The sequence below is a fragment of the Tinamus guttatus genome, unplaced genomic scaffold, assembly GCF_059628265.1.
Source record: "Tinamus guttatus ecotype Peru unplaced genomic scaffold, ASM5962826v1 Tinamus_guttatus_pri_ptg000052l, whole genome shotgun sequence".
Taxonomy (NCBI): Eukaryota; Metazoa; Chordata; class Aves; order Tinamiformes; family Tinamidae; genus Tinamus; species Tinamus guttatus.
In genome coordinates, this window is record NW_028288586.1 from 11,349,168 (window position 1) to 11,479,828 (window position 130,661).

The window sequence follows — 130,661 nt, forward strand, 5'->3', positions numbered from 1 at the left end:
ACATCGAAGAATAAATGGAATCTACAATGTGGTTAGTGATTCAAAGATATAAAAACTAAAACTACTTTTTCTTGTGGTATTTTTTCATGAAAAAAAAAACATTTTGAATGCTGTATGGTGGGTTGTATAGTATAAATTCTTTCAGCAGTTGTTTGAGCGAAACAGGCAGATAAATCGTCAAATCTCAGATGATCTTTAGAAAAGATCATATTTACAAGTCACTACTGTACTTCAAAATGGGGGAAAAGCCAGCTCTAATAATGACTTCATGTGGGATGATCTCAACTTTCTTTTGCTTTTTTGTATTCAATATCCAACCAGCAGCAAGTCGTTCTGTCCATGTTAACAGGCTGTGTAGAAAGCGACACTGCAGTTTTATCCTGTTACCGTGGAATGGATGATATTTGAAGCATTTCAGTGTTTTTGTTTGTTTGGGGTTTTTTTTTTTCTTTTCTTTTCTTTTTTTTTTGCGTTGTTTGAAGAATACAGAACTCAAGTGATCCAGATTGTGATAGTTCATCTTTCCTTGCAAGGAAATGAAATTACCATTTGCTTTTTTTTTTTTTTTTTCCTATTTACAGATGTCAATACATTTTTATGGAAGGCATGGCTTAAGATTACAGTATTCAGCTAGGAGATAATTAATCTTTTTTTTTTCTTTTGCACACTATAATTGCATTTTCTATTCTTAAAAAAAAGTGCAAAAAATTAAAATGTATGCTGTAAAACAGCAAAGTTTATTTAGTACTCATCAAGCTGTTCAGAACATATTTACCCAAATTGTAGCAATACTATGAAGATGTATTTTAATACAACTTCTGCTTAGTGAAGTCATTAGAGCTTGGCTTGCCGGGTAAGAAAAATGGACCAGTCTTTGCATTATCTGTTTAAAGAAGGTCTTTTAAAAAAAGAAAAAAAGAAAAAAAGAAAAAAAAAAGCTATAAACACTTTTAGGGAAGTGATTTTAGCAAGTGTAGTCTATATTTCCTGTAAGAGATTTTGTATTATATTTTCCTAAATGTTCTCATTTACTTGTATAGGGAGGGGAATGGTACAGACCCAGACCAGAGTCTCAGGGACTCTTCACCTTTGTCATATTGTGCCTTGGTGACCATTTATGTTTGCCTCTCCTTTCCATTGTCAAAGGACAACTAAGCTTTGTTTCCTTCAAGACTCTCTGTTTGGATGGTCAGTTGTCCCCCTTCTTAGAACTGAAGCAGAGAGGTGTGTTTGTATCTTCGCCCTCTCACAACTGATTCAGTCTGGCTGTAAGTCAAATCATTAAAATCAGGTGTTGGTACGAGGGTGAATTGTCTTTGTATGAGCCCTCCCTTCAATTCTTCAGCACCCAAATCTATATTTTGTTAGCTGATGAAGTCAGGGTCTCTGTGAGACCAGCGTTTGGTAGCCAGGGAAACACAAACGTACTGTGCGAAGCTATGGGATGTCCAAGTGTGGTGCCATTTTTAGCATTCATGTATAAGACCTCATGACACACTGACCATGATCAAAAACAAAGATTCAGTTGTTCTTTCAGCATTTGACATGTGTCCTCCCTTTGGCTCTTACAACACAGAGTAGAAATATGAATACATTTTGTGGCAGCTTACAGATCCTTGTTTGCACTCTCGCTTACTGCTCGGAACTTGCCAACAAGGAAAATGTATACTTTTAAGTTAAATAACCTAATTGAGGGCCACCCCTACTTTGGCTTTGGGGAGGGGCCGAAGGTTATAAACTCTGGCAGCTGAATACGAAAACAATTAACCTTTTCTGTGATGCAGGTTTTGGTATTATGTTATCTACACCTTGCATATTACTAAAATCCTCGTTGTTGGGGAAAGCACACAGCAATATACTCCTTGTGTGTAGCTGACAAGCAGCAGAAATTACTAGCTCCTTTGGTGCATATGTAACTAATTTCCAAATCATGGAAAAAAATCAAGAGTTTACTTTAACACACGACTGTTAACAGGAGAAAAAAAAAGGCTAGTATATTGTTGCTGTTCATTTATTATATAATGAACACATTCGTGAATTGTAAAGTGTTTCCTTTCATGACAAGCAGCTCTTGCACAGAACCTCCTAATGAAAAGAGATTTGAAACTCACAGAAGGAAAGACAAGATTTTAAATTGAACATTATTGTACCTTAGGTCAACCTGAAATTTTCCTTTTAAAGATGAATGTGCTAACTTAATGAGTTCTTCCACGCTGGGTATCCATGGCTTTGTAGATCTTATATTTTCAATAAAAATTACTCGAATAATCTTGAGTGGAAATAAAAAGGGTTTATTTGTTTTTTACGTTTTGCAGTTGCTGCAGCGGCGCTACACGCGTGGTAACGGTGACGGCGCTGCCTGGGTCATTCTCCCTCACGCGGAGCCCAGTTTAAGGTGGCGTTTTCAGACGCAGCCTCACGTCGCAGCAGGCTGGGTGAAGTGGAGGGCGCAGCAGCTCCAAGCGCGAGCTTTGGCCACCGGCACAAGTGGCCCCGTCCTGCCCTGGCCACCTGCAGCGGTGACAGGAGGGTCCTTGCAGGCTGCTGCAAATGGGCTTTTCTCACCATTCTCCATAGCAACCAGTGCAGTGTTCCCTGTGGCCTTAGTGCCCTGGGGTGTGTCACCTAGGGATGGAAATAGCGTTGCGTTTTGTGAGCGCGAAGCTGAGATTTAGTGTGCGTGCTCCACGGGTGTGCGTGCAGCTGTAATTGTAACGCAGCTCCAAAGGGAATGCTGCTGCAAAGGGAATGCTGCTGGCAAACAGAACGCTGCTCCAAAGGGAACAATGCTGAAAAGGGAATGCTGCTTGCTCCGAGATTAAATGCTCCCGCCGCCTGGCAGGTCTCTGTGTCATGACGGTGCTTTCAACAGATACATTGCTTCTGTGCTCACCTTTTGTTTTCCTCTGCAATTACCACCGGCGGAAAGAATGAGCAGAGAAAAGATTACAGGGCGAGATCTTTTCCTCTGTGGAAAAGGCTCTGGAGAGATGAAGTCATCAAGCAGTTCTTTTTATGGAGACACAGGGGTTGGCCTGTTGCCTGTCCGTCTAGAGCAGAAGAGGAAGCTCGTTGCTTTGCACCACGCAGGTGTCAGTGGGATGTCTGGAACCGGCAGAAAGAGTGTGGCCTAAAATGGCTAACAGCTACTCTCTGCAGCTTCTCGGCTGCAACCAGGTCCGTGGATACTGCCTCGCTCCCATCCTGTCCTGGTCCAGCACGTGTCCTCTCGAGCCCGCTGAGCTTGGCTTATCTGTCTTTCCGAAAGAGGAAGGTTTGGCGAGCGGAAATCCTGCAACACAGAGTGAGCCCAAGACTGGGTCCTCTATTTTCTTGTACAAAAGCACAACTGAATCCAACGGGAGTTTTATCAGATTAAAATATGACCTGAAAAGGCAAAAAAAATCCACAAGGACAAAGTTTTTATCTGATATTTTTGGACAAATGTATATTCAAAACATTAATTTCTTAGTGTAAATATGGGATGACAAAAATAATTGTTTGTTTGTTTGGAGGCCAATACATCTTGCATCTAATTTTTCTTGGCCCTAAAGGCTATTTCCCTTCTTGACATTCATGGGTAGAAATTCAGCTATACAAATTCATAATATTAATTCTAAGAGAGTCATTTCTGTTGCTGTAGGTACTGCAAGTAAATTGCGATGAGTGCGAGCACCTGGAGAGTCTGCTGCCCACTGTGCGTCACCGGTGGCTGTGAGAGAACTTCAGTGCCCGCAGAGGACATGTGGGGAAGCGCGAGGTGATGGGCGGCTCTGCCGGCGCCTTCCCGCGCTCGCGGGATGTACGTTGCCTGCGGGGAGCTCCTTCGCCAGGGTGAGAAGTGATCATTTCCCCACTTCACCACGTGAAAACAGACTCCAAACTATCACTGCAATTTTCATCCTCACAGATCATCCCTGTGGAAAAAAAAAAAAAAAAAAAAAAAACACACTTCTATTTAATGCTGGTATCGATAAATGTAATGTCTGCAACGCAGATTCTTCCACAAATGTGTTTGTTTACTACCAGCCGATGGTTTTGTCTGTGTAGGAACCAAGAAGAGTGTTGATACTCAAGGCACTAATGGTGCTTTTGAAATTTGTGGAAGGAGGATGGAATTGGATTTCTTTATTTTAAAGAACAGTTGCAGCTCCAATAAAACTAATGAGGCAAACGTGTGAGAAGTTAATGGAAGTTTTCTCAGCAGTGAAATCAGGCAATTTGCATAAGTAACTAATCGCAATAGTCTTAATTGGGAGCTGCAAAGCAAGTGTGTTATGTAGCTACCTAAAATTAAAATGCAGGGCATATATAAAACAGACCATTAGAAACGAGTTGGTAATGTTGGCTGCTCTTTCTATCTAAAATGTTACAAATTACTCCCAGCAAAAAGTTCCTGGTGCTGCCTGTGCCCCAGGAGCGCTGTTGCTGAGCAAAGCAGAGTGAAGGTGACTCATTTGAGAATTTCCTCCTGCCGCTTTGCACCAAGGGGTGTGCAGGGTGGACACAGATCATTCAGGTCAGCTAAGGGCTCTGTGCAGTCTAGGTGACAGTTTTTCAGAGCGCGTGCCCTGAAAGAGCCTTCTGCTGTACCGACTAATTTACTCCAAACTCAAATTATCTGATGTCGTTACCAGGTGGGTTCTGTGCCAGAGCCGGCGGGACCTGCAGCCAAAAGCGCCGGTCAGCGTCCGTGCGATGCGTTACGTTGGGGAGCTGCATTTGTACACGCGAGCGTGGTGCCTGCCGTGTTCTGCAGCACACGGACTATTGCGTTGGATCAGTATCTCACCACGATATAAATACGAATTTTTACACCTTTTTGTTGTGCCTTTTTTTTCATCATCTGTTTTTGTGTGCAGTGCTTCTCCTCTTGGCAAATCTCTTCATATAGTTTTAATGAACGTTTAATAGGGAGCTCACTGACTTTTTACCCATTCAAATTAATAGTGTGGCATTAAGTTTGGAGTGCTATTTAAATTAAAGTTATTACATCTACTGGCCCAGTGTAACTCCTATAGTCATTATTTGTCTCTAACCATAGGTGCTGTGCAAATTTCCACTACTGCATTTCTGCAGACAAACCAAACTAAAACAAAGTGCAGACTGAAATGCATTAGTTTTTGTTCTAAATAATTACACTTGAAATCACTTCAGCTCTGAACAAGACACCAAAATAGACATATTAAAAGACAGTCTACAAATTCTGTCTACGAATTTGTTAAAATGAATATGAAGTTCACATCACCAGCAACACAGAACCAGATAAAAGATAAAAACTGCAGCTTGTTACAAGAGCGAGGGAAGGGCACGGGGAACAGAACTAAAATACTTTTGCAGTTTGTATCACTTTACTTTCAGCTGTAACGTGACATTTTTTTTTTCAAGTCAAGGATATTGCATTTTAATATAAAGAGTCCTCAAAAATACGTAAGTAATAGTTTTAGCTTGAAATCATGTCATGCAGTTTGTCAATAGATTTATGCCTAATTCAAATCAGCTAAGCAGATGAATGAGTAAAAGTGTTCATGCACAAAACAGTAGAGCCTCGTAACCTATTTTTGTAGCAAAGCTTTTTTCAAAAATACCAGTGTCATAGAATAAGCATAAAATATAATGCAGAAAATCATTAGATTACTACAAACTCATTTCTGACAGGAAAAGAGATAAAATAAGCAGTGGTGTACTTTGGACAGCACGTTATTCTGCACTCTGCCCAAGAATTAATCAAATGGGGTAATAGAATTAAAATAAATGTTATAGCACTATTTTTGTAAATCCTGTACAGTTTATGAACTGTACAGTCTCTTTCAAGACATCTGCAATGTCTTTGTGTATAAGAATAAATTTTGATATCTTGCTAACAGTGGATGTTTCACTTTTTAATATTAAAAGTGTACAAGCTTGTCAGGCTGGAAATGTTCTATCTTCAAAATGGATTTAAATGGAAAAGCACTATAAATTAGAAACAAATTCACGATCATATAACTAATCATCAGCATCTCCTAGAACTGGTAGTTGAAGGTGGTTTCAGTGGCAAAGTTATTACTGTCGTCGTGTGTCCAGAGGTTGTGAGTTACCTGGTGCTTCCAAGGCCGGGGCGTGAGGGTGGGGGGTTCGGAGTGGGGGTCCCGGAGCTGGTGCTGCCTCCGCACCAGGGCTCGGAGCCTCAGAACATCCCCCGCCTGCAGGCAGCTCCGCTCGTCCGGGGGCGATTACACAAACCAGAAAAAAAATAAGTGTGCGCAATGTGTGGCTCAATACGTTAGTAGGGTTAGCCCAAGAGTGTATGGATTTGAAAAAGATAGTATTTAAGGCACTGAATCCAATACAGCTGAAGAGAACAAAACACTCCGCTGCTCAGGCAATGCAAGGTCTCAGAATGAATCTGTGCTTCCTCTGGAGAGAAGAGTGCACTTGCAAGAGAAAGCAAACTTGTGCCAAATGTCTGTATTCTGACTTTATTACTATAAAAATCACACTTCAGAAGCTATGCTTAATCCAGAACATAAATTAGCCTAAAGACTTATTTTTAGTACAGTGCGTTTCCAAAGACTGGTTGGTACTGCAGCAATCTGTATCAGAGGTGCATAAAATCCTGCTGCTACTGGCAGATGTGACTGTGACCATGAACAGTAGGATGCAAAACTAAAAAGCGTTAACACTGTTACAGTTCCTCGGCTAAAACCTATTTCCGAGTCTTTTATTTCAATCCTTTCTTCTCAGAAAACAAAACAGAACAAAAGTAGTGATAAGCAAAACATGGCGAAAACATCTATGAAAATCCCGTGTCTGAGCAGAGAGAGCTACATCACCTGCTGTACTCCGCACGCCGGCGGGCAGGTGGAACTGAGCTCCTCGCTGCTCTGCAAGGAGGCCACTGGCCCACACGGGAGGTGGGACATGATCATACGTGTGCGAGCCCGGGCTGAGGTGGGAAGAGGAACCATCGACACTGGGAAGTGAAGGTGCCACCTACAGCAACCTGCATCGTCAGTCTGCCAAATCCCCCATTATCAAACCTTCTTCCTTTGCGATGCTGATTTCTACTGCAGATTTGAATAGCTCCCAGGAGAGCGGGATTTCTGATTCACTAAAGGACAAGCTGATTTCAGTGACAGTAACTGACTGGAGTGAATGAAGCTGCCCCATCTCGTGAAATGAGCTGGTGAATAATTTTGTTCCTTCCAGGGCAGAAGGATGCTCTGTATCCTGCACTGTATCTGCAAGAACATGTGAGAACTTGAGCTGGTCTAAGTGGCAGCTGCAAATCAGACAGTAATCCTGAGGGGAGGAATTCACCAATACAGCTTGCTTCGCCTGTGAGAACTCACTGCAATATCAGGGTTTAATTTAAAAGTATTGTTAAAAGGTATTTTTAATTTAAAAGTTTATACGAACCAGCAATGAACATTCTTCACTTTGTCTAGGCAATACAGGTGCTGATTTTGGTCTACAAACATTGAGTTATTCTTAGCTGTGCTGAAGAGGTTGCTCATTTCCGTGTGCTGATTCACCTCAACAACTGCATTAGGATTAGAGAAGCTGCACATTAAGGACATATAGTTGGGTTCAGCTCCCTGCACACAGACCGGGTGAATTCCCCATCAGGGTGAGATGTAAAGTTAACATTTCTGGACTCAGTAAATGGCTGCTTTCTCAAGTAAGTGGCCTTAGAACTCACAACAAAACATGTCATTCTGAACTTAGATTTGAGCAGTGCAGATGAGCTGATTCAAGAGTGGGCGAGCTACTTTGTAGTAGCACCCACAGTATCATTAGGCTTCACACTGCAATGGGAGAGTGCAAGCCAAATAAATAGTACATAGATACTCGATTTTAAGAAAAAGAACTACGTAAAAATGGGACAAATTCCTCTCTCCATGAAAACAGCAGTTCAAAAAGCAACAAGCCTACAGACAGCTAGAAAGCTCTTAAAATAATGTACTAAAAGCCAAGGTAAAATAGGAATTACAAGTAGGAAAAAAAAGGTCCAAGAAAAAAAAAATCCTCTCTATGGTTCAATGGGAAGCGAGGCTATCATGAGACAAACAGGAAAGCCCAGAAAAGCATGGCATGTGCAATGTAAACAGGAAAATAAGAGGGCAAAAAAAAGAATTTGGCAAGTATCTTACAAAGGATGCTCAAACTGTTGGTAAAATTTTACTTGATGATCAGCTCTAAACAGGCCTTTAAAATGCAGAAAAGAGGGCCTGGAATCATTGCTGACAGTTTTCTGTTGGCTTAATAGACAGCAACAGCCCCAAAGCCAACCAGATGGTGGGCTTTGTAAGAACAGGTATTGCGAACAAGACACTGATATCACTGTCGTAAAACAGCTCACAGCTGTTTAAAAACCAATAAAAGGAAGAACTTGTCTATGTGGTGCATGGTGAAGTTTAGCAATGTTGCCTCAGGAGGTTGTTAGAGTTACACCGTATCAGCAGGTTCCCAAAGGGATTAGAAAAATTCACAGCCATCAAGTATGTGAATAAACACTAAAATTACTTGGCAGGGACATAGGTTCTAGAATCATTAATAGAGGAATTTTGGAGACAGAAGTAGCAAATATGGCCAGGCCTTTCCTAAACAGTGTTTATGGAATTACTGCTGGTGCCAGCGCTCCTGCACTAGTGCTTTGGACCACTGGCCTAAATGAGTATTTGTGATGTTCTTCAGCTCAGTATTTCTAACATCCCCATAACCGCGGCTCCTTCAGGTGTGGCTTCCACAGGGCAGACCCGCTGTCTCTCCAAGCCCATACAGAAACACAGTCTTGAGGGCATTTTCCCAGGACAGTTCCATTCTGAGGCAGGAAACGCAGTGAGTTGCCAGCGGAAAGGGCCAGGCCACCGGGACGTCTCATCTCAGCCTCAGGGAGCCTGAGCAGCACAACTGACGGGAGCCAAAGCCGGGAGCATGAAGGCCTCCTCCAAGCCCTCCTACACCTTAGGTGGAATGAAGCAAGGGGCCAGAACTCCACAGCCCCTCCTTGGGAATCACTGGCAATCATGGTGGATGTTATGTAAAACAATTTAAAAACAGGAGGGTACTGGAGGGAGAAAGGACTACACCACAACCATCAGCCCCACCGAGACTCCCTCCACAGGAACCCCCACCCCTCCCTGGCCAGCGGTCGCGCATGCGCGCAGGGCATGCCGGGCGCGGCCGTTAGAGCCGTTGGAGCCGTTGAGGGGCGGCCCCGCCCCTTGGCGCGCGTGCGCAACCGCCTCCCTCTGGTGCGCGCATGGGTGCGCGCATGCGTGCGCGGGAGCGGCGCGTGGCGGGCGGTTTGAGCCGCTGGCGCCGGCCGCGCGCCCCGCCCCGCCCCCCGCGGGACGCGCCCGTCCGCCCGCCCGGCCGCTCTTCCCGCCATTTTCTGCGCCGCTGCGCGGCCCCGGGGTGGCCGGTGCTGGGTGAGTACGGGGTTGTGCCGGGGGCGCTGGGCGAGTATGGGGCTTTGCTGGGGGCGCTGGGCACTCCCTCGGGGCGCTGGGCGAGTACGGGGCTGTGCCGGGGGCGCTGGGCGCTCCCTCGGGGCGCTGGGTGAGTACGGGGCTGTGCCGGGGGCGCTGGGCGAGTACGGGGCTTTGCTGGGTGCGCTGGACGCTCCCTCGGGGCGGCCGGGGAGCGCGGATCCCCTGTCCTGCCCGCTATCCCGTTGGGGCTGCGCCGCCGGGCGCTTGAGGGGCGGACGGGTCCTGCAGCGTGACAGGATGCTTGAATCCGAGTGCTATTCTCCTCTATAACTTATAGCGCCAAGTAAAAGCAGGTAAAAATTCAAAAGAATGCATTTGCTTCTTCAGCATTTATGGCTCCCTGTAAGGTTAGCAAAGTGCCCCTGCTTCCCCTTCCCTTCCTCTTCCTTAGAGAAATGTCTGCTTTAGACCTAAGGTGTTAGGACTGAACTCTTAAATAAATAAATCGAATGTTTTATTCTGAAAGTGCAAGCAAAGCCTGCTGAATTTCTTGATAATACGTTCTGTACTTTCACTTTTGTTGCTTATTCCTTAAGATAAGTGGTCAATGTGAAACTAAATTGTGGGATTTAGGACTCTCTCAAGAATATAATAATAATTAAAAAAAAAAAAAAAAAAAGAAAAGAAAAAAACACTCGCCTACCAAACCTCAAAATCGATCTTTTGCATCCTGGGAAAAAATATGTTCCTTTTTCTTGTATCTTTTAAACTGCAATTCCTCTCATAGTATGGGCATTGGTACACAATTGGTATTGTGTGTTAATAAATCACTGCATTATTACATTCTGGCATCATATTAGAGGGCTTCTTGTCCATTGTCAGAGGAAAATTTTAAATGGAAGCTTTGAAAACAAGGTTCTAATAAAGAAAACGCAACAATTCTGTAAGTAAGATCTTTAAGTGCAAGGTAATATCATTTTGACTCGATGTTTAGAGTCATTCCCTCATTTTAGAAGAGCTAAATTGATTTTTAAAAGATTTATAAATCTGTTCGTAAGGATCTGTGATTTAACTGGTGTTAGAAGTATTCCTTCTGATTTGATGACCAAAATATATTAAGGCATATCTGAAATAGAAAATAACTTTCATATTTTGAGTAGCCACAGTAATCCAGGATAGGATTCAATTTTCGATCTGACACTTGCTTTTTCCTGTGCAGACTGTTATTAAAATACTGAACACTCACTAAAAACAACAAAAATATACCATTGGAATAATACCCCAGATTTTTCATATATTGGGATCTTTTCTGCTTACAAAAATATTTTAATCATGAGTTGTGGAAGTCAGTTTGTAAAAACTCTTAAGAAAATTGGATATCCAAAAGCTGACGAGCTTAATGGAGAAGATTTTGACTGGCTGTTTGAGTCCGCGGAAGACAGATCATTTCTGGAGTGGTTTTGTGGAAATGTAAATGAGCAGCATGTGATATCTGAAAAAGAACTGCAGGATTTTAATAATCTTCTTGAATCGGGTAAGCCCATTCTAGAAGGCGATGCACTGGATGAAGTTCTTAAAAACTGTAAATCTGTGTATTCAAAGAGCAGTAGTCAGGGAGAGGAGGAACGTAAGAGATTAGAGGACGAATTGCAAGCTCTTCAGAAGATGAAAAATCTTAGCATTCATCGGTGTGAAAAGCTTCAGATGATGTCTTCCAAAAACAGCCAGCTGTCACAGGCATTAAAAGATGACGAGAAGGAAGCACTTAAAGCTGTGAAAGAAGGCCTGGGAGCGCTTACTGCAGCAAATAAAAAGCTTCACAGTGAACTACTGTCTCTTGTTGATGAAGCTAAGAAACTGGCTTCTTTCTTGACTGCCTCAGAATCAGAACAAGATCCACATCCAGTGTTTTTTTCCCAGCTTTCTTTGGACAAGTATTTGGCTCAGGAGGAACAAAGGACTGTAGCAATTGCCTCATACGCAAAAAAACATTTTTCTCAAGGTATGTCTGAGTTAGCTGAAAGTTCACATGATGAAAACTTTCTGCTTGGGGATAAAAGCAAACAATTGGCTTGTGATGAAGCTAATGAGGTTTGTGAAGAAAGTCGTGAGTTGGTTCGCCTGCAAACAGCATATATTTGTGCCCAACATCAGCTAATTCAAATGAAAGCTGAAGAAGAGAGTTTGAAGTCAGCTATAGAGTGTGCAGAGAAAATGCTTCATTCCTTAAAGACCAAGGTAAGCTGTGAAAGATAATATAAGAAAGTGGAGTTTTAAACAGAGGCAGGCATGTTAAATTGGATCTGCCATGTTAAAAAGAATTGCTGAGGTATTATTTTCACTAATATTCATATAGTGAAGTTGTACTTTTGTGAACGTGACCAAATTTTTCAAAACTTGCCTTGCGAAATACCTCCATGTTCTATGTTTTGAATTAAAGTTGCTCTACCATATTTACTAGTTTCGATCTTGTATAAATATTACTTTAAGCAATAGAACTTAAACTGTAGATGTACTAATAGTTTTGAAATTCCAAATTTCAGATTATAACGGGCTCTTAGTTGTTTGTGCAACAAAATACTTAAAATTTTGGGGGTATTGGAGAGCTAGTATAGTAAAGATATTCTTGTTTATTTTGCATAGCATAAGTTTGAAAAGTTCTACTTCACTGACTCCTTTGAAATTCAAGTATTTGCAATATTTTGGCATTACACTGCTGCATTTTACATATCAGATAGGTAGTGAAAGTGCTAAAGATCTCTCTGAACAAGCGCGTGGCAGGCCAATAACGATTAGTGGAATTTAAGAATGTGAGGAGCCCTAATAAAGGGAGGAAAACTGACTTATGCCTTACAGGTAACTTAGGGTCATTGCCTGTCTCACGGGTGGCATCATGTCAGTTGGTTTGTTTTCAGTTATAGATGACTGGCTTATAGGGCCTGACTGATTAAACTAATTGGAAAAAGATTCGCAAAGCAGAGTTGAGTCCATTCAGCTGAATATAAATAGGTATGTTTATGTTTGAGATTTTAGTGAGATGTATTTGAGACCTGTGCACTAAGCAAAATGTAGGTATTGTTTTTTTCCACAATAAGCTATTTTCCAGCGCTGCAATAGAAGGGAATTCATATTTATTGAAATACTTTTATCTGATACCTGACTTTAAATCACCATCTGCCTTATGATATGTCATACAGGTCTGTAAAACTGCTTGTGGAATTTACATTTAAATCTGTATCTTGTCAGTGACTTTTTACACGACGTAAGTGCATAATGCTTCACTCAACTGAAGAAAGATATGCTAGGGATAGACGAGCAAAAATTTTAGGGAGCCATGAAGAAATTGATATAAATTTTGCTTTATGCAGGGAATTGAAAAAGAAAACCTCAACGTCAAAATATCTAGTTTAAATGATGAAATTTCAACACTTAAAAAGCAAATAGCTAAGATAAACAACGAAGATCTGCCTGCCCTTTTGAAAGAGAATGCTCGACTATGGATTGCACCAGTGGTGAAAGGTGTTTTTGATCGTCGGATTGCTCAGCAGGACTACTATGCTGCAAGACAAGATGAAATATACCACCATGTGATAAATCAGCAAGCATCATTTGAACTTATTGAGCTAGCTTATGAAATTGAACTGAGGAAACATAAAGACCTCCATTGTCAATTTGAAAATTTGATAGAGTATTTGAAGCAGAGCAGTAATGAGTTGGAACAGAGACTGCAAATGATGTCTGAGCTAGATCAACCTGCAAAGCCAAGGATCGCCATTGATCCAAAGGATGATTTCTCTCGTAGGTAAGTGTTATGGTCACTATTGAACTTCAATGTACTTTGAACTAATACTGAGTGATAAAACCTTAGGTAATCTAAGGTTAAGTTGCTAGATTGCTTTGTTCTTAGTTCCTGAGAAGTTCTACCTACAGCAAAAATTTGAAAGTCCCCAGATGTGAAGGATTGGAGACATGAGATTTGCCTCTTGGGTAAACTTCAAAAAGTTCTGTTCAGTTTCAACTGAAGAAAAGCTGTTCAAGTTTTCAACTTGTTGATGTTGCTGAAGCTTTCTTAAGCAATATCCAGAATAAAATGAATGTGCAAAGCCAGTCCTTTTTTATGTGCTGATCTAGGACCTCTTGTGAGTTATTTTATAGGTGTAAATAAATGTAGAAAGCTGCTAATGCAGTGATTTTCCAGATTGCCTATGTGGCTTCATCAGTGTAGCTTGTTAAATCCCTAGTATTGTTGAGGAGAGGATCAAATCCTGAAACACAAGAAATGTGTGTAGCCTGTTGTTACTGCTCCTTGATTTGCTATCTGGCTACTGAGTCCTGTCACCCTTGGTTTTTTGCATGTTTGTTGTTTTATTTTGTGTATTCTCCTTTCTTGTTTTTAGCAACCGATTAAGTCTCCTGGTAGCTCAGGTGAATGTAGGGTAGTAGGAATTGATGGTGTCTTGCTGTTGCTTCAAAACTGAGCCGTGAGGTGTGTTGTATAATCACAGGTGTTCTAATGTCAGACTTTCCACCCTTCTTTAAAAAGGTATTTTAAGTATCTTTACTAACTTACATGAAATGATAGTGGGATATAGTCTTGAGCAGGGACAGCCAGGATTAGGTAGCATAATTTTTGTTACCCTTGTGCCTATGAGGTGTCGACATTATTTTTGTTCAGACTTACCAAATCTCCTAAGTCATCGAATCAGAATGCTATCTGACTGCCTTTTAAAGGCTGGACTTCCTGTTCAGGATTATGAAGAGAAGCTAAAAAAAATTTATAAGCCCTAAAGAGTCTGTGAACAGAAGACACTTGCAAGAAACTCAGTTGCTTTTGAAATCTAACTCCTGCTCTTATTAAAGCCAAACTGATTGTTCACTGGGATCCAATTCATGATGATTTTAATATGCAGATTTGGTAGGAACAACAGAAAAGTTTCAAGTAATCATTTTAGACTCTTCCTCTTGTGGTTAAGAATACAGTTTGGTACAGCAAGTATTGCTGTCTTTTGTGTGACTCATAATTTCTTGGAGAATTTCATAGCAGTCTCTCCAAAGATAGAAAATGGGAATTAGTCCAATAAACTTGAAAATGTCGTAGACATTTCTCTTATTTTTCATTGGCCATTGAAGTCTGTTGCTTTTCAGCACTTAAGAAAATTAAGTCCTGTTTTGCTGCCTTTGAAATATAGAGAAATGGATTGTGAAAGCACACTTTGTCAACCAGCTTTGCCACTCGGTGTGCGTTATGAACTTATTTTTGAAATTCCATTTTTTGTTACCTTAATATTGAAGTACTTTAGGCTCGCAATTCTTTATGCACTAGATAAAGCATTTTAATAATAGTACTTGAGCAATTCTGTCCTTTACTAGTCCTAAGTTTGAAATCCCAGTGAGCGTGAAAAAACTTCTGCCTGACTAATTAAATAACGCCTAGAATACTTAGGAGACATAGTGCTTATGTGTCTAACTTTGTTTGTTGCAGACTATACCAGCTTCTGGAAGGTGAAAATAAGAAAAAAGAATTGTTTAGGACATATGAAGGCCTTCAGCAGATGGCTCAAAAATTAGAGGAGGATTGTGTTACGGTACAAGATCAGCTAGCAGTGTCTTCTCAAGAACAGTCTCTGTTTTTATTCAAGCTAAACAGTGATATAGATGCCCTCTGTGATGCTGTGTATTGTGGAGGAAATAAAGTATTACTTAGTAGCCAGGTAAGTCCTTATGCAGTAGCTTCTAAAATTACTATGTTCATGCATATGCTTTACTAAGATGAATATAGCCTGAAGATTGTCGACACACAAACTGATTACAGCCTTTTTTTACAATAATGAGAGTGATGGGCTTAGTATCACAGAATGGTAGAGGTTGGAAGGGACCTCTAGAGATCATCTAGTCCAACCCCCCTGCTGAAGGATGGACACTGAGAGTTCATGGCTCAGGGTTGCATTCAGGTGGGTTTGGAAGATCTCCACTCTTAGCGCACTGTAAATGTAGTATTTTAATATATATAAAAGCAGGTAACTTTTTGATTCTGAGAAAATAGCTCCATCTATTTTTTTAATCCTTTAAAAGCAAATACAACCATGTATTACCAGCATGTTTATGGAAGTATGCTTTATGACTAATACCATAGAAAATTAATTTCTTTCTATTTCAGAAGGTACTTCCTGCCCCCATTACCTGTAGTAGCTGATATAATTTGGATTTGTGTCTTAAAGTCTGGCCTTGAGTGGCTCCTTGTGGACAAAATAAATGTATCAGAATTTGGAAGTGGAATATCCCACTACAGAACTCCTAGGTGTTCGTTTAGAACATTTTATAGGTTGCCCAGAGAGGTTGTGGAATCTCCTTCTCTGGAGATCTTCAAAACCCGCTTGGATGCCACCCTGTGCCACGTGCTCTAGGTGACCCTGTGTGTGACTCTGCATGTGCAGAGGGGTTGGACTAGATGATCTCTAGAGGTCCCTTCCAACCTTAATGATTCTGTGATTCTATCCTTTAAAAAAGGATAGGGATTTTATAAGCAACTTGTTACGGTTTCCAAATAAATGTTAAATAATTCTAAAGTGGATTGAGAGAAGACTTCTGTTATGCCTTAACGGTTGCTTCCTTAGTTCAATACATAAAAATATATTAAAAAATACCATTTGTAAACCGAATTTGCAATACACTGAACACTTTTTACTGAAAAATGAAATTTTGTGTTTAGGACAATACCTATTTAGGTGTCATAGTTATTAAATCCATCAAATAATACTGCTTTAAAAACAACAACAAAAAAACCTCTTAATGATATCTCTTTCTGTTGAGATATCTGTACCTCTTCTGTTTCTTGGGAAAAGTAGTTTATTTCCTTTAATTGGGAGATGACTAGTCTACCTGCTGTGAATTAATTTAAAAATAATAGGAAAATTCTGCCTGCTTATTAGAGGTTTCATTTTTTTGTTGTTTTTTTTATTCCTTTACGACTTGACTGAAAATATTTGAATAAAAATGTCGTTCAACCATCTCTATTGGGTAGATGGTCAGATTCTCGTGGTCTTAACTCTATGTTACTAGACAAGTAAATGAAACTAAATTCTTAACCTGGTGCAAATATATAGAACTGCACCTCAAAGCTGCACAAAGAGAATGGAATCCTTTATATCTTGTATTTCCGTTGTTTCTGATTATTTTTATTAAAATGATTTATCAGAAGTGGCTCCCAAAAACAAAAAGCTTTTCCATATATAAAGAATGTTAAAGTAATAAACTTTGTATTTTTTTTTTTTTTAGGAACTTACTGATCAGTTTCATGAAATAGAAGTTCATTTAAATGAATTAAATAAGCTCACAATTGATCTTCTTGATGATATAAAGAGAAAGAGAACTGCTCTAGAATCTAATAAGCTGCTTCAGATGGAAAGAAACTTGTATGTGTATTATATCAAAGATGAGGACCGCTTGAAAAAGATGGTTGAGGAGCTTGAGCAACAATCTAAGGCTAAAAGGTTCTAGAAGATCAGAGTTTCACTATGAGTGGAGTGCTTGATACTTAAACTTATATGTACTCTTAAAATATGAAAAATGTTAATTCTGTTTTAAAGTTTATGGAAAAAAATCTTATCAGAGATAGTGTCTGTCTGTTATTTCAACATATAGTTAGCTGCCACAATTAGCAAGTTCGGATTATATAATGTTTTATAAGTTTTGGCATCTGCTTGTTGAGTTTTTATTTCAATTTTATAATTTTTTTAGGTATGAGAATTACCTGGGTTCTTAATGAATTGCATAATGGACTGCTCTTCTGTTAAGCTGTGTGTTGATTTCCATTATGCATAGCATAGTATGAAACAAGGTTGCATGTCCTTGGGATATTTCTTTGTGCATGCTAAGAACCTTTTCTCTTATATTGCCTTATTCAACTTACAGTCTATCTTCTCTTTAGAAACCTGTCCATATTTATACCAGACTCTTCAACGAAAAAGCATTTCAAATTTCTTTTTTGGACTTAGGGCCTGAGCATTTTCGGTTAGAGCAACTTTGGAACTTGCTGCATAATTCATAATAATGTGCTTTTAAGCTTCAAATTGTTAGTACTTTTTGGAGTTCTGCTTTCACTGCTTTGACTGCTTATTAAATTCTTGTATCCTAATATAGTGATGTAATTAAATGTTATGTGTGTAAGTGTGATACTTTCAGTCATTTTTATATTGATGGGTCAGCTTTGTTTTTTTTCTTTCAAATGTCGCACAACAATCATGACAGAACATCAATATTAGCTTTATCTTCAGTAACACTAACTTTCTATTTTGATTGCAGACTTCTACCTGTTACATAGCTTATTTAAAATTACTGCATTTCTCTAACTTACTGGTTGGATTTTGTGCCATTTAATCCTATACATCATGTTTATTATTAAAAGTTAAACACTTCAAGATCGGTGTTTTCACTACTTAGGGCAAATCTGTGTGTTGGTTTGATGTGTATTCTGATGCTTGTTGTCTGTTTTGTTTAGTCTGCTAGTTCTGCTAGTGATTTTTTTTTTGTGTGTGTGTGTGTTCCCTAATTTGATGCTTCCCATCTTGGAATATGCAAGGAGGATTTTTCTTCTGGGCAGGACAGAAATATTGCCGTTCTTTTTTATAAAAGAGTTAGGAGAAGGTGGGCAGGGGAGAGAATTATACTTTTGTAATGTCAAGGAGCAAAAAGCCATTCTCTCCCCTTTTCCCCTCTTCCTTGCATGCTTACTGTCAAACTATCTTGCACCTTAGAGTGCAGTGTTTTGTCCAGCAAAATTATATATTTTCACTATTTCCTTGAATAGTTTCCATGAAAGATCTTGGTTCTTCATGACTGCATGTCATGCATCATCAGAATACTTTCTCCTCAAGGGTTATGGTCACTTGTGTAGTGTGTGTGCATATATAGTACAACTGCTAGGATCCTCCCTCTCTCATTTTGTTTGGAGTTCTTAAAGTGGTATGCTTTTGGTTTGCTAGGCTTTGGAGTTTTCCCCTATCTGGGACTGGTTGCAGCTAGTAACATACTAGGCACTAACAAGAATTTTGAGATTCTTCTCAAGTCTTCAATGCCTAATCAGCTTGTAAATTAGGACTGTTATGAAGCCCCATGAGACAGATATTACATATATAGGTTCAAAGAGAAGTGTTTGAGATGGACATAAGCTAAACGATACGAATGCAGCCATATAGGTAGACCTGTTTGAATTCATATAAAAGTGTCTGTGAATACTCAAACTTTCAATCTGTGGTCCTGACTTAAGAAAAATACTTAAAACAGAAAGAAATACTGTCTGTTTGATGCTTGAACTTGATAGTGTATCTGTGCCCTGGAGTTAGGGAGAGAAACTCAGAGCAGCAAGTGAAGAACTACTGCTCTGTATAGAAGTAGTTTACTGAACTGTTGCTAGACCAATTTCCTTGTTTACAACTTGAACCCTCTAAGAGCTTGTAAAATGTTATGTGCTTATCTTGTGTTCGTGGTAAGTCTTATAGGTTGCTTTGATCTGCCTCTAAGGTCAGTGATCTGTATGGCTATCTTTAATTCTCCTAAATGTCTTGGTGTTCTATGGATGTATTACAGAATATGACTACAGGTCAACTAGAAAAGCATTGAATATTAAAGGATAAAATTCAGGACAGTAATAAGCACAGTGAAAACTTAGAGATTTGAATATTATTCTTTAGCAAATAAGCTTTGGTATAAAATAACATATAGAGATATATTTCTCAATTGACAAATGAACTATAGTGACTCTTAATATTTTGAATGGTGTTTGATTATATCAATGACAAGAATTTAAGGAATAGAGGTCTCTTTGTAATTAGTAAATTGCTTTCTAAAGAAAAAGACTTGGTATGTGATAGTAACCCTTTTTTTGTTTTATCTATTTTTTTGCAGTTATTTCCTTAAGTAGTGTTGTATTGTTTTATATTCTGGCACTGGAGCACAAACCAGTAACATAGTAAATGTATGTGTACACTAGCAATAGACTTGTTTAAAGATACTGTTTTTTTTGGGGGGGGGATTATGTTACAGATATAGTTAGCACTTTTATGTAAGAATTAATAAAACTTGTATTTTGTGGTCATAATATTTTGAATATTCATGTGTGTGTATTCTGTGTTTAGGTTTAATCATAAAAATGGAGCATTACACATCATATTTAGGATGTGAGATTTCTAAAGTGCCTTTGTCTGATATTGCTCAGAGGATTATGTCAGCTTTGCAGTCTATTCCTGTAGAAGAAGCTCAAACCAGCAGAAAAAATGACCGGAGTGAGTAAATCTTGGTCTGTTTAAGTATTTATATTTTCAGTTGGAGAAAACAAAACAATCAAAAAAACCCACCAAAAACACCATTCCAAATGTTTTGAGCTATATTTGCAGCTGAGATGTAGCAAAAGTACAAATAAAAGATTTTATGCAGAGGATAGAGCACAACAGTAAAAATACTTGGTCTCAAAAGCCTGGAAACAATCACTGTGTGTAACTTCTTTTTTTAAAAAAATGTATTATATTATAATTATTATATCCTAACGTAATGAGCCCCTCTTGCCCTCCTCAAGGTGCTCATGGTTTTCCCACCTCACTGCATATCTTGGCCTTTAAACCTCTAGTAATATTACTTCTGTTTGTATACCTTGAATGTGTATATGGTTGTGCATGGTAAATTCAAATATATCTATAACTATATTCAAATATATATAGTTCCAGGGTGCTTTAGTAGATTTTGCTGAATGCTGGTTTTAGTTGTAATGATTTAGAGAAATATTCAGGGACTTTTCTGATTAATAATGCTGTGCCAGTGCAAGGACTTAAGATATGGTAACTATCCTTAATTGCACTTTCTTACTACATAACCTTTTCTTGCTACATACAATAAAACCACGTTCCAACTGTGAATTAACTAATAAATGTGTATGTCAACTATAATCTGGACCAGATATTTGAAAATGATTAGAGAAACTGGAAATTTGCAGGAATGCCTAGAACTCATTAAATTTGTGTCTGTTTTTTAAATGCATATTCATTAGTAAAGCATAACCTAGAACTCCCTGTGAAAATATAAAGGAAGAGCTAGCAGGAGTCCCAGTGGTGGAGCAAGGTAGGGAAGGTTAGGAGGGCCTAAGCAGGTCCTTGAGCAAAGCCCAATACCTTGCTCAGAACAGAGTGGATACTAGGAGGGTCTTGGAAGGTGAAGTTTTAAATCTCGAATATATTCTCTTCTGTCAGTCTGGGCGCTCTAGAAAGAAGCTGGTAATGAAAGCTGATTTTTTTTTTTGCTTAATTTCAATAGTCTGTTTTCAGCTGTATTCTAGAATGTTTTTGGTCAACTAGATTTTTAAGTCTAGCTCCTGCATGTGTCATGTTTGCTGCAGCCTCAGTTTTGCCTAATTAAGTTCAGACTAATCTTTCAATAACAGAATTAGATTAGTGGAACCTAATGGTGTAGCAGTGAAAAAGGAGTAGTAGTTTGCTGTGTGAATCAGTGACACATATTGGACAGTATGTGTTTGTGTAAAGATGATACGTTTAGAATAAAAAAGAGGTTGTTTACAGCAAGTCAAACCTCTGTTCTGTCTTAGCTTAATTGCTTTTTACTTGTTGATTTCTCCTCCATAACTTCCCTGTTCAGTGTTCCCTGTTCTACAGCTATGAACTCCCTGCCCTGTGCTGTATTATCCGCTCTTGATCTATTAACTCTTGTCGAGCTGTAAAATTTTATGGAACATTACATGAAGGAATCCAGTATCTTTAGCCAAATGAGCTTGCTCTCTCCTAAATCCTTACTTACTGAGGAGGGAAAGAACTGTGTAAGCATTTAGTGTTGCACGTCTGGCTTTTTTCTTCTTGTTTTCTATTTACTAATCACTTATGACTGTTTCTGGCATACAGACTTATGAACAAATGTACAGCTTGAATTGCTTTTAGGAATAGCTATAGCTGACTAAAAAGAGAAAAAATGTGGCTATCTTAAAATATAAAAAGCCATCAAGTTGGTCTGTTTCCAGCAGTGTTGAACTGTATTTTATTGATAGACTCTTTAGAGTAAATTCTACTTAAGAAAAACCCACTTGTCTTTAAATGATAAATACTGTGTTCAGATAAGGAAAATGTCTGTGATGATTTAGTAGTGGATGAAATTATGGTTATCGTGGCAGTAGTGCTTGTAATAGGCCAATTCAGCCTTAAAAATGACTTCAAAGGTAAGAATGGGCTTCTACTGCCATCTGGTGATGCTTTTCATAAATTAAAAGTTGGAAGTTGCCTAGATATTTAGATACATGTTGAGTACTGTGTATTCAGAGGATAAATGAAACCCTTATTGTCTCTGTAAGCTGAAGTTGTCAGGAAAAAATACCCAGATGCAATGAAGCAATGAACGTAAACGTAAAGACATGTAAAAGTTGGTGTTGCTAACTGTCCTGTCAAGGAGAAAAACAAATCTAGAATATTTGAAGCTACAGATACAGCTATATTTTATCTCTTCTTAATAAAACATTATAGCATCTGAGATGATTGCTATTATGAATAACTGATTACACACATACACCAACATGTACTTGCCTATAATATTGTGAAGTAATAAACCTAGTGTATTGTGGAAATTAAACTAAATCATTGTGCTCAGTGTTCTTCTGTTTTCCTGCCCTGTTTTTCTACCACTTGAGGTTCTGACTCCTGCCATACCATTATGCTGTGTTCTTTTATTGCAGCCTTTACTTGCTGCTTGGGGGTACAGATAACAGAAAAGGCATCTCCTAGCCATTTCTCTGAGCATGGTGCAGAGTCCTGAGATGCTTTTGCAAAGCCTTCCCTAAACTGCTGCTTGCAGAGCTGCAGGCTGTGAATCTCGGGTAGCTCCGTGCTGTGCCCAGACGAGCAGCTGTGCTGGGCCAGGGCTTTTTCTCAGGTCTTCATTGATAGCCATCCGGTTTCTTGTTTTGTTAGTCATTATATTAGCTTGTGATTATATTAGCTCCCCACAATTTTGATATGTCTGAATTCTCCTTGTTGTTTGCTATTCTGTCCTCATGGTAACGTGTTCTTGCCAGGATAAACGAAGTGAAAAACCTATCCTCACAAGGCGCAACATGCTCAACTCTGCAAAGCATGGTGTGGCAAAGATGTATATGTAAATAAAGCATTATACAGAATGAAGTTTTGGAAAAGAAAATTCTCCTGATTCCTCCAAAACAATTAAACTGTGTGAAGTGTATATTTTTGTTTTTTTTCTCCCCCACAATAATTGTTGTGTTATGGTAATGAGTCCTCAGAACATGGTGAAAATGTTTGTCTGCTTGGTGGCAAGGTGTGCTTTGTTTTTGTTTTCTTAATGGGGAAGGGACATGTTTTTGCATATGCACATTTGAGAACTTGAAGGACCATTTTCGGCATAAATGGTGTTAGTTTGAGGAAGACAATGCCATGGAAAACTTGATGGCAAATATTTTGTTTGGTAAAAGTGTGAAGAATTTAACACTGCATGTAAACTAAATTACGTGTATTGCTGTGACCTTTACCTATATTGTAAAATGTTTTCCATTCTTTTTTTAAAGGTATAGAGAAGACAAAGAAAAATAAGCTAGGTGATAATGATGCACATCTGGAAAATGAAAAGGCAAGCTCTAAAGCATACAGTAAGGCTGAAGAAATCAATAAAACAGTTTTTATAGAATGCTTTCCCCTTGTCTAAGAGGACAGGTCACTTGAGTTGTACATGCTCATGGTGCATATAAAAACTCTGTTCATCTTTTGCGCTTGTCATCAGCATACCTGTGAGCCTTGCAATGCTGCACTTTTCCTTTTAATAGGAAGTTTGTCTCTTTTGACAGGATTGATTAGAAATACATGAGGTAACCACACTCAGACAGGTTTAAAGTTTTAAAAATGTTCTTAAACTTCTATCACTGAAAAATCCCTGGCCCTTAAAAAAATTCTCTGAAATGCAGCAGGCTGCTTTTCACAGTAATATGGAAATGGCTTGTGTTATATGAACTGTCATCTTGCATCATCCATAGCCAGTATGGCCCATATAACGCCCATGTGGCCTGCAGCAGAGTGGCAAGATTCTGTGGCCTTTGCATAAGTTGTAAATCAGCACATCATTTAGTATATTAAATGCCTGCATAAATGAAACTAAAGTTTTATTTTATATGTATATGAACTCACTAAAAGAAATCCAGGGTAATGACACAGAATCACAGCACCAGCATGTAATTTGTTCTTCAATGCTGTTCAGTAGCACAAGAAAAGAAAATAGGTGCTAAAAAGAGATCTGGGGGCGTTTGGAGTACAGAAGACCAGCCAGCTGACAGCTCTTCTGGGCCCACTGGTTTTAAATAGAAGGAATAAATTATTTATCCCTGTACCTGATAATACCCCTCTCATATGATTTCTGTGTATATTTGGTTATGTTTTATGCTAGATAAGTTTCTCGAAGAAGTCTGTAGAGATCCAGCTGGCACGGTGAATTTGAATTTCCAAAGCAGTCATTCCAAAGCAGCTGTTCTTTAAGACACTAAGTTATCATGCATAAAAAAACCTTAATGCTAAAGCTAGAGATGGCAGTGAATGGTCACCTCTTTCTTCAGACAAATGTCACTTGTGTCCTGCTCGCTCTATTAGACAGAATAATAGACTAAATGGCTCTTAAGTCTGTCTATTAAGTTGCCATTGTCAGTATTGCATTAACAAAAAAAAGGTCGTTATGAACACAGACGATATAAATCAACAAATTAACCTTTTAGGATATATATTTGAATTTCATATTCTGTAATATAGTCTTCCTCCCTTTCCCCTCCCTCAAACTGTCTCTTTGGTCTCTCAGTATCAATAACACTTTTTCACAGAACGTCACTTCCTGAAAACTTTTTCCAAATTAACTCATGTATGTTTATTTGTACAGTTCATAATAAGTTGAATAAGTGGTTCAATGAAAAACATCATTTTTTTTTTCCAGAAGATTTGTGATTCTGTGATTATAAACACATCTATCTGCCCTGAAGAAAGTACCACTGCTCTAACAGTCAGGACAGTGCATGTCAACAAAATGTTTCATGGTCGAGAGACCAAAATAGCAGGCTCTGTGTTGTCACAGTGTGCTTTGAGTGCATCTGTAAGTTACCAGGATGTAGGCTTGCCAAAATGGGTACGTAGGGAAAGAAACTTTTCAGTAGAAGCAAAAAAAGTGAAGGATGGTGAAAAGAATGTAGCTACATCCCTTAAAAGGAAGCAGGATGCACGTACATATTGCGCAGAGAAATCAAGAAAATTACTTGTAAAGAGCTCCTTGCCTTCATATGAAGGAAGATATAACTGGACTTCTGGAAAAGCAGAATCATCTGAAAATTGTCCTTGTGATATCAGAAGTTTGGGATATGAAGAAAAAAGAGAATTGCTTGCAACTATAAAACAGGCAGGGGCATTCATAACTACTATGGTATTTCAAGATGGTTCTTCACAGCTCAACTCAGAGCAGGTTAGTGAATCATCTATTTTAGTCAGAATTATTTTTTCAGAGCCATTTGAAATTTGCATATGATTTCAATAAACAGAAAACTGTTAAATGTCCAGAATCTGGAACAATTCTGTATGGTTTGCTTGTCAAAATGTAAATATAGAAGTAAACCTTAATATTTCTGGCTACATTTTTTACCAAGTAAAACCTGAAGAAAAGGGAATCATTTAGGCTAAATAGTCATTTGTGTGCTTAAAATGAGAATGTTTGAATTAGCATCTTTCTGCTTTATGACATATCCATCACACTGGATTTTTGTTGCAAATTTGAAGCGTTTGTATGATACTGTATTAGTGTGGATAGTGCATGCAGTAACCCAGTGTATTGGTGGGCTTCATATCCTAAAATGTGTGGATTTTTTTTTTATATAAGACAGCATCAAATTTGTCAGAGGAAACACTATTGTAATTGTACTTAACAGGCCTTAACTTCATCAGTAAAAGGAATTGTTGTCTTAGTGAAGAGTCAGACAAAGTGCCTTTGCTCTCCCAGTAATTCTTCACCTGCTTGTACTTGGGATGCTTCTAATCAAAATGATAAATTAATTTATTTAAAAACTGAATGGTCATCTCTTTGGAAACAAGAAGAGACTCATAAGATATATGTTGGGTGAGTGTATGTAGGAAAAAATAAGTTTTGCTTTATGTATGTATGTTGTTAGCAACTGTAATGTTGGGTGCTTTGTTTCTTACAGATTGCACATTGGCTCAGGCTTAATCTCCCCGTGCTCGAAGTCCATGTTAGTTGTCTTAGTTATGTGTCAAGCCTGGGCTTAATTAAATAAATCATGAAGCATTAATGATTTGTTTTTAAGATCTTGGACTCACTTGCTAGTTGCCTGTCTCCTACTCTTCTAGCACAAGTCACTTCACTTACCTTTGTTTCACCAGCTGTAATACTGGAAATATAAAAAGAATAATCTTTTAATTTGTTGCCAGTTTGATTATAGATTGTTAGGAATGAAGACCAACTCATAGGTAAATCAAGTTCTTGTGAATAATAGAAATGCAAGAATAAGCAAGCTAATTTTATTAGGTTTTATCTAAATGTGAATGATCTCCTGTAACAATGGTAGAGTTATGTAACATTTGACCTACACAGTGTAAAATAAGATATTATGGTCTGCACGAATTTTGGCCTGTCCAAAATCCTGCTAATGTTGTTTCATATTAACAAGGATAAATAATCTTGGAAGCTCTTTAATTAATGATTGTTTTCTTATATTGCCCAAAATAGACCTAATCAAATACACCACACAGAGTTAGCCCAGTTTATATATATTTCTATTTTGTATAGTACAGACAGGGAACTAAAACCATAAGAGGAAGCATACTGCACTTCAACAGCATGTTAATAGTAGGTAATTGTGGCAATTTAGACTGTGCAGTAATTTTTAAATTGTGATTTTACTATCCTTGATCAACTCTATTAGAATCCTCTGTGATTCTGCTGGGTTATATTGAAGTGTTACAAGGATGCCAGTTGCTGTTTTGCATTAAGCTTGCATTTAATTTTGAATGTCAAATAAAGATTTATTTTCTTTATGACTGCATGATAAATCATATCTGCAAAAATATTTCATTTAGAACTGAATGAGGTTTCAAGTACTATTAAATTGAGAACTTAATATTAAACTAAAGTATCCTGTTCTTACAGGAATAAACAAACACCTTGTATTAACTATTTAGTGGTGCTAATTAAATGCATGAACAAAATTAAATGTGTTCAATACATAGTTACAAGATTTAGTTCTTGTTTGTTCTACACAGGCAAATATTATTTCAAATGCTACATTGCAATGTTCCAGTTATTTGCTTCAATGCAAAAGATTTTCTGAGGACACTGCTTGCAGTTTATGGTAGTGAAATTAGCTGGAAACAAGGTAACTATTGGATCTAATTTATGATTGAATCCTGTGCTGTCCTTGATGGTGATGTTTCTGTTAGAATTACTAGATGTAGAAGTAACTAGACTGGTGGCTGAATAATATTTGGGAAAACAGAGTTTTAGTAGCATGGAGAAGAAAACACTTTTTTGGAGGTGATGTGTCAATATGATGTATTCCTTCCAGGAATAGGAATAAAATTGCTGAATAACTAAGGAAAACTTTGAGTGGAAAAAGAAAGCTCTCAACAAAGTGCTGACTGCAGCTGAAAAGATCAAATTACTTCATGTTTTGTTTTCCTAGGAAAACTCCCTCTGCTCAAGAGGAGAGACTAAAATAAAATCCAGAAATGCTTGCAGCTGTCAAAATTAGAAATTGCGTGACTGGGTCCTTGGTTAGTTGATAGAAATAAATAAGACTCTTGTGTAAGGGGGAAAGAAATCTAAGGTCTAAAAATAGTGTTTATTTTTTCTATTTTTTCTTAGATCTGTGGGTAGATCTATGACATAATAAAAATAAATTTTTGCCCCTTTAGAGGGCACTCTTTCTATGTAGAGTCTACAGATCATATTCAGCATCTGAAAGGCGTCATCAGAAAATGCCGATAAACTTCCAGTGGTTTAAGATCTGGTCTGAGGATCTGCACAAAAGGCCTTTAGCTCTGAGAAAGGGGGAATTGTGAACACTGTGAGAATGTTGGAATGGAACAGTTGTTGGTGAAAATTTTATGACAGGAAATAGTAGATCTATATTATCCTCTGAGTCATAGAATATTAATCTGAAGACCAGATATCTCAAAGGATTCTTGTTTAGTTTCTTTAAGCCTCGGAAGTTGTTCTCTCACACATCTCTGCCATGGTAAGAAGTACATTGTGGAAATTGTGTATGCTAAAGATAAAATCTTGTCATTGCCAAGACAAGCAAGCACTGAAATGTCATTAGGAGCTTAGATTAGTGTGTGATGCTCCAGGGAGTGCAACCCTTAGCTCTGTCATGGGTATGGTGGTTTTCTGGTCGTAGCTCAGCCACACTTGTCTGGTGCCACTAGAACCCCTCATCTGCCTGCTGGGAGCACCCTGTTATGTGCAGCCTTCCTCTGTATGTAACTCATTGCTTTCACCTCTTCATTTCTGAAGTCGTATGTTTTGTGCCAGTTATTTTTATTACAGAGAAAAGGGGAAACTTCTGTTAACTTATAAGGAGACCTTGTGGCCACTTTCTATTTGCTGACCACATGTTTACTCTGTTAATTGTCTAAGTGACAATGCTGTTCTGACTGTTGTCCCCTCAGTTAACACTGAGGTGATAGAAGAGATGATCAGAGTTTTACAGAAACATTTCCAGCTGCACTCTGGTACCTTCTAAATACTGCGGTGCTGAGTCATAGGCTTAAGTCTATTCCCTAGCTTGCTCCCAAGAGAAAGTTGGCAGGGGTTTCTCTTCCATATATTCTTACTGCTCGAGTCAAGCATCTCTGGACTTTGGCTAGTTCTCCCTGCTGCTATCCTCCCTGTCAGGGAAGAAGGGATAGATGAGCCAGGGATATTTGTTTTTTATCCTTTTTCACTAGAGGCTGTTTTGTGTGCTCATTGTAAACAAAGATAAGAGAAAAGGATTTTCAGGAGATTTCACTAAGGCTATTCTGTTGCAGTTTTGCTCCATGTAGCTGTGGTAAGATTCAGTTATTCTTATTAGTGCTTATTTCATGCAGTCCTCAGATGAGCTTGTCAATGTCCTATGCCCCCCTGGATGAAGAGAGCGCTTTTTTGCAGCCTTATAGACATTTTCCTACTCCATCTGCTGCCTGGAGTGTTGCTTCATCTGCCTCCTCACAATGCATCATCTGTGTTGCTGGTAAACCTGTCTGCGGCGGTTGTCAAAGATTCGTTTAATTCTTGCAGTGATTGCTTCTTGCTGAAAGAGCAGTGGAAATCCTGTAGATGCAGGTTTCTCTTTGGAGTGAATTCTGAGCTGCACAGACTTTCTCAGCTGTGTGACTCCAAGGCCAAGACCGTCCTTCTGAATGACAGGCCTCCCCTTAGTAGCACCCTCAGGAGTGAATGCTTGAGACAGTTTCCGAGGCTGTTCCGTACTATCTGTGAGTTTCTGAGAAGAAGAGCTGTTTACACTGAAAGAAGGGGATAATAAGCTGCATCACGTATCTGTGTGAGGCCATGCACACGAAGCACCCTTCTGTTTTCTGAGGGCACTCCAGCAGAGTTTAAGCTATTTCAGTGTCTCCCATCCTAACATCTGCTGAGCAGCCACATGGATTTCTTTTCAGCACCACTTGTATCATTAGAGGAAAACAAGCCTAGTACAGTTCTTACCTGGTATAGTCCTGCAGCTGTAACTTGCGTTACGGACATTAAAACTTGCTTCTTGGTGTCACTGAGTGATAAATGTACCTGTGGGTTGTCATTTAAGTAACAGTTAAAGATATTTAGTGGTTACTTAAGAGGTTACTTATACTTGGATATATCTCAAAGAATTGTGCCCTCTTCTTTGTGGTACTACAGTGAATATGTGGCTGTCGTGGCTAAGAGGGAAATGAAATAGCACTAGGTTTGCTCCATCTTAGATATTTAGATGAACATGAGTGAAAAAGCAGCGTGAGGATAGAAGATTCAGCAAGACTAAAGGTTCTCATTTTGAGAATGGTGTTGTGCCACCAATATGTGAATTTGTGCATGCATTGCAGATCTCAAAAGTCTGATTGCTGGGAAGTAAATGTACTGCCCCCACCATAACAGGAACAACAAAGCAACAACTGCATCTGAGGGAGGCAACCATAAGAAAAACTTCATTTTGAAATTTGTCAGGGATAAAGAAGAGAAGCTTTTGCAGAGGGAATCTTAAGAACCAAACGCACATTCAGATTTTAAAGCCTTAACAAAATCTCTTCCAAAATTTTCTCATTAGCGCTGAATACCATATTCCTATGCAGTCATGGTATAGATTACAGCTGCCAGTTCAAGGTTCTAATGTTCTTGTAGCTTAAGTGCTTATGGCCTGTATCTATAGGAAAGATGGGCAAATCTTTGGAAATATTTCCTAATATTGGAAGTAATGGAAATATTTTGATTAAAACAAAATTAATGTTTATATTTTTTGTAGTTGCTGACAGTGTCGTATTAGATCCAAGAATTGCAGCATGGCTGATAAACCCCAGTGACACAGTTCCCTCTTTTGAATGTTTAATCCAGAAGTATTTTGAAAAGTCTTTTTCCATGAGAAAAGTAAGTACAAATATAGGTTCTCTGAGAAATACACTGGAAGGTAGTTGTTTTAAATTGTTTGTGATCATGTGAAAAAAGGAGAAAAAAACTAAATTGCTATTGTTTACAAAATACTGCAAAAGCATTCAGTTAATAGTGCTCTTCCTGATGAAGGCAAGTTATATTAACACTACTTTTCAGAAATCTAATGTGGACAATGGGGGAGTGTTCATTGTAGTCTGTCCAGATGGTATTATATTCTCAAGGAATAGCTGCAAAATTCTGCATCAAAACCGAATGCTCAGTAACAATACTAATTAATATTAATTGCAGCAAAACACAATTTAATCTTTCCTTTTACGTGTCTGCAAGCTGCTTTTCAGCTTTCATTCCCGAAGTCACTAATACTTTGCTTGGTAATTCCTGTGAATTTTGTAGTCTGTACTTGCTGTAATTCAGTTACTTGTTAGTAAGCATGCTATAAAAGATGTAGTTGTGGAGAGGTATCAGAATTGAGAGAGAAGAAAAAAATATATATATATTGTTCCATACAAGTACTACATGCCAAAAATGCTGAATTTCACAATATGTTGGTGAAAATACTCTATCATACTCCATGTCAAACCCTATGTCAAATATGAACCTGAAGTATGTGGAAGGAAAAATTGATTTTTTTTTTCTCAATAAAGGAGAATGGTTAATGAGCCTGGAAAATTATTCCCAATGCTACAGAAATGTCTTACAGCCCTTCAAAACTTATTTGCTGAATATATAAAATCTTGCTATTTGTATTTTGGTCTGTGGTGTTCTGCTCTGGATATATTCACTGGTTGTTTGAATTTTGAAACTTTTCATGCTTGAGGGAACTATTGATAACAACAGATGTGCACTAATCTAATTAAGATGTCTTGCAACATCGCACTTTTCTGTGTTTTGCTTGTTCAGACACAGACATTGTAGTAAAATTATAGACTTCCTAGGAACAATATCTAGTGGGCTTAAGGCATGGGCAGAGCTCAGCTGTATCAGCATATCCTCATCAGTACAGACATGTCAGAAAAACAGAGCTAGGTTACTTTAAAATGTTATCTGTAAACTGCAGTTATTCAGAAGCTACTCTGTGGTTTATTCTATTAGCATAGGAATTGTTAAGGCAGGTAGGTAGAATCCTATAGATTTATCAGTTATTTCTACATGTGTTGTCCCCACTTCTGAATCAGCATCCTTATTTTTGTCTCTTCCATGTTTCCTTACCTCAGACTTTTGTCCATGTATCACATATATCTGTTTCATATATTACATCTGTTTCTCAACTTTGCCATCCTGATTCCAGACTCTTGAGTTAAATATTGCCTTCTCTACTGTCCTCCTCTAGGTTTAATTTTATTTTCTTGCCCTACCCACTTCCAAGCCCTTTTTGCTGACTCCTTGCTTATATCCCAGTGTATATTCAACAAATATGTTGCTCCTGGTGCCTGTTATTCACCATAGGGAATTGGTGAGAGGGCAGGCAGAGGTGTGCATGAGGCCGAAGGTAGCACCGTGGGACTGTGCAGAGGTTAGGAAAGAACTAGCTTAGATGCAGACGCACAGTGACCTTTTCTAGCCTGTTCTGGCCACTGTTCTCAGCTGACATCATTTTCCTTCTGCTAGCCGGATCTTTTTCTCCCTGTATGCTCCACAGATGCATTCATTATTTCATTTAATGTCTCTTCTGCATTTCAATCAGAGGCTCCTTTGCCAGTTCATCTGCCTTTTCCTTTCCTTTCGGTCTTCCAAATTCCAGCCCTGGTTTTACTAGACTAGTATCCATCCAATCCACTTCACTCTGTAATCTGTTTTTTTTTCCTCTTTTTTTTTTTTTGTCTTCTATGAATTATGCATGCTTTGTTTTTTTGCACTTTTTTTTACTCTTTAAATGTTAAGATTTGAAAGAATTCTGTTAACCAGAAAATTACAGTTTGTTGTTTAGCAAAAGCTTACTTTTGTAGCTCAAAGCAAACAATCAGCTGTACAAATAAGATGGACTTGAATCAGTTAAGAGTAGAAAAGTTAAAAAATAAAGCTGTAAAGATAACTCAAAACGTAGAATTTTATTATGAAAAAAGTGCAGAGACACTGCACTTTTGCAACAAGAAATTAAGTTTTGATGTAGCAGAAAGATTAAAATAATACTTAACTGCTCAGACTGAAGCAGATTCATTGCTGTCTGCTAGTTTTTTGACCAAAAACGTACTTACACAAGGAGAAGTGGTTGCATATTTTTTGCCTATTAGCAGTGGAATTCAGGGGAATGGGCACATACTGCAGTCCTGCAGAGTATCATAACTGAAACGAGCAGAAAATGAGCTTGGCAAATAATTAAGAACCAAACCACTTGAAGCTAGTGTTCAAAAGATCCATTAAGGGGAACTTCTAAGTAGTGACTAGCTTGCAGTTGGAGGTTAACATTTTAAAAAAGATAGATTACCCTAGTGAAGGGAGAAGGATAAAAAGGGCTTTCACACACCCTTTTTAGGCAAGAGGGGGATTCTTGTGTGGTTGATATCAAGGAGAATGAGGTAGGGTGCACCCAAAGCCAGTTACTCTCCCAATATAAGCACAATGGAAGAGGGATGCATATATCGGCATGTGTATTATCACAGTTGTGTATGATCTTATTTGCTAATATTTTGCTACTTGAGGCACCATACACAAGTTATCGGTTCTGTTTTTAGAATGAATTGCGACTTCCCATAAGTACAAAGGGTGTCCCATACTTCTGCTACTGTAGACACTTCCCCTCTTCTCTTAAAAATTCGTGTTGAGTCAACAAGTTCCCATGCTGGTCAGAAATGCTTGCTGATGAAGCTGCAACATTTTATAATTTGTGTAATTAATTATAATTAATTACTATATTTTATTTTCTAATTATAGATATTTAATGAAAGAAGTAAGACAAGGAAGTTGGAGGACAAGTGGAGGTCTATAGAAAAAAGAGAGACTTTTTGCAGCTCCTAGCAGAAGAGTGTCAGCCTAATGCTCCGTCAGCTCTAAGATAGGAATGGAAATAATAAAATGGGCTGAGGACAACTAGGATTGCTTTAAAACACAGATTGGATGAATGACAAACCCAAAGATAGCTTACTTATAAAATGCCCAAGAAACAGATTTGGTGTTTTTTTCAATTTGGAAGCCATCCATTGGAATTCATGGACATTTGTTTTCCTGTCAATCCATGTTTTCCATTCTTGACAGAAAGATGAAATTCATGTGGAAAGCAGATTTTAAGTTGAGCTCCAACTCTCCCTATGTTAATTTAGTAGAAATGATCTTGGAGTACCCATTTCATCAAGTATGTAGCCAAATCTAGGTCAATCTCCAGCAATTTTGAGGGAGAATAAGTAATTTTAATCGGTTTATTTTCTGAAGTGGTGAACATTCCATTGGCTTCACTATTGATTTCAACTCCAACAGATCCTCCATCTGATGTATATTAAGCTGATGTTGTCAAACAAAATAGTAAACTTAGGCATCCTACAATTCTATTTTTTATAGATTTCTCTTGAACTGTCATGCACAGGGATCTGCAAATGCTACTGCACTGCACCTCACATTGCTGTGTCTTTCATTCTTGGTTCTGGGCTTGCTGGAACAGTAGAAAAGGACATGAAAGGAGGCAATACTGCCAGCAGAAATGAAACTGCCAAGCAGATTTTCCTTATTTTAGAAATAGTAATAGAATTCTTGCTTGAACATCAAAGGTAGCACAGGGGTACCATTTCTCCATACTCAGTTTGTGCAGAATATAAATTATGGAACAGATAAAATATTCAATGCTCATCTCTGTATTTCTGTGTACATCTGAGTTTTGTTTATCACAGCTCTAAGAATATTTCTAAGATGCCAAATCTAATATGAGGCAAATATGGAAAAATATGCAATTTGATCTCTTTTAGAACATAGAGTATTCTGAATGAATTTGTTAAGAAATAGTCTTGATTCTTTTCTTTCAGTATCAAAACATAGGTTTACATTTGGAGAAACTTTACAACGTAATGATGGATCTTGCTCATGGCTTACAGGTAGGATTTGAAAAGCAGAAATTCTGATCATTTCTGCAGTAGTAAGATGAACTAAAAAATATTAGTTATGTGCCTCATTGAGATCAGAATCTCCATGCGAGTGAAATGGAAGTTTTGAAACATTAGTGATTTACAGTTCTGGTCAACATTAAAATAATGTCTAATAAATCTGGTATTTTTTTTTTACTAGAAGGAAGCATTTATTTAGTTTGAGGTTAATCTTGAGAATATGTTTTTCCTATAAGCAGTTAATTTACACATTTATATGAATATTCCAAGAACAAGAAATGTTTAGAGTATTGTGATTATATTTTCATTTAGTATTTTGAAAATATATCGGATGATGTTTTATTTCCTATTTCTTAAAACATCATGTAGCTGGATATTTTTACAAATAAGAATATTTACAAAGTGTTTTTCTTGGGGACAAAAACTTTCACTAGATTGTGTTAAGCATTACTGCAGTTCAGAATGCACTTCAATGATTTTTCTAGCCCTTTCTTTTTTCCTTTTTTTTTCCTTTAACTTTTTTTCCTATAGTCATATGGCTGGAAAAGTACCAGAATGTAGAGTCATGTTCAAGTTCTAGTGGATGGTACATCATAAAATTCTAGTAGTTTTCTTTGAAATTGATACAGCAAGCGTAGGGCAGAGATATATTGACAAGAGTATTAGTGTTCTTGACACTAGTCTGTATGTCTAAGCGTACCCGGCAGTATGCTGAGACATTCTGCAAAGGAAGGCAACAGGGAAACACCAAAGGCACACAAGCACGGACAGCCAAGCTACAGGAAGAGTTTTCAGATGAAAAACTGCTGCCCCATTGCTTTGTTAGAGGGAAAAAAAGATTTGCCTTTTCTTATAAAGAAATAGCGTACATTGCTCGTCACTCTTTTCTTCCTAATGCCAATAAAATAATGCATATTGACTCGTTGCTTAATTGTTCAAGTGAAAAAACAAAAAGGCAGGATAAAAGGCACTATTATAATGGAACTTACTCTGAAATTAAACTGTTTAGAAAGGAGATGTGTACTTTTTTTATTACTGTCCCTGTACCTTTTCCCACAAAAATGATATAATGGTCTATATTTAGACATACTAAGTGATATTTTATTCCACAAGCAATCTTGTCATATAAAAATGAAATACTGCTTGCTGGAAAATAGGTTCACAGAATCACACACAAACGCATACACACACACACACACATATATATTTTAAATAACATTGTTTGATACTGATAAGTTTGTTTCCATCTTGCTTTACAGGTTCAAGGTTTGTGGAAATTATATTGGACATTAGAGCTTCCACTGATCAAAATTCTGGCAGGTATGAAAGTTTGGTTGCAAATATGAATCTTAACCATTTTCACACACACCTATTTACCATGTTTTAATAGAAAGTTATAACTTAGAATACAACATGTTGCCTTATTCTCCTGATACCTGTGTGAGTTTCAGATGTAACATCAAAAGCATGAACTGTAAATACTTATTTAAATGTCTTGTCACAAATCCCTCTAAAGGTCAAGCTATTTACATACTTTGTCTTGAATATTGCAAACATCATTCATGCTCTGAGTACTTAATTTGACACAGCCGAGTTAATGAGGGTCTCAAGCAAGTCAATGTCAAATAGAAAATAGAATCTTAAATTTTTCTTTCTCATTGTAGTGCTTAGTTAATTATATAACAATACCCAGATTTTTAAAATAGATGATATAATTGTTCTCAGTGCATATTTGTATTTACAGTGATGGAGACACATAAAATACATGTGAACAAACAAGAACTGAAAAAAACATCAGAAATTCTGGGGGTAAATTTTATTGGTCTTTTTTTCTTGGGAAAATTTTTCTGACTGTATGAAGAGAATAACTGCATTAAAAAGAAGAAATCTCTTCTGTTTTGTCATGCTTTCCAACACAAGTTTTGGGTTTCTTAGTTTTTTATACATAAATATAAATACAGCTAATGAAGTCTGCATATTAGGATAATTCTGTATTTATTTGTAAAAGTTAGAGACATATTTACTTCATCAGCCTTGCCCCATACAAAGAATGCTTTCCAAATCCATACCCTCTTTTAAATTAGGTATGTTGTAGAATAGAAATCCTAGTGAATATTTCTGAATTTACATTTATCAGTAACTGTCTTTCTGGGAAGAGATAGCTGATTATATATATACACACATATACATACACATATATATGTTTTGCCCATAAAACACTTTTAAAGTTATGTGTTCTTATAGTTCTAAATTTGTACAAGGGAACACGTTTTTTTTAGCATAACAAGAATATGCTTTTTTGAAGTCTAACTAAGTAACCTTTGCGGTCGGGCAGACTCACCAGCTGTTTACCAGAATAATTTGCATAGCTAAATTTCTGACAGACCTTCCTAGTCCATGAAAAATCTAGATTATTTTCCTTCAAATTTTGGTACTTTCTACTGCAGCAAATCATCTTCTCAGATTGTGATGAAATATGGCTTGAAGAGTGCACTGAAATAAATGTTGATAACCCACAATGATTATGCATTAGGAAGTACCAGTTTGTAACCAGAAGTTCAATATACTTATTAACCTAGGAGCAGAATAACTCTGAGGTATTAATAATTTCTAGATGCGACTGAAAGAGCTTGAGCAGGAAGCCCATCAAGTTGCTGGAGAGCAATTCCTTGTGACGAGCAGTAGTCAACTCAGAGAGGTAATGTCTATGCTACTATTATTAGGCAATTTTATTGAAGAAGAATTATAAAGCACATAAAGCTGTCATTAAAACTTCAGGATTCTTTTTACATACAAATTAATGTCTTTTCTGTTTATAATGGAAGATACAACATTTTTCATAAATTTGGCAATGTCGGCCAATCTGTGTTTAAACTGCTTTACAGCAGAAAGATTTTAGCAAATACACCAATTTTACAGATAATAAATGAAATAATAATTTGATCTTTTCAATTCTGTGTTTTTTCTCTGTTACAGTTCTGTTTTCACAGAATGACAGGCTAGTCGTGATTGGAAGGGACCTCTGGAGATCATAGGTCCACTCCCCCTGCTAAAGCATGATTAGCTAGATTCTCCTTGAAATCTGTTTTCTGGAATTGAAGTTCAGAGATGTTCCATTATGCTTTCAGTATTTGAAACATTGAAACTATTCTTTTATGTTTTTTTCTAATATAGGTATTATTTGAAAAGCTAAAACTGCATACTCTGTGTGAGAAAATTCCCAAAACTGAGATACAACAAGTTGAATCCACCTCAGAAGCTGTGGTGAGATTGGGAGAGGCTTTTAAACTTCATGCATAATTTAGAAGTTGTTCTGTATTACACTCTAGTGAAATGGTCATTTGTCTGCCTACCCATCTGGATTTGTTTTTGTATTGTACTTATCAAATTTACTTAACTTATGCAGTAAATGAAGGGGAGGTTGTCTACCTTAGCATATATTGAGAATGGTAAGAGAAGAATTCTGCTGCCCTTGACATTTATCAGGCTTAATATATAATGACAGCTTTTATAGTATATACAGATTTGTCAGAAATAAAGAGGAAAATATTTTCAGACTACTTAGAATTCAGTTCTTAGCATTTCATAACACTTTGCAATGACTTTACAGGTAGGTCTGTTCTAATGCAACGTTTAGTCCTGCCTGTAGAAAGGATTCTCTTACATCAGTTTTGGAGCTGGCAATAAACTGTTCGAATACCTGTGAATTGAATTGGGAATTGTCACTTTTATACCTTTCCCGTGCATGGATTTTCCTCTTTTTTTTTTTTTTTTTTTTCCCTTTTCTGTGGAGACAATTGCCTTCATTAACAGAGGGTTATATTTGATGTGAGATCTGCATACCTGCGATGGAATCTTGCTCCCCTACAACACAAATGATGCCTACACAAAAGATCAAATAAATGTACCTTCAAATTCAGTGCATTATTTATTATTAGCCAATTGCTAAGGCTGGGTTAATTAAAAACAGCAAATTGAAACCTTAATTAATATGTTGTCTCCCCCTGGTAGTGAGCAACACCTTTTAAATCTCTTTTGATAAAAGCCCGTCTCTTTTACACCCTAATCTATCATAGTTCCAGGTATCTTTGTTGTATTGATACATATCCAATCTGTCTTTGGTTTAGTTCTTTTTCTTAATAATATTCTTTTCTTAATATTTTCTTAATAATATTCTTAATAATATTTTATGACAATTTATAAGCATATTAAACAGAAATATGCATAATTTTATGGGTTTTGGATCTGGAAATTTCAACTTTTTTTTTTAAAGTCTCCCAGACTATTATGGGACAAACAGAATAAATTATCCCGTTTCTTTCCTTTTTTAAAAATGTGCTTTTATTATGTTATTATGTTTCTTGTACGTAGATGCTGTTTAGCATGCAAAGAAGAAAGAATAGAGAAAAAAAAAACAGAAAAAATAATAGAGAAGCTCCACTCTACCCGCCCCCCCCCCCCCACAACCCCTTATGACCCCCTGTGTTTTCAATGTCCTTGTGGAAATTTGTGGAAGAGTTTTTTTTATCTCTATATACTTTTTGATCCTTCTCTGAGAAGCTAGAAGGGAAGGATGCTCTCCAGTCCTCCAGTAAGAACATTATTCTCTAGTGCATTATTTATTCAATTCATTTTGGAGAGAGAATTTCTTCCTCCAAAAATGATTCTGTATTTTATTTATTGACCAGAGCCATTTTCACTTACATGTGAAAAATAAACCTGTGATCTAGAGGTTAGATTTAGATACTTAAATAATACCAGTTAACAGTAAAGTGTAAAAGTACTTCAAATTTGTTATTTTGCAGTTAAATAAGTTGCAAGATCTTCATCCATTGCCAAAGATAATTTTAGAATACCGACAGGTGAGATGTATTTTTTTACATATTGTGCTGAATCGAAAATAACCAAGAAATAATATATTTACAACTAAGTGAAAAAATATTGGCTAGGGTGTTATTTCAGTTCATTTAAATATTTATTAATTTTATTAAATATTTATTAAAATTTTTAAGTTTTAGATATTCAAAAGAGTTTCTAAATTTAAAATATATACTTCTGTTTTGCACTATATTAACTGTAGCTAGCAAAACACTGTTGCAAAAGCATGTGGAAAGCTTTGCTGTTAAATTTGTCTAGTGCTATAAAATCTTCTATTTTTTTTTAAGCTCTAAGGAAATATACTGAATAAAGTAAGGAGATGCCTCGTTAGGTTTGCATTTTCAGGAAGTTCTGTCACCTGAAAAAACAACCTATCTACTTAGTCTGCTCTTTTGCTTAATGTTTGGGTTTTCAGTAGATATGTTTCTAAGATACAGGCAAAATGTGGAGCTTTGAGAGACCTTTTATGTCATTCATTGACAATGTAAATTCTGATTCATTTGCTGATTCATCTGCATAGATCTGGCTTTGAGATATAACTTGACACCTGACTTAGCTGGTAAAGCTACTAATGAATATGCATCTATTATTTTCAAAAATAAAGCTTTTTGTATCCTTTTCTAAAGAAAAGTGTTTGAAGAATATCCTTATTTTGAAAATCTTACATATTTATGGATAAGAATTTGCCTTTTTATCTCACGTTTATGTGATTTAGGTCCATAAGATAAAATCAACCTATGTGGACGGCCTACTAACATGCATGAAAAAGGTAAAAAATACAACTCACAGCCTGTCAAATGTGCTATTTCAAAGAAGTCGTAAAATGATAGGAAATAATAGCAGCATTTACAGTTTAGGGTTTTTTTTGTATAAAAATGATAAAACATTTCTTGTTGGCATTGCAGTTGCTGCAAAATCACTGCAAATATTTTCAGTGACTCATTACTAATATTTGCATTAATTAAACTTTAGAGAAACATATCCCTATTCCATGTATGTCTACTCTTCTTTTGATTTTTACTTTATTTGCTTTAAAGGGATTTATTTCCTCTACATGGAATCAGACAGGAACCGCGACTGGCAGACTTTCAGCCAAACATCCGGTGAGCCTTTTAAAAGATATACATTTTACTTTTGATTTATAAGATAATGTTATTTATATAAAATATTGCCATGCTTTTAAATCATGAAATGTTCTGTTCCAGTTTTCTTCTAATAATTGCAATATTTTATGTACATGGAAGACTGAAAAAGTGTATTAATTAATTTTATGAATATTTTATTTTTCCTGATCAGAATTTATTATTCTTTACCAGAGGTTTACCTAAAGTGGGCGGGTATGACTGTGAGCCATGCAGACTCCAGATCTTTGCAGAATATATAGACAAATAAATAAATAAATATACAGTGATTCCTGATGCATGTAAACTCTTCCCTGTAAAGGACTGGTGAGCCCTGGAAGCTCACCAGCTTCCAGAAAAAAATAGGAGGAAATAGGAGCAACAGGAGCAAACCAAAAGATGATTTCTTCTAGACTTCAGCTTCATGCCGCATAGCAGCCCAGGGCTGTTGCTTTAGTAACCTGCCAGCTGCCTACGTGGGGCTGTGGTATATAGGCTTTGTGCTTCCTTTTGTGGCTTTGGCTGTATATAATGCTGTTTGGGGCTGGAATAGCTTTTACTTGAGTTTCTGGACAGCTAAAAACTTTGGATTCTGCCAGTGCGGCCTTTAAAGTACATGGGTGAATGTATTTTATTGTAACATTCTGCTTGGAATTTCAGGAGTTTTTTTTCTGCTCTTTTCGAGCCTGGCGAAGCACTTTGCGTCTCACTTGCATTTTGGAGCCAAAGCTGTGCAGATGAGTGGGCAGCCCCCTGGACAGGACTGCACGTGAACCCCTGGACTTGAGTCTCAGGGCTGCTGGAGGGGGCAGAACTTGACTCATGAAGCTAGTGAGAATTGGAGAGGCTGCTCTTCTGTTAACTTAGATTGAAAAGTGCTGTTTAGCTCTTGCCTGTGCAGGCCCTGCCCTGCTTAGCAATTTGTACAGGTGCTAGCCTGAAGTCTCATGGATACAGATGGTATTGCAGTTTTCTGCAGTCTCAGGTGCAAGATCATGGTTACTTGCAGCACCGTTTAGGAGTTAGGTGCTAAAACTAACTGTTCATTTTTGGGGTAAATCACCATGGGAGCTCCTGAGGCTCCTCACAAGTCCTCACTGATATGATGAGTTTTGGGCTGCTGGCAAAATCTTGTCCTGACACACTGTTTTTCTGCAGTACTGGTGATTTCGCTTCATGGTGTGTATTTGTGCACCGTTTGTCATCAAAAAATGTAGAGGAAGTGCTCATGCTTTGTGCTGAGTAAAAAACACTGTCTGTGACACAGTCTGAATAAACTGTGACATTGGGGAATATTATTGCTGCTCCCACTTATGCACCCAGACTGGGGAAGTGACAGCAGAGAACACAAAAGCAGATCATGAAGGCCACAGTTTGCTACATGTTTTGATCTGATGTACAGATATTGCAAGTCAGAGCTGAGCAGACAGCCATCCCGGGGATCGCATACGCTATGAGGTGACTTTTAGCCTGTCATGCTACGAACAGCATGGACTCTACTTCTCCAAAAGATTGTTTTTCTCCAGAATAATGCGGCTACAGTCAGTCGTGGAATGCTGGATATTTATAAACATTGGCATTACACTTTTGTGTGAAGTGTTTATTGAACTTATACCATCTGTTTCTGAACAGGGCTAATTTATTGATATATAAGACATAACTGCTGTGCCCAGGCACTTTACTTAGTGATGAGAGATTGGCACATTCTTCCCCACATCATAAATATTGTAGATATTTCTACGTTCACCACAATGGTATGTCAGATTTGAGCTGAATGTCTGCTCAGTGTTTTAAAATTCGTTAGAGTGATTGAAGCCAACCATACATAATGTAAATCAGATAAAATGAGACTAGAATGCCACTCTCCTTTTTGCTGCACTGGTAGTGGGAGATGGGATTCTAAGGAAAGGTTTCTTTTTTTGATGCTTTTTTATTGTTTTGATAAAGATAATAGATATAACTGCCCTTTTTGCTTAGAGACCTTAAATGGAGACCTTAAAAAGGATTTAACTTTACAGGCTTAAGGGGAAATGACCAGACATAAGCAACAGAGCAAGACTTCCTTTTCATTCTATCATCTCCTTCCTGTCAATTCTATAATCTGATGTACATATGATGTATGTTTTTGGTATTAAGCAGGCTACTCTCAATAGTAAGGCTTCTCCACATGAATTTTTTTGACTTCTGTGTTTAGCAACTTAGAGGGTGTTGTTTGTTTTTGGTAGAACTTTACAGTTTTTTTTTTTCTACCAAACATTGGCTTTAGTTTAAATGAATCCTTCATTTCTTCTGATTTCTTACTCTGCGCTATACATGTTCTGCATAATTAATGTGTTTTTCACCCATAACAATAAATGGTAGATAAGAACATAGTACACTACTAAACAGGGCGCATTTGCTATTGTAATTTCCTGCCCTAGCATCGTGTCTGTTTGCTACTACATGAGAATAGGCATATGTGAAACTTAAATATAAACATTTAATTCTTCAATCAAATTACTTAATAATGTAACCATATTCTAGTTAGTTTTTCCATTCTATTATGAATTGCCTGTGACTGTAAGGAACAGCTAATTAACTTCCTTATTTGAATATTTTTAATTATTTTGTATAAATATATTAGTCTTGTCTACGTTTGCATGCTCCTTTATTATATCGCTTGTCAAGAACTATCTTATTAAATATATTCATTACTTTCATAAAAAATTTGATTCCTATTTTTCAAGCCTACCATAAAATATCACAGTTACAGCTTCTCAACTTTTAAAGCAAACCTAAGTCATGACAGAGGTGGTGAGGCATAAAGCCAATTAAGATAAAGCCTCTTCTAGACTGAAAAGAGAGTCCTATCCTAGATATAAAGATTGCATATAACTATGTGATACAATTAGGTTTAAGATGTAAACCTCTGTACCACAGTCAGATATTCTGTATTCCATTTTTTTCCCATAGGCTTCAGCAGAGAACTGAAATGTTATTGATGAGTTTACACTTCTGTACTTAGGAAGATTTTCCTATCATTAAACTAGAAAGAATAGATAGGTAGGCTTCAAGGTCGTTTTCTTCTTTTTAGTGACAAAAAGACATGCTAATAATAAGCAAACTGGTTTACTTCTTCAAGCCAGGTAAAAAAATAAAAGCATTTCCGTTCGTTAGTAGAAACGAAAGTTGTTTTTACCGGCTTGTCTAAAAAGGTTGAGAAATAAAATAATATATCAACCAGAAAAGCAGATTAGCCATTACTTTAATACGGAAAGCAGGAATGTCATTAGAGAAGCTAACTAGAGTAGAGGTGAATATTCACGTGCTGAAAATAAGACCTGAAGAAACCTGAAATGTTGAATACACCTCAAACTCTCCAGCGGATCCAGGTATCTTCTGGCATTGTATCCAGAGATTTGTATGCTTGTTTGTCAGAAAATGTTTGCTACTGTCAGTGTTTGGAAAAATAAACCATCCAACTCGTTTCAATTGTAACCAAAGAGACAAATCTCTGGAAGTAGAGACCATCCTGTATAACTGCCACCAAAAATGAGCCTGTTCAGTCAGTTAATTTTTAATCGGTGTGTGTAGAAGTCTCTGTTCACAGCATAGGTGCATTAGTTCCCTTCTGGGCTGTTTTATGGTGCGAGTTGACTAATTCCTTCCAAGATAAAACTCAGATATAATTTCGGGATAGTTTATCCTGTGATTGATGATTTATATATGAATGAGATGCTGCCTATCTGCTTCCCTCAGCCTGACCTCCCTCGTGCTGCCATCCCCGCAGATTTTGCATCCCCAGCACTCCCACACACGTGCACAGCATCTCCTTCTTCCTCACGTCTCCCAGCTTTCCGGTGTGTGATATAGTGAAATTTCGTTTAAAAACGAAAGAATGAGCATGTTGACAAGACTGTTAATGCCACAAATTTATATTGTGTCAACCTTGCAGTAGGTTTGTATAGCATATTCATTTGTGCTTCTGAATCTTATGGTGAATCTAGTATATTCAGTGCATAGACTGCCTTTTATAGAATAATGTTTGCAAGTTTGGCTTGGTAAATCTTGGAATGTCATCTGAGCTGTAATTCTGTAGTAATAGGGGGAGTTCAATCATGTAGACAACCTCTCTTCTATTTAGGGTTATCTTTATGTATAATTATGTTTTGTGTGATATTTAAAGAAGTATAGAACTATAAAAGAAGGCAATATAAATTGGCTTCTATACATAAATCAACATAAAAATGCTTGCATAATGCAGCGAAGATAGGGAGTCTATCGTTATTTCTTCTACAAGCTAAAAATCAGCGTAGAAATGTAAAGAGTATTTAAAATTAGCAGCTCAAAAATGAAAGCTTCCATGCAAGTCAGGGTAATATGAGCTGAAGTATTTTTAGTGCATTATGAAATATTCACTGTGAAGGCTGAATTCCTTCCCACTCTCCTTTAGTTTCTGGCAAAAAAAGCTCTTCAGAGAAGCTTAGACTTCTAGAAAATGGAGAAAAAAGTTCCTGTGAAGATCTGTTGTGCTAGCAAGACGATGACACTGCATACTTCCATTTGTTCCATTCAGATTTTCAGATGCAACATTTTAATACACTATTCATAAATTAAATTTCCAGCACTTGAGCACCTACTGCTCTTGAATGGCCTTTTTTAAGGTAAATAGGTATATACTGATTCATTTTGTCCTTGAAAGGCTTCTGCCAGTGATGCAGAGTTAGAAGATCTGCAGGTAAAAGCCAAAACTCTACAATGATCACTGTTTAGAAATCCATGATGGAGTATAGCTAGTATTACTGCATTTTTTTTCCTCTAACCTGAATAGGACTCAAGCAAGAAACAAAGTTAGGACCATCTTTGATCCGCAGGAGTGGTGCTTAGCTATCTACGTGCCTTTCACTACTTTACAAATTAAAAGCTCTTTTAAGTGAAGTAATTCTGATAATATCTATAATCTCAGTCTTTGTTCTTCCAGGGTTCATCCAAACACATTTCAGCTCCTGACTGAGTTTGTGTTCCTCACAGTTGAGAATGCCATCTGTCCTTGTCCCCTGTGTCCTTGTACCTCTGAGTACCTGTACCTCTGTCCATCTCCTACTGAGCTCATTTTCACTGTCCTCGTCTGTAAAACAGTGCTCAAGCAGTGCATCTTCAGCAACGTGCAGGAAATCACCTCTCATCTTTGTATTATAGATATAGCCTATTTCTTACAGACGTTTCCTGTTGGTACTTCTTGTGAGTTGGTTACATGATTAGAAGTTCTGTTTAAAGATTTCTTTTTTCATACGAAACATTGAGTGGTACTTTTAGAAATTCACTCTTTTAAGTCTGCAAGCACTGATGCTTTCCTATGCTGATAGAAGACAATTCAAAAAAAAAAAAATCACAGGCACAAATAATGTTCTCTCTCACACTCTCAGAAGTGAATTGTTTTATCTTGTTCTTCTAGCTGTCAAACTTATTATTTTTTTTATTTTTTATTTTTTTACAAGGACGATGATAGTTCTGGAATGAGGAAAACTAACAAAATGAGGCCTTCAACAACAAAAACAGAGCAGACTTATTTCTATAGGAGAAATAGAGAAATAGAGATGGAATTCCTTTTGAGAATTTGTTGCAGTCCTAAGCCTAAAACTAGCATGTTCAGATTTTAACTGTAGTGAATATTGCAGAAGGTGTAAGGAAATAGTAAGCAAATTCTGATGCTGCTTGGAAAATTGAAATCCACCATGTGTTGGTACCCCTCCTTGGGTACCGAAACACCAAGGTTTCGTCCTTACTAACGGACACTGCAGAGCCAAAGAGCAGGCTCGAGCGCGTCATGTTGCTGCACGTGGCAGGTAGCTGTTAGCAGCCCCGCTGCCGTGGCTCTGTGCACAATCCCTGCCGAGCTAGGATGCTCCAAGACAGCATCTGGACCCGGTGCAAATGCTACAATGTGTCAGGAGCTTTTCCAAAAAGACAATATGAACAAAATGAAATATTTATCAGAATAGATGTGAATCATGCTGTGATATATGTCCTCAGGGCTGCAGACCAAAATCTGAGGATATGCAAGTGTTTTTTAAGCTGCTTGGATATCAGAGAATCTGAATTTCTGTTTGCACAAAAGGATCAACACACACATAGTTGAACCGCTTGCAGGGTCTTCAGCACCAAGTTCTTCCTGAGCCTTGGTGATTTCTAGGACCGGCATGTGCCATTCAGCTTCAGGCCTCTGCCCTTGCTTCAGCTGGAATCACTGTGTTGGAAGACAGGCAAGACCTCCTCTACTCTTCTAACCCTTTGTTTACTTTCTCTTCAAGAAAATCTTCTGAGTAGGATCTTCCGAGTTTGAAGTGCTATTTGACACTTCTTGCTAGGAGGGAAGAAAGAGACATTGATTATGGTTCCCTTGACTTCCTTCAATCAGCCTCCTCTTCAGAGGCTTTTGTAGCCTTAAGAGGAATTTTCTGCTTACGTATGCTCAGTAAATTCCTTAGTATGTGGAATAATCTTGTTTGGGATGCTGAATTTCACCCTTATACAGAGCACCATTTTAGATCTTTCTTTCGAAAATAAACTCCAGTCTGGAAACCTGGTCATCTTCCATATGCTTTAAGGTCCTGTAGTTGTAGGCAATATTACCTTTAGGCAATATTACCTTGAAACTTTTTACTTTGAAGTTGGAGTATACCACTGAGTCTGGTATACAACTAAGGCAACATTTACTAGCTTTAACGGGTACTCAGAGGGTTGTTATCTCTTAGTCTTAGCACTGTTTTTTCACCAAAACCAAGTCATATCTTTTTGGAGTACAGCTGACATCCGCGTTTGAGAGTCTTTTATATTTGTAAATACTGATTTAACTGAGCTTATCTTCTGAATATCATTGTCTATCTCTTTGTTAGAATCACAGAAGGCCAAGTATATACACTATTGCTTGCTGTGCAAGTTACTTGTCAGAATATAACCAAGCCTCCGGGCTGAACCTGTCATTTGTCAAAATTTGCCCTAGAACATGTCAAACCACAAAGTAGTTTAGGTCAATTTTTTTTCTTCCTTTGAAAACAATTTATTACTCGTCGAACTAGATGATCTCCAAAGGTCCCTTCCAACCTTATTGTTTCTATGATTCTTCATGTTACGCTTTGCTATTATTACCTGAGATCACTGACAGGCTCTACTTATGGAAGAATATAGCAAAAGGGAATTAGTCGTAGTTAAAAACAGTATTCGTTTTTCATGACCAACTGTCTAAAAAGTATTTTTATGTCTAAAAGTATTTTTAGTAATTCTTCTTCATATTCTCTTGTATTCACCCTGAAAGCTTCATAAGCTTGTCAGAAGTTGGTGAGTTAAGTCCCATATTTGACTGACAGATGTAAAACCCTGATAATTCTGTGTTCAGGGGAAAGAGTGTGTTATACCCAAAGTCATTACTTTTGAATCATCTGCAGTTGCTGAAAAGCTTTAGCTATTACCAAAAATTAAGGAATATTTACCAACATGATTCTGTTGTTCTGATGAGTCAGGAAAATATGTCTTTAATCTTTAAGTAGCCACTAGGTGGCAATTGCACACAAGTTAAGAAGTGCCTGGGAGTGTATGTACAAAACTGGTATTGCTATGGTGACCTTACTCATTTTCATATTATCTCTGTAGACCTACATGTTGTAGTTTTTTTTTTTTTAAAAAAAAAGCTTCAAACTGTCTTGAAATTATTTCCCTTTAGAAATCTTAATACAAAATATTTGTTTATTCCTTTGTGGTTAATAGATGCCACTATGGACAATAATTGAAAGTTTGGATTTTCCAAAAGATAAATCATATACTTCTTGTTTTTCTGCTATGTAAATTTCATCTAGGTATCTTGTCACCTACTTTGGAGAGGCCAGTTAAATTGAATGCGTTAAGGCTGGGGGTGCCCTCAGGACTCCAAAGTCTCATTGTTCTTCATTGCAAGAATACTATGCTAAGCAACGTGCAGCTTTCCTCACGATTCCTCCAGCAGCTTGGGCCTTTGACAAAGGAGCAAGCAGAGTGCTGAAGATTAAGGAAGTAGCTCCCTGAACCTGTGCTTACATTTCTTCTCTAAGTAATTAACTGAGCTGTGAGAGCACAGTTTATTCTCACAGGGTTCCCAATAAATGCAGTCCCACTTAGAGCAAGAAAAGACAATACACAAAAGACAAAGAGTGAGAAATTTTAAAGAAAAAGGGGGGAAAAAGCACTGCAAGAATAAAAAGAAATAACTTTGGGAATATGGAATATAAAGCTCACAGGAGTCACTACCAATCTACTATCATTGTAACAAATAATGTTCTGTGCTGCTCTAGGAGCAATGCAGTGTTAGGCATCAAATAGTTGCCATGAATTAAAAAATATATATTTTTGAGTTTCATTTTGTATAATAACTTTTGTTCGGAGAGAACAGTTATATCCTAATTATTTTCATAAACTTTCTGGAGAACATGATACTAAGAACAACTCCTTTTATCTTTAATGCTTCATATTTTTTTAGTAGAAAGGTAGAGTACATAAAATTAAAAAAAATCTATATAGAATTTTGCTACTATGATTTTTCTTCAGACAGGAAAGAAAATTTGGTTTTCCTTAAGTATTAGGGGGAAAAAAAATCAATTCCTGAAGAAACTTCCATTAGAGAAGCGGAATCTGACAAGATCACAAACCCAGTAAATATTCTTTCATATAAGAAATGCAATTAGAGTTTGCTTTCTACTGATATTGGTAGCCTCAGTAAAACAATATTGTTTGCACTGTGGTCTGACATTTTGCTGGAGAGTTTGGCATTGTGCTTTGCTGGACTAGATGCTGCATCAACAAGGCTGTGTGTTACAGTTTACCAAAGACAGCCAACAACTAGGGGAAAAGGCTTCTGTTCAGTTATCTCCTTGGGTAGTTCTCAGCTTCCCTGATGAGAACACATTCACATTTATGAATGGATATATTTACTGCAGTGAATATCCTTCATCTCTGTTCCTATTTTTGAATAAGATTCTAAAATAGGCTCTGGATCAATGCAGAAATTCAGCAGAATCAAATGTCCCTTGAAAGCCTGTAGCCTTCTCTGTGCATTCATATTTATTGCAGTAAATTACGTTTTTTCTTTTGTGACGCTTTGGAAGTTTGTAGGTCTTCAGGCAGTCAGGTATATTCCATATAGCTTCAAAAAATTGCAGATCCAACAGTCAGTAGATTAATAAAAGCCATTTTTCTAGTCAAAAAGAATATAGATTTATGTATATTGCCTTTGTGTGTATGCATAGGCATCTTTATCTAGGGAGGTAACAGAAATATATATGAGGAGTAAGAAGAGATATTGATTAACTGCATCAATAAGTATCAAATGAAAGGGGGCTTTAACAACAAAAATATGAACAACTATATTTGACACAGAGTAAGAAATAATGAAAATGTGCCACCAGTCTCTATGATGATGAGATGTTTAATCTTACTGTCTTCAAAGGTAATATATCCAGCACATATTCATACCCTGTAATCCTTTGAAAGAATATAAATAAAGAAATAAAAATTATATTGATAAAATACATTTCAAAAGTAGCTGTAGAACTTGGGAGACCAAAAAGGCTGAACACAGAATTCAGCTGACTGTAAATATATTTAAACTGTGAACTCTATATTGTTGTTGAACTTGTTATGTCTTGCTTTCTGTGATGTCTCTGCTTTCCTTCAGTACTACTTTCTTTGTGCATTAGAGCATCCTGTTTGCAAGAGTTGACGCTTAGTGAGAAAGCTGTGTTGTGGGACTTTAACAGAGACATTAAGAGTCCATCAGCTTCTTTTTAATTAGACTTTTAGCAAATGATATAAAAAAATGTACAATGGAAAAATGATTGCTTGCATGTAAGAATTTGATTTTATTTTATGCCTGCTTCTATGCTGCACTTTTTTCCCCTCCTTTTCAAGTGAGATTTTAAGTAATTTTGCCCAGAAGGGCTTTTTTTTTTTTTTTTCCTAATGCTTTGTAGTATGGTTGTTTCTCACCTTTTCCTTTTTTTATCTTAAAAGAAAAGAGAGCTTTCCTCAGAGCTTGCATTCTAAGACATGATGTGCCAACTGATACTATCTGCAAAAATATTTATATCAGTCTTTAATCTGTGATATAATATTATGCAAGAAGCATCATTCATATAAACGTCTTGCTTGGGATTGCAACCAAAGTCTTTCTGGGACTTTCCATCGTCTCATTCCATTGAGTGCTTTGATTCTAGCCCAGTCAGAGGTTATATAGTAGATATATTTTAGATTAAGATATATATTTAGATTAAGATAGATTTTAAAATATATTTTTATCCATTTCACTTTGTATAGTTTCAGAATTTTGAAATTAATTGGTTAAGGAGCAGTAATTCATGGGAGTAACTGTAAACTTTAATGAGTGTTGACAATAATCTTATTACGTAAATATCAATACCAATACAGAGGTCAATAGAAAGTCTGTGAAATGTTCTCTTACAGATTCCAATTCTGACTGAAGTCAGAATTAAAACATTGACACACACACACACACAAAAAGGGTAAAATTGGACTCCCATGTTCCTGTCCAGGCACATGGTAAATTAATTCATTTTCTAAAGTCCTGAAAACCTGTTAGCTTCTCTTGCTGCTTAAATTGCATATTATCCAAGCATTGATCCTCCCCATTTTCTTCAAAGGGAATTAGTTCTGTGCAGAGATTAAATAGTTCTGTACGGCAGAACATGCACTATGGCATTGCAGTGACCATTGATACATCTGTGTTCTTAAATGTTACTAGAAACTGAAGAATGAAATGTTTAAGGAGTTGTTTTGTCTGTGGCAGACTTGGTGTCAATGGTTTGACATGTTCCTAATTTTCTTGCACTGTGAAAGTATTGTGTATTGTGGTAGGTTTCTAGCTCTGTGCGTGGTATTGTGGCAGAGGTTCAACTTTAATATACTGTGGATCTTTGACTGTGATACTAAGACTAGAAATGATCTTGTTTTGTTTTGGGACAGTTGTTCTTTTGCTTCCACTTTAAATATGGATAAAATACTACCCTTTCAATAGCTTTTACAGTTTGATTGCAGCGCTTGTAAGTTTAAAATAATGATTCTGAGTTCAAAATTACATAGAAGGTGATCATTCTCATTTGGAAATTACATATCACTATTCCCAACTTCTTAATTTGCTGGTATTACATAATATCACTATGTTCATCTAATTGAGACATCTCCAAATTTATTGCAAGGAATTACAAAAATTGAGCTCCATACACATTATTTCTTGTCATGTGCTACCTTTTGAGATGGTAATGCTAGGTGCCACCTTTCTGGATGATGAGGTGTAATAACACAAAATAACAGAAGGAAACTACTGTGCAATGTTTCCTGCGTGGCTAGAGAAGTATGAACCCAGGTTGTTAGAAATGTCTAGTAATCTTCTACTATACCTAGTCCAGCATATTATGTCCATTAATAAACTTAGCTTTTTAATCTTAGCTCATGTTCCTATCAATAGCTCCTTCTGTATTTTTTCTTACATTCCAAAAGCATATATAAGTACATATATATGTATGTTCTAAAAACTTTTATATGAAGAAAACTCGTTTCCCATAGCTTAAGGCAGAGTGTATTGTTTTATTGAAAATAATGCACAGGTTTCTGCCACCATATAATAATAATAATAAAACAAGTTAAAAGAAAATGTTCTTCATTTGAGTTACTCGTTGTGTATTATTGAGGTCCATAAATTAGGATTTTTAAACATTAGTTTAAAATGTCTTTATGATATGGCAAAATCTTTCTAGCATTAGTAATAAAGTTATTGTAAGCTGTTCGTAAGCAAGTATTTGTAAATTTTCGCTTACTAAGCATTTTATTCTTATTATTTATAGAACATTCAAGGTATCTCTAAACATCCAGTTAGAATTATAAAGAAACAGTACATAAAAGGTAAATTATATTTTTACTAACATGAAAAGGCAATTTTATGTAATTATTTTACTGCATTATATGATAAAATATTTTATCTTAAAAGACAAAAACTGTAAAAGCACATAAAAGTACAGTTCATTGATGCACAGTTACACATTAGCACTTAAACCAATTACTTTCTGTTGTTTTTTCCCCTGAGAACATTGCTGCTTCAGCATTGATCTAAATACTCATAAATTTTTAGTTCTTCTATTCCCCTGGACAATTTCCCTGGTCCTTTTTCCAGATGAAAACTAAAGCATCTTAACTTTGTGAAGCATCCTCGGGACTGCTTTGTGTGCATCCAGCTCATAAAGCTTTTCCTGGGAGTTGAGCCGTTTTAATGAAATTCACAAGTGAGCACCAGAAGTTAGTCAGATGTGTTGTGTTTGATAATGAAAATGGGTCTGTGCAGAGGTGATTCAGAGAGGATCAAAACAAAGCCTAGAAAAGCATTACCCAAATAAGAGACACCCACAATGATGGACTCTAATATAAGGTTGTTCTACACACACTGTCCTTCTTAAGCGAGGTGTGGTGTGGACATGCTGCTTGTGTTGTACGTGGTTCTTTGATAAGGCTGGGTTTGTCTTTTCAGTCCCTGGGTTAGAAGTTACAGTGCAGATAATAAAACGGGTCTGTTTGAGGCAATAGAAAACTTTAATAGCAGTTTAAATTTATTTGCCCAATGGATTTTTGTAAGTATTTCTTAAAAGGTGTTAGAAAAGCCATGTGAGCAGTGGCTGTGTAAACCTATAGCGCTGTACAAACTGTGGCACATTTGCCTGTTTGTAAATAGTCTGATAGATTCATTAATGATCTTATAGATAATACAGGCTTCTCCAAACTATATTTCAGAGATTTGCTTTCCTGTGTCAAGACATGCTTATTTTTCCCCACTGCTATACTATCAGCTGTCAGTAATCATTGATCAGATGAGTTTCATTGTATGTCAAACTACTATCCCTTCCTATGCCAGCATGTTTGGATTGGGGTCTGAGAATAGCATGTTTGTCTCTTCTCAAGGAAAAGAAGAGGAAATAATAACCATTTCCCCAAGAACATTCTTTGTTTCAAACAAAGGCTATACATTTTTAGCAGCAGGTAAGATAATTCTTGTTGTTATTCTCATACATATTAATATTCTCAGTTCTGTGATCTCTTCTTCCTATATTTTTTGCCTGATGTTACATATTGCAAGGCAATGAAATTCTTTATTAATTATTAATATTTTTATAGGGTGTATACTCCTTGCTGTGTTTTGGACTAATGTCCTAGAAGTGGTTGACATGCAAGATATGTCTTTCGAAGTTTCCAAAAAAAAGAGCTAATAATGTTAATTGACATTTGAAGATAATGAAGGAATGAAGGAAACTTTTGATCTGTAGCTGGACCTCTTAAGGATGAGCTTTTCATGGGCATCTGGTTTTGCTAAGCAGTCAGGAAATGAGTCAAGTCTAGGCTTGAACTTTGATTTGTGAAATCAAATCTAGATTAAAATTCAGATTTTTTTTTTTTAGAGCAATAGATTTATTTTAACACTCTGTTTGCTAGATTTTTCCCATATTGAACTAAGGATCCTTGCTGACCTGTCTTCTGATCCAGAACTTTTGAAGCTATTTCAAGAACCTGAAACTACCGATATCTTTACCACACTGGCTTCTCAGTGGTAAGAGAAAAGAGTATTTTTGGATAGCAGACAAAATAGCAAGAATAATTTAAATTATTACTATGTAATGGTAATAAAAGGCCATATTTTATTAAAATAGTTAGGGTTAATCTAATGCTTTTTAGGTACTGGGAATTACAATTTCTCTTCTGTCTTTCTGATTGATTCTTCACTATCATAATTGCCATATTTTAAAATATTGCAATCCAAGTGACCAATATGAGCCTTGTGACTAAAACTGAAGGAATAATTTATTGTGAATAGTGCATAGTGGTACTTTTGCACCGTATTTTTGTTCACCAAAACGTCTTAAAATACCTGATCAGGAGTTAAAATAGGTTCACAAGGTGAAAGATTGTAGAACAGTATTTCTCAGTAAAAAGAGAATTATTTTTGAAGCCAACTTGGTTATTCGACAGAACTATTGGAATCAAATTACGCAAATACAAGAAGCAGAGAGACTAGAGCTCTGGGATTCCTTTTAATTCATAGAGATTATGATGAAAATGTGATGTTTCAGTCATATTAAAGTAGTTTTTGGCTCCATTACCCAAGTAAATAGAGAGACACCCACAGTAGTACATTCTAATATAAGGGTGATGTGCCTACATCCACTCTCTCCTTACAGCCACAGTGTGAGGATACTACTTATTTGTTAATTAATCATTAATTGATTATCATTGTTTACGAAGCTCATGACCGCACATCAAAAGACCAGCTATCAATAAGAAGGGAGATGAGCTGTGTAGATGTTTGAAGGTGTTTCTTATTGCTTCCTGTACCGTTGTGATGCCCAAAAAATCTCAGCTGAGCCCGAGACTCCCCTTATGCTAGAAAGTGCAGAAGCTGTCAGTAAAAGACAGGGTAGATCTCCAGGAGACTTCCTGCTTTGATCCAAAAAGTGAGGCAAAGATCAAATAAAATGTCATAACGTAGAAGCAGATTAAACAGCATCATATCATGTGCATTTAATGTGATTTTCATATACGTCCATTGCTTTCCTCACTCTCTTTTTTTAAATCTTTTGTACCATTTTTTGAGAGATTTTTAGGTGAAAAAAGAAAGAAAAAAATGATGTTATGTGATTAGTCCCGATCTAGCGCAGTTCAATTTCTATAGTTTCTAAACTTTTGTAGACATAGCCTTCCCTCCCAGACACAGGAGTTCCTACTCACTGCAGTATTTGCTAATATACTGTGAAGTAGAAAAAGAAAAAAATGTAGCCAAATTATTACTCCCCTACCAGCAACTGAATCAGTGCTTGAAGGATGTGCAGTGTGAGAGGAGAGAACTCAAGGTCACAAACATCCCGAAAATGTAGCTGTGGAGATATCACCAAAGCTCTGTAGAGCACCTTAGAAGCTTCTATTGATATTATAATTAGTCCTTAGCTCTGACATGACAGCACTAGAATCTCATGATGGACTTAAATCCTTATTTTAGTCTGGAGGTATATTGCAAATGTATGCATGAGTATGAGTCAAATTTTGCCTGAACTCCGGGCAAGGCTCCAGAAATATTATTCTGTTCAGCAAACTCACAGCTCTTGGCAGCCGTCAGCCTCTTATAGTTGCTACACAGTAACTTTAAATTTAATGAAATATTACAGGCAAATATTTTTATCAGACAGAAGTGTCATGATGTGTCTACAAAATCATTACATAATGATTCTGCAGAGAACTGCTGAGTCTTTTTTAAGCTTCAGGAAAACTAATGCTTGGAAATAACTTTTTCTTGTACATGGTATGTGCCTGCTATTAAATATGGAAACATGAAAGGTGAGAAATTAGTTCATGGAAGAGTTTGTGTATGGTGTTTTTTGAATGTAGCTAACAGTGTGAAAACAAAAATATCTGCTAGATAACATAATTATCCAATTATCAGAACATAACAAAAGTCTGAAGACATGGAACTTGATTGTTGTTTAATATAGTAGCTGTATAAATATCCATTGCTTAAAAAAGGGCTAAATAATATCTACGTGTGTTTAGAAAAAAAAGTCTTGCGTAGTTTGCATGAAATAAACGGATTTAGTTGAAGTTTAGCCTCTACTTTTGAAAACATTACATAACTGAAACCCGGCTACCTGCAAGATCACCTTGTGTTATGTTGTCATGATGCCTTGTGACAGGGACATTCCTCTGGAAGAGCAGAACTGTCACCCAAGCGCTGGAGACGATGAGAGCTGCGGTGGCAGCTGTCTGACCAGCCAGCAGGTCTAGCTGCCATAGGGATCCACATGGCCACAAAGCTCAGAATAAAATTGCTTTCACTTCTTCAGCCTCGCCACAATAAATAAATCAATAATTTTTGTTTAAAATGCTGTTGATGAGCAGGAAGAGAAAGCATGGCTTAAGCTTTTAAGACAGTAAAATGCAAAGATTTGAATACAGTCAAAATCTAACTAGATAGATCAACAAATATCTTAAAATCCCTTGCAAAGATAGAAGGTGAGAAACAAGTTTGCAGTCTTTTGGGTGGTCTTTGTATTTTTTTTTTTTTTAATTAGAGATAGAGTGACTACTAGTCTCTCTTTTGAATTGTTCTTTTTCACTCAGCTCAGTAGGTTGATGCTCTTCTGTTATGATATGTTTTGGTATTGGAAACATTTGGTCAAAATTCAGGAAAGAAATCTTAATTTAGCTAAACACTTAAGCACATAATAAATATGTGGGATTTGTCATACCTGGATGAGCCATCCTTTGTTGCCTGAGTGCATCCTTAAACTGGGGCAGTATTTTTCAGAGTTCCCATTATTCAAGCAAGCTCCTGTCTTTTTTTTTTTTTTTTTTTTTGTGGCTATTCTTTAAATGGCTTAATCCTTTCCCGTGCTTCATTAGAGTTTTTCTTAGAGAACTGGAGATCTTAGAGAACTATTGATTAACATAGCTGCACCCAGCACAGGCCACTATTACTACACTATTTAATAGTCTGGAACTAGCTTAGTCATTATAAGCCATTTCTGTGTTCCAGTGTATGGTGCAGACATCATCTTTGCTATCTGCAAATTAGATATCTGCCCTTCCTATGTTTTGGGTTGCTGAGACTGAAATAAAACTCCAGGTTTAGAGTTGGGTGCCCACCTTGCCTACACAGTGCCAAAGACAGCATCTCACAGGGTGAAAAGAAAAGATATGCTCAGCACCAACTGTGTAAGAGATGCTAATAGGAAATTCTTATCAGAGAAATTTGTGTTTGAACTCCTTAGAAAGCTGAAGCAGGATGCCAAGGGAGAGGGAGAGGGAAAGGGAGGGAGAGAGGGAGAAAAGCTTTCTGATGAATACAGGGCAGTCATGTAGACTAATATTTCTGTTTTTGGATAGTCCACATTTAGAAATACATTACTGTATGGACTTTCTGCTCTGAAGATTGTCTATTTCACTTACTTATAGTAGTATAAGCATTATAATAATATTACATGATAGTATTATTATAGTAATATAAATATAGTAATTATTAGTACCACTAGTGCTACTATTAGCATTACTATTAGTAATATGATAGTAGTTACTATAGTAGAATATTACTATAATAATACTATAGTAATATAATCAATACCTATAGTATTAATTTACTGTAAATTTCTGGAGGTCCTAAATTTGGTCCTACCTGGTAAAGGCTTCACTAAGAGCTAGTGTAACATTTCTGTCATTAGCATTGGGCTACCTAGTGTTATAATAATGTCACTATTTTTTAATGAGTTTCATGGCTTCTGCTCATTTTTCCTTTTATTGAAATTGATTCTGAAGAAACAGCTGCTACAGTGTTTTTAATTGGAAAATTATTAGTACTTATCTTTTGTTTCATTGTTTCATTTCCAATTAATGATATACGTATCTCTAATTTTTTATCTTTCTTTTCTATTCAGAGTATTACAGACAAAAAGAGAGAGACCAAGGTTTTGTTTCGTATATGCAGTTCAGAGAAGACACAGATTTGATTTGAATGGGAATACATGCTGTTCCCAATCACATTTGAGAGCAAGAATGCTATGGCAGTGGATCTAGTTGTGGAGATACTATTCATTATAGATCAGGTGCTTAATAATATCTCATCTGGTAAAATAACTGTGAGTAAGGCTTTACCATTCAGAGATCCTGCAGTTGTAGATCTGCAGAACTGAAAAGACTTCAAAATATAAAGAAGCATCCTTCTGGAGCCATTTCTTAGGGTTGTTCTAGAGAAAATTGCAAAAGCTATGATGAAATTTGATTTTTCTGGAAGACTAAATAGAGTATTTTAGAGCAAAGGGTGCTGACAAGGTGATAGTTACTATGAAATGGAGAAGAAATGGAAGAGAAGTTCTAGGAAATGGAAGGCACTGCCTCACACTCAGAGGTGAGAGCTTTGTGCTTGATACAAATAGGCCTGGTCTTATGCATGAAACTAGAAGAACCTTTTGGTCCTAAAATCATTGCAGGTGGCAACATTATATAGTCCCTTTCACAGATCAGTGGGGCCTCAGCTTAAAACTAGTTGCTTTTTTAAGCCAAGTTAATTCTGTCAGAAAACTGTCCAATTCCCCATTCCTCTGCTAGAAATCTCCTTTTGCTTTCTAGCTTATATTTATTCATACAGTTTTTATACCCAAAATGTTCTTGCCAACATAGACCTTTACTTTTATTAGCTCTGCTCCCCCCTGGTGTTTACTTTGTATAAATCCTTCAGAACTCAAGGAATTGTGTTCTCAGCCTTCATTCTTTAAGGAAAATAGTCTCAGGTATATTTGTGCTGTGGTCAAGGAACATGAATTAGTTTTAGAACAGCCATGAAAATGGGCTAGCAGGTTGATGAATGAAGCAAAGACATTGCTAAGCAAATCTCAAAGACTTGAGATGCATTCCTTGCTTTAAAAATTGCAGTGTTATATTGTCAGAGAAAATCCAGTAAACTTTTCTACAAGTGTAATATAAGAATTTTAGCAGTCAAACAATGATATCAAGGCAAAGGATTTTGAAACAACAATACTAAAATCTTTCAATAGACATTCAGAACCTCAAAGGTACATGGTACCTTCTTTGCTCTGTAGATACTGAAATCTCCCATTAGTTGCTTTCAGTATCCTCAGAAGAGGTGCCTACATGCAGAGCTGCTTGAGCTCTGGAATTACCGCAGAGCTACCGGTCGTCTTTGAATCTGATTTAAGCTGCAGCCTCAAATGACCAGCGCAGAGGCCTCTGCTTGGCTGCAGAACTTGGTCACCGCACAGGGAGCACTGAGTGTGTTAAACTAGTCAGGACTTGGTACAGGAAACATGCAGCCGTGGGCAGCAGGTCTCTGGCAGGGCTGGATGTGAACACTGATTTTACTTTGGAGACCACGTTCACCAGGAGAGTGGATATTTTGCAATCTCTCCTTTTGGCACAGTCCTGTTGCGCTAAAGAGCGGAATATTTGTTAAGGAAGATTGAATCCTTATCCTGGGTAGGTGCCCAAGCCATTACACTGTTCGCTAGGATCTCTCTCTTTATTAGGTGTCTGTCTTCATTTAATTTTTAGTGTTTGTGCTTATTATTTTTAGAAATCGGGGAATTTAAGAAGTGAATCACTTCAGGCATCTTTGCTGAACAGTAGGAAAGGGCTCTGGTTTGGAATGGTTTACAGTTCTGATTAGAGGGAAGAACTTGTCTGGCCAGAGTAAGGACCCTAGGCCTAGGCTTCAGTTCTGGGTTAGATGCTCAAGCAACCACATACCCCATATTATTTCATTGGTTTATTGTTATTCATTATTGATGAGAAAAAACAGCTAGAAATAAGCCTGAATCAACATTGCATTTTCAGATTAGGGTTTTTAGGTCACACATCTTCCTGCTGTCAACAGCATCTGAGCATCCTAAATAAGTCTTAGAAATTTCTAGTTTAGAATTTTAAAATTTTGTAAAGTTTATTCCCTTCAGCCCCCCACCTCCCCCACACACACACGCTTTTTTGAGTTTTTCTGTTGATATGGACAAGACAGATCTAGATTTTGACATTTTGGCTTGTGATGCTTAATTATTGCAGGATGTTTTTTCAAAGAGCATTCATGCAATTTAATTAACTGTTGCTTTCACCACCTACTCCCTGGTTTTCCACTCCCCTCCCCAGTAAGTAGTGTAGATAAATGCTGACGTTTAAGAAAAGGAAGGATGTTCAGTTTGCTTTCTCACAATAAAAAATGTCTAAACTCTAATGAATTCAGAAGCTCAAAGTTATTTTACTTTTTCAGCAAAGTAATTTTTATCTGTTTTAAAACTCGTAGAGATTGATATTAATGAAATTAAACACTTGCCTTGGTTTCTTCTCTGACAGGCTGTCTGTGGCAGCTTATGGAATTTTCACCTTATAGTTTACAGTCCCTTAGAGAAGTGCTGCTGTGACGTGTTTAGATTAGCAGATAAAGTAGAGTGAAAAAAGTCTTCAGGAACCACAATGGCTTTTGTTGTTACAAGAGTAAACAGTAGCTTTAAAGAAACCAGGTTGTTAACAAAAAGTTTAACCTGACAGCTTTATTCTTTGTGAGATTGGAAGCTTATTGTTGTTGCACACTACATATTCCCTTAGCATTCTATAACAAATAAATGGAAAATAAAATTGTACCATTTTCACCGCCGTAACTACTGGAGAGCTCTGAGAAGGGTGGCCAGCCCCCAAGTGCTGGAGAAAATCCAGCAGAAATTTGGCTTTGCTAAATTAATGGGGAAGTTCTTCTGGGTTTTAGAAGTTTTCTCCTAATATGCATTTTCATCTGCAGTGACTTTGATAAAATACTGCATATTATGGAAAAGGCACGAGAGCCTAATGAAGTTTTTAAATTTATTTAATCTTGATTAATTTTAGCTTTAGAATCAAGCTAAATATTGATAAAATGGCGAATGTGAAGGTAGATATTTTAGATGCACACCACGTCCAAAATGTTCTGAAGCTCCACAACACATTTTGAAGCAGCTTATAAACAATTACTGTTAAAATAATGGATAGTTTTCATACGATATTCCTGGGAATTAAGCTAATTGGGTGAAAAGAAATCAAGGAAAGCCGTGAAAAGCACAATAATGTCCTGTTGACTTTGAGAATTGAAGAATCTTTCTTGTTTCATCTCTGTCTAATGGAAAGCTTCCTTCCATGTGTTTGCAGAAGTTGACACACTGTGTTTTGGTTTCAGATCGACTCCTGTAGTTGATAGTTTGGTAGGTGCATGCAAAGGTGAAAAGAGATACAGTGACAAGTGATAATCTTCTAGGCAGTCTAGATGAGTTTCATTTTTCATCCTGATGCCTCTATTCCCTCCTTATGAGGAGGACAATCTTTGTACTATTGTTTAGATCATACTTTTCAATTGGTGCATAGTTGTGTAAATGCCTCTTAGATATAGAAGGAGTCATATCCTGCTGATAACTGGTTCCTAAATAACTCTTTGTTTCAAGGAGACATAAAATCCGTGTTTACTACCCTCCTATTTTTCTGTCTGCATCAATTAGCAATGTATTCTTCATTGGAACTTACATTCTGTATCAAACCATGTATTAGAACTGTGATAAAAAAACATCTAGGCTGGCTAATTGCATATATCTTATTTCTGGCTCTTGAGTGAAACCTGAGGCAAAAGTAGTAATCTGCTTTGAAATGCCGGTGACTTTGGGGAGGCTGGTTCTCAACTGCTTCCTTTTATGTGTTTTGTAACAGAAGTTAACCAGGTAAGAGTTATTTCACGATTTCTTCCACATGCACTTTAAAATTGTCCAGAAGACCTTTTTACCTGAAGCCTGTTAGTATTTTCCATTGGTTATGGAGTAGCAGCTTTCAAAAAAAAAAAAAAAAAAAAACACTTGCATTTAACAGACTAGATAATTGTGTAGCCAAACCTTTACATGTGTTTGGGATGCTCAAATTGGTATATAATTATGTCATAATATATATTAGTCATAATAATGCTGGTACCTTTCAAAGGGTAAGCATCCAGGATTTACCTTCTACATGATGAATCCAGTGGTAGTGTCACTGTAAAAATGAGTCTTTCTGAACCTTGCTGTTGTCACTAATTACCTAATGTCGTCTTCACCAGTTTCAGATGCCAATGCAAAGTTCCAAACACAAATTTACAGAATATACAATGTTCATTTGCTATCAAATAGCAACAAGTGATTAAAAATGGCATATATATACATTTCACTGATGAAATAACAGAACAAAACTGTAAAGGAACAGTCATATGAGCAAATCTGTATTTACTCATTTATTTGACATTAATGACCATGTACAAAATTAATTTAATGGCACTCCATCTCGTTTCCCACATCAACAGCTCCCAGCTAGTACTTGGATTAATTGGCAGATGCAGGAGAGCAGCCAAAAGCTTCATGGCTGTTCTGATTGAGCTTAGCTTGGCTGTGAAGTGATGCAGATCAAGGCGCTGCATGTCTGCCAGTTATTGTGTTTGAAGAGTTTGTTCTGCCTTTTCCTACACATAAACAGAGGACTTCCGTCACCACGCAATATTTCCCAGAAATGCTGAATTGTTTTATCACATTCTTTTAAGAATTATTTCCTTCCACTTCTACTTGTTCTCAAAGTTTTATTTTGGTATTACTCAGATTTTATGGCTGTGGTTCTCTTTGATTTTTTTTTTCTTTTTGTGATCAAGTCCTTTGTGCTGTGTCTGCTAAGTTCTATGCACTAAAATTTGCATTTATTGATCCTTTTAAATATTCTGTAAAGATTAAAAAAAACCCTCCAAGTTGCCAGTATGTACACTGTTCTTCAAGTTGAAGATTAAATTTATTTATCTTTGCTGAGTAGTAAGTTACATTTGCCGTTTATATTTCTTACTAGCAGTTTGATCTTATCCTCCACTGTTTCTCTAGAAACTTTTCCTCCATTTTTTTAACTCTCAGGCAAGTATTCCTATTTTTTTTTTGATGTAAAGACCAGTTTTTAAAGTGCATTTGTAGTTTCTTTTTCTACAGTAAGTTTTTGATATCCTCATAGTTCTTTCCAGGTATTTATCTTTTCTAACTCCTTCCAAGAATAATGTGGTCTATTGACCTGAACTTGATAAGTTAAGTGTCTTCCAGCACAGAAATCAATTGTTTTCCTTCATAGATATGTATTCCGCAATGTACTACAAAGCAGTATGAAGCACAGGAAAACAATGGGCACGCAAATTAGAGTTATGGGAATAGAAGGAGAGTAGTGTGTGGCATGGGCAGGAATTTAAGAATGTGGCATGTAAGAGGTGAAATATGGCACATTTGGAGATGGCAATTCAGGAGGAATTAGGGTATGATAACATTGATTATGAACTTGAACAGATGGCTTATTCTAGAGACAGAGAAATGAGAAGGATGTCATAAAACAGAAGAATATGGGTGTTTCATGCCAGAATTAATGACTATGTACGTGTTTGCAGCAGATACTTTCCCTCAGTATAACCTCTGGCAAAATCATTCTTCTCTTGAGTCTTTTTTCTGCATCAATTTCTATTATGTTCCTATGCATTAACATTCTTCCTGCTGCTCCAGATATACCTACAGTATTGAGTGAGGCAAAGTCTGCCTCTGCATCACTGTCTAGGCCTGACAACTAGGGCATTTTTATGCCCATTCAGTTTCCTTTTGCTGAGGCAAGTTTATCTTAAAACACTGCATCTCCATCAGAAATCTTTTTTACACAATTCAGTATTGTGTATTTGCATGTGTTAGATAGCTTTCTTAGTGATTATAGCTTTAAAATGCATTATGCAAGCAAGCAGATAACAATCTATTTTCCTTACTAGCATGGTATTTCCATGAAGAATTCCAAATCAAAATAAAAAAAAAATTATAAATAGGTTCATAGAGTACTCGTTATAACAAAATAATTCATTATCTTAAAAATAAGTGTATTTCTAGAGGAAACAGCCTGAAGGAGAGACCACTGAGGATTTCTAGCATAGCAGCTACAGTGAAGAAATGAAGCCACACAAGCCATTTCATTATTCATAGGAATTATCTTTACCTCAAACAGCAGGGATGTCACCCTGAATTACACATGGAATCAAGCATGCTGGATAGAAACCAATCACTGTTAAGACTTACAGAAAAAAAACCCACATTTCCATTATTAAGAAAAACGAACAGTTTTGATTAATGACTTGTATTAGCTCAAGTGATTGTGTGACTTATATGGCAATTTCTTCTTTTATTATTCTGGATTCTTGAATGGGATACATAAATTTACAAATATACAGAGTGCTAGATTTAATGCCTCCCTGACAAGTGCTCAGATAAGCCAGTTTAACACACGAGGATGTGCTGACTGACTGTTCTGGTTTTAGCATTACTTTTTAAAAAAAACGCACATCAGGCTCCAAAATTGCAATTGCCTCTCATTCATATATATATATATATATATATATATATTTCTTGACTAACAAATATATATATATATATATATATTTCTTGACTAACAAATATATATATATATATATATATTTCTTGACTAACAAATATATATATATATATATATTTCTTGACTAACAAATATATATATATATATATATTTCTTGACTAACAAATATATATATATATATATATATATTTCTTGACTAACAAAAGATTAGGGAGTACTAAGTGACTGTTTTTATGGCTAAGATCACACAGTGCATGTACAGCAGCACTAATAACTGTATTAAGGCTTTGTTTTGATTTCTCACTATACAAAGACAGTACCCTCCTCCTGACACTGCCTTTCAGGATTATAGCAGTAAGACTATTTTTGTTTTTCCTAGTCAGCCACTTGAGTATGAAGCAAAATCAGCCTTAAAATCCTAGCATTGAGTATTGCTGTGCACATAATCTTGATCCAATGTCATCTTTCACTCTTAAAACTACTTCAGAACTCCCAGTTGAAGATCATTCCAGTCCTTCCCAGCATGACTTTTCTGGCTCTTTGCTGGTGAATGGCTTCCTCTGTGTCATTGCCTCATCGCTATGGATCTTCTGCAGACCTCCCTGCCTCTGAACACCCTGTGTTCTTTCCGTTACAGGGTTTTGTTTGTTTTGGTTTGGTTTTAAAGGTGATCCTTTGCACACTGTCTGGTTCTTAGTTGTCTCTAGCCTCAGACACAGGTAAATCTGTAATACATCCTATTCCTGTACTCCTGTCCCTTGCCTTTTCCAAGCCCTCTAGCTCAAATTATAAGATCTGGGGAAAACAGCATTAGATTTTGTATTGTTTCCCTAACTTCTGTATTCTGCAGTCTTGGTTCTTCCGCTCAGAAGGGTCCCCTGGTGAGATCTATTCACAGTTCTCTAAGGAACTCATATCAGATTCTATTTTTCCTCTTGACTCTGATTTTCTGGCTTTCTCAAGAATGTGCATATTTTTCTGCCAGGACCTTCAGGAAATTCCTGCAGATTTTCTGCCAGAAGTTGCTTCAGGAAATACTTGATGATGTCTGGTTTCCTAAATCTGTATTTGATAGTTTCACTTGCTACTCTGTCATCTTAATTAGGTACCTTTATGAATCTGAATCCACTTTATTCAAAAGAACCATGACTTTTTGAAATGACACAACAGAAAAGGCTGAATACTAAGTCTCTAATCACCAGATTGACTGATTTAAACATATTCAAAGTGTTTCATATTCAAAACATTTTCAGTTTTATCTTACCCCTTCAAAATATCTATACTAAGCTAAGTCTGTTTACATCCATGATCTACCTGTTCTTTGCTCAGACTGCCTAATTATATTGTATATAGGCTTGAGTAAAACCAGCATATGAACCAATGTGGGCAAGTACAAATGTAGACTTCTGTTGAGTTTTTACGTATGAGTATCATAATGGTGAAAGAGATGCATAGAAATATTCTATTTTCTCAAAGCTTGTCAGCCAAACCTTTCATGACAAAACATCCTTGTGGTTTGGAAGGTGCAGTTGAACCAGCTTAAACAAGTGCATGAGAAGACAGGGAGACTTTTTTTGTAAGCTGTACATATGACATAAACCATCTCTGGTAGCAGTTCATCTAAAGAAGTTTCAAATGCAGTTTGAGTAGGTATTTCTTTTCTGAGTATGAGTAGATGATTAAGAATTCCTCAGAGGCGTTTTCATTTAAACCAAAAAAAGAATATTTTCTCAGTGCTGTCAGTTGTCAACAATTGTCGGTGTTCTTTCCTAAACATAAGGATAAGAAAAAGTGGTGCATATCTGATATGTGCAGAGCTGGCTCCTTATTTGCATATTACCAAATCTTTCAGCCCTTGGTTGGACTGTTGACATGATGTGGCGAGTGAATTGAAACTAGAGAGATGATACTTTATTTCTACTGAACAAGCTACCTGGGCTGGTTAAGAAACAGCCACTGCTGCTTCCTTAGGAAGCATCTCTGTTGTGCAGCTCTGTGAGACATATAGAGGGATTCAGTGCACACTCTTATCAATCATCATTCTTGATAAAAGGTTGGATACTCCTACTAGTAAAGTCCTATTATATCTTTTGTTTAAGTAACCTTAAAATAATAATTACTACTTTTGTTTCTATTATTATAATAATATAATTACTATTTTAAGAAAATAATGGAATTTCTGTATACCATGTCCCGAAGAAATGCTATTTCTACAAAGATTTAGCTTTTTTCATGCGTCAATATTGGAGCCTCTTCACTGTAAAGAACTAATAATATAGTAGAAGGAATTTTCCTGGCCAAGAATTTGATTTTTAAAAAAAAAGGGAAAGAAGAATATGAAGACTGAAGTTTGAATACTTTTATTTGTTTAGGACTGTCATTACCAAAATTTGTAAAGAAGTTGTGGTTTCTCAGCCTATGATGACAGCCTCTAAATGCTTTTGTTCATATCATATAAGTCTGTGTTTATTAATTTTTTATTGACTTCAAATAGAGTTTCTATGGGCTAACAATGTAAATTACCTTTATCTGAAAATGTAACATTTTTGTTTGTTTACTTAGGAAGGGAATTCCAAGTGAACAAGTGAAGCAGGCTGACAGAGAACAGGCAAAGCGCATGGTCTACTCAGTAGTTTATGGAGCAGGTAGGCTTTTGTACAAATAGGTCTGCAGTGGATTTTATTTTATACTTGATGAAGCTGCTATTTATTCATAAATTATACAAGTGCACCATGTTTCTAAAGATAAATGCAATTCATCTTTGAGTATTATATTTCAACATTTATGAAGTATCATTAAATAGTGTATTCGGTATGAGAATTGTCAAAATGGCATATACTAGGGCTACTCTAATTTTATATTTCTTTGCTGCTAACTGAAGTGTTTGGCTTTAAAATAGATATTAAAATAGATATAGTTTAGAATAGATAGTTTTGAATGGACTTTATATTCCATCAGTATATAGACAGACATAGAAATACCTGCAATGAACTTAAAGTTACTCCAGTATTGTCTCAAAACAATGGATCCTGGTGTTCCATTTCTCCACAACTGCAGAGGACCTGCAAAGAAACATTCCTAGAAACGGTTTCTTCAGTCCTGTCTAGGTTGCAGATAGCTAAAACTAACTGAAGTGAAGACATTCTGTGTGCTTTCCAAAACTGCCTGCCATATTTCAAATCACAGATGGTGCCCACCTTTTCTGATGCATAACTTTAGCTGTTCATACATGTTCAGAGTTACCTCTTCTGGGAAAAGGTACTTCATCACCTGCATAACAGCTTTCATATATTTGCTTTAGTGAGCAGCTAACTAAGCTTTATGCAAGTCATCTGGAGAAATTTAAAAGCAATAGAGAAGAGCTAGGAAAACGCCTCCAGGAAATGACATCTCTAGGTGGCAGGCTCTATTCAGCCTAGAGGGACTTAAAACTATGCCCTGGATTCTAGGGCAAGAACACTTTCTAGACCACCTTTTGAACCTGAAACAATTGGCGTTGACCAGTCAGTGATCTTTGAACCAAATGCAGAGTTAGCCAAGTGCATTGAATTTAGTGGTTAGGGCATTGAGCTGGGAAGGAGGAGGGGAAAAAAAAAAAAAAAAAGCTTCAAATTCAGGCCTCCTGAATATCTTATTTTACATATAGATATGTGTGTACACTTGTACATTTTACATTAAGCTATGTTGCGTTTTAAAACCGAAACTAAAAAAGGCTGGGTCTGGGAGTTGAGCTTCCTAAAATGTGGATTCAGTCCTTCACAGTCTGAATCTAGAATCCAGTCTCCCTTTCCAGCATGAATGCTTCGATCCGTAGATCAGTTTGCAAGAGGCAAGCATTAGCACCCTTGCCCCTTGATGCATACAGCTGCTACACATTTTCTCCTGGCTCCCTTCATTCTCAGTGGGACAGGAAAATGCCCAACTGTGAATAAGAGTGACTCACCACCTTTCTGAATGCCCTTGTGTATGCAGTCAGCAGAGAAAAGGAAACGTCCAGATTCCCAGGCTGGAGTCTCCTTTGCTGGAGCCAACATTTGCTATTCTTGCAAGAGAGGATCCAAATGATTAGATTAAGCTGATGGCATTGGCACTCCCTTATCTGCTCTGAACCTGCCACTGAAAATTTCAGTGCCATTGTGCTTTATTTAGGTACCTCCATTTATTTGTTTGTGCCCTATCTCTCTCAAATGAGGGTCATTGAAGCATCTGTAAAACAGTAAGATATTTCCATTTAGTGCCAGTATGCTTGGACCCTAATTAAGACATAACACAGAATGATGTTGTAAATCTATTTAAATGGACACTGGGTATACAAAGAAAGAAAAAATGATACCTCAATTTACTGTACTAAATTCTACACAAACTTTCAAACTTTTCCTCACTTCAAAAGACTGGTAACTTTTTGTAAGGAGACATTTTACTTCTTGTGTTTCTCCTGGGATTAAAAAATACAGAACCAGTCCCTGAGGAATTTATCTGTATAATGCTTACTAGATTCAAGGGAATCAGTAATAATAATTATTTAATAAATAATAATCTTTGATTTATTTGTTTTCTGTTAGCTTTAGATTTTTCCTTATTTTCCAGATCTTTTCTATAATCTCAGAGGACAAAACATAGTCTAGTAAGGAAAGATGACTGTCACCATGCCTAGAAACTGGTACTTCAATAAATAGACCCAATATTGAGAGGGATGTCAGTATTACAGTCTTTTACTTGATCTGGAGCAATTCGGTTCACCTGTTTACAGTCATCTTGTAAAGTAGAGCAAATACAGCTAAAGTCTCTGTAAAATAAGGGATTAATTCTATTCAACTTCAGTACATTCAAATCCTGAATTATACATAACACGGAGGTATATCAAAGTGGTTAGATGAAAAACAGAGAGACTGATGATGGTATTTTCAGTTTTGAAATAGGATATTACAGAATGGAGAACATGAACCTCATGGGCTGTTGCTAACAGCTCTTCAGGCACAGAGAGCTCGAGGGGAGCATTGCTTGGCACGGCATGAGCTTCCACGTGTCCAACATGTTCTGACAAGCTGGGTGGCTGCACAGACCCTCTCTTTGCTCCCCATAAACTGTATTTCCTAGGAACCTTTCAGACTTTCTTACTACTATTGCTGTTTAATTTTCTGGCTATTTTTTGTAATATTTTTGCCTGTATATCAATAGTTCTTTAGATGGAAAATGTGGGCAAAATTAGGTGTTGCAGTGCTGTAATGAAGCCACAGCAATCTCCTACCTGCTAATGATACGCGAGTTAGCAGCTAGATGCGTCATTTTTTGAACAACAAAGAAAAAGCCCAATTAATTAGACATCAAATGAAAGTGCAGCCCTGTGTGTTTAGCTCTTAGCTCAGCTAAGAGGCATCTTAGATGTGTTGCGAATTTCCTATTCTAGCACTTAGTCCAGACTGGTGTTCCTGGATCTCGGTACAGATCCTGACATGACTGAGAAGAAAATGCTACAGAGTTGTCCTGAAATGCACATCAGGCTGACAGTGATGGCATTTAGGTGCCTGAAATCTTCTCTCTTTCAAAAATGCTGGATAATTTCTCTTGACAGTATTACTGTGGCAACAACTATTTTGTGTTTGTAATGCCTTGAGACGTTGCCTCTCAGCTTATGTTATATTCAGAGCAGTGCTGTTTTTCTCTTGCTGTGTAGCTGACATAAATATATCTGTCTTTCAAACCTCATCTGACTAACATTGATGTGTGTTTTATTTTTTACTGGAACTATTTGGCTTATAAATGTGTTTAAACTGTAGCTCTCATCTTATATTTTCATACTCTGGGAAACTGTCTTCAGCATTTTTCCATCCTGTCTTTGTCTTATAAATGCTTTTATATACAATATAACTTATATTGTGCTACTATACCCTGTCCAGAAGCTATTATTCCTTTCTCCAAACACTTCTGTTCTTCCTTTTTCAGCACTTCTATCTTAAAACTTGGATGCAGTTTAAGGTCCAAAACCTTTAGGCACAGGACTGTTGGAAATCTGTGTAACTGAGACTCCTTAATTAGACCAATTTGTTTGATTATTTCAGCCATTCAGTTAACCTATAACTCTCCAGTAAACCAGTCAGGCTTAAAGTTAAGTATTTGCCTTTTTGAAATATGGTTGTAGTATATCAAATCCTTACTCTTTTGTAGAAATAAATAGTTTAATAGTAGTCTACTAGTTTTGGAATATAATGATGCTACTTTCTGTGCACTAATAGATTAGTGGATATCTGTACTGCTTTATTATGCACTAGGTAAAGAACGTCTTGCTGAATGCCTTGGAACTACTTCTCTTCAAGCCAGTCAGTTTATAGATAGTTTTATGCAAAAATACAAGAAAGTTCATGAATTTACGAAGATGACCATTGAACAATGTCGAAATAAAGGTGAGTCAATGTCTTTAAGAGGATTTCTGTTTACTGATCAGTACTGTGCCATAATAATAAAGACAGATTCAGCTCAGCGAAAATTCAGGTATTTATGGGACAAGGGAAAAGATGGAATAAGCCATGAATATTATGTAATTTCCTGGAGAAAGAACTTGATCCTCTTTTAACTCTAAGAGGAGGAGGTAGTTAAATCCATTGCTACTTCATTCCAGGTAGTTATATTTATTGCAGACACTCTTATCGCTGCTCCTTGGCAAGAAAAGCCTTCTTGTCAGATGTGGTTTTCAGTGTGAGACACTCATTTCTGAAGTTACTTTCAGATTTTTGCAAAGCAATAATTAGCCAGAACTTACAGTGAGAGTGTAAAATAGCAGATTACATGTTAACAGCTGTTGCGTGTAAGTAACGCAGCACCCTGATGGCCTGAGACCTGTTCTAGTTAGCACAAAATTCTTAGTTCATGTGGTAGCTTGAAAAGGTTAGAAAGATCATGAGAGATTTGAATGTTGCTGATTTGAAGCAGTATCTGGTTTTGCTGCAAGGTGATAGCAATGTGATTCTCTGGAGAGTCTAAGATAACAATTTTCATGGAGCTGGTGAAAGGATATGTTAAGGGTGATTCCTAGGCTTTTTAGCTGTTTGCTCTTTGTCCTCAAACCTGAGCAAATCATTACACATTTTTCCTAGCAATAACTGGAGTTGTCCAACATGTGTAGCTGTCATCAGCTTTCACTCCTGCTCTTCCTTTCTGCTTCCTCAGAACTCTGAGACTGGCAGGGAGGGAGCTGGATGGTGCTGAGTCCAGTCTGCCTGTACACCAACGTGGTGAGAAGACTGGACATCCCAACAACCAGATGTTAGTTTGAAGTGTGAATGAAAATTACACCTTTCAAACAATTCTTTACTGTTAAGCATCTCTTCATAGCCTAATTTCCTAAAGCAAAATGCTTCGCGTTTGCCCTTTTTGCCTGCCTTTGCTTGCTAGTGCCCTACCTGGCCAACCATTTTGAAACTGTGGGGCAGTTTCCAACAAATTTGAAAGAAGGGCATAGTCTCCAAAATTACTTTCAAAAGTGTGAACAAGCTATATCTTGTACTGTCTCTGATCAGTTGAGGATATCAGTGGGATATGAATGTTCTCTGAAGAAATAACCATGCAACATCTAAGTATTTTTGAAAAGCTCCATTTTCACAAACCATATTAAAATATTAAATTGCATTGAGTAACTGCAAAAATATATAACATATCTCTGAAGTCTAACTTTTAGTCACTGAAAGAAATGCTAATTTTTATATAAATTTCTCAAGGTTATGTGGTTTCCATAATGGGCCGTAAGAGACCACTGGCTAATATCAATGCACAGGATTACAAACTGCGGACACAAGCAGAGAGGCAGGCTGTCAATTTTGTTGTTCAAGGTAAAAACTATCTACCTGCATACATATCTACATACATACCTAACTGTCTGTTTTTTGATGCTACTAGACAATTAGTTCCATAATCTCAAAAAAATGAGTGATGAGTTCCATTTTAAAAGGCAAATTAAATGATGTATCCTAGCTACTTTTCAAGCTGCAGATAAGCAGTGTCACAAACATCCTGCTCAGTAGCTACACATAGGTATGGATACAAACTACAAATACAGTAAATTATGAGAAGTAACCATTCGTAACGGTGGCTCTGCGGGCTGCCTTGTGCTCACTTCTCCTGGGTTTCCATCCAGCTGGCCAGGTGCCACCAGTGCTCGAGCTGACCCAGCGAGCGCTGCTCGGTGCGAGTGCAGCAGGAGCGAAGCCGCTGGGGCCTCTCATCGGGTCCTGCATTTCCATCTGTCCAAAGAGCTCCGAGCTGAGGCACAACTATCACAGGATAGTCTGCCAGAATCCGCCTGTGCCTGCAGCACGACCTGCAATAATAAGATTACAGTACTTCATTGCAGGCTCAAATAAGGGGGAGGAGCACAAATCCGACAAAAATCTGCTGGATTTTTTTTCTTATTGAATATTTCCCAGGTCAATAGTCTTCAGGAATGTGCAGCATGATATTTCAGTCATGATTCAACTCTAGCTGAATCTGTGGAATAACTTATGTATTTTATTAAGGTATTACTAAGCCTGAAAGCTATTACATTTATTTGGTAGAGCTCTTCTTTGGTAGCTTGCTGTTTTGTAAGTTCCAAATACACTGGGAAAATAATTATATCCACCAGAGTCACATGGAAAAAAAAAAAAAGATCTGTCTGGTCCATTATGTTATTTTATCATGGTGACATGAATAAATGATTTAAAAAAGAAGGATTGTAGGAGCAATTTTTGAAAGGACCTTTTAAAAGGATTGTATTTCAGAAAAGCAGAATCAGAGTACGTTTCCTAATATATACTGTAAGAATTAAACTTACAAAATTGCATCAAAATCAATCAGAAAGGTCCAAATATTTTCTTTTAAAATATTTAAATATCTTTCTTAAAAAAATTAGAAAAAAATCCTTTTGAAAGTTACATTGTATTTTATTTTCAGTATTTCACGAAGAATGCATAGTAGTATTCTATATGTATACATATGCAATACATATGCAATATATATTTATATATTGGGATGAAACATTCAATTTTATAGTTTTATTCTCATAATCACTAAAAACATTTCTATTTGACCTTGACAGAAAGATCTTTTCTTACTTTGTATACCAGTGAGTCCCTATTTCTGATGTATTGAATCAATCTGACAAGTCATTTGCATCAGAAAACTATAGTTAACTTCTGGATACATATTTTCTGTTTTTAAATTAACATCTAAGTATTTAATTTATTATTTATTAATCTTCTTAAAATGTTACATCAATTGACTCTGCTAGTATGGTCAGTGCTAATATTTCAAAATCTTTGAACATCTTTTATTGTTATGACATGATTCTATTAAAGTATGTTTTCCTTTTGCATGCTTTAAATTAAAAGCAGATCACTTTCTTTTGTAGGATCTGCAGCTGATCTTTGTAAAATGGCCATGGTTGAGATTTTTACCTCTGTTGTCATTTCTCCAACTTTAACAGCCAGGTTAGTGATTAATGACTGTGAAATGTTTAATTTTAAAATTAAAAAAAAACACATTGAAATGAAGGTCTTTCTGTCGTTTTAAGCAGCTGAGGAAATACTATATATACCTCTGACTCTTTTAACAAGCAAGGACTTGTGAGAGGGTATTATATATTTGAAGTTATAGCTTTGTGCTAAAATGGGCTTTTTTTTTGTAAATCTATCTTGACATGATGAATTACCCTTGGGGCCATTTAAACTCCGTCAGATCTAGTTCAGTGGTAGTTCAGGATCTTTGAAATCAAGCCCACTGATCATATCCTTCCTGTATTTTGAGTGTATTGTATAATGGCAACTGAACATTCAATGGGCTGGGAAAAAACAGGAATCAGGAAACCAGTACTCAAGTTAAATAAATGAACATTTTTTTTTTCATCTTGTGTAGATGGCTTTCCTTTCCTGAAGAAAAGTTAGGTCATCACGATGCTCTTGTGTCATGACTGTGCGTAGCTGGGTGAGAGATCACAGGGCATCCCGGAGCATCAGACACCACCAGCAGAAATTCCTGGGTCTGGCTTTCCTGCAGAGGAAAGCTGAGGGTGCAGACAGACAGTCAGCATCACTATTTGCCATGATAGAAAGATGCTCTGAAGGCAAATGTGCAGGACCCCCCTGCCAACTTCTTATTTTTTGTAATACTGTGGTGTACAATCAAATAGAACATTAATTTTTGCAGTTGGACTTGGAATAAAAGCAAAGATGGCAGGTAATGCAGAAGAGCAGTGTTTCTCTTTTCATCTCTATGATGAAATTATAAAAACCTGGGCGTAACAATCTTGAATTAAGGACTTCATTGGGAGTTGGAGCGCAAAGTGTCAGGGTTTCGCTTTCCAAACATAGCTTGCAATTATGTTTAATACATATCACTATAACCATTTACACCCAGTAACACTGTCTTATTTGTTCAGTGTAGTATTTCAAAATGTATTTGATAATTACAAATATAAATTGTGTTGGTGTTCAATGATAGAACCATTCCTATGCTAAAACCAAAACTTACTAAAAAAAATAAGGTGTGAAAGAAAGAGAAAAGAGATGGGGGGAAAAAAGAGAGAAAGATGGAAAGAAAGAGAAGGTCCTCTAATCTGAATCTGGAATGGGAAATAATTCTTTGGAGATACTGCATGCACTCAGTGATACCTCTGTGCATTAAATACCATATGATGTACTGTAATATATTGCACTGCCTTTTGGGCCAGATTCTCTGCCCTGGTTGTAATTGTTGAGTGAACACCCGAGTTGAGTGAAGAGGCCCAAATCTGTGGCCTGGTTGAAAACTCCTTTCGCAGGCGTCGGTGAGCCCAGATCAGCACCGCGGCCGCTGGGGTCCAGGGCAGAGCAGCCAGCAGGCTGCGCTGGGGAGGGCTCGCGAGGTGCTGGGAGGGCAAGCAACAAACCCCCTTCATCAGGTCCTGGCTAGCACACAGATCTTCAGGTCCAATAACTAGCTGTTTTTTGAAAATTAGGGAAACCCAAAGCTTTTTGCAGCTAATGCCATGTCTGCAAATGCTGGTGGATGTTTCCTTCTCTCAACAGAAAATTTTACTGTGGTTGCTCTTTTAAAGAGTTTGTGGCTAATAGGGCAACAGGCGTGGTGTTTTTCATGCTGAATTCCCTGGCACTGCAAAAGGAGAAGTGCTGTACAGGACACAAGAGTATTGTGGCCTTTGCTTCTTAGTCTTGCTAGCATAAGTCCCACATCTTAGAAAGACCAAGACTGCAAGGGCATTTAAAAGAGAGGCTGCTTTAAACTGGGATTTTGAACTCCTGCCAGCCATTAACAACTGGATGGCTTGCTGAAGAAGAGCCTTTAATGGCTCCTTGCTGTAACATTTAGGAGATAGTTAAGAGCTGGGTTTGTCAGCAAAGCACAAGAGCGTTAGGCATCCTGTGGACACTCACCTGAACAGAAGCTAGTTCAGGATCCGAGAGCATCGCTGTGGTCTCAGGGCAGTGCTGGAATAGACCTTGAATATTTGTGTCTCTGCTCAGTTGCTTGTCAGTCACCAGGTGACACAGAGTTATTTTTTTTTTCAGTGGTCTGTTTCTCAGTTTTCTTATCACTAAAATTATGGTAGTGATCCTAAGATCCTTTGTAAAGCACTTGGAAAATAACGTTAAAAGGAAGTGCATGCAGAATCAGTGCTGCTGTTGTAACAGGGGGAATTCACAGTAGCACTTCCAAAATGAGAATACAATCAGTCTCCTATTATCATCACAACAGACTGTCATCATTCCAAAGATAGCATGTTACTATCTTTTCTTGTATCTTCGTCTCCCTTTAAGTATTTTTCCCTATTAGAACTTCTAATTTTGGAAACAGGGTTTTCACTTTGAACAATATTTCAAAGAGAAATTGCTTTTATATATTTACAATCAGCGATGGTTGCTTGTAGAAGACAGGCAAATAGTAGCTAACTTTTTTTAAAAAAATTTCCAAGGTAATGAGACAAAATGTTAGCTGTTAGCCACTATTTGGCTAGACACGGGTCTTTCAGTTTTTAACATTAGTTTACAGGTATGTTTACAGCCTTCTTCACTGGTAAAGCTACATACAATTAGCTTATTTGTAAATTGTTTTAATGTGAGCAACACCTGACCCAACAGTATCTAGCTTAGGTTTTTCTGCAACTAATAATCAGTAGATTTTCAGTTACTGTTTGCACATATGATATTCCATCTGGCAAGTAGTGAAAGGAAATCAGGTTACATCTTCATGAAGATCAGTCACAGAGGCCTCAGGAATGAACACCAGATTCCAGCGCAACCGAGCAAAGGCTCTTCAGACAACTGGCAACATCTTTTTTCTCTTCGTGTTTGTTCACCTTTTAATTCAAATAACAGCCTCCCAACTCAGGCTGTTGACAATAAAAATCAATTGGATGCGTAGAAATAATTTTGCAGAAAAAAAGAAAGGTAGCAATAACTGCGGTATTTATAAGGACCTGATAGCACTGTGGGTTTATTGAAAAGCATCAGTGCTCAAATCTGTGCAGTTCACATGACACTGCTGAGACACCAAAATGATTTCTTCAGACTTCTTCCATATTGTCCACATCTTTGTTAGATGCTGGTTTGCAGCTGCTGGCCAAGTTGCTTACTGAAAATAAGCTGCTGACATATAAATTATTCAAGGGGCAGCTTTTACCTGTCTGATGCAATTCACCAAACCTCCATACAGCGTTTCCTGCAGGCAGATGATAACAAAGGCACTTCTGAAGTGTGATCAAGGCATACAGTAGCAGCTGAAGGAAAAATTCATGGGGTTTATTAAAGCATAGCGGTGCTCAGTGAACTCAGATGGACAATTACAGTTATTTTCAGTGTTTAAAACATTGTTACAGTTGCAGATCCATGGAAACTTGGTATGAATTAAGGATACTGGCAACTTAAGGAAAACGTGCTGTCCATATAGATACCTATTAAAATTATTGCTTTGTAAGCTGAAAATAAAACAGACGTTCTCTGATGTCTTTATGATGCTACATGGGCTTCTCAGCAAGCTTTCAGTCATTAAAGATGATAATATTCCAACAGCATGCAAATTAAATTGAACAGGTCTACAGAAATATTGAGTAATTTGGCATGAATCCAACCGTTCTCCTTTCTCACCCATTTGTTGTTCCTACAGCACTGGACCTGTGCCACAAACACAGCTTTGCTTCTCAGCATGGCCAGAGCCTAATTAAAGAAACAGGTTCAGCGACAGGCCAGATATAAGTAAATGGTCATATAAGGAAGAGCAACTAGTATGTAAGAGGAAAACGCAAAATCTTATTCTTGGTCCCAACTCTATGTATATATACATGTGTAATACCAAACCTGCAACATCCATTGCTATGTCTCTCTCAAAGAACAAACACTTTAATCAGTTTAATGATTTCTGAGCTGCTGACCTGTAAATGCAGGCTGCTTCTGCACAGATAGCTGAATTAGCAAGGCAGCTCCCTGGTCAGGCTGGGAACAAGCACTGAGTTAGGTGGCCTGGTATTTTTCTGACCCAAGTCGCTTGACAAATCTCAAGTTGCTCTTTTGTTGGTAGCTTCAGCTTTAGTCACACATGACAAGAGCCTAGGAGCATTTGTATAAAGTGTGTAGGGATTCGACTATTAGTACTTTATTAAGTGGTATTTGTTTTTAGGCTTGTTCAAAAGGACATACTAACAAGACCAACTGATTAATTCGTAACTCCAGCCAAATATGTCAGCTCCTTAGTGCTGCTGCTATGTGCAATGGTTTTGTTTAGTTCTGGGAGTAGATCTTATGTCCCTTCATCTGTTTCTCAAGAAATTAAAGAATTGTTTTAACTCTTGTTTCTTCTGTAGCAAATATCTGGGATTTTCAAGTAAATGTTTATTGCTCCCCATTGCCCCAATTTATGGTTGAAGATCTGCACAGAACTATTAATTCTAGCAGAAGAGTTAGCTTTTATCCTTGGCCTGGTAGTGGGGAAATAGAAGGAAAAGATCCATGCTTTTCATGCTGCTTGAGGGGAGAATCAGGTTTCTGTTTCACTCTGTGTGCTTTTGTTTCACTGGCAGAAGGAACCATCTTAGGCCATATTGCTGTTCTAGAAATCAGTGTGAGCTCTTCACAGCTGCTCTCCCAGTCCAGTGCTGCTCTTTGCTGTCCGAAGAGCCCAACAAACACTGAATTTCTAGGGCTGCTGTGCCTTAGCAAAACCATTTCCCTCCTCCTCAAGATGTTTAATATGCTTGGTTAATGTCCAGATGGTTAATATCCATTTATATGGATTATTCAGCACAAATAATACTTTATAAATTAAAACACTTCATAAAAATGATTTTTACAGGTCACCTTTTCATTTTGTAATAAAACACTTTGTATCTATGTGAAAATTCTTCTCAGTTTCCTGTTCTTTGTGATATAGTCACCAAGAAAACATAAATCTCACAATTTAGCTGATTTTTTGTGGTTAAAATGTCATGGCCTTTGTGATTTTTCTTAGGGGAACTGTGAAAGGAGTAGCTTAAAGTACACTCAGGTAACATCTATGCAGGCATGATATATCTTAAACTATACCTTTTATAGCATTAAAAATCCTCATACATGCAGATTCAAGAGAGACTTGAAAAATATACAAAAGGTACAAAATTATCTTAAGCTGTTTCTTTTTTTTATGGTAATTTAATAGGCATCTTTCCACTAGAATTTGTGTACTTTGGGGGGAAACTCTGCATCAGTTAAATAACAAGTAGTGCTTGTAGTATCTAAAAATATATGCGTATAAATATAGAATGGGAGTGTAGGGAACAGAGATTTCTAAGAAGAACTGGATCCAACATTCATCTGGTCCATTATCACCAAGTGTGGTCAGTAGCAGAGGCTTTAGGAGGAAGGTGTAAGATTTGTAGAGAGAGCCTGTGCATCTGCAAATCTTCACCTTGCTCTGTGATTATAGGAGTGAGTCTAAGTTCTGAAAAATGAGACTTAAAAGTCTTCTCCCCAAATCATTGCAATTACTTTTCTTTAACTTCTTCATGAAATCCATAGATGTTATGTGGCTGGCTCTTCTGGCTTTTTCTGGAAATTTGTTTTACTACACACTTCGCAAAAAATATTTTCTTTTATTAAATTCGAATGTGGTAAATTTTGATTTCTCAAAACTAAAAATAAGTATTATCTTGTTCTTGAGTTACAGGACAGAGAACAGAAATTCCCTATCTACTTTTGATTTATAATTCTTGTATATACCTTTTCCTATTGTTTTGCTTATTTGATTTCAAAATCATCTTAGTAGTTTTGTCATTCTTTCTAAGCACTTCCTGGCTTTTCTGCTCATCTGGGATTTTTTGAACTTATGGTTATATACAAAGTTTTTAACTGTAAGCTCTCCTAACTGCAATGTTGCAGTCCCCTAGTAAGCTTCAATTTCAAAATGAAAAAATATAAAAAAGTGATTTGATTAGTTGGATGCTTATTTTATTCATTAAAATGTGGGTTCACATAGAATGGCAGATAAAGATAGTAATATTTGGAATGTAAAATCTGGTGCTATTGTTGGAAAATGGTATTAAAAGCAGTGATCACGACATAGTGCCATTATAAATAAAAAGAAAACTATATGTGAAAGAAGAGGACTGATTCTTTAGGTAATTCTGATCATTCTCGTGCTGAGCGATTATTAACAGCTTTTAAGAACTAGTGTGCTTTTGGTTACATTTTTATATGTACATGTAGTTTTAATTTTATCTATATAAAAATCTTAATTGTTAACATTGTTTTATGCTCTTAAGTAATATTTTGTAGGATTTATTAATAAGTGGATTTTCCACTCATTCTTTGCTAAGAATCCTATGTTTAAAAAAATTCTAATTAATTCTCAGCATATTGCTGAATTAGAAAGAAGTAATTTTTCATGGAAAGTCTATAGCCGAGCACTCTAGCCCAGAACCAGATGGCCTAATGGTTGCACACCTGTTTATCTCTGAAGCTGATAGGAAGCATTAAGCACCAGGACATAGGGAAATCTTAGACTATTTTAATCTGGACTCCGCAGCTTGGTTCTTAGTCATTAATTCCTTATTGTACATGCGAATCAGACTCTATTATTTAAGGCTTCCCACTTATCCTATATGAAACCTCATTTAAAATTATTTTCCTTTCAAACTCTCAAAGCGGCCACCTCAAAGTGGTGTGTGAGATCCTCTCAGATATATACTCAGCACCTGTGGTTTAGTCTGGCTCTCATCCTCTTCCTTTGTACTGCCTGTGATGAGCTAGACCTCCCGTGGGAGTTCGAGGAAAGCTGGCAGGGACAGTTACTGCAACGCACTGCGCTGGAGCTGCCGCGGTGCCCGCTTCCAGACTGTGCACGATTCATTAACCTGCCCTTGGTCAGCCTGGTTTTTGTTTCGTCAGCTCAAAAGTCAGGTGCTTTTCATTTTGTAGTAACTACATGTAGACCAGTGTAGAAAACTAGACAACACTATGTCTGAGGTATGTTGTTAACAGCAGTAAAAATCTCCCCATGACCCAAAGAAACATATTTAAAAATGTAGAGGGATGTTCTCTCTCAACAGCTTCCAAGTATCCCATGTAGGTACATTAGGAGCTAGGATCTCTACAAAGTCATTTCATAGAGCCGGGGTCTTCCAGGAGTCACTTCAGAATGTGTAAGTTAAAACCTCACTTCATTCCTTGACTATAGAAGGAGCCTAAATTTCCTTCGTATGAGTATCTCTTGGCACGTAACTGCATTAAAACAGAGATTCTGTAGCATATAATGTCACAGAATTCTCATTTACAGGTTAGACAAAAGTTGCTTCCTTTAATGGTAAAGAAATACCATTGCTGACCACTGACATGATGGTAGTTTTGTTGCAGTCAGTTCAGTAGAGTCCCTCTACGCAGTGCATTGCAAGCAGTTGTGGAAGATCTTGCAGACTTGTGCTTTAGAAAACAGAGGTCCAGATCTGGCATGTACTGCTTTGCAGTAACGTCCAGAATCTTAATTTGTGCTTATGTAGGAAAACAGCTGGCCTGCTCCTTTGAAAAGTTGTCCTGTACAGAGGCATGGTGAACACGGTGAAAAAATCTCTTTAGGACAGTTTTTTGTGGCATATCAAGTCAGTTTTATGGTTATGATACAGTAATGATAACTGACTGGATCTTTGAAGACCTGAAAGATAGCTAAAAACTTAATTCTCTTTGCAGTGGGCATCTAGTATCTTCTGCCATCCCTAACCAGGGTTTAATCCTTGTGTTACTTCATAGCAAACTGGAAGAATTATGAATGTAGTGTTTAAGAGAATTAGAAGGATTTTCTTTTTAAAATTCTATATTGCAGCACAGTAGTTTTATAAGGATATTGTGTGCAGGGTACACTAAACTGGTACCAAAAGCTGTGTTTAAACTGGTGTTCACAGCAGTGCTTCAGCATTTGAGAGTGCATGTTGTGGCTCTATCCACATTCCACGTCATGCTCAAACTCTGATGCAGGACATATTTTCCACAAGAGGAAGTTACATGTGTACTGGCCAAAAATGATCCCTAATATTCAAGCAATCAGTAAAATAATCAAGGAAATATTACCATGTAAAGCAAAGGTATTCTTATAATCTGTAGTAGAAAAAGAATATTAGTCCCTACTTGACTTGCAGTCCTTAATCCTGTTTACCACAGGTTTTAGCAAGAGACAGCTGTAGGAGTTTAGTATTGCAAGATTCCCTCATAGCAGAGATGAGGCAATCAAACTAGTAAACAAAAGCAAAAGTGATTTTTCCACACATTTTCACTGAAGGGGTGCTATTGATTTGTGGCACCCACTGAAGTGGGGAAAGCTATGAATTCTGAACCTACAGATTACTCTGATCTTTCTCTTATTTGTATGGATATCACATTGATGCCACCTGCTAGGTGCAGAACACTGCATGAGAATGTTATGACTAATAGCTCTGCAAAAATGCAGGAGGCCTTGAACTATAAACCTTTAAAAGGAGAATCTGTGATGTGGCCATAAGAGGCAAAAGAAAAAGATCTGAAAGCTTAAAAAAATCTACCTTGTTCAATGAAAAAGAGGAAATAGTATGCACAGATTCCCTTGCTTCATACTGGGACATCATATTTGTTATTAGTTAAACAGGTAATAATTTTCATTTGGTAAAAACAGGTAATAATTTTCATTTTAATTTTCATTTTTGAAAATGTGTTTAGAAATTCTGATTTCTCAGACCTCATGTCTCTGAGATAAGAATCCCCACTTTCTGAGTGAGATGAGACATGTGCATCACTTAGCAGAACAGAGCTAGAACGAGGACCTGCCAGGATAATTCTACTTCTTTATTTTAACAGACACAGAATGTTGTCCTTAGCTTCGAAGGAGAGCTTTTAAAACTGGGCAGATGCATTTATGCAACTCCACGTAGTTACTAAACTAACTGTGGGCAGTATAGTTGGTTGTTAGTGTATGCTATAGATTCTGATCAACACTGAGAAACAGGAAATTTCAGCCCAGATGGACAAGCAAGATAACTGTGCTGTTTTCAGTACATGAACTAGAACAGACAGAGTGGGGTCAGCTCTTTTGGGCTGTTTTGAGTTCAATTTCCAGGGCTTCCAGGGGGTCTCTGTCCTGCATAAGGTATAACTATATACAAGTAGCTCTCTCTGGTGTAAACCTGGTACTCCTGAAGGCAGTATTACTGTTAGCATTAGAGGAGGTGGCAGTGAATGCAATCCTGAGCGTCTTTGAAAATCCAATTCTTTTTCCTCCATTCCCAAATCCTCATAAATTGATGACAAAAAAATGATGATAAATTCTTCTAAGAAAGAACTGTTCCTTGCTAAATACTGGGCCTCTGATCCTGACTGGAGGCATGGCACACTACTCCAAATAATACAAACAATAACCAGTATTTCACATTTTTATTGCACTGGTTTAATCAAAGTAAATTATTTTCACTTGTTCCACTGATTCACAGTGTATACAGAGGTTTTACTATTCACGGTTCTTTGATTTATATCTTTTTGCATGTCCTTTGAATGATTATGAGGAATCTCTTGCTTTAATTAATTTACTTATATTGGAAATAATAGCTCCTCATGTAACTGTATTCTCTTGCTACAGATGATCCTGGTCCTTTCATCTATTTCTTTTTGTATCCTGTGTCCCAATTTCCTATTTGAAATATGTTAATCTGTTTCACTCTGCTCCTGACTGTGGTGTAAGTGACTAATAATTTAAGATCTATTATTAGATCTTACCACGCTGTTAGTCAATGTCACATTGTAATTTAAAGCAGTGTGAAACTATCTTAGGAAATTTTCCCCAAAGCTGTGGAAGTTGTAAGGAGTAACTATACTGATGCTTCAGCCATTTCTAAGGAATGATTTACTTGAATAACTGCTAGGTACTAAGAAAAAGCAGCAGGGGACATTTAATTTAAATGTTATATATGAATTACAGAGCAATTCAGAAATAGGCGGTAGTGTTTTGTGACTTAAATCCCCAACTACAATAAGAGGTAATGTAATGTACCTAGTAGGAATACAGTCTGATATTCTTCTTACCTAAGTGAGATCCAGATTTACATGTATTATATCAGTTCTGCTTTGGACATGATTCAATCAAATACATCTATCACTTCCATTGTAAAGGTGCCTTTGCATGCAAGGCAGTAATTTAGGGTGCTATTCCTGGAAGCACTGAACAATTAGGAAACACTCCATACGCAAGAGACCTCTACATAAAGAACTGACACAGACAAAGAGGAAAACAATGCAGCAGTAGAAATTTGTTGCAAAACAGCTCTGACTGAAGTGCTTTGGTAGGTTAACTTGCATGGGTTTTAAGATGTTACTGCTCTCAGCTGTATATTCTGTTCTTCTGATGAAGACTACTGTCCTGTTAGCAGAGGCAGCAGATCAGGCTGCATGTGCACGTTTTCATTCCTTAGCCTACTTTTTGTCAGCATGAGGACACTTTGCACTTAAGAGAAAGTGTCTTTCCTGGACAGGACACGTGTCACCAGCCTAGCCTACCGCAGAGGGTTATAGGAACCAGTGAGCCACATCCTCGTACCACTGACCTCACCTTTATTAGTAAAACTGCCCCTTTGCAAGCACCTTTATTGCAGTCCCAATGAGAAAAACAAGCTACATCAAGGAAACATAATCTGTCTGTTTAACTTCTTGCAAGAGGGCTGGCTTTTTGCTTGCTGCATTACAAAGGTTTTGGGCAAAAACTTGCCACATCATCAAATCTGAATGATGTTTATAAGGTAGCACAGTTTGGGTTCGAGACCGTGGTATGTTCTCAGAGTGGCAATTGTTTTAACTTCACTAACATGCTTCATTTTCTTAGAATGTTTATTTTCACTTTGAGGTATCCACTGTGTATGTGACAATACTTAGTTGATGATATGAGTAGCAAGTGCTGCTAGAAATTTCATGCATATGTTATCTAAAGTTTCTGGAATAAAATGCATGTTTTTCTTTTCAGGTTAATTGCCCAAATTCATGATGAGTTGCTGTTTGAAGTAGAAGATTCTCAAATTCAGGAGTTTTCAGGTAGATATAATCTCCACTCTCGCACTCTTTTTTTTTTTTTTTTTCCCTCCATCATGTATTCTTTATTAAATAATAAATAATTAATATAACAGCAAGAGCAACAGTGCTTCTCATGAATAAAAGAAATATATACTATGCAGATTTTTCTTAAGGTTTTTTATCACTGGCTCTGGTATAGACAAAACGTTATATATGGAACCTCATCTGGATTTAATCAAAATGCTTATTTTTTTTTAATTTTCCTATCAAGATTCTGTCATTCAATATGTGAATCCTAAAAAGCTAAATAATACTTTTGCCAAGGTTTCACAGGGTTCCAGAAGGAAGTAATTCAGCTTAAAAAGAATGACTTAGAAAATAACTTTCTAAATACTGAGGGGCAGGACCTATTATATAAAGAAGTACGAAATGCCAAATGTAGTTATAGCCTAATTAACTACTTTTTATATTAAGAGAAATTTATGATGAGCCTTTCAAGGCTACGGATTAGTGAAAATTCCTGTGAACCTTTTTATCCTCTCATCTGGATTGCTTCCAGACATTATTTCCTAAGCCAGAGTTTGTTTCTGCATCTGGTACAAATTTAGCTAAAGAAGGAGGGCACATATAAGGCCATCGGGTCTCTTCTCCCGTGAGTAGTAGAGTTATCCCTGTTGGCACTGAATGTTTAGTCACAAACTTTGATCTAGTTTAAGATGAACAATACCTGTGGCTAAAATAATCAGCGTAAGGTCACAAATAAGTTAAACCAATACAAGATATATTTTTGATTATAACCTAAGCATCTAAGTGGAAATTATTTTCTCCTTCCTGTGCTGCATTCATTTAAATGGTACAATTTGCAGTATCAGTCTCATTTCAGCACAGATCCCTCCTGTGAGTATTACTTCATAATGAGAATGTTAACCCTCCATCTGATCAAAACAAAGGACCTGGAAGATATTTAAGTTCAATTTATTAGGGGCAATGTAATGAATGAGGTTAATATATTAACATTTGACCTTTGAGTAGAGGAGTTCAAATCTGTTTTAAATTAAAAAGCCACCATCCAATTTATCAGAGATTGCAACGTCTGGTTACAAAAGGCCAGCGTCCAAAGTGTCACAGTTTCAGTGTTAGAAAGCGTAGTATCTTGAGTAAGATCTGAAAGGCAGCATAGGAGATCTTATTTTACACAATTTGTTTTAACTAAAAAGCTAGGCACATTATGCTCAAAAGATAAAAATTATTCATGCTTGCCTCCACTTGTAGAAACTCAGACATTCTTCAGTCATTGGATCAGATTTTGATCTCTTTTCCTAGTATAAATTTGTAGTAAATTGAGCAAAATAAATCCTTTACCAATATACTTGAGAAAACCTTTAGTCACTTCATGACTAACAGTAATAATTTATCTTATTATAAAAACATAACTAGATTTTTTTTTCTGAAGACAGAGAAGGAAAATGCATTTAAATTTTCTTTAAATAAAGTTGAACTAATTGCTATAAATATGAATATTTAACAACAGTAACTTTGGATAATATAAGTATGAAGACTTAACAGCAACTAAAAAGTTACAAGTAACACACATGATATATAATGTGTTTGTTTAGAAGATTGTACAACTTTCCTCTATGTCTTTGCTGATTAGGAGCTCCCAGCTTACATCCTCTTCAGTTCTTCCTCTTTCAAGGCAGATGACTGGAAAACAGTTATTTTTGTTTGAGATATTGACAGAAACCCTAGGGACCTTGATAAGACTTCCAAACTCATTTTCAGTGATAATTATAGTTTCAAATGAGACACTGAAGCATTAATACATTTTGTCACTGAACGTGAGATAGTTTCTTGAATCTCTGAAGTATTATTGCCCCCGTTGCCATAGAATTCAAAATCTTGGGGGTCAATTCTACTTCGGAAGGGAAATCAGTGAATGCAGCCAGATTTCTCTCTCTGTGTGTGTGTGTGTGTGTGCGTGCACGCACACATGTGCACTTACCTTTTCCACCAAATACCATAGACCGTGTGCTTACATGTGGCAAACCCACGTTGAGGACACTTCAGCGAAATCCTCGTGCTCAGGCAAGGATAATCCATTTCCTTAATTATTCTATCTCCTGGAGTCCTCCACTTCAAATACTCAAGATACATCTGCTTTGCAAGGCGCAGTGTGACTAGTTAGGGTGCTTCTCCATTTAGCTGCAGTGTTCAACACAAACATTCCCGTAAGCTCTGCTTCAAAGCTTTCGCTGTATAAAAGTAATCAAAGTTGCCACTAGTCAGTTGCTAACATGACCTGTAGGAAATGGACCTGGGCATTAAACCTCACTTGCCCGCCTAGTTTACTGTACAAGAAACTTCAAAAAGAAGGAAGCGACCAGCAGTATGCTTTGCCTCTGGGCAATCTTTTGAAGAAAGTGTCTTATGTTATTTTTATTTTCCTAATTAGATGTAGGGGCATGGGTAGAAACTCATCAGACGTTGGTAGATGTCATCTCTCAAAGGATGCAAGATAATGCCCGTTAGCTGCCTGGCACCCGGGGGAAGCACTGACTGCTGCTGAATTTGAACCCTGGTGAGACTCACAGCTTGGGAATCACGGCTCCTCCAAAAAATCCTTCTCAGTAGGATTGGCAGCTCCCAGGTCTCCAACCAGTTCTGCCTCCTTTTCCCACTGCGCACTGTGTGGTTGAGGGGTATGTGATACCACTGAAATGGTCATTGCGCTTAAGATGGCTGCAAAAGATTGATTATTCAAGGTGAAAGCTGGTCAAAGATCAATCTTTAGTATTGTTTCTACTTTGCAAAGAGAAAAAGAAAGAAAAAAAAACTTGCAGTAGAGTAATAAAATGCCTTTTGCTTAACACTGCAGACCAACCTAGGACATCTATTGCCCTATTCATTTTGGTAGAGATTAGTTGTGCTACCAGTAAAAGAACTGCTGATCTAGGTGCCTTAAAAGTGATCAAAGCTAGTTCTTCCTTCAGTCTCGTCAGTGAGGATTTTGCTTGATCTGAGTAGGCAGAGAAAGGGTGCAATTGCATTAGCATCTAACTTCCAAAGGGGAGTATGATTATCAAGCAGATCTCCCTGATGTCCCCAGTCCATGGTGTGAACAGTTTTGGTTCGCATCACAGGGCACTCTAAGAGCATTTGACCTACATTCCTTTCAGATTAAATTGAATAGAAAGGCTCTCTTCTAATGCTTTTCAGTTATTTCAGGAACTGCTAACTGATGTAGCAAGTTAGATGAGTGACTTACATGAGTTTTAAGCTGAAAAAGGAGTGTCAGGAGGATGTATGTTCCTGGCTCACTTTAGTACTTTGTAAGTCCACATGAAGTGTTGATCTCATTACCCAAAGTTCTTTCTCTTCCTTATTTTTTTTTTTTTTAAACTTAATGCCTCAGTCTCGCTTTTATTTATTGATATTCTTTAGCTGTCAGCTTTGTCTTTACGTATCTGACAAAGTTTGGTTCATTCAGAAACTGTAAATTACAAAACATGCCGACTTGCAGATTCCAGCCTGCAGATTAATGATCCAGAAATCTCAGTTGAGCAGTCCCACAGTTTGGTAAGGGAACGACATGAATTTAGAGCTGAGAAACAGTGTTTGATGGCTCGAATCGACTGCAGTTCAGTGACATGTTACTCTCATGCACTTAATGTGATTCAGTAAACCACTAGCTTGGTATTTGAAATATTTGCTGTCTGACTCTCTTCATACTTTTGATCTACTTCTTTAGGAAAATAATATCATTTATCTGTGTATCATTTTTCTTACTTGCAGAATGGGTATGAAATCTGAAAATATTTTTAAGAATATTAATTGCAGAATGTCTAACTACATGTTATTACTTCAGTTAGACCTTAGGGCAAAACATAAGCTTCCTCAGCTTCTCTTTCCTTTATGGAAGAGCCTTGCTTGTATTATTTTACAACACTAAAGTATTTATTTGCTTCTAAAATTATCCTAAGTGGAGCCTGGAAATTGCCACAAGAGAACTGGGATGCTGGTGCTTTCTGTATTCCTGTTAGGAACTCTGCAGGCAAAAGAGCCTTCGGTATCCATAAATCCAGTTTATGGTGCACTTATTATACTGTGTCTATTGTATGATTGATCACCAATGGACAAGCAATTAAGGGTTATTATTCCTACTAGCTTTGTGATAAAAATATTATATGTAACATAAATTAGCTAAATTTGGGAAGACAAATTGCTTCAAAAGAATCCAAAACCCAATGTTACAGTATGTCTACTGTTCACTCTGGATGCACAAGGCAAAAAATCTTTCATTTATTTATCTTTTTTTTAACTCGAGGGTCCAAACTTCGATGTATTTGATGTACATTTGATATACAATATACATTAAAAGCACATACTTTTCTAAATTGCCTAATTGCCCCAAGAGATATAGTATACTATTTGCATGAGTTCTCTGTTTAGAACAAAGAGCAGGGTTTTTTTTTTTTTAAAAAGAGCTTTTTAAAAAATCCTCATTTTTATTGGAGGTTCTTGAAAAGATGAAATCAAAACATTTGGCAGAAAATGGTTTGGTTTTGACAAAAAGGTGTCAGCTTTATCATCATAATCTGATTTCTAGCCAGCTTGTCTTTCTGGCTTCCTCACATCAGCAACCCATCAAGCAGGAAGCAGGAGATGATTTTGGCAATGCCAGGAACTGGCATATTGGATCTGAGGGGGCTCAGCAGCACCTCCACGTTCTGAAGTCTGTGTCATCAGATAGACAGACTGTCCTTAAATCCAACTGAGAATGTTTCTAGGGACTCCAGAAGTACTCAGCAATTGCAGAACTACCATGATCTGTGTAAAATGACTATTGGCCCTTGTGTTATCCTGAATGAGATGCTGCTAAGTGAGGAAGTATACTTTGAGGGAAGAGAATTGTAGAATGTATTTTTAACATTTCTTTACGTCTTTTACATTTTTAGATTTTTTTTTGTATTTCATATATATCTGGTGGCTTTGAGAGGTAGATTTTGCTACTAACGATTACTGTGGACTTTTCCGTATCAATTATGCTTGCTTAACTGCATTCATTAATGAGAAGCATAATTAAATGCTTGCTACTTGAAATAATGTAGATATTATTGTGGAAATATGTATGTTACTATTTCATATGGACCATTCAATATCAAAGTGCATTAGGACAATTTTTAGCTTTTTTTTTTTTTTTTTTTTTTTTTAAGAACTCATTTATAATTGCACATAATCACACATTGCTAACAGAATTAAAGGAGTTGATTTTTCTATTTAACTTTGTATTTGGTACATGTAATACATACATTTTAAACAGTCTTTCAAATATTTTAAGTGTAAAAACACCAAAGCATCTGTTAAAGAAAAAAATTACTTTGTTGTTATATGGGTTAATGTGTGTTGAGATTATTGCTCTTACATTTCCTTTAAAAACAGACAATAGAGATTCTTGGCTTTATGTACAAATTCCATAAAACTTCCTCTTATTCTGCTATAATTTCAGACTTAATTGAGTACCGAGGCAGCTGCATAAAAGTGCACTTGTTCAAAAGGGGACCCGAGTAGCAGAAGAACAAAAGAATGAACTGATCCTCACAAGATAGTGACATATTCTGTTCTCTGAGCTGTCTTTTTCTAACTTGAAAGACACTGGTGCATAAACCATGATGCCTCCAGATAGCCTTCAATTTGCAAATCCCTATTCCATAGATCATATGTCTGACCAGCTTTGACATGTTTCTGGAGTCATAATTTCATAGGTGAATGAGCTTGAAAAATGTCCTCAGTTTAATAGGGACAAACAAGCTTTTGTTCCTCAGCAGGCATGCGTGCCTTCTCTCCATTCCTATTCACAACACTTCCAAGCTAGCATATTTATCCCGGCTAGTATCAAGAAAATCCAATACACATTAAATTTTCAGTTCTCTCTGTCTCCCCACTTGCTGTCATCATATATGGGGGGGCCTAGCGACAAAATATTACATATTTTCAATGTGACACACTTAGCACTTATGAAACATTCTAGGATGAGCATAATCAGCAAATCCCATAATTGCTGACTAAGAGCTTTTAAAGATAAGTTGTGAAGGTTGAGAGAACAGCATTTTAGAGATGCTACTGCAGTATATGGCCAGTTGCATGGAAATACTTCTTAAATTAATATTTTTTGTGTCCTGGATATGCTAGATTCGTGACAGAATATGATCATTGCTCAGAATATGATCATATAATCATATAATATGATCATATAATCATTGCTCTATAAACTTCCAATACACGATCATCTCCATATGAAAAATTAAACTTTTTTTCTCTTACTCCCATTGGGAGATTATTTCAGAATTTCATCTCTTTGAAAGCTCCAACTTTTAATTTCCAACCTAAGTGTATTCAGGCAGTTTGCCTATTTATTTTTGTGCGAAGACTGCCATTTAGTTTAAATGTTTCTTTATTCTTTACTCTCTTAGCAGACTACTAAGCAGGAATTATAATTTGCTGCTTTTTCATGATATTTCTGTTATGATTATGTAGTTACCATTTTATTAAAAAATCTGTTGTAAAGTAGACACAGACAAATCTCTTGGATATTTTTAAACTATGATATCTAAAGGCTGAAATGCAGGCCAGGCACCTTCAGGTTGTTTGAAGTGAATGGATTTATCGTACACCCACTAAACACTGGGGAGAGACAGAGAAGTCAGTATGACACAAGAAAGAGAACAGGAGAGAACTGCGACAGAATGAGGAAAATGGAACAAACCCATGGAGAGGTTTTTTAAGGCGTTGTCAAAGTGAATGAGGAGCCATTAGGTCTGTTCACTGATGTGGCCACTTTAATCTGCACTCTTCAGCATTAAAAGCAGTTAGGAATGCAGCAGCATTTTGAAAGTGCCAGAGGCTTTAAAGTGGAAACTGTGTGAGCCACCAGAGAAAGGTGTTGAATTGTCATTGCCATCATGAATCTCTCTTTGGAGATAACCATTACAGGGAAAGAACTAAAAAGAGGAATACTCACATTCAGAGGTCCAGAGACTGGGGGCAGAAATTCAGCGGATGTACAGCTAGCTTTGTGCCCTAGAGCACCTTTTGTCATACTGCTCAGCGCCTCAGTCAGGGCCGCTGACCCAGGCTCCTTCTTTGGTGTCCACGGGCACTCTCTTTGTCAAGATGCCTCTTCCTCCATTGCTGCTTGTTTGCATAACAGCTCAAAAAAACAGACAGGAACTTGCACTCAGTTGAGCGTTAGCTTGTTCTTGATCTGTTTTGGAACATGAAACGCTGAGTTATTCTGCCCTATATGTGCAAAATATGCTCTCACAAAAGCTTAGTATAGCCATAGCCTGGCACAGAGCTTATCCAACAGAAACATTGTTCTCGAAGGGGCTGACAACGCATTAGCCTTCAGAAGGCCCCCTGGTCACAGTGCCCCGATGGCAGCTGCACTGCTGGCCGCTCACTGGAGGTCAGAGTGGGCTTCCCGGGAAGGGGGCAGTCCAGCTCCTCTACTGACAGACATATTCGCGTGGGACGGATTTAAATGGGGTTTACTCAGGCCAGCACTTCCCGATGCTTTCACATTCTGGGCTTGGCATGTTTTTTTCTGCTCTCAACCAATGGTGTTATGTCCTACACTGAACCATAAGCTGCCTTGGTCCAACATGAAGCCTATGTATAGGTACAACTATGAGTATGTATGTAAACGTGTCTTGGTTGCCTCTGCCTTGACAATTGAGCCACAGAGCTTTGGAGTTACTGCATAATTTGGTTTGAACTTCATGGAAAATCATCTTTTGACAGCTCATTAGCATGCAAGTCTGAGTGAGCCGGCACAGGGAGCTTCAAGCAGAAGCTTGCTTAGCTCATCATCATTAGCAAACCTCAGCATCACAGCAGTGATCCACAGCATCACGTGTTGCTCTTGGGCGTTGGCATCATCAGAAAAGCTTTCAGCAGTGACCAGAAAAAGTCATATGCAGCTTCTCATATTCCTGCCGCTTAATTCTTTTCAAATTCAGCTGCAAAAGGACTGTATTAAGTTTAAAGTTAACTCCAAGGAATACGTCTAAGTAATTATTTGGTTTTCAACATAGCAGTTTTCACCACATATTGCCTACTTTGATATTTCTCAATTCCGTGAGGCACGTGATGACATACATTTCAGATCTGACCAGCTGTGCTGCCAGAGCAGTGGAGTTCACTCGATACCTTTTGTGCTGGGGCTGCCAGGTGTTCCCGTTTCACCAGCCAAATGTTACCTCCTTTTCTAAAGCTCATCTATAGAGTATCCCTTTGATTTTTATTAGAACCATAAATGTGTTGCAGCAGCAACACACGAGTTGGCATGACCAAGGATGACAAATTGGTCCTGCATGATAGATTTGGAATAATTCTAGAAACATTTGTCAGAGTAATAGAGAGCATAGTGTTATGATGTGATGAGCTGTGAAGTTGCATAAGTCATACTGAAGTTTAATTGTTTTAGATTCTTGATAGTGATCTCTTTAGTTTGAAGGATAATGTATTTTAGATAGTTCAGGCAGATTATGTTTTTTTCCCCCAGATTTTTGTTTTAGATTTTTATGGCTGCACAAGAAAATTAAAATATATAACATGGCACCAAACAGTTAACCAAGGATACTCACCTTGAAAGCTGAGAAATGCAGCAGTCGTACATTCTGTATATCCACCGAATTGGTATACATCGGTGCTGTATCTTTATAAATATTGCATATATAAATTAAAAATTCTCCAAATTTTCCTCTAAAATACAATTTAAAATAGAAATTGAACTCTTCCACAGCATGCAAATTTTAACTTAAGAAATCTGGAAAACAAACTGTTATTTTATGTAGAAGGTATTATATAACAATATAAAGTATGTGATTTTTTTTCTGTCTAACAATTCTAATCTAGAAGCTCAGGTTGTGTATTTTCAACTTTTCTGGCCTTCTAGCACTTGTAAAAAGAACAATGGAATCCCTGCAGCAAACCCCAGCGCTGGAAGTGCCACTAAAGGTATGGACAGTTCTGAATTTACAGTTCTGTACAGTATGATTTTCCAATTATGAACCTAGGGACAGCCACTCTGAATTCACTTCAAGTAAATTATTTTTCTTATTTGCAGGTAATATCTTTTAAAAATTGTTTTATAAATTCCAAATGCAAACAACAGAAAGAAACCCTATCTTCATTTTAGAATGCATGGTCATGGTCTACCCTTTCATTTGGCAATGCATATGTTTTAGTTTCAAAATATATTTCATTTTTGCCATGAAATTTTTGTTGGTGTGGTGCAGGAATACATGTCTTAAACAGTTTTTTAAAAATGTCAGGCATCCATTACTGTTGAAAATTTCTTCCTCCAAAAGCTGTAAGAGGAGAAAGAGAAGTAACTGAGACCTAAGTTGCTTTCCCCAACAAGGGTTGGATTTAGCCCTTGTAAAGAGCTTGCCCTCCTGTTCACCACAGTTGGCCATGACGCAGCTTTTGGTGATGCTGGGATTATATCCTTCCTTCACTGCATACTCCCAAGCTTTGGAAACCACATTTCTATAGGCCACTCACCTCAGCTTGCATGACTTCTTTTGTTACCGTGTCCTGAGAAAATGAAGCCTGACTGTTTTTTAAGGGTACTACATATAAACACTTCTTAATCACATTATGAGGCACCTGACACTGGTGTTGCACCACTAGTGTTGCACCAATTACACTTTGCTTGAAGAACTCATTGCCCTGAAACAAAATATGAACCTTGTAATAGCTTTCTAAGAAATACAAATGTTTGCATGTGTAACCAAAGTGTCCATAGGACAGGATATAACTTTAATGTTGCATATTTCAAATTTAGCACTGACTGGCAGAAGGTTTTAATGTCCTGTGGACAGAACGTCACATATCATCTTAGAAAAAGTGTCTGCTATAACACATGTACAAATTAATGCGGAAACATTAGTAAATGAATTCAGTAGGTTGGTTTCTATGAGAGAATGGCAAGGGTCTGCTAAATGCAAGATGCATTTTTGGCAGGTAAAGAGAAACACATGCCTGGACAGTAGGTTGTCATGTGGAGTTTGAAATATTAGGACTTCTTTTTGGCAGTAGAGACATCTGGAGCTGCATGTTTTGTCGCCCTTGTTTTGTTTCCCTTTTCATGGGAAATTACTGCAGGAATCATGACATACTTTTAATCCTGTTGTACATTAGGCTACATGCAGCATGAAGATATTTCATCATCATCTGAAGTGTTAAGATTGGATCAATATAGAGGGCAGATATCAAACTTAGAGTAAAAACAGCTTGATCTTCGAAAAGAGATTAAAAGTGATCTTTTTTTTAAAAAAAAACAAGATTTATGCTCATGTTTTTTGTCCTTCTATATATTAAGAATGCAGCTATTAGGATTAGAGGTCTTAAGGATGAAAAGGTTTTTGTGACATGTTTCCTTCAGCACACTTACTTACTTCCTCTAAATATGTATTCTATGCTCTGTTAATATGAATATTATTTTTAATATGGAGGAAAAATGTCACTAAAGTAGGGCACAAATACAGTCTAAATGGGGGGAGATTTCTTTTTCTTCTTTGAAGAAAAGGAAGCTTTATCTTTGAAGTAGCTTCTCTTCCAAAACGTAGCCATACTAATGAGACAGCTTTCATGTCAGAAAAGCTACTGTATGTCAGAGCACCAGTAACTGCAAAACAAACTGAAATAAAACCAAAACAACAACAACAAAAAAAACCAACCCAGAACTGAACAAGGGGATGGTTAAGGAAAAAAAATGTATGCTTATCTACACCATACAAAGTTGTTGATTATAAGGACTCTGGTTTTGGTAACTCTTTTGGAAAGACATAGCATCGAACGAGAGAGCCCTTCAAGATGAGCTTTGCCTTGGACTTTTGCATATTGTGCGCAACACAGTGACCTGTATTTGTCTTTTCAAAATCAAAGACTACTCTTAATTGCAAGGGCCCTTTAATCAAGCTTTTAATGATAATAATTAGCAGACACGAAGGACATTTCCTATCATTCAGGTACGTAATCTAGATCAACATCAACACCCAACGGGAAGGGCAAAAATAGTAGTCCTACTGTATGCGATGTGTTTGCTTAAAAATATATATATATATATTTTTGACAGGTTCCCTTGAAAGTGATTCTCACGGCCGGGAAGTCCTGGGGGTGCATGCAGGAGCTGCGGGCGCCATGAGGCCTTGCCGGCCTCGCCGCCTCCGTGCGGATCGCTAGGCAACGGCGCTGCTGGATCGTTCCTAAGCACCTCGCGCTCGGCATGTGCATTTTTTTACTTCATTTTGTCTGTACCCTAGGCAACGGCAGGGAGATAAAACTGGTTTTTACCAGTTCATTGTGTTTCCTTTAGCCAAGGTAACCAGCGGGGAGCTGCTTTTGTTCACTGCTAAATTACTACGTGTAAGAAATGAGGCAAGACAGTATTAACCCTTTGGGAACACAGAAGATAAATGTGAATTAGATGGGTATTTAGATTCTAATACTAAGTATTCTATGAAGTGCTTGTATAAATATACTTATTATCTGGCATCAGAAGGACACTGTTTGAACGGTATCAGCAGCTGCTTAACTGTTATGTTCAGTTTACTTTACAGTTTGTGAGTAGAAGGCAGCTGCCTGGTTTGCATTTGCTCACGTAGGAAATGTCGCTTTCCACAGACTTAAGACAGCTTTCTTTAGAAATGAAGAATCTCAGCCATAATTTATATTTAGGATTTTAAAGCAAGTCAAGTAAACAAAACCTGAATGCCTAATGCCACTTAAAAATATCAAGAGTATTGTCAGTCCCCTTAATTTCACACTCAGTTCGTATACTGTAGTCTTAGCATGCTTTAGAGGCTGAACTAGAGGAGTCTTTGCAGGATTTATTATTTTTATTACTGAAATAGTGATAAGTACTTGTTTGGGTAAATTTTAAGATACAGCCTTCTACTTTAATGTTTAGATTTGTGATTGCAATTTTAGGGTTCTGTAGAGTTTATTCTTCAAATGACTTTGTTTTATGAAATATTACTAGTTGCCAAAGCCTAGCTGATCCATCTCTGGGGAAGGTGAAACTATCCTTAAAGTCGACCAACTGTCTAGAAGCTGAAATCAGGCACAGCACTTTTAAGCAATGTTCCAATTTTAAGCAATGTTCCAGTGTTAGACCTCAGATGATCAAAATAAAACTTAACTTTTAAATGTACACAGTAACAGAGATTTTGGGTTAATTTCTATCATTAAACAATTTTGCATTGTGCTTAAAGACATTAAACTATTAAACATCATTTCCTTATGTTGCCTGTTAATCATACCTAACCTGTTAGCTGGACTGAGTCAGTTGTTGCTTCTAACAATTGATTCTGATAGTTTTTATAATTAGCGGTTGTCATGTCAGCAAAGCCAAAACCTTCCATGTGGCAAGTGTGGGTCAGATCTTTGGTTGAGGGAGGTGAGTCCTGCTGCTGGGGCTGTGCCATGGGACTGGTCTGTGCAAGCAGGGGTTGTTTCCACCTTGCCAACAAAGAAATACAAGATTTCTTCTGCTTCTTGCTTGTTATTTATGACATTTTTATATAAATAAGAGCATAAACATTATCTTACTAAACTCAAAAACAGTTGAGAATGGAAATTTCAAACTTTCCATGTTTGGAATGGGCCTAAATAAGCGTGAAATATTCTATCCTCTCATCTATTTCATTCCTCTGGAAGACCTACAGCTTCCAGGAGGCTTGTACATATTGACCTTTATATCTCAAAGGCTACATTGCTAATCTCACTATTTGATGTCAAAAATTTTTATACGTCTCAGAGCTCACTGAGCTTCTACACTGTATATATTTCTTAAGATATGCACTTTCAAAAAAGGTAGTGTGTATTTTCAACATACAGCTTCAGCCTAAAAAAAACACAAATATACATTTAAGAAAATTAAGAACCTGATCTGACCTGTGGATTGACATTTACGTGACTATGAAGTTGCAGAAATGTAGAGGTGACCATATAGAACAGATTTGCGAGCAAAGCCCTTCACAAAAGAATAGCAGTCAGAATTCCCCAGACACATGCACTTTTTATAAGTTATCATGTAGTGGAAGAGTATTTCATCCACTTCATGTCCTAAAGAGGGACTATGATGTCTTCTGGACACTGGGGTTGCCTGCTCAGCTTTTACAACTTTTTTTCTTGTTTTTAAAATTCCGAGGAATAAGCTCGAAAAGAAGACAACCCATCAATAAGGATGCTTTATAACACACTTCCGAGGGTGTGTTTTTCCAATCAAAAAATTATTTGTTTTCTTCTGATTGTAGCCTGTGCGTGAACGATAATATATGCAGTGTAGTTAGATGGAGACTAAAGCTATTTGATACTGTACATTCACCCAGCATCTACTCTACTATAAAATTTTGCAAATATTGGGCCAAACTCTTCTTGGTGGTGACCAACAAAGTTCCATCTCCATGTGAGCAAGAACTTCTCCTGTGAGGGTGACAGAGCCCTGGAACAGGCTGCCCAGAGAGGTCTCCTTCTCCGGAGATCTTCCAAACCCGCCTGGATGCCACCCTGTGCCACGTGCTCTAGGTGTCCTTGCTGGAGCAGAGGGGTGGGACTGGATGGTCCCTTCCAACCTCAGCCATTCTGTGATTCTGTGATGTGTTTTTTGACCTTTTGGTTCTGTTCTTCATGACTAATTGGATAAATGTCTAGTTTACATTATTTGCCCTACCCTATTCCGTGTTAAGTGGCTTGTTAGATTGAAATCTTCTGACTTCCAAGTTCTTCTCTGGATCAATTTTTTTACTCATATAAGAACCCAGATATAGAAGGACAGAAGTAGATAGCTCTTTAGCATCATTCCCTTGAACACACTCCTTGATTGCAATTAGTGTGTTTGCAGTTGGTTTTAAGGTCGTCTGGACAAGGCGTCAGTTTTACCACTCCTGTGTTCTCATCTATGTATTACTACAAAATCAGAGCGGTACAGTTTTTCCAAGCCTTTGGCAAACTACCCTTGAGCATGCTTGAATCTAAAGAGCCATTATATGGAAGCAAGACTAGTCCTGACCACAAATTTCATCCCAAACTGAGGTGAAAACATTTTGAATTCACTGACTGCCAGGAATTCCTTTTGGGTGGCACAGTAATTTCTCACCAGAGAACTCAAGACTCTTTCTGTAATAAATGACTACCTTTTCAGATTATTTTAATTCAGCCTGGAAGAGACTGTGAAACATGAGCAGGGTGTAATAGGAGCAATCATAAAAGTGCTTTTCAACCCTTAAAATGCTATATTTGACCTCAAAATTAATCTTTTTTTTTTTTTAATCCCTGCAATGTATACAATGGTCCTGAAAGGGCCACAAACAAACTTTCTGCTTGAAGTGGAGAATCCTACAACAGTACTGGTCAGTGAGTGTTAGAAATCACAGAAGAGATCGGAGAGAGGAATAGCTGTCTTAGCTTCAGTTATCTTTTTGAAATTTCCCTAATTGATTCTCTGAACGCAGTAATGACCTGAACTGATCTGTGCTCTTGGGTTTAGTCTCAGTTGTGTCACTAGTGGCCTGAAGGTTCCCTTAGACCAGGGATGCAAAAGGTGTAAATCTTTTGACTTGCTGTGTGAAGTAGTGGGGAAGATGGCTATCATCTGAAAACAGTTTAAAACTGTGAGAATGGAAGAGCACAGCTCTTTGCTTTTTGCCATGGACATGCCTGCTCAGGACTTGATTTTTTTTATGTTCACACACACTGTGGAACTGCAGGACTCTGATCCTCAGTGTTGGTTCAACTTGCTGCAGTTCAATCTTTGACCTCAGATTTGTATGTCCAATATTTTTACGTGTGGGAAAAGTCACCATATTAACATATTATAGGGTGTTTCAGAGTAGATTAAGAGGATTCATTTGCTAGAGCATCAAGGACATTGCACAAGCCCTTAAAAGTAATTTAATTTCATTTTTGGGAGACCACAGAGCCTGATCCTCACATCTTGCTTAATATGATTTGAAAGTGAAGCCAAAGGATGTGTTAAAGGTTAGATTATTTCTTCCTAATATACTTACTTATTGGACCAAAAGAGCTCTTCAGCCCTACTGGTAGAAGATTAGACTGGATAAACCCCAGAGTACTTGGTCTGAGCTCTTGACCAGGAGGTTGGAGTAGAGATCTGCTGAGGTTCCTTCACACATGAGTTTTACCATTATTTTGTAATCCTAATACCATTCTTCATTGGACAACAGCAAACTTATCTTTGAAAGATGAACTAGAAAATCCCTTTGTGTATTTTGCTGTAATACATTTAAATACACAGTGCTGGATGAGAAGAAGTTGTCCCTCCTTCCCCCATATGTTATCTCATCCCATGTCAGCATTTACTACGTTCAGTGGCTCACTTTTGGCTAGCATCCTTCCTCTTGGTGTTCGCAGGTTGTCAGCACCATTCCCATTTCTGCCATTCTCGAATAGCTTTAGGAGGTAAAATATTTCTGGGATTTAAAGTGGGTTTTAATCATTTCCTATCTTTGTTTTTCTGGGAAGCTTCCACAGCATGGTAGGATGACTGTTTACTGAAAACAGCTGTCTAAATCAGTTGGTTCTCTTGAGACATCTTTAAAGTACACTTCTACTATGCGTTTTTGTAAGATCCTCTCATGGTATCAAGTGTGTCTTCATTATCCATTATAAGTACAAACAATTTATTATCCCACCTGCTGTCTTAATTGCACAGAATTGTGTTCTACGTTTTGGAGGTCCAACTGTGAACTGAGTTTTCCGGATTTTGTGGTCCATTTTTCCAAATCACCTTCTCCCTTCAAGATTAATTAATTGCCAATTTTTAGATTACTGCTTCCTCACCTTGCTTTGACGATGTAAATTTAATCCAGTGCTCCCTCTTCTCCTGCACTTCACAGATGCTGGTATTATTGGTAGTCAGGTTCTCACTATTTGCTAACCACAGTAAAAAGAAGAAATTGCGAATCTTCCTACTTCTAACCTCTGTGCCCTCAGCTTGATCCCCTCTTCTGTTTCAGAAATCGATAGGGACTCTGTGATGACATCTATGGCACTATTTCCTGGCTAACTATATTTTTTCTATAGTTTTATATTTTTTTCATGTTCAGTGTTTCCACGGTATCAAAAATTGACTGAATAAATTCTCTTTGGTTTTCTCTCTTTTTTTTCTCTTCAGTCTTTGGCAGTTTCTTCTGCTCTGCACACTGAATTTCTCACATTTTAATTAATCAGAAGTGTCAAGCATCAGATTACAATGCTACCTTCAAATGTGTGCATTAAACTTTTATTTACAAGCTCCTGAGAATAAACTTCCCTCAACCCCCAAAGTGGCTGCCTCCTGTTAGGCTACATTTCTGCACAGTTACTTAAAGACTGATGTGAATTATGTATCTTCCTAGATTACTTTGGCTTCCTTGCAGTGATATGTTAGTCCACATCCAGGAGTCTACAGTTTGGCCCTTTGCTGATGTAGCCTAAATTTCTGGTTGGTATCTGGTCATATTGAAGAGCGCAGGTCTCCTCAGGACTTCTACCATAAGGTTTTTCTTTCGTTCATGTTTTGACTCTCAGTTGTGCCCCAGGCTGCTCAGGCTGATGATTGCCCCAAGCTGTGTGTGAAGAACACTTACAGGAACTTCATTTCTTTACAATGAATGTATTCTACAGCAGTTTGAAAGCTGGGAGACCCTTCTTGCCTGCCAGCAGTTTCTATCTCTGTTTATCTTCCTGTCCATTCACTTGAACTGTGAAGTTAAATTAAATAAGCTTCTCAGGGAGTTTTTCCTTTAAATATAATGAGCTTTTGTAACACTTGAGCTGGGAGAAGTCAACATCTTCCCTTGGGGCCTTTGCAGGTCACAGATGAGGTTAAAAAAGTGTTGTACATCTTGTGCTTTAGTCAAATTCTTCGGCTGGGTTGTGATACTATGGTTTCCAATACATTAAGGTTCAGAAATTTTCATTCCTTTTTTTATATTCAGTTCTCTAACTTCATCTCATGTATGATCCAAACCTAAAAAATCTCCTAGCTTTCTCCATGATCCTTGAAACCCTTGAAGCCTTCCATTCCACAGCAATTGTGGTGGTAGTCATCTTTCTAACTCACTCTGCCCATCTAGTCCGGACCACTCTTTGTTCCCAGACATATTTATAATTGCATGATGAAACAAATACTTTCTGTTAATGAGTCATCTCTTTCTTTTCTGGGAAGCTTCTGGATCTTGTTTATCTTCCTTTTGTAGGGTCACTATATTTAAGTCTTGTTTAATTTCTTCTGGCCATCAGGATGGTAATTCAAAGGGTTTTTAACTTACTGGAACAATAGAGTAAAATAAATAAGAAGCAACTCATTGAGGACAAGTGCATAGTGTTACACCTAAGCAAAAACAATTTTAGGAGAATACCTGGAGTTTTTTAGGTGTTTGCATTATAATCAATCCCCTCTCCTGCACTCTGCCCAGACAAGGCTCAGCTAAGTCCTGTGTCCTGTTTTGAGAACTGCATTGCAGAAGAGATATGGAACAACTGGCAGCCATAGGAGAGAAGCAAGGATGATCAAAGCTATAGAAAATAACACCCATGAGGAAAGACCAAAAGAACTGAAGTTTTTTAACTTTGAGAAGACTGAGGAGACTTGGATGCAATAATCCAATATGCAATAGGCTGTCAAGGAGAAGGTGGTGATAAACTCTTCTATATGTCCTTAAAGATAAAATGAGAAGTCAGGGGCTTAAATTCAGCAAGGTGTAACTAGGCTAGATGTTAAGCGAGCCTCTGTAATGAGTGGAAATGTTAATTAAGCATTTGAATGGACTTGAGCAGAGCTTGTGGCATCTTTTTTAGTGGAAAGCTTTATTAACAGGTTAGATGACTATCTGTCAGAAAAACGCTTATGTTTAGCTGAGCCTACCTCAGGGCAAGGAAAATGGGCCGGGAAGCCCGTTTGGATCCTTTCCAGCTCTAGTGACTGGTGACTGCTGTTACCTGTGGACATCTGCCTGATTTGCTCTGTTTTGGTTCAACAGGAAAGCCACTTCACCACGTCCCTCTCTGGAGTCCAGTCCATGAGCCAGCACACAACTGGTTTTTATCAAAAGTTCTGGGTCCTCTGGGTTGTTCCCATCAGGAGGTGAATTCAATGACTGACTCAATTATTTCTTTGCTATACCACTTTCACAAGAAACACGTGCTGTTTTTATCATGAATATAAAAAGCAAGAGCTTGTTCACATGCTCGTAGAACTAAGCTATTCTCAGCAACAGCCCCAAACTCTCTTTTGATATTCTGATGTCTGTACTGTCAGATGGGATATTTGGGCAGCGTTGCTTTCTTTTGTTGCCTTTTTTTTTTCCTCATAATCATACTAATTTCCACAAATCAGCAGCCAAGTAAACTTTCCTGTTTACAGGATCTGCTCAATTTGGCACAAGATCAATTTGGGTGGACTGTTATTGGTTCACCCATCTGGTGCTTTAAAGAAATATAGATGAAATAAAGGATCATAATGGCTTGTTACAACTACGTTCAAAAGAGCAGCAATCATACGTATGCTTTATAAGTAGATAGATGTTGATTACTGATGTAACTTAACATTTATGCAGTCCCCTCTCCATAAAATACTCCAAAATCCTTTACATATTTCATAAATTAAGATATGTATAATAAAGGTATATAATAAATATTAGTGCAGCCATTAACCTGGTTTGAAACACAGCACATGCAGAGCAGCTTACAGGGTAGGGCAGGGCAGTTAGTTAGATTAGGAAATTAAAGCTATTATAACACAACCACATTGCAAATATTTTTAAAGTAAATGAAATACTAGCTGTCCAGGCCCCTTTTTTGTTTTGTCTCCCTTCCTCACACACACACCTACCCCCGACTTGATTGCGTATTCCCCATTTCCTATGGATAGTGTGTTCTATGCATGGCTGCAGGACTGTGATGCTCAGCAAGCTTTGCTAGGAGCAAGGAAATGGGGTGCAGCTCAGTGGAACAGCTCTTGGGCAAGACAGACCAGCCACAATTCGGGATGTTAGTGACACAGATCCATGGGGGCATCTCAACCTGGATCAGGTGGGACTTCCACAGACACCTGTGCTGGAAACCTTTATCGGGACCAGGAACACTTTGTATATGACCTGCTCTTCAGTTGCTCTCCGTCTGGGTGACTTCCTTGCCCTCTGCTAGACCCTTCGTGTGTGACATTGTGAACAGCACGAGTGCTCAAACAGACCCAGGTGGAAGCTAGGGTCTTTACCCTAGGAACAAGTTGCAAGGTCAGCAGGTCACTGCCAAAGATACTATTCCGAGGTTCACTTACGAAAAACCTCTTTCCACTGGGCAGGGTGGAAAGATTGTCACCATCGGTCTTCCATCAGAAACTGTTGTTTGTTGTTTGTTTGTTTGTTTGTTTTTCCATTTGGGTAACCTAAGGATCTTAGAGAAACCTAAGCATCTTTGTTGTTTTCATGTATAGATAGATATCATGTAAGATACACAATTGTAGCTGGATTTTTTAGAGATTTCTTTTTCCTTGCCTCAATTTTGAAGGAAAAAAAAGACCCCACGTGTCTCTGCAGCCTAAGAGCTCAACTCACATAACGGGCGTAAGGATCACAGTGCCAAGCACCAGCCATGGGGTGTAAGTAACTACCTCGCAGAGGTCATAACTTCACTGCGAGGCATCTGAGTGCTGTTTTTTCTCCCAGGATGTGTTCTGCTTTCAGTGTGGGCCATGGACCCTGTGTGAGAGCTCCGCTCAGCAGCACAGCCCCTGCATCTCTGTATTTGGGAGTATGGAAGTTGCGGGACTGCGCACACCGGCGCCCTGCTCAGCCCTTTGACAGCCGGGAAGGTAGAAGCTGGAATTTATTAGTTTAGAAGCTGGAGTTTATTAGTTTATTTTGCTCCCTTTAGGCACCGTGCAGTGCATCAGATGCCGGCTGCCCGGCCGCGCAGTGTGTTTGTGCATCCACACGTACATCCAGCACTTCATTTGCTGCTCATGTATTTGGCACGTACGTCATTGCTGTGTAGCAAGTTATTCCAGTTTGTAAATGACCTATTGAACTGGGCAATTTATCTTCAGTTATCTAGGAGCCCAGCTTGGCGCAAATGAACTCCTGACCCCTGTTCTCATCAGCTGCTAATATGGGGATTACTGGGAGTTGCTCAGCCTGGCCGGAGCAGCAGGCGCTGGCAGTCTGCTGGTGTCAGGCAGCATTTTTAGGATCAGATATACACTTAGCACTCCATAAAACACTGAAGAACTATCCCTCGCAGTACTTCAGTAGCCTGCACCCAAAAAAATCCTTGGACAGAAGCGTGTGAGTGAGTCTGTCCCTCTGGGACTTCAGTCCTTTCTTCTGGGACTCTCGTCCTCACTTTTGATGTCTGTGTCTTTTTGTTCTAAAACTGCTGAGGCAGTACCTTCCTTGCAAAGGCAGCCGGGGCAATGGATGCCACGGCTCCTGTCTTTTTATCTGAAAATTATAGAAAACCTTTCTACCTGAAAGCCTTTCAACATCCACCATCCCCAAGGATGCACGAACAGAATGTTCTGCAGAGGAGCTTTCTGTGCTTCCTCTTGGGGCTGGCCCACGGGGTCTGCGCTGATCAATATTTGCCTTCCCTTCCTCAAAGGGAAAAAAAGACAGTGACTGTCTGGTCTCCAAGCTCCTGGATCCCATAGAAGAGCAGATCTGCAATCCAGTGAGTGCTTCACTGTTTTAAACATATCATCGTATGCAAAACAGTAAAGTAAATTGGAAAAGAGCAGAATTAAGTGTTGTGTAATTGCCTGTAGGTACAAACCTGTGAAGTGCATGTCTTCTGCCCTTGAGTTGAAGGCTTTTTCTGTTAGCACCACTCTTGTATTATGCATGCTTCATGTTCTTCATGCCCTGCACTAATGGTGCAGAGACAAGTGTGCACTTTCTTATCTCCACTTATCCACTTACCTTCTCTCACCTTCTGACTCTACAGTGAGCATTTCTGCTATTTTCACATCCCTCTTGGCCTTAAAACTCATTTTGAGCTTTCTTCTGTTTCACTTTTTTTTGATAACATGTCTTTGCAAGAGGTGTTATTCATTCCCCCGCTCGCTTTTGCTCACTGATACTTCCCTACCTAACATTTCCCAGTGATACTTTTTTGGTTTCTTAGTCCAAGGCTTTCTACTCCCAGCAGCAGCAAAGCCTCTTCATATATGTGCTTTTTTTGCAGTTCAGCAAGCTGTAAGTCTTGTCCTGCCTGTGATGCCACCAAAAACATCAGTAATAGTAGGAAACTGAGGAATCTAAACCTTTTTGCTGCCTAGGTGGGCCTCATGTTTCAGACTGTTTAATCTCCAGATGTTTCCCAGCTTTGGAGAAAAGGGGAAGCACGTAGTCAGGTGGCCTAGTTTGTAAAGCTCTTGGATGAAAAGACAGATTTGAAACACCTCTGGATATGCAATTGAAAAACGGGTGTTCCCTTTCCCAAAGATGAGTGATATGAGAGAATCCAGGAGGTAAAATGGATGCTGAAGGAACCCTGCATGGAAGACTGTGGATTCCAAATAGATGAAGATGCCACGACAGAGCCCTTGCCTTTTTACTTCTCTCGGTTAAGAAACTAACTCTAGCGTCTTCAATGTTGAGTATTTTGAACAATGACATAGGACCAGGGAGACAAAGCCTCAGAGCTTCTTGATAGCTTTGGTATCTACAAGAGGATTAGAGGAGCATCACTGTGTAACAGGATTATTTACAGTCTCCTTTCAAGAATGTTCTTCAGAGAGCACCACAAATTCTTGCCTGAGACTGTTTGAAATGTCACCGTAGTGATCAGGTCTGTATACCAGTACTCTTTCAGACAGCTTATTGCTTAGGGAGAGGCATTCCTGCTCACACTGCACACAGGGCAAGTGCTTACTTGTAACTTGCAGAGAACCAAGACTTTCGGACCAATTCCTTGTGGAAAGACCAAATGAGACAGAGGTTTATGGCCAGGAAATAAGTGCTTCTCTCATTCCATGAGGGCATGGCATGGGACTGTGAAGGTGGACCCTCTGGTAATGATGAACTAAGCTTTTCCCAAGAGAATTTCCAACCTGCACATTTGGAGCACCATTCCTTGCATGCACCAAGCCATTATCAAGACACCCTAAATCAGACAAGGAATTTAGGGAGAAATGGTCACAGACTTCTTGTTTTCCTTAGGCTCTGACATGCCTCTTCTCTATCAAGTTGCTCTGCAGTCACCCACAGTGAAAGGCCCATTAAGGCCAGTCACTCAGAGGAGTAAAAGAAGCCACGTGCTTGCAGTAACGGGGAATTTGCACATTCTGCCTGTGCTCTTCACTCCGTTGTCCTCAGCCATTCACCCAGGGATTCTGCAGGTGAGGGGAAGCCAGGGAGCTTCTGCCCATCCGTGCAGAGCATGAGAAGCATCGACACCCTTGAACCATCTACCAGTACTGCCGTCCCTGAGCTCAAGTGCACAGCCACAGGGGAAACATCATCTGTGACAGTCCCTCCCTAAGGACTCCAGTGCCAGAACTAAGTAGGTGCTTCTTCCATTTATATATTAAATTATAAATGACTATATTAAGTTATTTTTGTATTGGGAATCGAAATGACCCTTTTAAAGCTTTGAACTTGTAATAATCAAGGCAGTTTGTGGGTAGAAGTAATAAATAGGTTTTATTAGCGTAAGCAGGATTAACCAAATACTTGTCATTTGCAAGTTAAATGTCTAGCCCTGATAGCATTCCCAGAAGTAACAAAAAAGCAGGATCTAAAAGTCTTTCTTTAATTAAAATATTCTATAAGGAAAATAACACTGAGATAGATATCTCACTTCCAAGAACTTCATGTCCCCAAAAAGCTAACAATAAAGTTACTATACTGAGTTTCAGCAAAAGCTTCCATACTCACAGCAAGAATTCATTCTTAGTACAATTTCAGTAGCCCAAAGATGTCAAAATATGCAGGAAGATTTATTTCAGTGAGTGGCTTGCAAGAAGCTCTGCACAAATTCCCTGCTATAATAACTCAGATTCACAGGAATCCCAAAAAGCCTCCCTCAGTGCACGCTCATGAAGGACAGGAGGGAAGGGGGGAAAGATACGCTGGTCCTCCTGCTTTGGCTCTTAAAATAGACACCAATGGCAGAGGTAGTGTTGACTTAATGAAGTGAAGCTGAGACGTGAGCTTTCTGAACGGAGCCAGAAGCCAATAAACAGGAGAGTTTTGCCCTTCCCATCTGCCTGTCTTGCTCCCACACAGGGCTGTCCCTGCCCCTGTCCTGCCATTTATTTACTGGACCCTTCCATGGGCAGCTGAGCTATATCTAGATTTTTTTCTGCTGAGTCTCTTTCCAATGACTTTAATAGTCACAGAGACTCCTGATGATGAGCAGAGCTGGCAAGCCTGGCCAGCAGTGGGGAGAAGGAGAAATAAGACTTGGACCTTATTCTCTACGTAACACACATTTTATGCTTAGATATTGAATGCTGCAAGCAATAGCTCTGCGGCCTCTGGCCTTAAGGAATAACATTATACCCCTCCATTAAATACCTAGTTACATACAAGGACTGTTGTACATGGATAAAAAAATACTTCTTCATCTTAATCATACATTTTTTAAGCATAGCTTTCGAGTTTTAGAGTAGTGGAAGGACCATAAGACAGCTCGCCTTAGGTACACTGTCCAGTGTCCCAGGTAGCTTAAATGCACAGATCTCAGACAGCTGACACCTCCAGGCAGTTTTCCTGCAGTTCAAGATCCTGTGCTATTTTCCCGTAAGACTTCTTCACATATGCAAAAAGTGCTGATAATCTCTGTAGCAGCTTTGGTGACAAATCCTCTGACACTGCAACGCGGTGAAGGAACAAACCATCTCAATGAATAATTTTGCTGTTTATTAGCATGTTGAAGTGTTTTGATTAATTTTGCTTAAGTGAGCCACAGACAAAGGAACTGTTGTATTACATACCCTGCTCCTATCACTGCTATTTGCCCACTGAAATTCATCTTTGTGTTTAATTCCCCATAGGCAGAGCGTGTTTCTAAAACCAGAGGTACTGTGGCAGTGATATTAATTAATAGAATAGGGAAGAAATCCTAGATAATCCTGTGATGGAGTTTTGCTTCTCTGGCATGTTCAGACTCTAGGAAGACAAATGATCCCTAAGGAGGATAGGATATTCATGTTTTGAAGTGTGTAACATAGATAGCCCAAGCTGTCTATGATGTGACTTGTTCTATTTCCTAAGCAATAACACCATATAATAACCTTAAATGACTCGGCCTGAGAGTGAGGGAGAGGACAGGGCTGTGCGTCGCTTCTCCAGCTCGGGAAGCCCCTCCAAAGCAGCGCACACAGTCTGGTTGGGCCCCGTTCGAGCCATGTAAACACAGGGCATCTCAAATGCTGCTAATGCTGAATCATGTCCTTTGTATTTATGGAGATTTTATTTTTATCACAAACTAATGTGCTTGTATTAGAATGAGGGAAAAAATGAGCATCTGTCTTTGGTGAATGCAATATCCTTGCAAGTCACAGTGAAAGAATCTTGCCAAGATGCCCCAAAAAATCTCAAAAATCTGTTTGTGAGCAATGCGTAGCACTGAAACATGAACTGGAATTGCAATCTTCTTCCTGATGACCAGACTGAAGGTGTTTGCACATCTGTACATTCATAAGGGAAAATTGGTATTTTTGTGATAGAAAATGCTAGATAAATTTACAAGATGCTAGATAAATGGACATACAAGCACAGTCTAACAATCACAATAAAGCACCTTTTTTAGTCCTCATTGTTTTTGCATTAGAGATTAGTCTGAACAGAAAGCTTTGTAATAACTTCGAAGCAGAACCTCATAAAACATAATGCTTTTCTCTTTTTTTGTGATTAACCTCAAAGTTATATTATGTAATGAGTCGCGGGATACGCTGCACTCAAATGACAGGAAGAGCTGCTTCTCTGCTGTGCACTTGTGCCTGTGCAGCCCCAGCAGCCCCGAGCTACGTGTGGGCAGTGTTGGCTGGGGAAGGTTTGCCCGAGGCTGCTGCCCCAGTGTCCTCCATGCGTTTGGCTTGGCACTCAGCATAGCCCCCTTCTCCGCTCTGTTTGAGAAGCGAGGTCCCTTCAGGGCAGACTCCTCCAGCCCATCAGCATCTGGAAGAATGTGGAAGTTGCAGTTTGGGAGAATGAGCCTGGTATCCTCATGGTTATTTTTCAAGATAACTACAAAATAAAATAAAACTGATAACAAGTGAAGGGGAGTCAGGAGAGGTAATTTGGTTTGCTGCAGTCTTCCCTGCTTCCATCCCACCTGGTGCTCTGCAGAGAAGCACAAAGCAGCGGGATGCTTGTTCTTCTTGCCCTGTTCCATCAGTTCTTCCTGCCTGGGGCAAAAATCTAAGGGAATGTTATTAGACTGTAATATAAATATAAATTGATGTTCATGCTTCTCCCTAGAAGATGCAGTAGGAGTTGAACCAGCTTATAAAATTCATCAAATTTTGGCAAGTAATTCGTCTTTACTACAGCACCAAATCTTTGAGTCATTAATACCAGATTATTTTGGGAGTAGGGTTCACTGTTAAGGCTTCAGGATCAGGTGACTGCTGAATGCAGTTACCTTTAAAGCCCCAGTGAACACTTGCTGATAAAATAGACATTATTTGTTCTTCAGCTTCCCTGAGCTCTCATGGACAATAAAGCTTTTCTAGATAGACATTGTGCCAGGATTTATCTCACCTTAGGTGTTTATTGTACAGACATCTACCACCAGGCTGGTCTAGACTCATTAATGTGGAGAAATGAGCACATCTAGAGCGTGATTCAGCTGACCTGCTTTAGACATCTGCAGGAGCAAAAGATGCATCTCCCTGCAGTGCTCATTTCTCTTTTGCTATAACTGACCTCAGGTGCTGAATTTACTGATGTCACAAATACAGTAAGCAAAGAAGAGAAAAGAAACGTAGCTCAGAGAAATTAAGGAGCTGATTGCTTCAAAAAGTAAAAATGTAAGAAATTGCATGAGCTTGTCTGTGACCACATACGTGAAACCTCCTTGCACCATTTTCTTACAGTGCTGATAGTCACAATCACTCAATTTTATAGAATTTCTGATAAGTGACAGAGCTGAGAACTAGTGCCCCCACCATGCAGACAGACTCCCTGGGGATTCATCTCCTGGGCAAGATCCACCTGGAGAACGTAGGTGGCAAGAACTGCCAGGGTTCACACTCGGGATCCGTCCTGGCAGTGGTTCATAAGCCTCATGCCAGCGTGTGGGCTGTGCGGATTGCAGTGTGCTTAGAGAACATCCTGTGGTGCCTTAGTCTGCCTGACGAGATACCCGCTTCAAAAGGAAGTAAGTTTTCACAGAGGTCTTGGCAGGCCAGAGGAGTGTGGCTATATCTCAAGATGATGGGGGAGTAAAAGTCTGTTTGTGTTGAGATTCTTGTCCACCAATGTTATAATTAGCCACAGCAAAGGCTTTGGGAAAAAAACGCATTCACCTTCACTGGAAAACACTATTTTTTCCAGTTTATTATAAAGGAAGCGTCAGTATTAATGGTATCTGTGCATGCATGACTGAGGAGCTAGGGGTAGGGTAAAAAAGGGAGCTGCTTCAGGGAGCAGAGGTGGAAACTGGGAAAGGACATGAACTACCAGCAAGTGTGGTGAAAGCGGCCACATGTGCAAAAGAAACGAGCTTTTCCCGTGAACGTTTTCGGAGTACTCCAAGCAGGCCCTGGCCATGGCTACAGCCAGCAGTGGCTCATTTGGCTGAAGCCAAGTGGCCAAATGAGGGTTTTCTGTGAGTATGGCAGGCAACGCTAGGTCAAATAATCCGCCTTTCTGTCCTGCCACAAAGCCAAGTGTTGGGGAGAACTTGAAAACCCTTGGCAAGAGCTGGGTACCGCAAAACAATGTTCATCACACCCAGGCTACTGAGCAGGGACCATCATCTACCTACAGATGTGCCCACATCCCACCACAGGGACATGCTCGGCTTAGCTCACTAGTCACGGCCATGCATTTTCTCCTGGCAAAATAGTAATAATAATACATGTTAGATTCATCCTAGCTTGTTGGGGTAAAATAAGGGGGATGAAAGACCTGAGGCTCTAATTATTGGAGCATTTTTCCAAAATACAGACCAAATTAGTTCTTTGCAGGAGGGTGCAGAAGTCGTCACAGGTTTCCCTTAGACCCAAAGTAGTGGAATATTTCATGATGAGGCTCTCACCGTTTTATTTCCAGTTGTGAGTGCGCCGTGTTACTTGGCCTAACTAAATGTGCACGGGCTTGAACGTAGTGGGTGAGCGTCTCTCCGTGAGGCTGTCCTTCCCGCTGTGGCATTAGATATGCCCGACATACATCCCTCCAATCAGGACATGGGATAAGCACAAGGAGGTCCAACCTGTGGCTCGCAGGGAAGCCTAGATATGAAGCAGGCAGCGAGCCGCACAGCCATGGGACATGAGGAGCGCTGGAGGCAACGCCGAGGCCCTCAGGAGCTGCGCAAGGGCTGGGCGGGTAGGGACTCGGCTATGCAGCCTGCTAAGAGCGCTCCAGACGAACCAGAGCGCTCATATGAGACGGGACACTCACGCTGGTGAGCCCTGAGCTGGTCATGGCCACCCCACCGTTATGCCCCAACCTCTGCCAAGCCCCTCGGCTCCTCCAGATCCCCTCCTGGGTGGGCTCGGGAGCACTTCATGGCTGAGGGCCCCTGGCAGCCACAGGGAAGCCGGGTTCTTGGGCCCGTGACGGCCCAGTGGGGCCGGCCTTGGTCTCCACCAAGCCAACTAAGGCCCAAGGGCCGGGCGCTCCCCAGCGCTAGTGCTAGTGGCCTAGAAATGTGTAACACGAGGCTGTGCAGCGCCCTGTGTGTGCGGCTGCAGGAATGTCAGCACTTCCAAACATAACAGCGTTAGTCAGTGAGCTGGAATGGTGATCCAAGGACAGGCACGGCACCTAAAATCCTCCTGCTCATCACAGATGACCGGTGTTGAGCTGGGATCAGGCCTGGACGAAAATGCAGGAGCTATCTGAGCTTTGGCATGGGATGGATGCAGAGCCAGTAATTCGACAGCGATGCAGGTTAGGAAAAAAATGTTGTAAGTTTTAGATTTTATTCATTCATACAGTATTTACAGCAGTTGCTTTCATATTACAATTCTCTTTCATCTTTTCAGTTTTCACTTATAAAAAATTAACCAAATAAACCTTATATAACCAAATTTATCACAGCAGGTCTGGTTAATTTTCACAGTTACAGCGGCCATCAGGAACAGCACTCAAGTACCTACAAGTCATCCCCTCCCAGGACCCCGGCAGCTCGGCACGCGGAGGCCTCAAAGCCCGCGCAGGCGCAGCCTGGACGTGCAGCGCTCCCTGCCACGCTGCGGGGGCCGCTCGGCGTGGTGCACGCGGGCAGGCTGCAAGCTGAGGGCTGCGTCCCTCCCTCGGAACAGCTGGGGTCATGTGCTCGCTTTCCTGCGGTTGTGGAATCCCAGCAGTAGCAGCGTGCGCTGGATTGAGGAGCCTGCTGCAATGAATGTTTTCCTTTCTTTGTGTGACTGGGACAGGTTTTCTTGTGGCTGTTGAAAGGCTTGCTTCTCTGACTGGGAATGGTGTTTGCAGTAACTTACCCTTAAGACTACCATTAAAAAAAAAAAAAAAAAACTGCACTTTTTAAGGACTTAGGATGTTTAAATAAGTTTCTGCCATAAGGCAATCTACACTGGCAAGTTATGTGCAAACGGGACGCCCAGTCTCAAAGAGCGACGGCCTCTTACAGCACCCAGCTCTGCTCCCCAGGTACCACAGCAGCGCTTGACGCCAGTGTGCTCACAACTGTATCATCTTTGTTAACTATTTCCCTGTTCTCCCCCCAACATGCTCATTTGCTTTACATTTGTAATTATTGCTGTTTTAGAATATGCTCATATTTCTTTGAGGACTTGTAGCCGCTTCCTGTTACAAAGTACAGTACATACTATGCTGAACATAGAAAACACAAGACTAATTTCACATCGGTCTTGTACAATGGTGAAGAGATGCAGAGTAAGAGGTTATTCAGGGGAATCTGAGTTTCTCTTTAGGCATGAATCAAACCCGTAACCCATGTGCTAAAAAGCCACTGCCTTAGACATGAGCAGTTCTGTTAAGCAATTTAGCCCCATTTTTTTTTTTTCTCAACTGACATCGGACATTTTCCAAACACATTCCACACACTCTGCTTAGCACTACAAAAAAAAAAAAAAAAAAAAAAAAAAAAAAGATTTTTCACCTTTACCGCATTTGTCTCAAGGAGACTTTTGCTTTCATAAAAGAACACAAGCACACAAATGGCTTAAAGCTAATAGCCCAGCACAATCGTAAGTACAACCCACAAAGCAACGGATGCTTTGTTAAACCTAATCATATAGTTTTAAAAAAGCAAATATACATATTGTAAGTCAAAAGTCTAAGCTTTGGAGGAAAAGAAAGTGAAAACCATGTTAGCCATATGCTCATTACACTTACATAGCAGTAGCTGCGTCCGCATTCAAACATGTTACGTGTAAATAAATTTACAGTTGCATTATGTTTCTTTTACACTCTTGGTCTCAAAAACTCCCAGGTTTTGACCTAAGCCTAAAACTCCTATTTAGAGTTTAAAAGCATGTTCTTCCCCAGCTGACCGCTGGGTAACACAAAGACCAGACTGAGCAGTAATTGGAAACAGTGCTTGAACTCCAAATGCTGACTTAGAGCTCACTGTTTTAAATGATACTGTGTTTTAACTAAACCCTCTGCTGTTCAAATTATTCTCTGGCTTCCTTTATTTGCAATATGTAAGCTACTCAAAATGAGAATGCAGGTAGCGTTTTCTTTCAGTGGGAGATAAACTCTGTGCATAGCCTCCCTTACTAAGGATGCAAGAGCTTACAGGGTTTTTTTTTTTTGCTTAAGGGTCTGTGTGGAGATAGTTTGAGTAAGAAAGAAAGGAGAAAATGACCTTGTTCAGTACTTTGCATCCATTCGTTCCCTCCACATGGCACGGTATATTCTACTACAGGACTCCAGTTAAGTGTGCAACTGAAATGCTTTTATTAGACTTCTTTAAACTGAGAGTGCATACCAGCAGCATTAAACTAGCGCTAATGAAACACAGGCTCCCAGCAAATTTGAAGTTGGGTTAATTCAGAGGTAACTGGAGCTGGTTCCTGCCCTTGTGTGTTTGGCAACTGTGAAATCCCTGCAGTCAGTCTCTATCCATTTGCACCTTAGCCAGAAAAAAAAACACTGGCAAATTAAAAGGCAGAAGACTTGCACAGTGGGTGGGTAAGGTTCAGTGGGGCAAAGGATGGCAGCAAATACAGTGAGAAGGTTTAGTAAAATTGCAGTTCACACGGGGATTTCAGCCATGTGGCTTTCACTGACTTTCGTTGTTGTTCGTAGCCCCCAGGGCCTCGTTCTGCTCTCGCGGCAGGGGAGGAGAGGGGGACGCACGGGCCTGAGCCCGACAGGGATGTGCCGAGCCTGGGTGCGTCCTTTTCCTCTCGTGGATGGTTTTTGCCATGAGCTGCACACGGCGCTCGGGAGCCGGCTCCGAGCGCGCGGCCCGGCTTCTGCAGCAACACAGGGACCAGCCCTGCCGTCACACAGCGCCGCTCACACCCCACGTAACGCTGCCTGGAACAACCTTTCACAGCAAAGGTCAGTGCTACAGACCTGAAGTGCCCAGAGCATCACGACAGTCTTGTTGTCCTACAGTTACACCCAGCCTGCGTCAGACACGCGTCTTTCCAAAGACACTTCATGGTGCATCTGTACAAACCACCGACCCGAAGCAGCACGTGGGTTCGTAGGGGCTGGCAGCACTGCGGCCCATGGGGACACAGCCACGTGGGGCAGCCCACCGAGCGGGGTCTCCTCCCCACCACGGGGCCTGGAGTCAGTGCGGGACGGGGCCAAGGCCTGGCAAACGCCAGGGGAGCCGCAACGCAAGCGGGAGCACAACCAGCCCCGCGCGGCGATCGAGGGCAGCGCCCGGGCGCTTCTGTGGCAGGAGCGACGGGCAGCTCGCCGGAGCGCTCAGCTGCCCGCGCCATCGCTGCGCGTCGTGCAGGGGCTGGACGCTTTATGGAGGGAGAACCCGGCAGGGCTGGGGGCAGCACCGCTTCCAGGGTTTCAGCGGGGATCAGAGAGCACTTTCCTCGCTGCTTACATTACTCAGCATTCTTGGCCTCGCTGTGTGAGGGCCTAAGCTCCCTGCAGAGCTCACTGCCAGTATTACGTGTCCTGGGGATGCCATGTGCTCGAGATGGCAGCAGGACCTGCCAGGGGCCGGGGACCCTGGGCCGCAGCAGCACCAAGGCTCCCGCTGCTCCACAGAGGTGCCTGCACAGAGAGCGCTGGGCCCACACGGAGCCTCCGCGCGGGACCACGGCCCTGCCCAGCCCTCCCACGCCGAGGATGCTCACGCAGCGCTAGGACAACCCATCGCGGGTGCCGCCAGGAAAAGCAGGCGCTGCGCCCCACAGGCAGAGCTTCCCGTGCACCTTCGGCACATCCTCCACCTACACGTGGAAACATTTACCAAGGAAGGCTGGAAACTCTTCGTGGCCACCAAGCAGGGTACCGGGACAGGCCGCCCCGGCTCCCCAATGTGGGCAATGCTCCAAATTGCACTTTTTAAAAGCACCTTCCTCAGGCAACTCAACAGGGAGCGTGATCAGATACTGTAATAGTCAGAGCTTACACATTTTAAAAGAAATACTGGTAAGTGGATGGTACTTCCATGTCTGTGGGATCTGGTGGGATTCATTCCAGTTTGGGTGCTTCTGACGGGATATAGCGTTTTCTGACAAAGGCACAGGTTTCAAATAAAACCAGCAACATTCAATTAAATATCCCAATAAAAGAATTAATGCTAAATTTAGGCTTTATGTATTCCTCCCTTATTAAGAGACTAGTATTTCTTTTTTCCTCTGGAAAGGTTTTAGTGCAGTGGTTATATAGCAACAGAAAAATAAACTAAAAAAGGCACAAATTTTGTGTGTGTTTTTTTTTTCTCTTTCACTTTTGCTAATGCTTTTATATTTATCTATTTTACTCAGGTTAATAAATCACCGAAAGCAGCAAGAAAATATTCTGCCCATTTCTGTACACTATACAACCCCCCCCACCAACATTACATTATTTCAGCATCAGGAGAAATGTACAGCATAGAAAGACTTTTCTTTAAAAAAAATATAGTACCCCGCAAAGCAGTTTTGCTAAGGAAACTCGCCGCCTCTTGCTATAGCGCCCTTCATCATCCTCATCCTTCCCATTATTGCTGGCCCGACCGCCCAGGAGGAGGGAGCCCAGGCTCCGCGGCAGCTTTTGGGGCCGATTTTTGCATCCCACGCGCTGCACCTAGGCCCGGCTGCCTCTTCCCTCCCCTTCTGCCCCCAATTTGACTTGCCCCTCGGGCCCCTGCGTCGCCCTCGGCCTCCCTTCCCGAGCGCTCCTCCGTACGCTGAGGCTTTTGTAGCATTCCCAATACAAGCATGACTGACATATGCTCTCCCCTTTCCATCAATTCCATCATGATAAACGTTTTTTTCCCCCATATGCACAATATTTCACAGAAGAGTAACCCAATTCTGAACTAAAGATTTTTTTCCCTTTGAATGTATTAACATAGCTGAAACCCTCCACCCAACCCCAAATTAAGTGCAGCCAGAAATGTTTTCTTTTTTTACCTCTTATACCATGTTTTTAAAGTTAAAACCTACTGCTTTTTCTTCCCCAAGCCATAACTCATGCAAAGTTACTATTTGTTTAAATAAGTTATAAAAGTTGATACTTCAGGCTAGAAGAAGCTGTAGTCTTGGTTATCTTTAGTTGGCAGGCACTGTACATACATACCGGGTACAGACGCATGCCGAATCTGCTTTGCATTGCTTTTTGCATTGTACAATTCACAAATCTGACATCATTAAAGCAGTTAATTACCTTTTATGGAAGGCTGCAGTGAGGCCATCTACATTTATCAAACAAGCAGCTGGTTAAGATAATAAGTACGTTTCCCCCCCCCCGAACCCCCCAAACGCTATTATCCATCACACATGGCTTCTCCGAAGTGTCGAGATTCCGTGTGCACATTAATGTGCAAATGTGTTGCCATAGGAACTGCAGCCTCCATTATGCCTCAAAGACACCATTCAGCGAAAGCCGAAACGGGAAAAAAAAACGTAATAACCAAAAATAAAAACAAACCGAAAAAAGGAAAAACAAAAGAATCGAAGAACACACCCCAAAAGGCAGCAACGAGGAAGTCCAACGCACATGCGGCGCCTGGCCCGGGCGTGCAGGCTGCGCGTGGCCGCGGAGCAGCGCGGGAGATGCTTCGCTCTCACGTCACACTATGGTACAATGGGGCCGAGTCCAGACGCTTTGAGTCTGCTTGCTGGCTTAGGAAGGAGGATGAGGACAGAGCAGTCACGGGGCGGGGATGCACCGAGGTTCCCACAGGTTATTTGGCAAAATGAGGCACATCCAAAAAAAAAAAAAAAACCAAAAACCAAAAAGCACAAACAAAAAAAGTGCAACGAGCGCCACGGCGGCAGCAGTGCTATGTGGTCGAGTGCGCGCACGCGCTTCTTCTTCATGCACTGGAGCACACGGGTAGGCTGGCTGGTTGGATTTAATTTTTTTTCCTCTCCACATTTTCTTTGAAAAGTAATAACCAGGAAATCAGGGCAAGACGAATGCATATTCTACTTACTGGTGCATGAGATACCAAAACTGCATTCAAGTAATATTTCTGCGCTATTGCAAATGCATCGCTATGTTATCTTACACCTGGAAGAGGGACCAGAAGGGCTATGTACACAGGAGCAGGGGCCGGGGTGGCAGGCGCTGGCGGGACGGGTGCTGCACGGGGCTGCCGCGGCCCCCGGCCCCGCCAGGCTCGGCATGCGAGGAGGGAGCCGGCGCCGGCACGGCCAAGCAGCGTGGGGCAAAGCAGGCAGGCGATGAGGGGACAAAGTGAAGGAGCTTGGCAAATAAACTGCGACGAGAGAGAGGGGGGAGATTTATTATTTTCTGAGGGCAAGGAGTGGGAAAAGGAAAAAAATTATTTTGTGTGTGTGTGGGTGGGTGTGTGCATTTGGTTGGGTTTTATTCTTCGCGCAGCTGCAGGCGGTAGCGGTGGTAGCGGAGCTGGAAAAACATCCTCTCTAGTAAGGAGTGCGTCATCCCCGGCAGGGCATAATGTTCCACGACACCCACGTGTTTGAACCCCAAGGACTCGTAGAGCTTGTGGGCCGCCATCTTCACGGCCGTGGTTCCCAGCACGACGGACGAGTAGTTGTTCAGCATGGCAAACTCCAGCACCTTGCGGCCCAGGGCCTTGGCGATGCCTTTGCCGCGGTAGTTGGAGTCGACGGACATGCGGCGCAGCTCCACCGTGTTGTCCTCCTCGTTGCCTCGGGCCGCCACGATGCCCACCACGTTGCCGTCCAGGACGGCCACCCAGAAGCAGGAGCCTGGGGGAGACAAAGCATCACATGGAGCCGTGGGCCAGCGCGAACGCGCGCCAGCCCTGCCAGGCGCCTCCTCAGCGGCGCCCGGCGAGCCCCACGTCCCCCGCTGAGGTGATGGGGTGGCGCCTGGGGCTGGAGGCCTCTGCGGGAAATGTAAGGGTGCTTCAGAACATCAGGTTTCTGGAGAACAAGCGCTACCAAGTGCATCTGAGCGCTGCAGAATGGGTGGATGACTTATCCCCAGCCCATATTGCAATGGCATAGCCAGGTAGCTTATCCTCAGCTCAGGACACGGGCGACCGGGGACTCAGAGTGCACCAGGAGGGACCGCAGCAACTACCCCATGGGAACCCTGGCCGCTCTCAGCCTGGCAGTGCCAACTGGGGGCTGCTCAGAGCATCCCGTCCCATCTGAGCTGGGATGGATGCACCACTCGCTCCAGCACCTGCTGCCGACAGGCCCTGCCGCTATCTAGGTCAGCAGTCAATTTTTCAAACACCAGGACCCGTCTTGACCTATTTATCGTGGGCGGCTCAAGTGTCTCTTCGACAACGCTGCACCGACAGCGCCGCACGCTCCTCTGGTCCCCAGGGGCAGTTGACTGGGACAAGACACTGGAGAAGGCTGCAACCCCACAGCCCAGTCCATGTGCCCCAGGCCACCCCCAAAGCTCCTCCACACGTCACGGCTTTTCAAGCGAGCCCAGGATGCCGCTGCCTGCGCCCCTCTGCTCCTGCCCTGCGCCTTGTCTTGCAAACACCGGCTTGTCTTCCTAAAATCCAGATATCAGCCCATTTCCAAGGCAGGCTCTAAACAGTTTCTTCCCACTTTAGTGATAATTCCCCCTTTTTAAGGAGCACGTGGCAGGAGGCACAGCTAAGCTCGCGCAGCAGAATGCTTCCTGGAGCTGCAAAGCAGCACATTCACGGTATTTTTAGATCTTAAAACAAACAAATGAACAACAAGCCCCCCAAGTTTCTCGATGTTTGCCATACTGCAAGCTCCTCACGCTCCTCGTGACAAGCACAGCTCCTCCCTGCAACTTCCTAGCCCCAAATGCTGTGCTGGACATGGCCTTTAGCGCCCATTCGCCCTGGTGGGCACCAGTCCTGTTGCAAGCAGCATGACTACAAACCTGTGCTCCTCATTAGCTTTCACTTAGAGCTTTAAACCTTAATTATAATGTTTTTGAGTTCAACATGAAAAGAAAGAGTATCTGGCACATCTCCCAGTGTGTGTTGTGCATGAAACACTTATAATTAGCACCAGACAGGGCACATCTGCTCAAACAACGTGTGTTGTATGCAGCTCCCATCCACACCAGCACCATCTCACCAAGGACTGTCACCCTGCCACCACTGGGCGCCTGCGCTGCGGCTGAGCATCACTGCTCTTAGTCCGATCCTCCAGACAGGCACCGCGAGCCCGGAGCCAATTCCGCTCGGGAGGGCGGACATCCCTGCTGGGAGCTGCCCTGGCAGGTGTTTTGCTACTCACACCCTTGCAGAAGATGTTGAGGACAAACCTGCAGGTTTCGGCATGGGGAACTTTCAACTCGGCAGCTCAGCTCTTACTGAAATTCCTCAGGTTTAATTCTCTCAAGCCGCTAGCTGAAAATCATCACTGCTGCAAAGATAAATACAAACTCCAACAACTGCAAGTCCCCCTGCCCTTCCAGTCCTCCTGCTTCAACAGCACCGCCTTGACCCTCATCCGCCTCCATGCTCTGCACTTCCCTCCATTCCTCATCATTTCGGATGTCCAAATCTCTCCTTCCTCTCGCTCTGGCCCAAACTCCCCTTAGGTTTCAACCCTGTTAGAAGAGTCACTGAAAGGTGTATTCTTCCCAGACACCTCATGTGGAGCTCCCGCTGCTTTGCTCACATCCCTTGCTTGCCTTCCCCTTCTCCTGGAGGATCTTCTCTGCCAAGGAGAAGCCCTCACCAGCTGACTCGATCCCAGAGGACGTCTCCTGCCTCACACACATCGTGCAGCTCTCCCAGTTAAACTCTGTTTAGTCCAGGCTTCCCTCCTGAACGCGGCCTTACTGCAAGCTCTCCCCACACAGCTTTCCTACATTCCACCTCACTCACCCTCCTGCTCCCCAGAGCCCAGCACCCCGCATCGCCTCCCAGTGCCAACGGCCAACGACTGCCCAGTGAACGCACCCCACGGCAGGTTGGATGCCGCCACGTCCCACGGCTGCCCCACAGACCACGGGGAGTCACAGCAGTTCCTCACCCAGCTCCCCGAAACACAGGGCACCCCCAACCACTGAGGAGACCACTGAAGTCTCCCCCTCCCACACACCAGGTATTTGGACACCCCCACTGTGTATGGGTGTTGGGGGTATGGGTATTGGTCCATATCCATAGACTCAGCTCCAAGCTGCCTTCACATACAGGTCCTTTGCCAACCCCAGGTTCAGGTCCTCTTGCTTGGGGAAAAACAACCCCAGCTGTCACTAAACTGAGTCTTCTCCACTTTTCACCGCTTTGCAATGCTCTGCCCTAAGCCCTCCAAAATCCTCCTCTCACGGCAGCTGCCCCGGCATGCCAAAGGGAAGGGGAGCCCTGGGAGGACAGAGTGCACCAAGCGCCCATCGTGACCACCACCACCACGGGAGAGCACCTCGCTCAGCTCCTTCAGACCTCCGGTCACTCAGACCAGAGTTTGGGCTTTAGCAGTGCACAGCTAAGAGCTGTAATAAAGCACAAAGTGGTTGTGACTTGCCTGAAGAGCAAGGCATTTGGGGGCTGTTCATGGATAGAGTGAAATTGCCTTGTTCTTTTTAGAGTGTCTTCTCCCCTTATCTCCAAAGTGGCCAGCCTGACGGGCCACCCCTGCTACAGCCCAGCTCCAGGGGACACTGCTCACAGATGCGAGACAAGCTCCCGAGCGCAACACTTCTTCCTGAGAAGGCTGGTTAAAATATCACCCCTGCCTACCACACAATTAGGCTTCAGCTAACGAGGCACAGGACAAACACGAGCAGATATACAAACACCAGTGTGAGTTTTGCATGATTAGGTTAGCAGGGCCTGTGAGCCTAACGGAGAGATGCCCCAGGGGGATAAACAAGACTTACAAACCGCGTTGGAAGATAAAACAAAGCCAGGGCTGCCTTATCTGTTACTTCCTTAAAGCTATTTCAAGTATCTGGGATGGCAAGAGGCCAGCTGCTCTATCTTATCTTTCTGCACTCCTCTGTGGGGTGTCTGTCTTTCAACAACATCTCTCCATACCTTGGCAAACTACACCTCCTTACTAAGGAGTAACCTGAACCATGTAGCTGTCCATGCAGTCAGCTTCACCACTGGGAAGCTTCCCGGTCTGAGAAACCATCGCTGGAGACACGTTTTATCATGCACAGAAAGATCCAGGGCAACTGCCCAAAGACATCCACACCAAGAGGAAAATAACCTCAAAGGGTCAGCACAGCCCCTGAGGTGACGGTGCACGGAGCCTGAGAGCGGCAGCACCTTCTGCTTCTTTCAGCCACCACGACGGCTCCCGGCAGGAGCTGCTCAGCGCTCCCCACGCAGCCGACAAGGATGGTGGGTGAAAACAAACTCAATTTATTTTTACTGCAAATTCCTCACCACCCTTTGGTGAATAAAGGGCCGGTGGGTGGATGGGTGGAAAGATCGGAGCCAAAAGCAATAGCGGAGAAGACTAGTAGAGGGGGGTGGGAAACAAGACGTCAGCCTTCCCCATCATCACAAGTCCTACGTGATCAAATATAGCTGGTTCCTACAGCTCTTCCATGTCTTTTCACAGGGTTCAGCTACTCTGAAAACTAGTATTTAGCTGTGCTTTGCTCCTTCTAGTACCTACGACAAAACATGCATTCTATTGATACCTTTAAAATACAAAGTTTTCAATTAAATTCCTCCTGGACTCTCACAAGAGCAGGCCAAGCTCTGGCAGAGCCAGATGCTGGTGCTCTGCAAGGCTGAGAGGCAGCAGACAGCCCTACACGGCCCTCGGTCTGTCTGGGACTCCCCAGAACCCTCACGTTGGAGCAGGGAGCAGCCCAAGCACTGAGCCAGGTGGGAACTCCTCACTCCTCTTGGAGCTGGAAGGGGGCCGATCGGCTCCTGGAACCAACGCAGAGCACTGGTGAGAACTTTGTGGGGGTCCAGATACTCCCCCCCTGGAAGGCATTTGCCATGGGAGCTCAACATTTCTGAATAATCTCCCCCTTGAAGCAGATCGTTATTCCCCCTCTCCGGTGCAGGGGAGCACTGCTGGCTCCTGAAGCCCCAGAGCTGAGCAGTTTTTCTCCTGCACTTGCACTGATCTACACTGCATATAGCGTGTGCTCGGGTGCATGCAAGCTGGTTCAAATGCTCTTCTCTCCTCCAGCCCACTGAATAAATGAGAGGCTGACAGCACCGAGCAGGTGCTGCCAACCTGTGCTCTGATCAAAACGAAAGAAATTCTCCCTCTTTCAGAGACAGTGACTTGCATGGTTCCTTGTAACATGTCATTTCCAGACAGACAGGCAACTTCCAAAGGCAACATCCCTTTAAGCATGTTTTCCACGGATTGTCATTTTCAGCTCTGCTTTATCCTGTCGCAGCTACACAGATGTGAGCAATTCCCTCCTGGCCCCAAGCTGTCCAGTGCAATATGCTGACAGCGCCAGCCAGACACACGGCTGGTGGGGCCAGGTGGAGGCTCCTACCTCTATAGGGAGCTTGTGAGGCCAGGTGAACATGTGTGAACTCTGTGTGCTGTCCCTGGAGCTGGAAATAGTCTAACGACTGGCTACAGTGAGGAAAGGAAGCCGATGCCACCCAAGACTGGCATTATGGGGGACTCCTGCCAGGCCCCAAAATTAAAAATTGCAACTGCATATGCCCAAAGAAGTGTAGGTCTGCACTAAGGGAGGGGGCAAAGGCTGTCCATGGCACTGCACGTGTCTTTGGGCATTTGCTGGAGGCAGCAGGAGAGCCTCAGCTCATTGCAGTGCTCTTCAAGCCGAGGTCTTCCTCAGACCACAATGCAGGGCAAAAGGAAAATAACTGACCCCTGCGCTTTCCATAGGTTAGGGCCTGTAATTCCCTGTGTCCCTCATTCCTTCAGAGCTGCATAAAAGCTTGCCCAAATTGACAGGCCTGCTAAGCCTCGTTAGCAGGACTCAAATACTTGAAAACTGCTCCCAAGAATGCACTGTCCACTGTTGCACCATGACACAGCCAACACAGCAAAAACCCGGACAGAGGAAACGCAACACACTAACATCATGAAGCTTTAAAGATTGGCCCTTGGGATCCCATATCCACCCTCTTGCACCTTCCCTTGCTGTGATTTGGGGCAGATCAGCAGCCCTTTCTGCAAGGCAGGGGCAAAACAAGCATGGCAGCACACAGGCTGTCAGGCACTAAACCCCAGGGCTGCAGTATTATTTGTTTACAGACGACCAGGTAAGAAGGCCCAAAGGTCAGTGCGTCTCCTCTCTTCCTGCTAGCTATTTATATATAGCTTTAAGTGAGTGCCAGGCAGTAGCGTGGCAGGGAGCGGATGGAGAGTCCCTAGACCCCACGTGCTTCTCGTGCTGATCCATCCTGACCTTTTCTCCCATACAGGGTTTGAAGAGGGAATAAAGAACTTGCTACTTGAGGCATTTGTCTCCCTCCTTCTCCTCCATTCTCCGTGAAACAAGGGACAGACCAGCCAAGTTAAATCAATGTCAGGAGAGAGCAGAGGCTCTTCTGGGGCTGTAAAACGCCTACTGCTGGTTTTATGAGTTTCCTTCGGTCTGGCTGGAAGCGCTTTGAGTGCAGAGACTGGCCAAGCACAGAGACAGCAGCACTACCAGCATCGGGCTGCAACTACTCACCTGGCACGGACACAGGTTTACCCACTCACCAAGCACATCATGTCCCTTCGCCCCATCCTTCCCAGCTCACATCATGCCCCTTCGCCCCATCCTTCCCAGCTCACATCATGTCCCTTCGCCCCATCCTTCCCAGCTCACATCATGTCCCTTCACCCCATCCTTCCCCGCTCGGGCAGCGCGGGGCACCACGTGTCTCTGCTACGGGAGGTGACACCACAGACTGATGGGGAGCTGGGAGGCCAGCCGATGAGGGCACCTGCACACACAGGCCGTGCAAGAGGAAAGGGACAACCTGGGCTCCATCTCTCTCTTCTTCATCCTTACTACTCTCGTGAGTTGCACTCACAAGCCCTGGGAAGACTGTCACAACTGCTCAACACCAATCACCCCCTAACATTGGGGAGCTGCTAGTGCCTGAATTTTGGAGGACCTGCTGCTGAGTCCCAGCCCCTGGACCAATGACCATACTCAACATCAGCACATTGTGGCTTCGTTTCCCAAGGGGGCTTCAGTGCCACAGGGCTCAACATGAGCCCACAGGTGCCTATGAGAGCACAGCAAAACCCCTGGACACCTTCAGCACATCGCAGGGACGGGCTTTGGATGAGACAGGGAGAAACAGGGGAGAGGCAGTGGAGAGGGTAGGGGCAGCAATTCTTACTAATGCACCCTCTGTAATGTGCTAGAAGTGTAACATCTGGGCTTTAAAATCCTGTACTGGGGTCTTTTTGCTGGCTGTGGTGCATCTTGAAAGGCAAAGACTGCAATAAGACGAATGCAAAGCAACTGTCAGAGAAAGAGCTGCAGCAGCAGTTATATGGGATTAGAAACACCCTGGTTATCAGGGCACATTTAGAGCTGATGCATCAGCTCTGCTCGCTACTGCTGAAAAAGAAGGGTGAGAAACTGCCAAGGTGGCCACTGCAATCCCCCTGCCAAGTCATCAGGACAGAGCAGCTTTAGGGACCAGGCAGCCGCCGCGGTGTTTTCATGAGGGCAATTGTTATCAATCAGCAAGGAATTAGCTTAAAAGGAATGGATAAAAAACAGAATATGTAATTTGGACCCAGCGTTATCCTCAGTGCTAACAGTGTGATTACTCCCAAACCTATGTGGCTTGCTAAGCAAAACAGACTGATCTGTACAAACTGAGAGGGCAAAAAGAAACCAACCCACTATTTAAAGTATTTTCAGAGTAGAAATTCCCTATGCATCCAAAATCCTCACTAAGCTTATAAATTGCAAAGTCAGACCTTAAGTAAACCAATATTCTGGTGTTTAGACTGTTCTTCAGCTGAGAGTTTAAAGGGAAAAAAAGAAATCAAGCTCTTCTGCGAGCTAAGCTAGGCTGCGTCCTTCCAGTAAGGGCTTCGGTTTCTCACTAGCTAAATTAGTTTACAAAATAAAATGTGTTGCAGATAATTTTTTAAGCCAGCTCTTGGAAAGTACATTGCTAGCACTTGATCCCCTATTCCCACATCACCTCTCGCCATGTGGCTTTATTGCTTTCTGAACTCATATTACAGCATGTTCCTCTTGCAAATACTGAAAAAATGGAAAACCTAGAATTATCAGATGTTTTAGAATTATTATTTACTGGTTGGCTTTTACCTCATATGCATTACTGTAAAAAGGCACTGAGCAATAATCATCAAATGTCTTCACTTTAGCTTAGCACTTGGCCTAGACATAAATCATATGGGGCAAATGGATAGAATCGATCTCCTTTTAGCCACCTATCATTACTTATCTGGTCTTAATTTAGCCTAGACTCCCTCGTTCAATAGAAGTGCCTGTATCTACCCTGGTATTTCACCAAAAGCTTCACAGCAAAGAGAAAACTAACATTACATTTACTTAAGGTTAAATAATAAATGGAACTCTGATCTCTACAAGGACTTCTAAGGAGTTTTATGCTTCTCTAGCAGAGGTCACCACGCTTGAAGGTGAGTCACACTCTGGGAGGCCCCTCTTCCAGCTGTGATCATAGCAAAACCCTACACAGCTCATAGCAAACAGTTACTTTTAGCCAAGAAAAGGTAGACAAGAACTGCATTCAGGATGTCATATACACACTTAGGACTGAAAAACCCATGCATGCAAGCATATAAAAATCTGTATTCACACAAGCTCTTTAAATCAGAGCCAAGCACAGCTTCACTTTGCAGTATATAATACCCCCATGCTCGTGTACAAGCTGCCACAGAAGCTGCCTAGCTCTGCAAACAAAGGCACAAGTCTGTCTTTCATCCAGTGAGGTGACATATCCCTCCTTTAATCCAGGGGGGTGACATAAGAGGGCAAAGGGAAGGTTTGGCAATGTTCTGCTGCACGTCCCCAAACGGATGCACGTTTTCAGCCCCAGCACGCCCCGTAGCGTGTCTCGATGATGCTCTACGTGTTCCTTTCCCCTCGGCGCGTTAGAAGGAAACGCTCCTGCTGCCGGCACAAGCCCCTGGGTGAGGCCTTGAGCTCATGGGCAGTAATTACGTGCAGCAGTTAGCAATTTCTATGGTGTGTGGGCACTGACCCAACGTCTGACCGAGTGCAGCATTGGGGCAGCACCTCTCCTTGCCCCCCAGGGGAGCATCACAAGTTCAGGGACAGGGACATGCATTTCACCAAACGCTGCACAGCAAAAGTCAGCCTCATACTCTCCTCTCCTAAAACCAGCAATAAATACAGCTCTGACACACTAAATGTCTTTCCACAGATAACCTGAATCACAAAAATCCCATCTAGTTACCGAATCAGACCTCCCCAGCCTCTATCTTTCCATTACATTGATCATCTATTGTAGTGAAACACCATGGCCATGAAGAGTTAGACTTGCTTTGAAACTACAGTGAAGAATTGATTCCCCAGAACAGAAGAAAAACTATGAAAATGTCCAAGGCACAGATTTAGTAAAAGCAATATATTTCTTCCTACTTCTATCTAAAAAGCGCAATTTCCATTTAGACAATGCCAAGAAACACGACCTTTCCCTTGGAAAGGGGTCTTCTACGTGCTTGTGACGCTCAAACTACAGGTAGACAGAGGACTTCAGCTTGCAGAGAACACAGCATCTGACCAGGGGAAAACATTTGTTTTTTCAGGCTTTTTCCAGTAACAGGAGAAGCCTCTGAATCTACCTGTGCCATCCTTCCTTAGATATCACCTGCCTGAGACGAGTCCCCTCGATGCCCCACAGTAGCTTCATACCCCTCTTGCCTGCAGTCTTAGTTCTCTAGATTCACTGCAAACCTCCAATGCCTGCGGAATGGTTGTATTAAGACCTAACAGTCAAAGTGAGCCCTTGTATAGGGTTTTATTCCAGCTGTTCCACTTGCTTGTGCCACAGAAAAGCATTTTTTCATCCCCCACAGTTCAGAGAATTATATTTCAGGGACAACACAAACAACTCAGGCAAGGTTTCATTCTCTCATGTAACTCTAGGAAACAAAAAGCTTCTAAGAGAGCCCGAATATTGCTCAAGTGATAGACTCATGACATGTTCCTTCAATTTAAACCTTCAGCAAACCAATGCCACGTAAAGCCAGAGCAAGGTCCCAGTGAAGGAGGTGCATCCACACCTGCATGCTCACTCTTAAAAACAGTGTGCTGCTCTGTCTTGCAGCACATTAAGGCAAATGCATCTTGGGCGTAATTCCACCAAATTCTACTACATTCAAGCTGAAAGCAGCACATTTTACTCAACATGGCATCAAAAGAGAATTCTGCATCCATAAATACAGGAACATCTGTCAGGCGAAGCAGGGAGATGGACCTGCTGTGGATGATGATGCATTAACATAAAATCAAAGTTACATGTGTAAATCTCTCCAGCTCAAAACAGAGCCTGTGCTCCCTGTTGCTGCAGAGCATTCCAGCCAAAGAGAAACACAAACCACTCCAGTTATTCACAAATCTCCTATGCTGACCATCTACCAGCATCACCCACCCAACACCCCTTCAAGTGTGGTCCCACTGCCCTAAATACCATCTACAAGGTCTCAGGATTTGAACGAGAAGTGTAAAATAACCAGTGGAGCAACCAGGTGATGCACACGGGAGGGTGACGTGTGGGATCCCACGGGCAGCACACTCAGAGCTGGTGAAAGCAACTACTTCTCTGCCCTGTGTTATTAACCACTCACAACTGCTGAAAGGGGATCACCTTACAAATGCGAGCAGCCCCTTCAGAGACCTTAGCCAGGAGACACACAAATCCACATGGATCTGGGGGGAAGTGCAGTATTTTGGGGATTTGGTGGATTTTCCCAGACAAAAAGGCAACACTAAATAACACTAAATACCCGTACCTGAAGCTAACACAGGGTAATGTGAATATAATTGCCAGTACCTGCCACAAGCAGGTTCCTAGATCCAGCAACTCTTCCTCCTGATGCACCAGCTTTCCCTAAGACCTTATAAACTTATCTTTCAGGCACAGACAAGCACACACAGCAAGCCCGAGAGCACCTTGCTCCCTCACTGCATTGCCCATCAAGGCCACAGGCTCCCTGCAAAGAACAAAATGTTTGGAGTGTGCCCCTAGGTATGCTCCGAGCTCCCAAAAAGAATTTAAGCACATGGTTAAGTTAACGCAAATGCTTCCCTGAATCCTTACCTAAACTCTGAGTTCCAGTTCTGTGAATGTGATTTTTTTAAAATTATTTTTAAGAATTCCACAGAAATCCACTTTCCCACTTCTTAAGAATCTCCTCAGATGCTTTGATTCTTCTCAGAGTACTGGTGGCTCAAAGAAACCTGTAAAACCTGATCATGGCTTACTCCCCAGTGAAAATCACTGCCTGAGAGGCACAACTCAGTGCTCTCCACTGCACATCTGCAGGTTAAAATAGGAAAAAGAAAAAAAAAAAAAATCAAACCATATATTTTCATAACTGTTAAGCAAGTCTAATTGACTTTACAGACAGCAGAAGATTGAAAAGGTATTTTAAAGTTTGGATTCTTAAAAAAGTCACCTGAACTCTCATTACTATCCTTTTCTTAAAATAACTTCCCCATCCTTGCTGTGTCTCTTAATAAAATCCATTGCTAATGATGAAATTCCAGTACAAGTGACTTCACCCAGGCAATCACAGGGGAGACAGAAAAGCAGACAGAAGCTGAACATCTGACATCCTTTCATTGCTCTGCTCTCTAACTAACCATCATCTAAAATTGGTTAGTGCTTAAAAATGGCAGGTGCTCCAAAACAGTCTATTTTCAAAAGCTTCTCTTTACGAGCTCTACTACTTACATTATTTTAAATTGAAAGCCTACATATTTAGGTCTTCCTTGGATCCCCACTAGAAGTGTTACACCGTGTTTCTGATGCTGTTAGCTGCTTCCAGGGAGCATGAACAGATTTGGCACCTCCAAAAAAAGAACAAAAAGCCCTGATCTCAGCAAATGTTTTTTATTTTCCTCCTTCTGTGCTCTGACTGCAATAGTGATTTTATATATCCCACGAAAAATTAAAAGAACAGGTTTTATAGAAACAGCCATGCTGGAAAAAGATCAACATATCATATTGTCCAGAAACATCTGAGCGTGACGTAGGTCAGATCCTTCAGACAAGGTGCTAAAAAACCCATTGCTAGAAGTCCATTTAGGCAAAACATTTTCTCCTCCCACCACTGACACAGATGTTTATGCT

At 39.4% G+C, this 130,661-nt stretch overlaps 3 protein-coding genes across 3 annotated transcripts; 2 read left to right on the forward strand and 1 right to left on the reverse strand.

Moving 5' to 3' along the window:
* Positions 1–10,478: 10,478 nt before the first annotated feature.
* On the forward strand, positions 10,479–17,013 carry HAUS3 (HAUS augmin like complex subunit 3). The gene is given in 5 exon segments (XM_010228217.2): positions 10,479–11,657; positions 12,788–13,221; positions 14,902–15,130; positions 16,695–16,908; positions 16,911–17,013. Coding segments are annotated over 5 exon segments (1,830 nt in total). The 5' UTR covers positions 10,479–10,751; the 3' UTR covers positions 16,958–17,013.
* Positions 17,014–19,540: 2,527 nt separating this feature from the next.
* POLN (DNA polymerase nu) lies at positions 19,541–95,817 on the forward strand. The gene is made up of 24 exons (XM_088540064.1): positions 19,541–19,699; positions 22,984–23,045; positions 24,387–24,905; positions 25,366–25,553; positions 26,714–26,826; positions 29,947–30,108; positions 34,023–34,111; positions 35,380–35,440; positions 35,865–35,929; positions 36,735–36,818; positions 37,295–37,384; positions 38,926–38,982; positions 39,714–39,767; positions 40,036–40,101; positions 51,984–52,041; positions 53,089–53,166; positions 53,617–53,731; positions 66,661–66,743; positions 70,368–70,499; positions 71,811–71,921; positions 73,478–73,556; positions 84,559–84,626; positions 93,562–93,623; positions 95,749–95,817. The coding sequence occupies exons 1-24, from the start codon at positions 19,567–19,569 to the stop codon at positions 95,815–95,817; spliced, it is 2,598 nt and encodes an 865-aa protein (XP_088396190.1). The 5' UTR covers positions 19,541–19,566.
* Positions 95,818–118,780: 22,963 nt separating this feature from the next.
* On the reverse strand, positions 118,781–121,153 carry ASPNAT (aspartate N-acetyltransferase). Its single transcript, XM_088540073.1, has 2 exons — positions 121,064–121,153; positions 118,781–119,308 (listed from the first exon to the last, which is right to left on the reverse strand). Exons 1-2 carry the CDS (start codon positions 121,151–121,153, stop codon positions 118,802–118,804), a joined length of 597 nt encoding a protein of 198 aa, XP_088396199.1. The 3' UTR covers positions 118,781–118,801.
* Positions 121,154–130,661: the final 9,508 nt, after the last annotated feature.

Coding starts and splice junctions, on each gene's coding strand:
- POLN (XM_088540064.1), top strand. CDS start 19,567: ATGGAGCATTACACATCATATTTAGGATGTGAGATTTCTAAAGTGCCT. Junction 19,700..22,983: donor CAGCAGAAAAAATGACCGGA/GTGAGTAAATCT, acceptor CTTTTTTTAAAG/GTATAGAGAAGACAAAGAAA. Junction 35,441..35,864: donor ACTGATCAAAATTCTGGCAG/GTATGAAAGTTT, acceptor TTGTATTTACAG/TGATGGAGACACATAAAATA.
- ASPNAT (XM_088540073.1), bottom strand. CDS start 121,153: ATGTGTGTGAGGCAGGAGACGTCCTCTGGGATCGAGTCAGCTGGTGAG. Junction 119,309..121,063: donor TCCTCCAGGAGAAGGGGAAG/GCAAGCAAGGGA, acceptor CATTTCCCGCAG/AGGCCTCCAGCCCCAGGCGC.